Genomic DNA, 134,307 nt, shown 5'->3' on the forward strand with positions numbered 1-134,307 from the left:
CATGTAATACACTTTTATCTTCAGAAAGTAGTGTTCTGGAACCACTAAGCTCCTCAGAGACAGAAGACTCTAATGCTTTTTTAATTAATGCAAGCATAGATTAATCATACACGAACTTGATAGGCAGTTCTATTGCAAATTGCTTCTTTCTCTTTCACTAAGTAGAGAGAAATACTCATTTTTAAAGAAGAAAAAAGAGGAAGTTTAAGTCTTAATCTCGAGGCTTGAAATAAGCCTTCTATTATACAAAGAAACTCTTACAATAGTAAAATCTAAAGAGAAAAGGGGCCAGCATGGTAATTCCTTGATGGATGTAGTAATGTGTGTAGAAATGTGCAACACATGAATGATACTTGTATGCTTTCTCTCTTGTACTTGAGTGATGATCAGGTATTTGTGTAAGTTAATTAGAATCTCTCTTCTGGATCATATGGGGTATGATTTAAATCAAAATACGTTCTTAAAACTGTGAAAGATATTTTCTTATCTGGAAGGCAGGGTTGAAAATCTTTGCATCATGTAGCTCTGACAAAATGATCAAGACTTGGTTTACTCAGTCATGAGGTTTAATTCTGTATGTTATGTTCTCTTTAAGTTAAGACATTTCTTTCTCAGTCAGTAGGCCCAGTTCTGTACTACATATGGTACAAATGAATAGCCTCAACATGGAAGAAAGACTTTTCTGGTAGATTTAAGTTCTTCTCCTGAAGAGTACTGAAGCTTAAGTTAAGGATCAGATCTTGTATTTCTTTTTGCTCATTATCTTCAGAGTCCTGTGATAGAAGAAAAATAAAGCAAACAGCAGACAACAGCCCTTCGCTTAGGCTCCCAGTTTGCGAAGCAGGCAAAGTTCATGAACTGCCTGAAGTCTGCCATGAAGATCAGAAAAACAAACCCATCCTCTCAATAAAATTTGTTAATTAATTTCAAGTAAAATTTCACTTCAAGATTTTTAAAATGAATAATAACCCAAGGCTATAAATGCTTTACTTCTTCAAGCACCCTTTGGGGATCTGTCTTCAGAGGCAGGAAAGGCAGTAACTGACAATACCAGAAGTGGAGGCAGTAGGCTTGCTTATGGGCTTATTTTCAGCTTTCTTGGTATTTATTTCTACTGTTTAGAAATAATCTCACCTGTTGTGCCTAGTGTTTTGGAGCTCAGTTCCCAAAATTCTTAGCTTGGAATATTTAGAAATTCCATGTCCACTCAGTCATGAAGTGTGAAGAGAGTAGTTAGGCATGTGAAGCCCCTTAATTTAGCAGTGAGTACTTTCACATTGCTAGGCTGTCATAGTGAGTGCACTTGGGTGTAATAAAGAAGTATGTGTAAAAATGTGTTTAAAATCCAAATGTTTGCATTAGTCCCTTACACTTGAGAGGAATGGCCTTCCTTGCTCTATACCACTGGAGTAGGACAGCCTGCTTCTGCATTCAGCCCTCCTTGCTCCTTCAGCAACAAGACCTGGTACTTTCCAGCTACACAGTCCAGGCAGTGTTAGCTACCCCTGTAAGCTCCATGTCAAGGTAACTTCATTCCTTATTCTCCCTTTTCTCCCTGAATTGAAGAATAATTTTGGTCCTCAGACTACGAATGAGACTTGTTCCATGTTGCCTGGAAGTGAAGGGGCAAGAACAGAAGAGAAAGAGGGTGGATGTAAGGAGAAAACCAAAGAACTGAAAACTCTGTTCAGTTCTGATAATCTGGGTTTGTTTGTTTTTCATAATCAAACCCTCACAAGCAGTGCTGTGAAGAAGCATGAGGTGATCACTGCCATCCTATGCTAGTTTTCCTGCTATATCTCCAGGTTTTATGTTTCTCAGTGAGTCCTCAGTGATAAAAATCACTTCATAGTTTATATTCAGCAATTTGATTTACAGTTTTATAAATATTCAGTCCCTCCCTATTGTAAAAACAATGATAGATATGAAATAGAAATGAACTCCCTATTTCTTATTCTAGGCTGTATTTCAAACTGCTAGAAAAGATTGCATTTTTACTGCTGTCTTTTAACTCAAACAAAACTAGACTATGAATGAGAGAGGAAAGTGGACAAATGAACTAGGGGTGCTGTTTTATCCCTTCTTAACTGTACTGAAGTAGAAGAATCCTACCAAGGGACACAGGTTCTTCTTGTGGCTTTGTGCTAGTAGCCAGAAGTTGTTCCTCATTCCTAACCTCAGTATTAAAGTGTATGTGGCAGTGAAGCTTTTGACTCATCCTTGACTTTTAATGAGAATAAACTTTATGAACAAACAACGTGTACAATGGGAAGGAGGAAAAATGGTAAAGATTTGTTTAACTAGGGAGTAGTCAAATCCCCTCGCTATAATTGCAGATGGATTTTTGTTTGCACTATGGATGTGGGGAAGGAAGGCCTATTATTTTAATCCTGCTGCTTGATTTACAACTTGCCAAGATAGAGGATTTGAGGTTTTTGTGGTCATAAAATAATTTTATATAATTAATTTAATTTTAAAAGGAAAAATAAATAGTCAATATTGGCTGGTGTCTGGATTTTCAGCTGAAAAATCTTCATATACTATAATAGAAAGCTGTTACAGTGTAAATTTAGGGGATAGCAAGATATTTTTTTTTTTTCATAAGAAGTAAAGTAATTTATTGGAACTTCTGAGGAAATGAAGCAGATATAGAGAGGCCATAACTAAGAGCATGTATTACTGCAGAACTTTGAAGAATTTGGTATCAACTTTTACACTTGAATGAGGGTTTTGAGTCCATCTCAGACTGTTACAGATACAGAGTGGTTCCATTTCATGTAAAAACACCTAACAGTAACCTTGAGGAGGAGTATAAACTGGAACATGTTGTGTCTTCTGAGTTGATGGCATTTCAAGGTAATTCCTGTAGACATGATTGAAAATGTAGAGAAAAAACTTTAAAAGGAAGTCACAGTCATATTCCTTCCTCCTTTTTGGAGAAAAGGTTTAGCAGTATGTGATCAATAGCTGTGAGATCTTTTCTCAACCTCTGTAGTTATTTGAAGCTGTGACATTATGCATTTCACCACCCATATCTGCATCACTACCTTGCTCTAACCTCCAACAATTATCTTGGCAAAGTAGATAGAGGAACAATGTATATGTCTGGGTAGGATAACATCTGCTTAGAGGTGATAATGAATTAAGAAGAATTTGAATGTTCATGGTCTAAACACAGTCATAGTTTTGTCCAAGGTGTTGCATACAGCCAACTGTAATAGGTAAGTAATAGTAGGTAATAGTATCCTAAATAATCTGCTGTCCTAGAAATCTGCCGTCAGTTGAAGACTTGCATAATGCTAGCAAGTCTTAATATGGGCAGGTAGGGCTGTGGCTCATGTGGAACAGTGCACAGGTGTGAGTCAGAACAAAGATGTACGTGTAAATGTGCAGTGATCTAACCTCAGATCTGAGAGGTTAACTTGTCCTTGTTTATCTTATCCCACAAAGGATAGCAAGCTTTAATCAAAAAATATAGGTCAGAACAGAGGTCACTTGTTGAGCTCTGAATGCCATAGATCCTGATGTGGTTAAAAGTCTTTGGCATTAGTATTTCCTGTTCTAGATTCTTGGCGTAAAGTGTGAGCACAGGTAACATCTCTAGAAAGAGACAAAAAACAGCATACTATGTGTTATTTACTGCAATTAGGGCAGTATTAATATGCACAAAAAGAAATTAAAGAATTAAAGCTAGAACATTGGGCAAAATCAAGTCTGGGACAATTTCATACTGTGGGATGTTGTGCTAGTTCTTTGCATGTAAAGGGGAACAAGTATTAGTCAAAATGGACAAGTGACAAAGTCACAAGGATGTGGGAGTTTTGGGTGGAACTGGGCCTCAGCTAGCATCATGCCTGTTCCTGCAGAGACATAAAAGAAGGTGAGACTGGGACAGCAGCTTCAGGAATGAGCTCCGTCACTTGAGGTCAAATGTTGTGAGCAGTGGAATGGGGAAAGGCAGTAACAGGAGAACAGCAGCAGGAGTCCAAATGGAGAAAACATTTTCCAAATTTTTGTTTCAAAAGAAATGTGAAATCTCTCCGACCTGCAAGATACAACATTTATGCTGCCTTGTTGCCTTGAGGATTGTTGTATGTGTGTATGTGCCAGACTAAAGTGGGCACCAGCACTGAAATATCTCAGGGTGTTACACTTATATATATGCTATTCATATGGAATATCCTGCATGTCTATGGCATTCAGCATATGTGCTTGCCTAATGCACGAGCGTTTATAATGGCAGGTATCATTTTTCTTCAAGACAGTGGGAATTCATACAGACACAGCAGTGGCTACATGAAGTTCTGACCATGTTACTCTGAACTGTCAGGTAGCTGCTCCTGGCAGGCTAGCTGGAAGCTTTGTGCTGCTTTTGAAACAGTAATTATTAGACAAATAGGCATTTTACTGTTCAGGTTTCCATGGGTTATGCTTTACAGCCTAAAGAAATAACCAAACGAGTTTCCTGCTGTTACTAACAGTTTGAGGTTAGAATAGAACATGGGGATAGAGAACAGAGTCCATGCGAAGTGGTGAAACGTGATCATGAAGTTCAGTTCAGACAAATTAGTGCTGTTTCCCTGTTTTGTCTCTTCTCTCTGCAGATGTTGGGATCTTGAGTACAAAGTTGGAAAACATGACTGCTGTGACATTAACATGTTTGCTTGTAGATTATCATCTTGTTCTGGCACAGCTGATAAAACAGCCTTTGGTTCTATTTAGATGTCATACTGTTTGTTGATAATCAGTAATTAAAACATGGGGTGGGTATTTGCTATTGATCTTTCTTTGAAACACAGTTATACTTTTTAAACTACTTGGTTTGAAGTTTAAATGCCATTCACACAACTCAGAGATAGGATTAATACGTGGTCTTCATCTCATTAGTTGACACATTACATATTATGGAAGAACACTAAGCAGTTTTACACTTACATCTCTAGTGAGATGCAATCTTGTTTATCAGACCTGCTGGTTTTGTGTTCAGAATTTAACTGGCAGTGGGGTGGGGATGAAAAGGAGAATATGTGCATAAGACCAGAGAAAAGTATTGACTGCATGTATTGTTAAAAAAATTCATAAGTTCCTGCAAGATGTATTTGCCATATTTGGCTGTTTTCAGTTATCTGACTGTCTGAGCCATTTTTAGATCAGACCTATTTTCACTAACTGAGAAACTATATATGTATAATATATATGCACTCTATGGGTTTCAGGAGTGTGCCTTACACACCCAATGTGCCCAAGACATTTTTGAGCAATGTCAACAAACAAAATTGCTTTGAAACTCAAATGTACGTGCAGTTCTTACAAAGAAGGTTTTGTCTGGGGAGGAAACCAAAACAGGCATGATGGATGCAAGATGTTTAACACTCTGGGTGGTTTTACTCTGCCACAAAAACAGGGTAGTAAAACAATTTATAGTTTTTCACATATTTACAATACTTTCTGTTCCCAGACTTCAAATACAGATAGCCAGGAACTGCCAAACTCTGTCCATAGACAGTAATGAACTGCTATATCTCAACTGAAGGAGAAACAGTATAAGCAACTGACAAACAAAATGGGAGCAAGAAAGTAAGAACTTCAATTAAAATCATTCTGAAAAGGAAGTAAACATGTAAACAAGGATCATGATTCCAGCAATTCTGGGAAGCTGGAGATAAAAGTGAGGAAGAATAAAGGGATTTGGACTTTTCTCTGGTTCTTTCACTTCTATAAATTATTTTTTTTCATTCCAACATGCTATGGCATTGTGTTTCACAAGATTAATACATGAAGCTCCCTAACTCCTGGGTTGTGAGACTTATCAACCATCTCATGCTAGGGTTAGGAAGTGCTAGAATTACTTGGTCTCATACAGTAGTATTCATCATTCTTTGCATTTCTTGATCCCAACTACTTTGTGAGAGGAAATATCTGGAGTAGAACGTACTGCTTATTCCAGTCTGGATCTGTAGCAATACAAAGGCTCTTCTTAAGATTTATTTTAATGCTCTGTTTTTTTTTTTTGGTCTGCTTCAGGGAACTAAAATGATCCACAGTAGTTTCAACATCTTCCCAAAATAGAACTTCTACTGATCAGTTTGTTACTATGTAAGTGTTGAGCTTTACTTTTCTATGTTCATTTGCCTATATGAACAAGTTACTTCATCAACTGCATAAAAAGTACAGTGTCTTTCTACAACTACCTGCAATCAGCATTTGGTTTGACTGCCCAGAGGACTCTGTTAAGCAAAAACTGTTCTCACATCTGCTCTGCTTTTCAAAGTAGCCCAATGATAGATTGAGCAATATAAGTGCCAAATAATGGGGGCTCTGTGCACTGCTTTAATATTTGATGCCTAAGTTAATCTTAGGCAAAAGTAACTAAAGTCAGTAGTATGACTGATGCACAGTGTTTTAGCACTTGTGTAACTTGTATGTTTGCGTGTTGTTGCAGCTCTTCTTGGTCCAGAAACTTAAATTATGCTTTACAAACCTGCTCACGTAAGAACCTTGGTTTTCATTACAGCCATTATTTGAGGGAATTTATACTAAGAACCCCACTATATAGTTAACAGTTGCATATTTCAATACTTGGGAAATAAACCCACAACTTTGTACATTCTTCCTTAAGGACTAGTGTTTACTACTTCTACAAATAGTGGAAGTTCCTGTTTCTATTCTCAGGTTGGTTTTATTAATTAACAACGTAACTCTTATCATGAAAGTAATGTCCCTAGAAACAACTGAATGCAGTATAGTAGCTTTCTTCCAGGATTTTCAAAATATATGGCTTTAGTCATTCACTCAGATATAATCCAGTTGCTTTCACATCATTTTGGTATACTTGGCAATAAAACTTGAGTCTTGTGAAATGATCTGGTTCCTCCTGATAATCTAGTGAAGAATGCTGATATAATATGAGGCAAATCATTAACAGTAAAATTGTCCTATCATACTTTAGGTTACACCATAAAAGTACTGTAGATTGCTCAAATTGCAAATCTTCAGCAGCAAGAGTGGTCAGAGATCAACTCTGATTGAACTTTTAAGTATTTATAGTCAACAGCCACTGTGGAAAATGTTTGGGTATGAGCAAAGCAGAAGAGATGAAAGGAACCTGATATAGCTGTCAGCATCAAGCCAAAAGGAAGTTGTGGGACTATCATGGGATGCTTTGCAGATGATATCTTGATGCTTTTATGTTACCTGAGAGGCTATACATAATTTTTTGAGTTTATACAATTAAAAGGCCTCTCTTCTCTGAAAGAGATCCATTTGCCGAATAGATTTGGCCTTCCAGTGGTGTTAAGGCCCTTCCCTGGGGTGCTTTCTTCAACATCAGTAATCAGCGTGCACAGCAGTGCAGTGTGAAACACTGTAAAAGTCCTTGGGTAGGCTTTATTTTTTCTTTTGTTTTTTTCCTACCCTTGACTAATGTCCACTGCAGTAAAAACAACGCGAGAGGGAGAGCAAAAGAAATAATATTTAGGGACTACTTCATAGAGAATTTGAACTGATGAGCAGTAGTTCATGAGAAGTTATGCCCAACCATGAGTTCCACTGCTGCAGATATGCTCTGGTCCCTGTATAAATGAGCTTTAAATGTACTAAACCTGGTGTGAAGAGCCTGCCACAAATTATACTTCCTCTCTGCAGGATAAGCATGGATGCAAACTTCGGTCAATGTTTCTTATTCCATAAACTGAATACAGTGATGTCTTCTTCATTTGAAGTCACTGTGAAATTAATTTCAAATGTCTTTCTGGAATATGCTGTACTGTTTAGGTAATTATTTGCACAAGTTACTCAAGAAGTAAACTGCTTAAGTTTAAGAAGCATTATTTACCATTTTGATTGAAAACTGACATTTAAGTTTACTGCAGAAAAATTCCATTGCAACTAGAACAAAGCAAATCTTTTCATGGAGAATTTTTTCTGCCCACACTAGACTTAACCAGCCAACAGAATTCAAATTCTGAAAAATAAAAGTACTATTTTAAACTTCTGTAGTGTCATCCACCTCTCCTTCTAGCTATCACAGTTCAAGTGATTCTGGAAATGAAAACACGAAGTGGAAATACTGTTAGTCTCAAGATATTGCTTATGAGTGAAGAGGAAGAGCAACTTAGATGTGCTAAGAATTTATCATTTAGTACAGAATTTATGAACAATTGTATGTTTATTATTGGTATAATTGGGATTTTAAGAATCTTACAATTTCCCCCACTCCTCTGGGTTCTAAGGTTGATGGTTTTACCCTGACTGCGACAGTGGGGGACAGTTATCTGCATCTCTAGTCCTTGGTTCTTTTTTTTGTTGGTCTACAGGTGCACATGATGTCTGAATTTACTATTCATGGTGCCTTTGATGTATGTTAGGTACTATAACTGTTTTCATTGTTATCCTTAAAACCTACTTTGTCCTGCTGCAGCCTGTTTTCAATTAGCAGATGACAACTGCAACGGGAGGCCTTACAGAGAGCAGCCTTCTGAGTACCTACAGGAAAACTGGGGTGAGACACTTTGTTGAGGAGTGTAGTGATAAAACAAAGGGTAATGGCTTCAAATTAAAGTAAGGGAGATTTACACTAAAGAGTAGGAAGGAATTGGTTACTCAGAGGTTGGAGAGGCATGTGCACAGGCTGCTCAGAGAAGTGGTGGATGTTCCATCTCTGGAAATATCGAGGTTGAACTGGGCTTGGGCAATATGTTCTAGTGGGAGATGTTCCTGCCCATGGCAGAGAATTTGAACTAGACTGTTTTCAGTGTCCCTTCTAGCCCAAACCATTCTATGCTTCTTCACTGGTGTTGGATGACACTTTTGGATTTGGGGAAGCAACTGTGGGGAAAGACATTGTTGGGGTGGAAGGGGGTGAGAGTGCAGCAGCACAGTCAGAGGGCCTGTGGGTCAGACCACTGCAGCCATGGTCTGCAGATGAAGAATGGCCAAGAGCACAAAGAATGGAAGCTACCTGGTGGCAATGGCTAGGTCCAGCCAAGAGCCCTGATCAGCAGATACCTCCTGTTAAGAGGTAGGTCCAAGGCTTAGACTGGAACTGAAGTCAAGTCAGCATCAGGATGATTATCTCAGCACCCAGGGCCAGGCACAGCCTAGTGATCTACAGATAATCTCTTGGTTATGAGGTTGGTCTGAGCTTCAGCTGCGAGGTAAAACCTGCTAGTGAGGACAACAGTTGGGGTCAGTTATCCTGGACTGAGGACAACAGCTGAGAATATCACCATGCCATCTGGAATGAAGGTGTAAGGGGAAGTCTTCCGTGTGGTTTCTCACCACAGATTAGATCACAGAGGCTCTACTCATGGCTGGGTGCCTGCACCCATCAGCCATGTTGGCCCTGAGCCCAGGACATATTATGTGCTCCGAACCCTGACTGAGAATGGTTGGAAATGGTAATAACTAACAGACTTTGACCCCACTTGCTTTTGAAATGCAAAGCAGGCACTTGACCCCTTGGTTTCTCCCTAATTTCATAACACATGGAAATGTAAGGGGCTTTTGCATTCATGTAATTGGGACCTACTGAGTGTGATGAAATATTTTTTGTAATGTTTTTAAAACCACAAAAAAAAACCCACAAAAGATGTTTAACTGCCTCTGGAAATCACAGTCAAAGATGGGGGGTGGGTAGGAAAAAGAGTAGGACCCGACTCACTCATACTTCCACTCTAATTCCTCACATTTCTCAAAGTGGGACAAAACCTCTATGTTCACAACATACTGAATTGTACCATATTTACATATGAAGTTTTACTTACATACAGGAGAGTAATAACACTTGGAAGCCAATTTCTACAACATGCTGCCCACTTCTTTTAGAAGGGAATATTTTGGTAATTGGCAACGAGAACAAATACTGAGCTGCTGCTTGCCAGGCCTCATGAATTTGTGCAGAGACTAACTTGTTACACAAATATCTGTGTTATTTTTAGTCTACAGACAAGAAAAAGCTAGATATCAGGCCTAAAACTCGTTAAAACTATAACAAAACTACAGCTAAACAAGCTAAAAGGATCTGACCACTTTAAGCCAAACTGGGATTTGGGACAGCTTAAAATAACTGAGTAGGTTGGGTAGAGTGAAGTCTGGCAAAGTTTATTTTCCTAGCTTGATTTCCAGGACTGACTTCTGCACAAAAGCAACATGAGTAGATATTTCTTCTCTAGGCTTGCTCTGCCTCCTTTTATGCACTTTCAGCAGTGCAAGGAATGCTTGGACTCTGGGCTCCAGCAGCAGCCTGTGGCTCCCAGAGGACTGAAGCATGAGTCCTGCAACTTGAGTTCTGAGCAAGCTGTAGACTGGTTGAGGACTCAATGCAAGCAAAGTCATTTTGCTTTATTTCCTCCTCCACAGAGGTCATGAGTGGTATTCAAGGCTGGAAGGAGTCAACCAACAAGGATGAATGCTTGTCTATATCAGAACATGGAACTTCATCTGGAGGAGCCTTGTGTTTTAGTGTTATACATTAGTAGTTCAAATGATCTTTCAAAAAGAGATCATTGGCTCTCCTCTGAAGGTTTTGAGGGGAGTAGAAGTTCCTAAATGTAATGAGTTTTTTCATTCCTGGAAGGAAAGCAGATTCTCTAGAAGTTATTTGATTAAAGCCTGATTATAGGCACCCAAGAGCAGGCAAAGATGTGCAAAGTTTTCCCCTGCCTATTGGAGGTAATCGCTATTGCTACTCAGAGAGGAGGGAAGCTCAAACCCTCTGTGCTTTACAGAGAAGAAGTTCCCTTGCTTACAACATCAATAAAGGCAACATATGCTGCTCAAATATTTCAGTTTTGGAAATTTTGGAGATATTTTCTGAAATTCAATGGAAAAGCCCTCAGATGAGGGGTACTCTGCCTCCTTTAGTACTGAGCTCCAAATTCTCTCCCTAGAAGGACTTTATTTTTGGGACATAGTCCCATTTTATTTTTTTTTTTTCATTTTGGCAGGAGTTGCATCTTGGATATTTCTTATTCATCTGGAAAGACCATACACCCAGGAACAACTCTGATCTTAACTCAGGGTGTGAACTTATAAAAGCTTCTACTTGTCAATATTTAATTCAACATTTACTAAACAGTAGGTGGATGCCAGGCTGACCTCACTGGAAATAACTTGGCCAAGATTTAACTTTCATTTGCATAGAAGGTATGCTGGAAATAACCCTAATGTTATATAATGTTAAATAATATTAAACCCACAGTTAGTGAGATTTTTTTTCTAAATGATGCCATAAGAGATTTGCATGTGTAAATAAGTGAAAACTGTTAAAACAATGCTAATGGACAACACAGGAAAGGGAAATGAACCACTCTTTCCTTAAAAAAACTGAGGAACACTCTGCTGTAGCTGATTCAACACAGTAGTATGTAATAATTGGTTTAAAATCTTTCAAAATATGTTTATATATATATTTTTGGTTATTGTTTTAGCTAAACTGTAAGCTCTTTGCAACATCAGGGAGTTTTTGAAGAACAGAAATTTGAGTATCAGTTTAGTTTCCTAATTTGAGACTGAATGTGTGAATAGGCTCACCTGCATGGAAGCTAACCACATTTTTAAATGTTATCAAGTATGCACATATAGCTACAAATATGATATATTCTCTAGTTATCACTCTTTTTTTTTTTTTGCATTTCCACTTCTGAGTTAATAACATTGAAAAATTCTTACTAAATGTGAAATTAAAATTTCACTGACTTCTTTCTAAATATTCAGTTGATGAGCTTTCCACTTAAGCTTACTTTTAAAGATTTATAAACAAAAGAAAAAAAGAAATTTCAGTTAAAAAAAAAAAGTTTCTTTCTTGTGTGGTATCTACCAAAGTAATTCTTGCTTATTTGTGCTGTTTTTTGGTTCTGTCTGTGTAAGCTGCCCTTGAGATGGTTTCTTTGTGTTCTTACTCAAGTAGACATAGGCCAAATTCATAAACTTGAACCTAAAACTTGGGAAAACTTGGATCAAGGAGTTCTGTTTAGTCTGACAGGAGTAGTTATAGCACAGTGGGCTGCTCTTCTATCACAATGAAACTCATGTTTTGTCAACTGGCACGTCTTTCCAAAGCCTATAAAGCCACATGTAACTGCTTTTGTAGCATAGCACTGCCATCTTTATGGCTTACCCTTACTTACTTTACTGTCTTTATGTGAATCACGGGACACGTTGAGCAATGCGACCTTGTCACAAATGAGGGGTGCTATATTAAGAAGAAGCACATTTGGATTGTATATTTTTAAAGTGCTACAGCTTAACCACTTTGGGTTAGTTTAAAAGTTGTGAAGATTTCAGTTAAATAGTATAAACTGTAAACTAAGTGTGCATAAACCTGGAAGGTATCTACTGTCACTCACATAAGAGTAGTTCAAACCTCATGTTCTCCCTCATTCTCATTCCAGACACTGATGAGAGAATCTCCTATTTCCTTACAATCACCTTAACTTCTTTGTAACAAGAGGTTAAGGTACAAGACTTTTTTTTTTTATTTTATTTTTTCCTCTTGAAATTAAGATATTGGATACCAAGTTTAATGATACTTTTAGATAAAATTTGGTAAGAAATATTTCAGAGAACTTCTTTCCTGTCCCAAAAAAGTGATGATTTCATAACTGTATTTTGTAGCTGGAGAAGGACACCCATGTTTAGCTGAAGCAAATTTGATGGCAGTATCTTCTGAGAAAATCTTTTTTGTTCCTTTTATTGAGATTTATTCAACAGGGTCAAAAGAGATCTATGGAAGCAGCCAGAATAATGATAAACTGAAATAGAAACCAGGTACAACGTGTTCAATAACATCAGCTTGAACAGCGTTACTTACAGTAATGTCCACAGTTCAGAATTTCAGCCAACTGGTGCCTCTCTGCCTAGTGCATCTTGGATAGTTTAGCTTCTGCAAGCATTATCTCCAATTAAACTAGCTATTGTGTCCTTGAGGAAATGCTGATGAGCCTAATTTAAATGTGCACTGGGTTTTCAGAGAAAGCAATACACATGCTAGCATGGAAAAGCCAAAATCGAGCACACCTTCTCACACCTAACAGTGTCCTTATCTCCACTTATCTTTGGGATATGCAAATCTGACAGCAAAGAGCAAACTGTTACAGCCTTGTTCTCACCCATGTTTTGTTTAGCTCTTAAACCAATACTGATACAAAGTTCCTATGGCAGAAAGCCAGAACAACAATAAAGTTAAATCTTTTTATAAGCTACTGTATTTTTTGTTACTGTACGGTATGATTTGTCTCAACCTTTCAAAACCTTTTTAAGGGGAGACTCTCAGCCAATACTATGCACTGCTACATACATAAGTACTGGCCCAACACATCACTATTAAAAGCCATTTACAGCACATGGAATGTTGTGGGTGTTCCTGAACCAAGTAATACGTAAATAAGTAAGAGTACACAAATGCAGATCCTAGCCTTAGGCACTTGCATTTCAAATATATATGGGTTCAAATGTGGGAAGTAAAGCTTGTTAACATTATAGGGCAGCTGAAACAAAGACCTCTTGTGTAGTATTGCAGCCATATAAGGCAGCACATTTTCCACTGGATAGAAAAGATTTATTGCACAAATACCAGCCTAAGGGTTTTACTGTTTTTTTTTTTTTTTCTAATTACTGTTAATTATTTATTGATTCAGAAAAGGTATAAAAAAAGCTAAAGCTGGCACTAAGTTTTGTTCAATTATTTAAGTGTCCTTATTTCAGAGAGGAGGACTGGTGTAGCAACCTTCTGAACGCTGGAGAGCACTGAGAGTAAAGAGTACGTTGGATAACTGGTAAGTAATGCCTAGACATTGAAGTGAATACCTTGGAGTAACTTCTCTGGTTTGGCAATGTCCTGAAGGGTTTGATGTGGGCACAGAGGGATAGCTTTATACAAACCAATTTTTTGAAATGTCTAAAAAAATAGTTTCCTGTGTTAGTCAAGTACTCAGCGTCTGAATAAGAAGTCATTACCTCCACAATCTGTCTTCTCCTGGATAATTGATTTCTACAGACCATAGCTTGAAATTTGCCACTAATTTATATATTTAAAAGCTAAGTTTACTTTGAAATAGAAATTAAAGTTTTCTTTTTCTCAGTCAGGGTCTTATTATGTCTTGTGTGGAATAGTGAAACCAAGATACAGAAGAGAAGTAACCTCTTTGTAAACACTTCAGGACTGACACAGATATTGGGGGTGAAAGAGATAAATGAACTTTGTAACACTGTATCAATTAATTACTTAAGAGAACAGGTATTTCTGGAAGCTGGTGTGTCCACTAGTATCTGTGCCAGAGATTAACTCTTGCTAAATGGTCCCATACCATAGGAATGCTCTGCCCCATGCTGAAGTCATGCCACACCTGGCTCCAGCTGCCACTTTAATATTGGGACTGTTTGACCTTTTATGCAAGCAGTATGAGAACCATGGTCTCAGTTGCACAAGAATAGATCTATCTTAACAGTGCTACTTGAGGAGAAAACAAATCCTTCTGTTATGAATGAAATTCCATAAACATATTTTACCCAAATAGTTGTCAGTTATGAGAATCTAATGCATAAGTTCTTCCTGATTTGGGTGTCAAAACCTATACTTTACCCTTGTTTTTCATACTGGATGCCATATTTAATCACCATTTTTGATAATCAATTGTTGATTTATTTGTATGAGTATATACTTGGAATTTACAGTGGAAGACTTGCTGAAGTAGATGTCATCAGACCAGTGACAGACACATCTAGCTGGGAGCACAGGGAAGCATTCAGCTTAAGTCCATTACCTTGCAGGGGTGGCTCTTATTTGCAAGGTGCAAGTGCTCAGCCATAGGGGATTTTGGCTGTAAGTTGCATAGAAAAAAAAAAAAAAAAAAAAAAGTAGTAGCAGCAGTAGCTCTAAAGCACACAAGGTTAGTGAAGGAGTGATATTCAAAATTCTCCACCCTCTTTTACAAGTGTTTTAGATTTGAATTTAAAAATAAATAAATAAATAAAGACTTCTGAATCCTCCACTTATATCCAGTACATTCCATAGAAAACCAAAGTATTCAGGTTGGAAAATTTTACCTTTCCAATAAGAAATAGAATAAGCAAAGGGGGAGGAAGGACCCTCACAAAAAGAGATGCTTGCAGAGTGAGATATCATCATTAGACATCAGTCTATCATGGAATAGCTTAGGTTGAAGGAGGTCATCTAGTTCCTACAATTGGATTGTTCCATGGTACAGTAGGACCTACTGAGTCAATCAGTGTTATTTCTATACCAACATTTTACAACAAACTTTTATGACTGACACTGTATTTCAGCATTCTCTCTCTGAGAGCTTCTGTTTTTAAAATAAATCAAATAATTCAGTTCCACACCTGAAAGAGGCTTATGCTGAGAAGTGTAAAAACTTGTCAGCTGCAAGCTGCTCTTCTGACTTACATATTTTCTCTGTGCTTGGCACAATAGTGCTGACTCAGACATCACATTTTAATAGAAGCTGTGTATTTTGTACTTGGGAGACAGATGCGGACATGGTGTGTGGCCACCAAGAGGGATCTGTGTCACCAAAACTTTCTAACTTGCAGTTGAACTGCCTGAAGCTTGCTTCTGTTGTGCCTGAAACCTAGGTTATAGTAAGATTACTCATACTTCTCTGTTTAGTTTGCTCTGCCATCCACAGTGCCCCCATTATGTGAGCTGCTAAGACATCCTTGCCAAGGCTAACAAATTACAGAAATTGGTTGGATTCAATATCCTTTTAATTAACTCAACCTATACTTTGGCAAATAAACTGCTGGATGTGTAGGTAAGCAAACTGTAGCTCAGTTTGTAATGCTGAAACAGAAGGAGCTCCAAGGCCTGATGTAAGTGCACTGTCCTGATTTTGTGTCACCTCTTGGCTAACTGTACAAACTGCGGGGAGGACAGATCCATTATTCCATACTGTACACCAAAAAAAGACACTGTTTCTGGATCCATATCTTAAGCAACTTCTCTGCACTAGCAACATGAACTGCCAGGGACAGAATATACTTCCCCCCCACATCTGTTGAAACATTTCAGTGAGCATCAACTGACAGCAGCAGTGCAAACTCCAGATAGTCATTTTCCAAAGCAGAATGTCACTCCTATAAATTTTGTGGGACACTACAGTCAGAAGGTCTTGTTTCTATGTGCTCTAATCCCACATCTCTTTTCTGCACACAAGTCAGTGAGACTGCAGAAGCAACACTGGCAAACCCACAAAAGATTTCAATGATCTGTACTTCTTCTCCAGTCTAGATTTCTTAATTTCTATATCACACTGGATGTGAGTCACAGTCCACTGGGTATTTATAAAAAGAGAAACTAGAGATACCCAAATTTCAGGAGGGACAGTTTGATCTGAACACCTCTGGAGATAGGGAGCTGCCAGCTATTGATGGCTTTCCAACAAGCCACAAATGCTATAAAAGTGTTTTAAAGACTGCTCAAAGATCAAAAGGTTAAGACAAATCAGCCATATAAAAATGTGGTGATGAAAGGGAGACACAAGTTCCTGATATTTGCTAGTGGTGTAGCTGTGAGGTTAACATTTCTCTTTAGATGTTTACCTGACAGCCTGTGACTGATCCCATGCTGTTCCTGTTTCAGTGTTATGCCCCATATACTCTTCATCCAGTAAGCTCTTAGTTTCCAGTTTGACGATGCTCTGTTGGCACTCAGAAGTGTAGCATTTCACACATCATCAACTTAATTATCTGCCTTAAATGTGAAAAAATAGATAGCACGTGGGTGCTGTGGAGAGAAATACTGATGGATTACTTTTGGTATTGGCAGAAGTGAAATATCCAATGGTGCGATTAAGAACATCTTTTATAAAGTGAAAAGCATTCATCTTGAAAACTCTCTTTAAAGCGTAATTTAGCAGTGAATGATTAAAGCTCTATGCAGCAGAGGAGAAAGTGTTGTCCGTAGATTTTCAGTATTGACTGCACTGGGAGGTGAGGAGGGAAGATGGTAATTTTTGTGGCTTCAGTGATTAAATAGTGCAGGCACACTTGTAGTTCCTCTTACCTTAGAACTCAGCCTGATTTCTTGAAGCCATGCAGAAATAATGGCCTCAGCACTGTCTATGGTATTTCTTCTATCAGATAGAATCTCTTCTTAGAAAAACTCCCATATGCATGAGGACCTGAACGTAATTTCTTCTCCAAGATGCTCTTTCCCTAAATTGACTGTTAGTCCCTGTGTATCAAAGCTCTCTGTCTTTTGAATTCCTGTCTAAAAGATACCTTCCATTCAAGACAGGATCTGTCATTACTGTTTGAATATATTCCTTAATATTCAAACAATCAAAGATATTGAAATATGATATCCTTGAGATGTTGATGCAGAAGAATCCATAATGCATATTTAGGATGAACTGAACAGAGTGATGAACTGCCCAAGACCGTAACATGAAGCACAGTGTAAATAGCAGATAATCCACCCTACCTGGAACTACAGAAACCATATTCATTTATTAATAAGTGATTATTAAAATGGCTTTCAACACTGTTGAAGTACAGGTGATGATGATTAGAGAGGAATTTTCTTGACAGGGCAGTAAATAAATAGATCCGTCCTTTGCAGAAGTATTCATGCAGTGGCACAGTTGATGTAAGGAGGTGAGAGAGCCCTCAGAATAAATCTAACCCAACGTTAGCACAAATCCAAATGCAGCCCTCCAGGTGGATGACTCCAGAACAGTTGGCTTGTATTTTTGGTTGCTGCTAACTGCATTTTTGGTGCTGCTGTGCCTCCCCAGTGCACTTGCTGGATGCTGCTACAAGTTTCTCTCTTTTCCTCCTCAGCTATCAATTTACAAAGTAACAGAATGGAGAACAAGCAACAATGCAAAGGGGAGATGAAACAAAGTAAGGAGAAGAAGAAAAAAATGGTAAGTGAAAGTCTCAATTCTTCAATCAATATACTTGTTATTATGTCACCACGTTAAGATGAGAAATTAGTATGTGTTATTGACATTTGAGTGTCAGCTGTAGTGAGATACTCACACTATGCTATGTTAAATTAAACTAAATAAAATACAGATATTGTTTCATCTCAAATGCATTCCATGCAACGTTCAGGTTTGATTCTCCTAGCTTGCCTCGTTTACTGCCTGTGACCATTCAAAAAGATTAGAAGTGTTGTTTGGGTTATCTGTCTGTGCAGATGTTTCTCAGTGTGACCAGTAACTTTACCTGTTAATAAGGACCACCTGGCTTTCCCTTTAAGTGCTGCTTTTCTCAGTGTGCAGCAGGGACACAGGTTGGACAAAGACTCAGGTTGGATACTGGGAACAATTTCTTCTCAGAAAGAGAGGTGAGGCATTGGCACAGGATGCCCAGGGTAGTGGTGGAGTCATTGCTCCTGAAGGTGTTCAAGAAATGTGGAGATGTGACACTGATGGTTAGAGGGCATGGTGGGGGTGGGCTGGTGATCTTATGATGTTTTACTGCATGATCTTAGTGGTGTTTTCCAGGCTTAAAGATTAATACTTGTTCCCCTTGATGTACAAAACACTAACACGACATCTCACGGTATGAAATTGTCCCAGACTTGATTTTGCCCAATGTTCTAGCTTTAACTCTGCAATTCCTTTTTGTGCATAATTAATACTGCCTTAATTGCAGCAAATAGCGCATAGTATGAGAGTCTGCCTTCAAACTTGCTGTGCTTTATGTCATTACTTCTGTGTCTCTGAGAACTGCGAGGTAGTTGTGAGGTACCTGGCATGTCAGCAGTGGAAAGAGCACTGCTTTACACCATTATGGGATGCAGACGTCTGGGAATAGTTCCCAGGCGTACTTAGTGCTAGTCTGAGGCACGTGCATGGCCAACTGGAAGGCGCAGCTTAACTCTTCGCATTTCGATGCATGTTTGCAAATAGGCACCTGCAGAACGAAGAGCTAGAAGCGCTGACCTCCCTCTGGCAGCGCACCTGACCACCACCCGCTGCGCAGCAAGGGAGCCCTCCGTCTTCCCCGGCTGTTTGCTTAAGTAATACGGCAGCGCACTCCACACCATCCCATCCCCTCCTCTGCACGGGCCAATCCGTGCGGGCGCGGAGCGGGGCTCGGGCACGGCCGTGCTGCCCCTCGTTCCCCGCCTCCCACGGCCGCGCCCCGCGCGCTGCCCGGCGGAGATGCGCGGCCGCTGCGCACGTGCGGAGGCGGCGGCATGGAGCCGGCGGCGGCGCCTGAGGCGGATACGCTGGTGGCGCGGGAAGCGGGCGGCCGCCGCGCGGGGAGAAGCGCAAGTAGCGTAAGGAGCGCGAGGGGACCGGAGCCCGGAGGGGTTCGGCCTCGGGGGAGAGCGGGGAGGGTTTGTGACCTTACTCAGCTCGGTAGGGAGGGAGCAGAAGCGGGCTGCTCCGGCTGTGGGAGCCGGAGTTAAGTCCCCGAGTGAGGAAGGGCTCAGGTTGCAGCACGGAGCCCTCCCCGCTCCGTGCGCTAAAAATACCGCGGCCACCCGAGCGGGGAGCGGAGCACCGGCGGAGGGACGCGGCGGGGACGGGGGAGAGCAGACCCCGCGGTGGGAGAGCTGGGCGAGCAGCTCGTGGGGACGGCACGGGGGGCACGCACCTGCTCGCAGGGAACCGTCCCAGCGGTGCTGCGCGGAAATCAGGTGCCTGTGGCTATAACAGTAGCGTCCACTGAAAGATCCTAAAACTTCCTTCTGTGCCTGTGCGATCTTTCCTGCTTACGGATGTGTTCGATTTTTAATCTGAAAAGGAGGCCGTCGCCCGCTAACCAAAATGCAGAATCGCAAGTAGTGCTTGGAAAACTGAAATGCAAAGCAGTGTACGTTTAAAACAAAAGCAAATGAAGGTTCATAGTGCACCAGTGTTGCTCTGTATGCTGGATGAAGATGTCAGGTTGGTAAAAAACGTTTCCGAGGGCTATCGGAACTCTGGGATCTGTGATAAGAGATAGAAAACCACAGATTCTTACAAGTAAGCAACTCTTCAGTGTCAGAGGGTGTTTGCTGTGGTCCGATATGAAACTTCCTTAGTGCACCTTTATGCTGTGTGACAGCCTATGCTGACAGGCACACTGACGGTGGTAAAGGAAAGGAGCAGCCCTAGGGGAGGTGTGATCGCTACTTGTTTCCCAGTCACTATCAGACAGATAGCTGGAAGCTTGTTTGCTTTGCTCATTTATTCACTTATTTATTTAAAATATTGCTACAGGCTTTTTTTTTTTTTTTTCCTTTGGCCTTGTTTCATTTTGCTTTTATCTGTCATTGCTGAAACTTGAGCAAATATTTGAAGTAGTGCGTGAGGAGAGACAGGTCATGGAGAAACTGAAGTTCTTGTTCCAAGATCTGTCAAACTTTGCATGAAGCTCTGTGTGCTCTTTGCAGTGGTCTGTTCACGAGAAAGCTTCATGGTGCTGAAGTAGGCTCTAATTCTTGCTGTCTGCAGCACTTGAAAATAAAATGGGTGTTGGGTTTTCTAATTCGACAGTGCTGCTGTGATTTGCACTGACTTATTTCCTACCTAACCCCCTGTGTGTGTAATTTGTCTGCACTGAACGTTTCAGGTGTTCACTGGAGTTTTTAATAAGTATAGATTATGTAGTCCAAATCGTCTTGTTTGCAGGATTTTTCCAAAGGTGTTTAGTGTTGTTGGAGCAGATCCTTTAGCAACATTATCACATGAGAACTTGCACTTATCATTTATGAACCCTTTGGGAGCACTCAGTGTTTTGAATTGACAGAATTGTAGAATCATTTGAGTTGGAAGGGACCTTAAAAGGCCGTGTAGTCCAAGTGCAATGAACAGGGACATCTACAGCTTGATTGAGCTGCTTAGAGCTCCATCCAGCCTGACCTTGATTGCCTTCAGGGATCGGGTTCCTACTGTCTCCTGTGTTTTGCTACCATTATTAAAAAAATGTGTGTATATATATATATATTTTATATTCTCTTTTAGTTTAAAGCCATTTCCCCTTGTCCTATTACAGCAGACTCTGCGAAAGAGACTGTTTCCTTCTTCCTCCTAGCCCTCCTTTAGATATTGAAAGGCCACTCGGGTCTTTCTGGACCCTTCCCTTTTGGGCCCCACTGCTAGAGCCTGTCTAGGTCTCTCTGAATGACATCCCTTCACTCAGGCATGTCAACTGTACCATACAGCATGGTGTCAACTGTAAATTTGCTGAGGGTACACTTGATCCCACTTTCAGTGTCATTGATGAAGATGATAAAGAACGTTGGACCCAGTACTGAGCCCTGAGGGATGTGACTTGTCCCTCATTCAGAACAGTAGTGACTCCTAGGAGTAAATGAATGGTTATTGAACTCAGAGAAATAATGCACAAGGTGTTATCAACACCTAAATAAAACCTTATGTTGAAATTTCTGCTCTTTATTACTGAAGTAATGGTGCAATGTTGTGTGTGTGTGTGGCAGATTTATTTTAAGAAGCTGGCTAATAATAACAAATTGTACTTGGCTTTTTTAATTAACTCAATGGGATATATTTCTTACACAAGGTTTTCTTCCTCTTCTGCACACTTTCTCCTGACTTGACTGAAAATAGAGCAGTTAATGAACTGTGTAATCTCTTCAAAGGCTACCACACCATGTGGAAGAAATTAACTACATCAAGCAGTCCCACAGGGCACGTTTGAGCCCTACAAGCTTACAGCTGTGGAGCACGGCAGACCCCATGTGTGCTGAGCAGTGTGCTGCAGCCCCTGCCCTACCAGTGGATATCACATCATTTCTCAACAAACTCAAAGTGATGGTGACCATGTGGTGGCAACGTGAACCCCAACATGTTCCAATAGCCGCACTGCAGACGCTTTTCCTACTGTACTTGTCCTCGAGGAGCTTGCTCCTATTCATCTCCACTGCAGGCATGCCATGTACTATCTGCACAAAACGTAGCTGATGCTTCAGATCTCCATTTTCCAAAGCAAATATGTAGCTTTGTGCCATTGACAAAATGTATTGATTCATTAACCTGTTGTCTGCTCTCTGTAATGTAGATAAAGCTGAGGTTACTAGGCCTGCTTACACGCTCTTTCTCCTTTTGAAGGGATTGTGGGGGCTCACTGAGTGCTTCAGTGAGCAATCAGACCGAACATAAACCAATAACCACTGTGCCTGAAATGTGAGATTCTTAGTGGAGTTTTTAAAAATAAAATAAAGTTGCTTTAAGATGCCGTTATGAAATTTCCTAAGTCAAGGAAGGTGAGCTGTCTTCCATGATGTACAAAACAATAGCCAAGAAACTGCCAAAACACACACTTTTCTTAGGAAATCTATTGAGAATTAAATTAGGAATGGCATCAGTCACATGTGCAGCTCTCAAAAATCTAGAAACAGAATTGAGTGACAGAAAATAATGCTGGATGAGATGGAAAGGACCCTGAAATCTGTAAGCTTTTCATCAACCAACTGATACTCTGGTATCTGTGCAGTGATGCTTTTTGTATGGAAGAAGAAATCAATAGTAGAGGTTGGGGCTGTCACTGAAATGCAGGAGGAGGAGTAGGGGGTGGAAGGAGAAAAGTTGTAGAGGGTGAGTTACTGGTACATTGCTGGGGGAAAAGGGCAGATGGCATCTCTGTCTGACAGCCTGTGTGTGTGGCAGCTGGTGGAGAGGTACACCCGAGTTACAAAACCTAGTTTGTAGGCACCCGTTTATTTATTTATTAATTGCTTAGAGTTTCACTAATCCTTATGCTACCTGGGTCTGGATTGGGGGGCATGCTGTCTCCTTGGGCTATCTCCTAAGACAGGTATTCTCAAAATTGTGTTGCATCAAGTATGTGCTACCATGTGTTTTGTGGTGTTATTGTACGTTGCCAAAGTTTTCTTTGCTGAGAGTATGCTTCTGTAAGATTTAACTTAATTTTATTTTATTTTACTTTGTTTTTGGGGGCTGATGGGGTGATTGAAGCAAGAATCTGTGAGGTTGAAAGAAGTTTGACTTACTTGTCTCGGTAAATGTTAACTGAGATGCTCTCACTTCAGATCTACTGTTTCTTGGCTTGCAGAAATTTGGAAGTGTTCTAGGCCATTAGTCTGCATGAAGGAGATCTACCTGCCGGTGTTATGCAGGATAGTATAAGCAGTGTTTAAAACCAGTGGTTTGCTATTTGAAGTATATTAACAATCACTACATCTTTTCCTTGTTTTTCAGAATTGGTCTGGAAGTCTAATTCTAGCATCTTTAACTGGTGCTTTTGGGTCATCTTTTCTTTATGGTTACAATCTCTCCGTGGTGAATGCTCCTGCAGTGGTAAGTTACTGACAAAACTGGAATTAAGTATCAGTAGAGGGCAGCCTTGCCTATCTAGTGTGTTCTCTCCGACATCCTGCTTTTATCATCCTGCTGATAGGGAAGAAAGAGGTTAAATCTTGTTTGGTAACCTTTCTGTGCTTGAACAACTGTTTCTGAAGGCGAGGTTTTCAATGAAGTTCAGTATTGGTCAGGAAAATAAATGCTACTGTTGATATGAGAGGTTGCACAGGGTTACTTTTACAGGAAACCTCCCAAAACTGAATAATGCTACATCTCCTTGCCCAGTTTTGCGTGATGAAGCATTTTTAATAGGCTGTCTTTCTGACTAGTGAATATTTGGTAGCTCTAGGTGCATATTCAGCACTTTCCTTCGTTCAGCTCTGGAGGCTGACACGACATATCGTTCCCACAGTTCTGATACTATAAACATCTCTTGCTGCCTCTTAAATAATGGGCTGCTTCTTTTTCATTCTGTGGTGATGCTTATTTTGGTTCTGATTTTGAAACTGCTGTATTGACAGTTTGTTGCAGTGTGTGAAGTATACCTGATGAGAAGAATACTGTAAAATCAGTGTACAGTATTTAAAAGATTTCCTTAAAATATCAGCTATCACATGGAAATCTGAATGTTTTGTTTTCACACTGTCAGTCTGCAGAGATTCTTAATTCAGTCAAGCAGGACGTTTAGCAGTTCAGTAGAGTTGCAAAAAACACTCCCTTTATGGAAATCTGTTTTTAGAATGTGTGGCTAAGTTTCCACCTGAGCAGCTTTGTCAGGTGAATTATGGAGACAATACTCATGCAAATAATGGAAGAGGAAATTTTGAAGTTTGCATTTTGTATTCACATATTTGATAAACCAATGACGTGATGGATTAGAAATTGACTCATGCTGTAGGAAGTTTTTGTTGTTCCCTTGACAGCTTCTGGGAACTGTCCTGAAGCTCCTGGTACCATTTGTACCAATAACACTGGTTTAGACAGATTGGATGTTTATTCTGGCATGGCATGTCTGTGCATCACCTTACCCTGCAATCTTCAGGAGATAAGTATGGCTTAGACAGAATCAGCAGGGAGCTGAAATTCTGTGAACAATGGTATTGATTGTAGTGGTGATAGGCATCTCTCCTGCACTGAGTCAGTATTGCCAGAGGAGTAGTGTGAATTGTCTGACTTCTAAACTTTTAAGTGTCATATGAAAAATGGACCATCTGGCAATCAAAGCTCTCCTGCCACTTTCTGCAGGGGTAAAAGAAAGAAAGACTGATCAGAAATGCTCTTTACCCGTGCTCAGATTGTTAGGTTTGAGCCATGGAATTGATGATCTGGTGACCAGATAAGAATGAAGATGGGGTGATTGGAGTTGCAACTATACCGTGAAGAATGCTAAATTCTGAGTATCATGGATAGCAGCACTTCCAGGATTGTCTATTTTTTCTTGAAATTTTTACTTGTGGCTACTGGACAGAAAGTTGACATCGCGTTGGTGGTTCTGGTCATGCTGTTGATGGGTATGCATGAAGTCCGCCCTTTTCCACAGTGGCATTGCAGTATTTGAGAACTTAATATCTTCCCAATTTGTGATAAACTACTCAAGAATAGTCTTGTTTATACACTCCAATGAAAAAGAGTATGTAGCTGTGTTATTCAAGAGCAAAATAGTACTAGTGTGGCTTCTGAGCCTCTCTGTAACTCCTGGGACGAGCTGTCATCCATTTGCCTGTGACAGACCACCTTCATGTCCCTATCCTGCACTGGCCAGGCTGAAGAGAGCAATCTGGGATCTGCTTGTAGCCATGATGAGGAGGAAAGAGCTGTACCAACACTGTGAATTGTGCAGTACAAGAATTGGAACCTTTGTTCCATATGTCTTTCCTTGTTTGGCTGTGTCATCAACTGAAGTTGGGAATGATGTGAAGTGATTGAGGGGAATGGATTTTACCTGTAGTTAAATAGCACTCTTACACAAGGTCATTGTGGGAGTGCAGTAACTCTAAAAGGTTGTAAGTTAAGCTTCATTTATGTTCTTGCTAAGACAAGTAACTTGATCTGGTCATGTGCAACTTACAGATAACATTGTAGTGGGCATCTCTGTGTAGGATGCTAAGTATCTTTTGCTCCTATTTACTTCAGTACAATTCCTGTTGATGAACTTTAGAGAAGGCACTGTATGATGCTTTCAGAGGTATTTAGAAAGTGTTTGATAATGACTGTCGACTTAAGTACAAGATGTTTCCAGGAGACAGGATTTGAACACATTGTCATGAATCGTATATGGGAAGTTCATTTAAGGCTGAAGCTATGAGCATTATGAGCAAACCCTTGTGTACGTCTTCTTTCTGTGCTGAAAGTTGTGCCAGCTCTTCAAACAACAGGGAAATGCTCCTGCAGTTCTCAGCTTGGAACTTTACCACAAGCCATCCCATAAGGTTCAGTACTTGATCTGGCTTCCTTTTTGCATAAACTGAACCAGATCTGCTCAGTACAGTTGTCTGTACTGACTGCTTAGTTCCCTACCTTCCTCTGGAAAGGAGCAATGACCCATTGTAGGTGTGCTTTCCCCTGCCAATCACCTCTTGTCTTCCCACTGGAAGCTGTGTTCCTGCATTCTTTATAGATCTGGTACTGGGGAAGTTGTGGAAATGTATAGCTGACTGTCAGCCAGTTGGTTAACAATGAGTTGCCCTCGTAACCGTGGGTCAGGTCATTTTTCTTGTCAAGAGATCTTATCTTCCCTTGATGTAAGTTTTATAAAGTTAGACAAGAAAAATCACTATATATGTGTGTATACACATGTGTTTATATATGCTCTACTCTGTGCTTGTGCAGCCTTGCCTCGAGTGCTGTGTGCAGGTTTCATCATCGCGATATAAGGAGGACATAAAACTATTAGAAGAGCATCTGAAGGAGGGCTACCAAGATGGAGAAGGTTCTAGAGGTCAAGACACGTGAGTCAGTTTGTTCAGCTCAGAACAGAGGAGTTGAGCAGAGGCATCATGGTGGCTACAGCTCCTCACAGAGAGTAGAGGAGCAGCTCTGGGCTCTGCTCTCTGTGGCAGCGACAGGACCCGAGGGAATGGCATGGAGCTGTGTCAGGGGAGGGGCAGCAGGGGGTTAGGAAAGGGTTCTTCACCAGAGGATAGTTGGGAACTGGAAAAGGATATGAATAGTAGTCTCAAGCATATGATTTGATATTTGGTTTTTTGTGGAGCCAAGAGTTGGACTTGATAATCCTTGTGGATCACTTCCAACTCAGAATACTCTATGGCTCTGTGATATCTGCAAGCCTAGCAATACTTCCTTAAAGAACAGAGGTAGCAGAATATGAGATGCTGATATCCATCAGCTGTCATTCCTTGTATTTATTGGTTGGAGGCTAAAATACATGCGTACAGGTTTATGCTATTAGCATTATTCAGACAACCAGTTGAAACCCCAAATGAGCCTTTCCACAGAATTCAAAACTCCAATGGATTTGTTGAATCAGATATGATTTTTTGCTTTTGGTTTTCATTTTCGTGTGCAATACCTCAAAACTTGTATGTGTTAATACCTTCCCATTTAGTGTCAGCGGAAATCTAGGCAGAAGAGATGTCTGTGATGGCATGTTTGTCTCTTATTCTTGGATGTTGTAGTTTGTAATTTATTTTCTTGAATATACACACTTACTAATGTCCCATTATGAATAACAAAGCTGTGCTGAGAAAATGAGGCATGACAAAGTGAAAAAATTACATAATAATTTTGGTTATTAGTATTAGCAAGAAATGCTAATAGCATTCTAAAAATGCTTTCTCTTAGTATTCATTACCATCCAAAATAAGTCTAATAATTTATTTTTGTTTGCATGGAAGCATATTAAATAGGATGGGAGTAATAAGATGTCACTGTTTTCTTTTAAAAGTCAGGGCACAATAGTCTAGCTAGAAATTTAATAGAAAGAAGACAGTACAGACAAGAAGACAGGAGAAGCCAGGTCTCAAGTTTTTACTTCTTTAAGAGAACTCAGCTGTCTGGAAGACAGATTTATATCTGCTTCTAAGGTGTCTGATTTCATGCTTGATCCATCTTTCATTGCTGAAAATAAATTGCTTGTTTAGCTGCCTGAACTTCATTCAAAAAACATTTGATGTACATGTGAAGGGAAGAAGTTATATTTTATCTATAGAAGCAGTTTGTGATTCTTAACTTCAACAGTGTCAAACAAAACTAGCTCTCTTTTTGTTACTGTGGCTTTTTTTCCCCATTAGAATCAAACCAACATCTAAATGTTCTTATTTTGGACCTGTAGTAATTATGTATCTTGACTGTGAATTTCATGGGAGAAAAATGAAATCTTCTGTTGCTTGACTTAATATGTCCTTTATATTGTATGGCTGACTGGCGCTGTGTTATCATAAATAAGACATAAAAGTGGACTCAAGCTTCTTTCTTCTATGAATCCATGAATACCAGTTCATATCGAAAAGATCCAACCAAGGATCAGAGTCATGTCTGGTGCCACTAAAAAAATGCTGAAGGGTCTTAGTAACAGGAGGCTCTTTGATGAGAGGCACTGAAGTGCCTATCTGCTGCTAGGATAATCTGGAGAGGTTTGCTGCCTGCTGGGGTCTTGCATTCAGGGCATCAATAAAAGAATATCTGGCATGATAAAGCCAGATTACCACTATACCCTCCTGGTCTTCAAGCTGGGTCATGTGAGGCTGCAACTAGGAAATTAAAAAATATCACAGAATCACAGATGTTGGAAGGGACCTCAAAGAGATCATTGAGTTCAACCCCCTGATAAAGCAGGTACTCTATAATAGGTCACGCAGGTGGGTGTTCAGACAGATCTTGAATATCTCCCTAGGAGACTCCATAATCTCTCTTGGCAGCTTGTTCTGGTGCTCTGTCTTCCTTACTGTAAAGTTCTTCTGATGTTAGTACGGGACATCTTATGTTCAAGTTTTAGGCCAGTACTTTTTGTCCTATCACTACACACAACATCAAGGGCCTGGCCTCATTAATTTTCCTCCCATCACCCTTTAGATATTTAAAAACATCTATCAGATCTCCTCTCAGTCTTCTTTTCCCCAGGCTGAACAGATCCAGTTTACTCAGCCTTTCCAAAAAGACTTTATGTCCCTTGGGAAGATATTGAAGGGATTGGGAACAGGCAGTGTTCTCCTCAGTCCTCCCAGTTGGAGACTGGGTTCTGGGCAGAAGGAGGAGAATGGATCAGTTGAATGACTGGCTGCAAGGGTGGTGTCACCTCAAAGGCTATGGGGTTCTGAAAGCTGAGCTGAAGTGCCTCTGTATCAGCACATACAGCGTGGGAATTAAGCAGGAGGAGCTGGAAACCATGGTGCACTTGGAAAACTTAGGATCTTATTGGTATCATGGTGAACACATGTAAACCTTGAGGTTCAATGAAACAAGATGCAAGTTGCTTTTGCACTTAGTTCAAGGTAATCCCAGGTATGTATTTAGACTAGGAAAGGAACTCCTTGAGAGTAGCCCCACCCTTCTCAGAACTTTGGGGTCCTGGTAGATGAGAAATTTAACGAGCCAGCAGTGTGCACTTGTAGCCTGGAAGGCCAATGGTATCTTGGACTGCATCAGAAGAATAGTGACCAGTGAAGATGGTGATTGTCCCCCTCTGCTCTGCCCTTGTGAGGCCCCATCTGGAGTATTGTGTCGAGGTCTGGGGCCCCCACCACAAGAAAGACATGGATCTGTTGGAGATGACCGGGGGCTGGAGCACCTCTCCTGTAAAGACAGTCTTGTTCAGTTTGGAATTGTTTTTACAATACTATGCCTTGATAGAGAAGAGAAGTGAAATAGCATTTCATTTTGTGCAAATCTGAGCTCTGTGTTTTAGGACTGAAATACAAAATATAGATGATAAATATTGTTTCATAGTAAGCACAGTGCAGGCTTTGACCAGTATGATTCTATATAGCTTCTAAAGTGTCTAAATTATTTCCACATTGAGTTTCATAATTAAATGTGAATCAGAATGGGCTACCAATGTAGTAGAAATTCCAAGCAATACATTTCTTCATAATTCATCTTCATTCTTGGTTTTGCATTATAACTTAATTTTAACGTGGATTTCATGCAGTGTAATAGGCACGTATCCACTAAATGTGAAGGAAGAAGGCAAATTTCATGTATTATGTTCAGCTGAAAGATAGAATTTGTAGATTATGTCAGAAAGTTTGTTTAGTTTGTTTTCCTGGGAGCCTACCAATACAATATAGCTAGATGCTCATCTGAGTCAAATGTCTATTTTATCTGTATTTCTCTGTTATTACAGTTTTTTTAAAATTGAAATATGATTTGAGAAAAAGTCCTGTTGCTGGAGGTAGGGATGTGCTGCCTTTTCCCCACTTGGCAGCCCTAGAAAGATAGGTTTTGGACAGGTTCTGGCACTGAGGTGGGCATGTTGAACCCTGTGGCTCACTACCCCAAATAGACTGATTACCCATTAGAGGCGCTGCCTACAAATGTCCTAATCTTCTGTATCTTTTAAGAAATATTCAACAAATTTTGAAATCCATCATGAAAGGTTGCCATTCTCTGTGGTAGCTTATCAACTAGAGTATTCTCTGTGTATGAGCATTCACGCAGACTTCCAAAAAAAGCACAAGGGAGGAAGGCAAATAAGGATCAGGAAATGAGGGAAATACTGAAAAAAAAACCCAAAAAACCTATAGCTGTGGTATGTGTGTGCAGAAGTATGGGCAGTCTCCACTTATTTCCCCCAGTCCATATTCACCATTCAGCGTTTGGTGCTGTATCATGGAAAACAAGCTGAACTCTTTTCTTGATGTCAGTTGTGTTGCCCTCTGGCAGGTATTGGTCATGATTCCCACCCTCTTTACTCCTGCATTTCTGCCTATTTGCCAATCTCTTCAAGACATTTTCACCTCTACCTGCCCCTCCCTTCCTCAATCCTTTCTTCCTTATTTTTTTTCCCTGAGGTTATTTTCACGATAGATCAATGAGAAAGGAATGAAACTCCTTGCTCTTTGCATAATATTGTTTCATAATCAGTGAGTCCAACAGATAGACTCTTGTTACCATTGCTCAAAGAACAATCATAAATGCTTAATTTTTTATTTTTTATTTTCGAGAAGTCATCACAAACGCTAGACAGTGCAGTTTTGTTTAGCTTGTCAAAAAACTGTTAATCTAGGCCTCACTTGCTTGAGGTTAAGAGTATATATGTGAGCAATCAGTGGAACTCAGCTGATATGCAGAAATGTGCCAAGTGTTTTGTTGTTAATTTTGTACTGACAAATAATAATACATGGTCTTTAGAGAAGTTTTTCTTTTATACATCTCTTCTCTATTGATGTCTATTAATGTTTCCTTTCCATGATGCACTTAAAAGTATGTATGCTTTGATTGGTTCTGTTAGTCTCTAGTACAGTTGCATCTACAGGTGAGGCCCCATTTTTTGGAGGAGGAAGATAGAAATGCAAAGATGGTTCCTGCAAGTAATCTACTGTTTATTCATCTGATTTCTGTAAGCTGCAAACTTAAAGAGCTATTTTTATATGTATAGTTATGTATTTTCTTTCAGTTCATCAAGAAGTTCTACAATGAGACTTGGGAACGAAGATACGGTTTCTCAGTGGATGAAAGCACCCTGACTCTCCTCTGGTCTGTAACTGTTTCTATTTTTGCCATCGGTGGCCTTGTGGGTGCTATTATTGTTACCCCAATTGTGAAGTTCTTTGGAAGGTGAGTACATTAGAAAACTTCTGATTTCTAAAGCAGTTCCTTAACTAGCTTCTCTGGAGATTTACTTGTATTTTATTTATTAAAACCGTGTTCATCTCTACCAGAATGCAAACTGAAACATCGTCAAGTTATGAAAGCTCATTTCTAGGAGTTGTGAATTTCAAAAGAGTAAAATTAAGACCTTTTCATCTGACCCTACTGTGCTTTATTCGAGTCAACAGAAAAAGTTTGGTCTGAATTGACATTGTGTTGAGGTGTCAAAAGTGTTGAATAAACAAGTGTACAAAAAGAAAAAGAAAACATAAAATAGGAAAGATTTTAGAAAAGATTGACAGATTCTTGTCTGGGGTATGAATCTGCTGGGTATCTTAAAAATAATAAAAATAATAAAAATCTGTAATAAAAATTTGCTCTTATTTTTCATCCTTGTGTCAGCTTAAAAGTATGGTTTGAAGAAATAGACTACAGTGAAGTTTCTGTTCCTTCTTCTACTTCCTTGGTGACACATTCACCACTCTGTTCAATACAGTATTTGATCAAATCTTGACCACAGAAAATGTTAATATTTTACAAATATTTATGCTAGCGTATTTTGCATTTTTGCACTAGGTGACAGCTAGATTTTTATCTTACATACCATCTTCTAGAGATTTCTGAAATTGATTATTTATTTCTCTATATTTGGAAGAGACTGGATTAAAAAAACACTGTAACATGCTTCTTAACTATTAATTTGTCTTTTCCTTAATTATAAAGTCTCAATTAATTAATTCTTATGTAATTAAAAATTATAAATGATTAACAATCATTTTATAATCTCTGTTTGATTGAATCACTAAAGTTCATCCCAGAGCTCAAATATAAGCTCCATCTTCCCTGTTCTTACTTGTATTCTACATTTTGACTATTTCTGTCACATGCTTTGCATTGTACTCTGAATCTATATATCATCTTTCTCAACTTCTCTGCTCTCATGCTTAGATTTTTTTTTTTATTTGTCTCTACATTTTCTCCCAACTTTTCTGCATTCTTTTTTTTCTTTTTACTTCAAACTGCAATTTCACATTTTTTCCATTTTGTGCCTACAAGTCACTATACTCTAGTTTGTAAATCTATTATATGCTTTTCATTCAAATATTTTATCCTGTCAATTCATAATTTGATTTTGTGTTCATTTTTTGTAGTCTTTTTTTTTCTGATTGTTTTTTACAATTTCTACTGCCTATCCATCAATTTGCCTTTTAACACTTATTGAATATATGAAAGTCTCCTTGAGTCAGACTTTAATCTCTGGAATTGCCACTGTATCATCTCTGCTTTACTAAAAATGAAATAAGAAATGAAATCATATAAAATTTGTTTTTGTAGTGAAGAGTCAAGCAGGTTTGTGTGAAAGTTTGTTGAAGTGGTGGCTGATGCTAATTATAAGTATACTACTTTGAGGATAACATATTGTATTTCTACAGTTGAGTTTTAAATCTTTGGAGGCTCTATCACTTTTTAGGAATTAACTGTCCATCTCAGAGTGGCTAACTGTAGGCTGCTCATCAAAATGTAGTTTTTGAGTTTGCTGTTCATACTGCAGTGTGTCTAGTTTGTCTAGGAAGTCAGACAGACATAGCAGTACTGCAATTGAACACATCCTGAAGTGTTGACACAACAATAAGATATGTTGTTAAATGTTTCCAGTGTAGGTTGGAGAATTGTGTGTATGATGAAAATGTGCTCTATTTATACTGTCACTGAATAATATACTAAGGGGATCAAAAGCAATAGTCAGAAATAATATGAGACTTCAAAAAGAGCACACTCGCCTCATATAGCTGTGAGATTATTAATATAATTTTCAGATTTCTGGATTTCTAAGCACTACTATATTACAAGAGAATTTCAGGGCAAGGTTTTCAAAGGGCCTTCATTCACATAAGAAGTCCAATGTTCAAGTAAAGCAATTAAAGTTATTTATCTAGATTATCTTGGTTACTGAAGTAGTGATTGGTATTCATTCTGTTACTGGCACTGACTGCTATTTACATACCCAGATTTCTTGCTATGCGTTTATATAAGGTATCATATCAGCCCCCTAAGTTGAGATTCTGGAGTTCTTATTGCTAATAAATTTTGAGACAGTGATAATTTTTTGAGGACACTTTAATTCAGTCTTCCTCTTCATCATGAGTTTCATGCAAAAGGGTTATTGGTTCGAATCCCTAATTAAAAAAATGAAACAAAACAATTACTGCAGCTGTAGAGGACATATAGTTGGTAGGATTTTGTTCTGACCTCTGTGGAATTCTCCATTATCGTGAGGGCAAACAGCAACTTTGAAACTAGATCACTAGAGAGATACAATTTTGGAAAAAAACAAATACTGATGAGGAGATTCTCAAGTGTTTTCAATATACATATACACAAAGAAATCTGATGAGCACAGGGCTCAACTTTATTAATATTTCTAACTGAGTATAAAATTGGAAATTACATTTCTACAGCAGAACAGATATCCAATCTTGAGAGAACCAAGTTTTGGTACTAGGTTGTAAAACATATTGTTCCTCTTAGAATATAGCTGCTGGTGAAAAAGTGCTCTGGGCTCAGACAACCAGACATTTTTTTGATTGCATATTCCTTTTGTAATGTTTTATTTCTTTGGACTATGAAAGTTCTGAATTATTTGTACAGAAAGGTGAACAAAGGCTCTCACATTTAAATGAATGCTTGTCTAGTATTTTAATGCAGTATGTGCCACGGAGAAAGTTTGTCATGGATTATATGATTAATATAAAGGTATTTAAAAACCCCAAATCATTTATTTATTTATTTATTTATTTATTTATTTGTCTCAGCTAGGTCTTTTTTGGCACAATGACTATTTGCGTGCCTGTAGGTCAGGATATTGTAGTACATGGAGCACTTCAGACCAGATTCCTTTTCCTGGATCTGACAGTGCTTTGCAAGTTAGCTTTAGATTGAGTTCATTTTGCTCCCAATTTCCCTGCCTACCTAGTTACAGAAATAGAGATACTATGACCTTCACCAAGACTGAAATGAGATGTGCCATGTGAGAGCTAGGTAGGCTGTTTGCACTTCACGTACCATTTGACAATTGCTTCATCAGCTTGTGGCTTGTGATGTGAAATAGGTGATTAGACTTCCCAATGAATCAGTATGTGTCTTTTCTTATCAAGAGTTAGCATGAAGTTTGTGCATGTACGCATTGTAAGTGTTGTGAGCAGTGTTCTGACTAGACTGGCTGGAGATTCCCAAGGGGAAATGTCTACTATGGTGCTCTATGTGATGTGGTATCATTATATTGCTTATATTTGAGTTATACAAGCAGTATAAACAAGGCTTTTGATTTGTTTCTTTTTTTCTGTGCCTTGTTTCTAGGGTAGTACAGTTTTGCCCTATGTGATCAGGAAAATGTGGCTTATTTATGATCATAGCTATTCTGAATACAACATGACCTGATTGGAACTAAGTCAGGACAGTATGTGGAGCCTGGAGAGTTTTGCTGTGTTCTTTTTCCTTGAAGTTATGATGAGTGGTTACCACTGCTGGTGGCTGTGGTGGGCTGGAAGATAGCTTTTCTGGTCATTTCTGTTATTTTTCATGGAAATTGCAATATATAGAGGCTGCAATTCCCATGAAAATACTTACAAATTTAATACCATTTCAGTTCTTTATTAAAATTGATATATTGTCAGCCTACATAATTTACTGTCAAAGTTGATGGATTTCTCATTATTAACATAATCAGTGATGTTTTTCTCCATATTCATTTTGTTGCCAAATCAGTTGTTTCCTTCATAAATTGTTGTGAATGGGACTGGAGGTTTCAGTATTGAACCATAATTTAAGAGCAAAACAAAACTGCTTTTAACTAGGTGACTGCACTACCTGATAGACAGAGCTCTGTTGCTTTACTGTGCAGAATCATAGGATTGTTTGAGTTGGAAAGGATCTCTAAAGGTCATCTAGTCCAACTTCTCTGCAATGAACAGGTACACCTACAGATTGATCAGGTTGCTCAGTGCTCTGTCAAACCTGATCTTGAGGATCTCCAGAGGGACAGGGTACCCACCATCTCTTGGCAACCTTTGCCAGTAACTCACCACCCTGATTGTAATAAACTTCTTCCTCATATCTAGATTTAATCTCCTCTCTTTTAGTTAGAAACCATTTCCCCTTGTCCTATCACAACAAACTCTGCTGAAGAATCTGTCCCCTTCTTTCTTACAGACTCCCTTATAGATACTGAGAGGCCACTATACCACATATATTATTCTGCTTGGGAATTTTAAGAAGCTTGTCAGTCACTTGTAGGGCTGAACCTGCCCTTACCAGGCTGTAATTTAGCAAAAAAAAAAAAAAAGCCACTTAAATCCATATCAGTGGGGAGGCAACAGGATATGTACATGACAGCAGTGATTCTCAGAGCTGGGGTAGGTTTTCTATTTCATCTTTCACTTGAAGATAGTTTCAGCAGAGGTACTGATCTTTAACCAGGTTTCTTCCCTAAGTTCAGAAAGAGACCTTGCATGTCAGTGCTCAGATCTGACTGTCTGAGGCCTATGAAATGCTGCATTTAATTTCTTTAATAAAGTGTTTGTTCTGCAGAAGTTATGAGATTCATGAGTCACTGTTGAATGAATTAGTCCTCAAATTTGAGCAGAAGATTCTGTAAAATGAAAACTCTAAGAAATACATACGTTGGCATACTGTGATTGAGAAATCGAGATGTTCTGGAATTCTTAAAATACATTTTCTTTCTTTGTGGTTTTTTTTTTTCCATTTAATAAAACAAATATTTTTTCATTAAGAACAGCTTTGAATATTTTTTTCAGTTTGACTATTATACAATGAAATAACTCAAGAATCTGGAAAAAAAAAGGAGGGGGGGATTTAAACCAATATTTTGATTAACTTCAAGATTTTGAAAGAGATTGATATTTTTTTCTCACAACTGGAGCCCAAGCGTTTTTTTTTTTTTTCTAATACTACAGGTTGTAATTTTTTTCAGTGCATGTTTTTAATGTCATAGATTTAAGTCTGAAAATCCTCAAAAGGGCAAAACCTATACGTGAAATGTGAAAATGCTTACATTTAAATTAGCTTGTCATGATTGAAAGTATATTCACTGGCCCCTACAAACATAGAAATCCAGAACATGTTTATTATTGTTCATATACAGAGTCTCAAGCATGGTTCTTGGGTTCTTAGAGTGTGTACCTATGATGTACAGCTCTCTTGTTAACCATGATATTGTTTATTTTAAAGCTATGGTATGGATTTGGAACTATATATGTCCACATATAATGTGCTTTGGAATTCTACACAGTGCGTACAAGACACCATTTGTTAGGCTCTTTTTGGATTCACTTATAGCTACTTAAGTATAATATCCTAGTGTGCTTGGAATACAAGATTTGTCTGTAATGGTGATGACACCTATCTTCTCTTCTTAGGAAATGTACGCTGTTGCTCAACAATGTCTTTGCAGTGGCAGCTGCATTACTGATGTCACTCTCTCAGTTGGCGGGATCATTTGAAATGCTCATACTGGGTCGCGTTATAATGGGAGTTGATGCAGGTAAGCTTTTATCAAGCTTTATCCAACTGTAATGCCTTTGCTGCATATAAACTTTCTCACATCCATAAGGTAGAACTTTCTTTATATTGAGGCATTTTGGGGACTAGCTGGACAAGGATTGGAGTATTTGGCATTCACTGAAGACACTGTAATTGTCCCTAGCTGCTGGTGTCCATCTTGATTGTTTCTTCCCCTTTCCTCCCTCAGCCCCCCACAGAATATGCATTGACAATCCTTTTGCTGTGAGGATGCAGCCTATTTACTAAAGCTTCTTGCTCCTGATTGTTTGGAAGCTGTTGGATCAGATTCTAGTAGCAGTAGTTGTAAGAAGGAGGTTTGTACATTGTCATTCACTCCTAGCAACATTGTCTTCTCAGTTGAAAAGTGACTCATAGAAGCACCTCTGCACCAGAGTAGACCTGAAGCTGGCAATGAAGTTCTCAGCAGCTTTACAGATTGCTAAATGGTTGAAAGTCTGCCTGATGCAGAGGCAGATTTGATGAATTGATTAGATTCATCATGATTCAACGATTCTAAGATAGTTAGTGTAATTACACGAACCTAAGCAATGGAAAGTATTTTGGCTTTTGTAACGCTAAACCTCAGTTCTAGCAAACTTTAACTATGCTGTCCTTAAGCACAAACTACAGTTATTTAAACCTGGATGTGTGTTTCACTTACAACGTGCAACTTACGGGTAATTTCATTTCTAGCTGTTGACTTGTGTCTCAGATTAATGGCAAGTGATTGAATGTTTGGAGCAATTTCAGTATGATACAGTGTGCATAACCAGGGTCATGCATTTGTTTTCTGGTTTTGAGCAGCATTCTCACCCTTGTTTTTTGCCAGCTATTAAAAGTTCTTTGCAGCAGTAAGCCTGTATAATGAGAGGAAAATCTGCTAATGCTTTTTATGGTAAAAATGCATTATTTTACACTGTGCTCTGTGTGACAGATGTTTTTTTCTTCCTTAACTGCATCAACGTAAACTGGAATTTCTTTTCTTTGTGATGAACAAATTAAAAACAAAATCCACTTGTGGTGATTCTCACTCCTTAGTGATCTTTGCTGCTTCTCTTCAAATATTGGCCTGCATGCATCCCTGTAGATCTATAACAGATAATCAGTCCCATGGCTGCTAAATGGTGCAAGAGTAGTTAAACTCCTTTCAGTAGATGTTCATTTTGTACTTGGTATATTTAAAAGGTAGTATGACAATTTATGCTTTTTTCTCCCCCTTCCTTTGTAGGCATTTCCTTAAGTGCCCTTCCCATGTATTTGAGTGAAATATCTCCTAAGGAAATCCGTGGTTCATTGGGTCAGGTTACAGCAATTTTCATCTGTGTTGGTGTTTTCACTGGGCAAGTCTTGGGGCTGCCAGAGATATTTGGGACAGTAAGTATAATAGACTTCTTATCTCCAAGTATTCTTTGGAAATGCAAAATGTTCTGTGAAAGAATGCAGGCATATATAAAGAGCAATATTTTGACAGAGTTCCTTAAAAAAGTAGAAAATAGCTCAGTTGCTTTCTTGTTCGGAAGCACTTTGGAAAGTGGTTTCTTCTATGTCTTCTAAAACCGTGTGTATAACTGACTTTGATATATATGGCAAGCAATTTTAACAGCTTGAGCAGCTTGTATGTACAGCTTGCATGTTTTCCCACCCCATCCTCTGATCTGATACACGTTTATCATGCTGATTTCTGGTTTCTCAGAATATTATGGAAATACTCGGGAGTTTTCTGCATATTTTATTTACAATTCTTCAAGATGATAACTGAAAATATTTGATTAGAAATTGTACAAGAACCTGGCCTTTGCTCAGTGATTACAGCATTTCTTTATGCACCCATACTTTGGAAATAAAAGAGTAGAATTCACATATACTCTTATGTAAAGAGGATATCCTAACACAGATGGTAGTCTTGCTCCCATAAGCTGAAATTAACTTAGTGGCCACTGGATGTCATCATTACTCTGAAAAAATGAAGTCGAGATTTGTTCAGGGTTGCACTTGGAAATACTTCAGAACCAGAGATGAGTTCTCAAGAGAAGGTGAAGGAAATGTCTGCAGCAATCCTCTTACAATGAAAACTGAACTAAGAATCCCTTCTGACAGCCTGCAGAGTAGTAAATATTTGAGAAGTGAGGAGAGTTTTTCCTCCCATCTCCATCCAAATTCAGCTCCTTTGTAAATATACCATAGCATCCTCCCTCACTTTTTAAATTTTTTTTATTTTGTCTGATCAGTTCTTCTGTTCTGTCCTTTTATCCTTGGATTCATTTATCTTGTTGAGCTCTCCTGAAAGTGAATGTTTTGATTCAACTTACCTTTTAGTTTACGTACAGATTACTTTCCTCTTTGCTCCTTTAAGGCAACAGATCAAAGGTAAATGCTTACACTGGCTTTCATTTCATTGTCTGCCTTCTACATTGTCCCTTTTCTTGCTTTGAAAGCCAGAGTTTTACAAGAGCATATTAAATGTCAAGAAGCTGATTCAGCTGCTTATTGTCAGTTCTTAAGTGGTAGATTTTATTCAAAAACTAATCAAACAAACCAACCGTGAATGCACTTCTAAAGATAAGGTGTCGTGAAAATTCTTACTTCCTTTTGCTAGATTTTTGGGATATTTTGAATAGGATTTATCTATTCCTTAGTTCATATCACTCTTGCTCTTTTTGTTTCTGTTCTCCTCTTCTCTTTCTTCTCTCTTTCTTTTTGTCCCTTCCAAATTAAAAACATTGCAATTCTGTTTCTGCAAACCGGCTCAATATACAGTTAGTTAATATTACATCATTGAATCAGTTTATATAAGAGGAAATACACTTTACCAGTAAAATTATTCCTTTTCAAGTTGAGTAACATCAGTCTGTGAAAGGAGAAAAGTTTTTGCTTGTGTGAATTAGTATTGTTCCAGTAGAATTACAACAGTTAGGTTGATTTTTCTAGTTGGGTTTTTGGTTGTATTTTCCTTTTAAAACATTAATAAAATTTAGGACTGTTAGGAGAAAACCTCAGGCTGTTTGAAATTATTCCCCAGTGCAGACTTATCCCTCTTTGAAGTCTCTATCATATTTTCTGTTAGTTTCAGTCAAGCCAGGATTTTGTTCCGTACTTCTGTGTGATGTTCCTCTTGATATCAGTAAGAGTTTTGCAAAAGAAATGAGCAATTGCCAGAGGAAATAGCTCCAAAGGGTGGATGTGATGAGTTCACTTCTGTTGAAGCTGGAAGGAATTGAATACTGTGTCCTCCTTCAGAGTTCTTTAGTTCTTGCAGTACTTTCCTCCTCCTCTCCATGGCAAACATCTCAATTGCTCTCAAACTTCTGTCACTGTGTTTAATTTTATTTAAAAGTACATTCAAGATGTTTATTTGTTGCTTTCTAGATATCAGCTTTTTGTTGATTAATTTTATGACTTCTCTTCTAGTAATGATATAAAAGCTTATGGAATTGTTTCCAGATCATTAAATTTTTTTCTCCTCTTCCTTTTGCTGGAGAAATCCATTATACATTTGTGAAGGCAGTATCCCATAGATCCTCAACCACTGTATTTCAGAGATAACTACATGTTCACAGTGTCTTCTTAATTATTTCAGTTGTCACTGTAAAGCAAACTCTTGATTTCCTCAGAATTCTGAAATGATTTTCATTACAACTTAGGCCAAGACAGTAATATGACATTCTGTGGTATGGTTCTACATTCCTGAAATTTATTTTTTTACGCAATTAGAGAAGGAAGCTCTGATTTGTCAGAGCTTGTCCTCAGTGATAAGCTTTGTGTGTAACTGCTGACATTATTATTCAGAAAAACACCTTTGTTAAGCCTGTCTAGCAATGATCAACTTTTTAATCGTGGTTTAAAACCTCACAGAAGTTTTTGATGTTTTTATTGTTGCTCTGTGGCAGGTTGCTTTCTTTCAGAACTGATCATAAATAATGCTAGTTACAAATATTTGTCTTCTGCCATTGTTTCATAACAACTTTCTTGTGAGGTCTTTCCTCAGTATTGCTTGTAATGTGAGCAAGTATTGAGGTTATTAATTGTAGTAACTAAGCTGTAATGCTTTTGAAGAAAGGAGGGACAAAGGCTGAGCTGGATACCTCGCTGGAAGAGACTATTTGGAACAGGAATAGACAGGATGGCTGCAAAGATGGCCAACCTCCCCTCTTACAGCAAGAGACAGTAAGAATGCTTGTCTGATGAAATGGGTGAAGGGAGAGGAACTGACTGCACCTTGTTAATTTAGAAGGAAGAACTAGAGAGGGAAGAGTCTAGCTTAATCTCAAAGATAACACTGCTAACAAGAAGAGTTCTCTGTGAGAAACTGCTTACTGAAATTCAACAGAGTGATGTTTGGAACAGACTTCTGGCTGAAGTAGCTTGAGCAGAAAATTTAACTTTTAAATTGAAGCGTGAATTCATATCTAGATTATATGTGGTTGTTGCCTTCAGTAGTTCTATAGAAGTCTTACCACAGAAAAGGATTTATACAGGCTTTGGGGCATAGCCTTACAAGCTTTTATGAGCAACCTAATTGGTAACTTCCTCACTTATCGAATGCAACAGTGCTCATTTAAATGTGGAATAGTGATGAAAATAGCTCGCAAGCTCTGAGTATTACCTGAGGCGATTCAGAAAGTGCTTACTGCTCATTGTGTCAAGTAGGTGAAGCAGACCCACAGTGATTTTTAACAAACTTTTATTTATAAAACTAGTATAGGTGAAGCAGGAGGCATGTCCACAGATCCAGACTCAGTGCCAGGGGTCAATTATCAGGCTTTAGTTCTTTGGCTTGGTCACTGTAGTCCATGAATGCAACTCTGATCTCTGTTTCTGATCTGATCTCTGTTTTTGAGCTCATGCAGGAAATGTGTAAAGTTAAAGAGTAGGAATGGAAGTGCTCCCCTGTGCCACACAGTCCAATTTCCTACTTTCTACACAATTTATGTCATTATTTCTCCTTCAGAAAGATTATCAAGATTTGTGTTATAATTAATTGCTTTTCTCCTATCACAGCAGCCTTCCTAATCATTCTACCGGAAGTGCTAATGGTTGAGAATCTTATCATTTCTTTATTTTCCCTTTTCATAACCAATTCTGTCAGTTTATTTTTATTGCTCTTTTGTTCAAATATTATTTATCCCTTCTTTTTTCCTTTTTTCCTTTTTTTTCCTTTTTTCCTTTTTTTTCCTTTTTTCCTTTTTTTCCCTTTTTTCCTTTTTTTCCCTTTTTTCCTTTTTTTTTCCCTTTTTTCCTTTTTTTTCCTTTTTTCCTTTTTTTTCCTTTTTTCCTTTTTTCCTTTTTTTTTCCTTTTTTCCTTTTTTTTCCTTTTTTCCTTTTTTTTCCTTTTTTCCTTTTTTCCTTTTTTCCTTTTTTCCTTTTTTCCTTTTTTTCTTTCCTTTTTTCCTTTTTTCCTTTTTTTCCTTTTTTCCTTTTTTCCTTTTTTCCTTTTTTCCTTTTTTCCTTTTTTCCTTTTTTCCTTTTTTCCTTTTTTTCCTTTTTTCCTTTTTTCCTTTTTTCCTTTTTTCCTTTTTTCCTTTTTTCCTTTTTTCCTTTTTTCCTTTTTTCCTTTTTTTCTTTTTTTCCTTTTTTCCTTTTTTTTTTTCTTTTTTTCTTTTTTTTTTCTTTTTTTCCCACCTTCAGAAATGGTCTCCCCCCATCACTACTGATCTTTGTGTTCATAAAGTATCCCAAATATCCTGAGTGGGAAGGAACCCACAAAGTTCACTGAGTCCAGCTCCTGGCTTGGCATGGGACCCATTCACCAAAACTGCAGCAATGTTTTTCATTCAGAGCTTTGATTCTGATATGTCATAGCCTATGGTAAACCACAAAAACTATATCTCTGTTGAGACTTGGGAAATTATACTGTGGTAAATCTGTCTGGTGATCAGAATACAGAGTGCAGCTACAACCATAAATCACAACAAAAAGCAGCAAGTTGTTTGATGCCTATTTAGGACACTTAGAATTACTCATCACTCTCATGCTTGAGTATGGTCATCCAATTAATTAAAGGAGCTATATTCTTCTTGATCTTCTTGGTTTAAACAAGAAATTAGAGCTTTTTAGGACACAGACCACATATTATTTGTCTTTATCTAACAGACAAAAGTTTTTTTAGATTTTAATCAAGTTCACACATGACTCATTTTCAGACTGCGTGGACACAGGTCTCTGCTAAGTCCTTGAGAGTATATCAGTATGTTTGATCCCATTCAATTCTTTAGCAACACTTAATTGCAGTCCTGTCTTCTGAAGAGGCCACATCTGGACAGGGCAAACAAGTAGACTGAGATCCTTCCCAGAAAAATTCCATAATAAGTTGCTATGGGGAAGAAAAGGTGATATTTGGAGTACTCATTGAGCCTGATGCACTGAAGTATGGATATCAGGAAGGATTCTTCACCTGAGGATGGTCAGGTACTGGAACTGTCTCCCCAGGGCAGTGGTCATGGTACCAAGCTGCTTGAGTTCAAGAATCATCTGGACAATGCTCTCAGACATAGGGTCTAATTTTTGGTGGTCCTATTGTAGAGCCAGGAGTTGGACTTGATGATACTTGTGGGTTCCATCCACCTTGGGATATTCTTTGATTCTACTGCGAGGATAGCATACTCATTTTTATTTGCTAGCATCTCATTTTAGCCTTCTGTAGTCTAGAGTTGTTAATTCACCAGAAAGCCGTGGCAACTGCAGATGACAACCTGGTGCTGGCTCACAGGAATAGAATCATGTTATCTGCCATAATGTGAGTGCTGAATTTCTGCTGCTGACTATAAGATTATTTAATCTATGACTTTTTTGCTTATATAGTGTGTGCAACTTTCTGCATATTGAAGGAGAAAACAGACATTTAAGATAAGCAGAAAGTATTTCAGGACTGTCATTTGTTAAAACACTGCCCTTCAGGTGTTTCCTCTTTCTTTCTGTGATTCTGCAATTAAATCAGCCAGAGAATTTTTCTGACAGATTGTTCCCTACAGATCCTTTGCCAGTGCATTGTCAGCTTCAGTTCTGAAAGTTCAAATGTGTGCTTATGATCTTGAGGGAATATTCTCTGGCCTAATTCTGGCATATTCCATGTATTTTCAGGTATTTCTGTAGCTATGTTTCTCCTGCATGTAAGTATGTGTTCCACACCAAAGCTTTTCTTTAGCATGTTAACATCTTTTAAATGCTGTAGACTGTAAATTCAGTATCTTTTCCATTTTTGATAACTACAAGAAAGGGGGAAAAAATACATGGTATGAATTTAGGACAGGTAAAACCAGAATTGTTGCTGCAGTTTCCTCTGTGGCTCTCTGGCTCTGGCTGCTGCTCAGACCAGAACAGATGTCTGTTATAGATAGACAAATGAAAAAGTAGATTTTGTTTAATTCAGAAACCCCATTTTATATATTTCAAGTCTTCCTAGATCATACTTGTCTGGCTCGATTATAGTGTTTCATAGTGGGTAACGTGTCATTCTAAAAACATTGGTTTGCTCATCTCCTAAGGCCTGCTAGGGCAACACCTTCTAAGTAATTTCTATTCCTCCTTAGGTGTTTCTTGGGGGGAGGAGGTGGTGGTGGAAATAGTTAAGCAAAAAGGAAAATTCCCGATTTATCCATTGGGTTCCAGTTCTGGTCATCCCATTTTATCAAGAGCAAGGCCCAGGAGAGAGCAGCAGTGATCAAAGGTAGGAAGTGCCTTGCTGAGGAGAAAAAAGCTGTGTGAAGATTCAACAACTCTTGAATCTTCTTACCATATTGGATAAGAAAATACAATCTTCTTACCATATTGGGTAAGAAAAGTTAAACAGTTTGCCTTCTGAATAGACCTTAAGTGTCACTCTGTCTTCTAGATTTTTCTGTTCCCTCCACTAGATATATTCAGAATTTTTTGCTGAATTTTATCTATACTGCAGCTGTACGTTGTGTCTGGTAAGGAAAGATTACTATAATGAGTCCCTTTCAAATTAGTTCTTCATCTAAGTTGGAAAGGTGATTTTTTTCAAATAAACTCTCAAAACTTCTGTAAGTTCCTGATCAAACCACAGTGTTATGAAAATCACATATCTGAAGTGATAGACAGTTGTGTACTCAGGAAAGTTTGTGTAGGAATCTTCATGCTGTTTTACCAAGTTCTTTCAAAAGTATTCCTTCACCTGCACAAAAAAAGTGATGCAATAGGAAATCTTACAGGCCGTGTTGTTGAAGATTGCTCTTTGCCTTTACTTGTTAAAACTCCATTAAATATTTTTATTTCCTTGTTAGACTCTTGATTCAGATTCAGAGATTCCTTAAAAAATGTTTATATGGCATAAATATTATTAAAATGTAGAATCAATAGCTCTTGTAGCAATAAGAGAGAGAGAAGAACTTATGCCACTGAACTCTGTTATTCATCTTGGAAATGAAAGCAGCTTATGTCTTGTGGATACATGCTGTTTGCAGAATAGGAAATCGTGGCTTTATTGCTTCTATTGCAGTGGAAAAGAGGCATACACTAGTGTTTTCCAGGTTTATTCTCGTTCCCAGTATATTGTACCTATGATTTTAAATATCTAGCTGTGTAGAATGGAAAAGTGTAACACCTTTGATATGTCAAGAATTAAAAAAAAATGGAGCAAAATCTTATTAGAGGGCTAGTTGTAGTGTACCCTAGGTATCAACACTAGCATACCTTAGATGCCCCCATGGACTAGCAGATGTGATGCACAAAACCCAGGAGGCCTGCATACTTCTGGAGCTGCAGCAGGATGCTTCAAGGCAGCTAGAAATTACAGTAGATGTTATTCTTTTTGCATATATATGTTTTTCCAAAATTAAGTTAAAAGCATTCCTGTGAGGACGCATGACCGTTATCCTTTTAAAACATACTTCTAAATTGTTTGTCTGTTGAGATAATAGAACCTATATCAGTTATATATTTCCTCACTTTGCTTTTTTTATTCCTATTATGTGTCCTGTATTAAGACTTAATTGGCATCATGATTTTTTCCCCAAAGCGAGTAGGTATTTATAGGCCAACACAGCACATCTTCCCTCTTCTAATGTACAGCAACAATTCAATTATATCTTTTTTATTTTTGTATGTATGTATATATTCTTAGCCTTTTCTGTGTTGAAAGTGTCTTATCACTTCATCAATAAAAAAAAAAATTTCTAATTAACAAATATTAAACATAGTGAATACTTAAATAGTCTATTGAACTTCCAATAGTGCAACAGTTAGCAGGGCCTATTGACATTTCTTTTCTACCTCTTAACTTATATATGTGTATGTATAACATAAGTGTTCCATTTTTCTGCATTTTAGCCAGTAATTCTCATTCATAATAACATTTGCTTTTTTATTCTAGTACAGTTTAATCTTGTTTAATTGAAAAACCCAAGTCATGATTTACACATATGTATGTATATATTTACCACCATGTATTTCTGCAGCTTTGCACTTTATTATATCAACCTTTGAGTATGTGGTTGTCAAACTTGCTCCACTACTTAGCTGTCTTTCGTAAATAGATCAAAGCTGGGTTTTTCCTGTCACAACCTAAGCAAATAGTCACAATGTGACAGTTCAAAATTGAAAACGTACCATCTTGACATGTTATTTGTACCAGTTCTAAGCAGGTGATGAGTGAAGTCCTCTGTAATTAAAATATTTAATGCTCTTCTAAGTTTTTTGTAAGATAAAATGTGATGGGGTTGTTTTCTTTTCTCTCAGTAATGTCTGTATTCCTCTCCTTAGTGACAACTGAGGCGAAGCACTGAAGTGGCTTCCAAGTCATGCCTAAAATGCCTTTTGTCTTCATCTTATTATTGCTTCTGAGCATTGTCCCAGAACAGGTTCTATTCCTTCTTAAAAAGATCAGGGTACCTTTTCCTTTCCCTGCTTTTTAAAATTCCTTTTATGGAGTCTAATTCAGCTCGATTTTCTGCAGTTTGTATTTATGCTTTCATACCAACAAATGTAGCTCTTTTAAACCCAGTTTAGTCCTAATATTTATTTTCTGTATAGAGATGAAGAATATGTTCTATAGTAGAACTGAAGAGGCACCATTTGAAACGAATGGAAACATTTCCACTGATTTCAGTCACTTACCAGTGTGAGGTTTTTTTCCTATAATATACACACTCTGTTAAAAATATAATACATTTCTTAACTTTTCTTATCAAAATGAAATGTTTGCCCCATAGCTAAAAGGCAAAACAGCAGTTTCATCACAGCCATATGAGTTCAATTAAATTTCAAAATTCAGGGATGATCAAACTTCCTTTCAGAATGTGAAAGTATATTTGATTGTTATATTTCAAATTCTTTTTTGAAGTTAGCATAATAAAAAGTAAATCAGAAATCCTACATAGAAGAAATAAAGGAAGCTCAGTGTTTTATGAGGTGAAGATTCTATTATACTGTCAGGGTCTGTTATTTACTGTGAAGGATGAGTTCAGAAGTTCAATCTTATTCATACATACTTCATAATAACACTTCCAGAAGAGTTACCTGAGAGAAAAGTGAACTAGAAAACCATGCGCTCTAGGAGACTTTAAAAAGGGAGAAAGATTATTCTAAGCAAGTCCCCATAGGTTGGCAGAATATTAATCATAATAATACATAGTAGAGACCTTCTTTTTTTACTGTGAGAAGTGTCCTTGGTAGTGTGGAAAAATCCTACAGGAAATATGATGAGATGACAAAAAGTTCTGGGTTTTATTTTTTGTTTGTTTGTTTTAATATATTAAGGTATTGTAAAATTCTTAAGCCTTATAAACTTACATAGTATATAGCAAGAGTATTTATATTATGGGATGTAATGATAGAGACTAGACAGGATTTTCTTTTACAACTTTGTCTAAAATATAAGTCTGCCTGCAGGCAGATCTATAATACAGGTTTAGAAAAGTGTGTTCTCTGAAGTTACTTAACGTCAGGTGCCTGTTTTATATATAAGGTTTACTCACGAGTCTTAAAGTCTTTATGTAAGTTTATTTTTCTCATTTTTGAAATAAGATTGATGATCATTTAGTCTTGATACTTATATATTGGGTAGAGTTCCTTACTCATCTGAATTTAAAATAAATAAATTCAGAGCAAAGGAACAGGATCTTGAAGGCCTTGCAGTACTAAAGGCTTTCAGGAGGACTGGTAATATTGATATTTGAATTATTTGAAAAATTCCTTTCTCAAGTTGTTTTACCCTCAACAGAGATAAAACAAACAAACAAACACAAACAACAGAAAAGATGATACCCTCTCATTCTGCCTGCAGTTGTTAAATTAACCCATATCCCAGCTCACGTTCTGGGCTGGGATATACATCTCTTGGTGTGCTGTGTTCTGTTTGAGCAGTTGCATTGCTGAAGCGGGAGAACATAAGATAAAAATTGTCAACAGAAAGTAGCCTGAGGCCTTCTGAACTTTGATTTGACTGTGGAAAATTATATTGAAGTAAAATTTAGCCAGATCTGTTTAGGGTAAATTTGAGTTCTGAATGAATAGATTTATTTTGAGGGAGAAACTGGATCCAAACTCCACATGTCTTTCAGAGTTCAATCAGACAGGATGCAGTGCAATCTGCTTTTGATCTAGCCAAGCTTTTGAAAATGTGCTAGACATTATGCCTGAGCAGTAGGTGCACTGAAGTCTCAGCAGGCTTTTAAATTAAGGACCAACTCAAATTAGAAAGAATGGAGTTAAATAGATGACTGATGAACTTTAAGGAGAAAACTACTAAAAAGAAATGCATCTTGGCATTAGATAACTGAAAGGAAAGGTACCTTAAGAACATAGACTGACAGCGATCCACTTTGCTGCAGAAAATAGTACTTTAGGCAACTTTCTCATCCAGCTACTTGTTAGCATCTTCTTTTTCCTCAGGTTGTCCTCAACAGCTAGTTTTAAATAATGAGTATGTTTGAAACTTTGTTTTAGTAGATTAAAAAAAACCACAAACAAACAGTGAAAGTCAAATTCTATCTGAAAACTGCCAGTGGTTGAGCAGTTTCATATGATTTGGTTTGAACAGTGCAGCTCCTTGCACTCTTCGCCAGTTCTGAGGTGGGACTCTGGCAGTCACATAGGGGATATTGTAGGAAATAGATCTGTGCTTTGTTTTGCTGGGTATGCTGCAGGTTGCTCTTATGCTTCAGCTCCTGGCTGGATAGGTCCAGGAGACCACTTGTAAGGCGACAGGCAAGTACTTCCTATTTCATGGATTTGCAAACAAGGCAAAGTGAGCTGGGAGCTGGGCTAACTAATTCAAACTGGAAAGGAGTATAACACGTTAGTCTTAGTTACACTACTGTAAAAGAGAGGACTTCTTCAAGGTCCTATCATTAAGCAATTGGGATAAATGAAACCCATTTTTTTACACTTTAATTAATGACAGAAACCAGTTTAAAAAGTAGAATAATTGGCTGGAACTTACTGCTGATGTTACCACAATTTTACCTATGCTACAATTGGATCATTAAGCCATTTCTTTCTTTGACCAATGAGATTAGAGTAAGAGACAGCCTGCAGCTATATCTATGTGAAGATAGCACTGTACTATTTCTTAAAGAGAATCACAGAATATCCCGAGTTGGAAGGGATGCACGAGGATCATGGAGTGCAATGCCTGGCTCCACACAGGATCAAACAAAATTCAAACTGTTTTCTTGAAGACTGTGATATTTGTGCAAATGAGGATGAATTGTAGAACATATACTTGAGTATATACCAAGATTTTTTAATGTATGTTTGTTAATGCCAAAGAAAAGGAAAAATGTGTTAAGTAATGCTGTTTTTTAGCTCCCCTGCCTCTCTTTCCATGCTCAGTCAGCTGATGACCTAAATTCTGTCTTCTTCATCCCTTGAGGAAGGAGATCTAAGAGTAAAGTATTCAGACTCCGTAGATCCCTTGAGGGAGGAGATCTAAGAGTAAAGTATTCAGGCAAATGTTACCCTGCTCATTGGCACAATATGTCAAATGATGAACTTAGAGCACTTTTCATCAAAGCTATTTTTGTTCCCAGTTTCACTATGAGAGGATACTACTGAGTATCATATTTGCATCTGTTTGCAGGAATCTCGGTGGCCTTTTTTGTTTGGAGTGATCATTGTCCCTGCGTTGGTACAAGTTGTGATTCTGCCTTTTCTTCCTGAAAGTCCTCGTTACCTCCTACTTGAAAAACATAATACCAGCCTGGCAGAAAAAGGTATGATGTGATAAATGGATTCTTGTAAGAAAGCTTTTTTTTTTTTTTTTTTTTGAAAAGGAATTTTTGTATTGCAGTGAAAGCAAAATATTCTAAGTGTAAATATTCTCTTGGCAATTATTTTTCCCTTATCTTTTCCTTTTTTTTTTTCATATACCACTAAAAACGTCTGTTGCATTGAGTTTTTTTTTTCTACACATGAATTTCTCCAGCAAGCTAACTTATATAACGTTATGCTTTGTGATAGAAACTCCAGTCAATCTCCTGCTATGTGTCAATGTGTCAGACGCTACATTAAATGTTCACTGGGGAGTGAAAGATGATTTCAGTCTTTATGACTGTCCTTTTGCCATTTTCCTAATGAAAACACAAATTTTTTTCTGGATTTTGCTCCATAGTCACTTTGTTTATGTCATGTTCTATGACTCAGTAACCTCTATTAGTTTAAAAAAAAAAAGCTCTCACCTATACATCTGAAAATTTTCAATGCTCCCATATTGCTTACTTCAGTTTCACAGACACAGATTAGAATATTTTGCTTTTAACTTAAATGCTATGCATAATTTTTTTTTGATGTTATCAAAATTTTGTATGCTCTGCTCCTTTGAAATAACTATGGCCAGTTACAGTTTCAGGTACATCATCATACTGTGGTTGAGAAGAATAAGTCTGTTTTTTCTTATTGTATTGATGTTTTAAGAAGAGAATTGTATATACAAGGAAAAAGCCTGTTTGTAATACCAAAAATATTTGCTGAACAAAACTGTGTGCTAAAAATCAATCCTGAAAACTTCAATATAACCCTAAACATTTTCTCACCCTATCTGTTTAGAAAATTACTTCCAAATAGGAATCAGCCTCTGAAACTTTAATTTAATAATGTTATAGCATGAAATTAACGTAACTCACTATATCTTGTTTCTTCTACTGTAAAATGAAAAATTGACCATTCTGTTCAGCTCTCTGAAATGAAAATGGAACCCTCATGAAAGGCTCACCTTGGTGTTGGATTAAAAATTTTGTAAATATTGGAGCTGCAAGCGTTTGAAAATACATAGGTCACTTTGAAACTAATGCTTCCTAATTATTTCCATGGAAACTGCAATAGGCACGAAGAGCATGGTAATGCTGTTTGGTAGAACAAATTCTCAGCTACAGAATACTATTTTTCAACATAATCATCTCTATTGGCTATGTATTTTCACCAGTAATGAATAAGAACTTGCATGTCACACTCATAAAAATGTGTACCAGTAGAGATGACCCACAGTTTCACAGCAGCTATGGCAGTGTTGCTAGTAGGAAAATGTTGTCCACTCAGTCTATCTTTCATCAGCCCAAACAGAAAGAAGTCAGAAGGCATAAAATCTGAACTATATAGTGGGTGTGGTATAACAGTCCAGACAAGTTTGGCAGTGTACTCTACAGTCTTTAAGCTGGTGTGGAGCTTGACATTATCTTGTTGAAGAGAAACATTGTCGTCTTCTCTGGTCCAGCTCTGGAGGTTCCAGTGGTCAGAGCTGATAGTCTGTTCACGTTCCAGGAAATCCAGAAAGATCACCTCTTTCCTATCTCAGAAGATAGTGCACATCCCTTTACTCACTAAAGGCTATGTCTTGAATTTATACCTCAGTGGGGAATTCCATTGCCACTCCAGCTTGCAGTGGTGACACCAAGTCTCATCGCCAGTAATGGCACAATCCAGGAAACTGCCATATTCTGCCTCACATTTGTTCAGTAGGTCCTGACAAACCTGCGTATAGTGTTCGTTCCATTCCTGTGTGAGTATTTGAGGGACATTCCAGGTGCAAACTTTATGATATTCCAAGATTGCCATCATTGTTTCCAGCTCACTGAAGCTGATATTAGGTTCCATACACAGCTCCCTGATAATAATCTGCTGATGCACATGGGTGAGCTGATCCTGATGCTGTTCATTTCATGGTGTGACAGCTGTGCATGGCCATCTGGAACATGGCTTGTCTTTCATGTTGCTGTTGCTGAAATTCTCCACCCACTGCCTCACTGTGCTCACATCCACTGTCTGGTCTTCATAAATGTTCAGCAAGTATCAATGGATGTCAGAGAGGGTGCCATCTTTTCCTCAGGGAAGAATTCAATGACACACCTTTTCTTGTCGTTTACCCTTCTGTCAGACTGACCCTCTTCTGCCACCTGTGGGACGGCAACAAAATGCAATGGAATATTGTCGGGAAGATTCAGCTTCTACTGCCATGCCACCAACATCTACCTCTGACATTGTGAGCCAAAATAGTAAAACAGAAGGCATTACTTTCAGAGCAACCCTCTTTCAATCACATTTGTTTGTTTTTAAAAAGAGTTAAAGAAACTAGGCTTTGAGAAGAATTCTGAGCTTTGCAGAGATTTAGAAAGGCAGAAAACGACTTTTCCAGGGACCACAAAGAAAATGGCTTGCCGCAAATCATGGTCAGGCTATTCAGTAGGGAAACCATGGCAAGCAGCTTAGGGCAGGCAGTTGAGTACATTACTTCTGTAGACCCATGCCTAGCCTTGGAAAATATGTCTTTTGGTGCCAAACTTTAATTGGCTCTGTTCAACCTGATAAAATTGTAGATGTATTTCCAGAGCTACGTCTGGCAAAGAGCCTGCATCTGCAATCGTGTTGCATAACGTTGGACTTGTTTTAGAGATCTATTCAGAATCCTTCCACAGTGCTTGGAAGCCTCACCAGTGGCAGTAGACCTGGGTCTCCTGCATGTATTGCTTAGAAACTGTCATAATTTTTCATGAAAATAACTCCACCTGCTTGGAAATTCATACCGCTTACTGTTGGTAGTAGGCCAATTGCAGTCCAGTATGTTTTCAGCATATATGTTCTGAAAATGATTTGAAAATGAATCTAGAAGCATTGGAGGTGGATTTTGGAGTAGAAGACATCAGAATAGCAAAGCTATTTTGATGCAAAGCAAAACACCTTATTTTTCCAGTGATATGGTAGTTGAGATGAAATGGTCTCTAGCCAGTACCTTAATGAGGTTTCCTGAAGGTAAGAAGGTAGATTTCATGAGCCATCTTAACAAGCATAGCTGCAAATTTAAGCACCAAGAAACAAAGGAGTCTGATAGCTATACATACTTAAAGCTGATGGATATGAATAGAAGCTTTTGGACCTGATTAATTCTAAAATCAAGATTTAACTCAATATGTGTTGTAGTACTTATTGAAACTCTTTTTGAATGTAATCTGCAGATTTCCGTACAGCTTTTAACTGGTGATTCTAGACAGATATCTGTAATGAGCCTAGGACAGTAATGTTGATATATTCCAATCAATTTTCCTCCCTTTCTTTACCTACTAACAAGTCATGCTTCTAAGATTGGGCCATTTGCTTCCCAGGTAATTCTGCCTGTTAGGATATCAGGTGCAAAATGGGTACAGATGGCTGTTAGATAAGATATAGCTGTTCACAATCCATAAAATCCCCCTCTAAGACAATATAGATCATATAATCTTATATTTCTGTGTTGTAAAGTATCCACATGGCTTATTGTAAAACACTTCAGGGAAATAAGCAGTTTTCTTACCATTGCACATCCTTCTCTCTTAACACAGATTTGCAAGTGAGAGTATCTTTGTATGTGTATTTAGTGTACAGAAAGGTGGGGAAGATGTCTGTATGATTCATGGAATGCCTGGATGAAAAATGACCAGAGAGACCTGCACTGTCAGCCTGGTGGGTGGCATTTGGAGCCTTCCTCCCCACCAGGACATACAGAGAAATCCAGATGAGACAAGAGCTGAGACTCAGTAACACAGTAAAATAATGAAAGCAAGTGGGAGGGATTCACAAAATAGGAATGTGAATAACTGAATCAACAATGAAGAACAATTGTTTGTATTTTAGATTTATCTGTAGAAATGTATAAGGAAAAGCCTGCGTATTGGGGAGAGCAGAGAATTATGAAAAAACTTCTGCTTCTAAGCCATTAATGACAGTGCAGTATTCTCCATTATAATGATGACTACAATAATGCTCTTGAATTATTTGTCTTAAGTTGGATCTGCATATTAATATGAGAAGCGTGCAAGTCTGTTTTATGACTAAATCCTTTTCTCTTTCCCCTGATGGATCAAGGCTACTTGTACAAATTTCATACATTTCATTGTGGATTATACTTATTGGAGAAATATAAAACCATTATTTGCAAAAGGTCTGCTGTATTTAAGGCAAATGACTGCACTGGTCTTTTTATAAAATCTTCTATGCAAAAGCTTCTAAAATGGGGATTACAATGTTAGTCTTCCTAATTATTTTATCGCAATAAAAATCCGATGGGATAATGTAGGTCACTGAGTTTCCACAGAGTACTGCACCTGCTTTAGTCTCTTCATTTTTCTCTGCCCTCAGGAGATAACCAGACTATACCAAATTACATGTGGCCTACTTATCTTTTTTGGAAGCAGTGTAAAAGAGTATGATACCTTTAAGTGGCAAATAAGAGACACAAGGAGGAAAAAGTACCAAAGCAATGAAAAAGAGAAAAGATGATGCAAGCGTAGGCAGGTGTCAATGTCTGAGTGCCAGCCACACCACTATGAGACAAACTATTCCATGAACACAGGAGTAAGGGGGCCTCAGATAACTGATGACCTGATGGGTAGTATGATAAAAGCAGTGCTAGGAGCTGAGCACTCCTGATCTTCCTGGAGTCAGTATCCTGTGTTTAGCTCCCTGAGACCAACGCCAGTTGAACCCAACCCTGTATTCCTGTTTCACAGCTGAATGATGAAGTATTTGGGAGCAGAATTATTGACTGTAACTCACAGCACAGTCTATAATCCTGCTTTGCTCAGTAAGTTAGAAGTCTGGTAATGGGGAGAGGGAAGAACCATCCCAAGCCCCCTCTCTTTGGAATAAAAGAAGGGAGAATAATGCCTGACATTTAACTTGTGTGATCACAAGGCTCAACAGACAGTGGAGGAGAAATAGATATTCAAGTGACTGAAAGACTCTGGAAGAAGTTCATTGTTAAATTGCTAAGAAACTGAGGAAGTAAAGGATAACAGGATAGGAAGAGGAAAAAACAATTTTGTAGCTGTAATTGCATCCAAATTAGTCTCTTCATTTACCATCCAAACTCTAAGATGAGACAAAAATTTGGTATTTGTTGAATATATGTTGCATGCCAAATGAATCCCTGGTCTGTGGCTGTGGGAACTATATATGTTGCAATACAAACAAGACCCGAAGTAGTATTGTGATAAAGCAGAATAGGTTTATGACTAACAAAATTGTTTACAAATATTTGGGGAGTTTATATATTTCTTCTGAAGAATACTGTTGCAAAGAGGAAATCTGTATTTTCAGTGCAGCTACAGTAACGTTATGTAAACCAATAGTGGAAGTCATTTGGCATCCTAGCTTCCCAGAGAACCATAATGTTATTATGTCTTAAGGGTCAAATAACTTGGATATGATGTCACAGTAACATCTGTTGGTGACATACAAAATCTGTTCATTTGCTGTGTTCAGTCACACATTTATATTCCCATGGTTATTGAAGAAACATTGCACCTGGTGTAAAAAAATAATGTGGTTTTAAAATTCTTTAAAGGATGGAGTTGGAGTTTGATACCCTTTGATGTGATAAAAAAGCAAGGCCATTTCTGATTTTAAAAAGCAAGTGATTATTTTTATTACAAAGCCTCTCATGAAGCCTACGTGTACAGGAGACATTAAAACCAGGAAAAAACTGCAGGAAAAATTTGCTGCAAATCTAGTGATTTAGGTGAAGTTGTCATTAGTGACAGGAAGGTCACCTATGATTTATTTCTGTTTATATGTGCATTTTGTATGTCTCTAAGCAGTATAAGCTATACTTGCTGGTTTATGTATAGACTATACCACAGCTGGCTGCTGGTTGCCAAAACCTGGAATAACCACTTGCTTGCAAGCTTTTTCTAAACCTCCTGTCTTTTGTATTACTTGGTTTAGTGGACCTTTGGTGCAGTTCAGTTCATCAATTATTGTGCTGTTTGAAGGTGGCACGTGGTATTTTAGTTTCCTCTGTATGTCCTGGCTAATTTCAAGTGAGTCTGTATAGGCAGCTGATGGTCTGTAAATACAGGTGTGAGAATAGGTAGAGATGTAATCCCAAACTGATGCTAACTCACAGAACTGTGAGCAAGTCTTTAGCTTGCAGCTGTATTTACTGAATTGGAATATCAACCTTCGGGTTTAGTATTAAATGTTGCCATGCTACATGTTGGTAGTTAATTAATATCTTACTACATTTAAATAGCTGTTTAAATCTTATTTAACAAAATACTTCCAAATTATTCTTCTGGCTATTCAGTACTCTGATAAAATCAGTGGTATGAGAAAACACTAGTTTTTTTTTTTTTTTCAATTTATCAAATATTTTTGTAAAGTAAAGTTACTACAGGGAGATTACTGAACATCTGATTCAAACATACTGAAGTCAGGTAGTTTTTCTGCAAACGCTGAGGCAAACAGTGAGGCTCCCTGTATGTCCACCAGTACCCAGAACAGAAGCCAGTGTTAATGGAGTCCACTGGGTCCATCCAGACCAGTACTCTGTCTTTGACCAAGCTTAGCGTTAAATACACTAGTTTTAACATGTTTCATTATCAGTGAAATGAAAATGAATGTATCCACGGGAAACACAGGACGATATTATTCAAACAGCTTTGTATTGCTTCACTTTTCAAGTTTTCAAAGGTGTAGTAGGAGTTATTACCTGAGCTCCTAGCAGTGATCACTCCTCTCTATTTGTTTCATCATACAGGGGCCTGTCTCTGTTCCATAAGCCACAAAATAGCATTTTGATCCTTTCAAACATTTCCTTAAAGCATGTATAGTAATTCAGTCTTTATAATATCTATTTTCTTTGCAACAGTCATGGAAACACTACAGAGGAAATAGAATTAGGAATTCCACATATAGCTGACTCCCTCACTATTCAGCTTCAGTTAATTTAAAGGCCTGGTCAGTTTTGAAGACAAAACATACTGACTTTATTCAAACCCTTGATCCACTTTTGAATGTTTCATCTTCATGTAGCTGAGATGAATTGAAATCAGTAATGTAAATGGTAAGAGTTTCTGTCTCCTTTCTCCTTGACTGGAAACATCCACTACTTTTGCTATTTATAAAGGCAACATATCTTTGCTGAGTATCTAGGATCTTCTACTCAAAGAAAATAAAAAGAAATCCGGAGTTTTAAAGGTTGCTGTAACTGTAACAAGAGGGTACAGACATGAAAGCAAGGTATCCCTATGGAGGGAAGCAGGTGATAACAGCAGGAAATGAGTCACTGCAGCGGGGATAGGAATGACTGCTGTGATTCTCAGTGCCAGAAATGCAGGAGTATAAATGCAAAATGAATAGAATTGAAAATAACAAATTAAAAGACCTTTGATTTTTCCCTATTAGGCAGAGTTTATTTCCACATTAATTACGTATTAAAGTGTAATTCTTACTGTACTGAAAAAGTGTTTATGAAAGAACCTTAAAGATGTATTGAGTTGCTGGAAAATTTGTTACTGTTGTCTACTGAAAACTATGCATGAATAGCATAGCATTTTCTTAGCTTTTCTTGACTTGTTGATTTTATGCATCTGTCAAAGTTTCCTATTGACATTTCCATCCTTTGATCCTAATATCAGGGAAGGAAGAAAAAAAAAGCAGGTGTCTATATTCTTTCCTTCCTTGTGCTTCATAATTTTTGTTAATTGCTGGTTGGTTTTTTTGTTTGTTTGTTTGTTTGTTTGTTTGTTTTTTACTTCCTGGTCTCTCTTGAAATGCAGCAAGTTCCCTTGCTCAGACAGATTGCTTCCATTTTACTTGACTGCACCTATATTTTTTACTTGTGTGCCCTACAGGAATGCAGAGTATTCAAAGAACAGGAAAAAAATAAAGAAAATTGTGCACTGACCTAATTTAGACCAATAAATTAGATGCTTAAAAATCTATGAGAATCAAAGAGGAATATTGTGATGCCCAATTGTTCTTACAGTTATCTGAATTTTTCTTTGTCAGTACTCCAACAGACAAAATTGTAATTTATGCACAAGACATTGACTGTAGCATGATACAGACTATTCCAATACTACATACTGTTTCAATTTTACATTTCCTATCATTTAAATACGCCACACATATTTTAACAAGTGCTTTGCATGTCATTTTATAATTAGTGGGCAGTGACACAACAAAAAAACTCAGCAACTTCAATTCTTGATTCTAGGCCCTGAATTTGTCACTATTTCTAAGAACTAAGTGAAATGACAGCTCTCATGCAGTCTCAGAGAATTTAAAAATTCTGACCTCTCCAATCCCTAAAGGGAAACTGAATATCAGAATAAAGGAATGATATTAACTGAATCAGCACCCAGAGGTGGTGAGCATTCATCCTTTAAAAAATGATACCTTCTATTAACAAGGCTCTGCCATGCACTTACCAAAGTGATAGAGAACATCACACTGGTTTAGGCCAGTTTGTTCATGTGGCCAATCCCTCACAACATCAAATGGCCTTGTTACCAACTGAGTGAAGTTAAAATTTTGTGACTTCAAAGCCTAAATGGAGGCCAGGTGTTTCACTCTTGGCTAGTCAGTGTTTTTAGCCTTCTTGACCATCCAAGTACTTTTTGTGATCCAAAAGAATGGACTGAAAATGTGAAGGTTACTTATTTGTATGCAGTGCTGTGCAAAGCAGTGGATAAGACAAAAATGAGTTTGGCTCTTAGGATAAATAAATCAACTTATTCATTTAATAAAAATAACTCATTATTTCCTTTAACAGGAGCAACATTAAGTGACCTGCTGTGTAAAGGATTGTTTTTAGAGTAAGCATCCTACTGGGTCACAAAGCCTTTTTACAGGAATATGTTTAATGTAATTGTTTCTCTGCAGTCATTCCAAGATGATGAATATTTTAAATATCTCTTAAAAAGCCAACCCCTGGGATATGTTCATAAAATTGTGATGAAGTAATCATCAATTTATACCATATCTGAATTAAAAGCTTGGTGGAGATGCACCACCTCCACCAGGAGGTATTCACTTGCACTACTTTTTGGAGGAAATGTGAGAGGAAAAGCTGTTAGAATTCACTGGAAGACATCTCAGCGAGTCAACAACATGCAATAATATAATAGTATTTTGCAGGATGATACAGGGTTGCTTGCCTATATTTACCAGGTAAATTCAATTGTCAACAAATAGAAACTATTGAAATTCTCTGGATAATCCTTTCTAATAATAAATACATTGAAAATTAATTCTTATCTATATACTATTGAAAATTAGATAATATGAAGAAAAGTAGCTATTCCTTTCAAATGTTTGCCTTTCTTGCTTCACGAGGCAATTTTACATTTTACTACTTCTCCATCCAGTCTATCTTCAACAATAAAATCTGCTATATAATTTGGTCACAGAAGTAGCTAATTGAAATATAATTTTGAACTGCTTAATATTTTTTCAGTTTATACAGGATTTTGACTCTGCAGTGGACTTTATGCTATATTATATATGTAATAATATAAGGAGAGGTTTGATATGGTGCTAAACTATTATTATTATAATTTCTTTTTTGCAGTTTCAGAAACAAATTGTGAGGATTATACCCAGAATAGAATCATATTTTTTTGTCCTTTGGAGCCCTTGAATGTTTCTAGCTTGTGCCATGTATCATGAAATAAGTCTGTTACAAATGACTTAGTTTTAGTGACTTAGACCTAGTTTAATGTTTGTTCTCTGTCTGTAGCATTTCAGACCTTCCTTGGGAAAGACGATGTATCTCAAGAAGTAGAAGAAGTTCTGGCAGAGAGTCGAGTCCAAAGAAACACCAAATTAGTGTCAGTGCTTCAACTCCTTAAAACCCGTGCTGTACGATGGCAAGTCATCACTGTGGTTGTCACCATGGGATGCTACCAGCTCTGTGGGCTAAATGCAGTAAGTGTCCTTCTTCAGACCATTGCATCTTCTTGGGTGCTCCTTTCTTTCTTTTCAATACAATATACACTATATAATTCATCTACCTTCAGTTTTCCATTTTTGGCTGTTCATTATTAGCAATGGTTTTGTTACAGCAGCATGTGGCAAGGCCTGCAGAAACCTCTATCTTTTGTATTTAGGAAAGAAAAAAAAATAAAAAAAGAAAAAAGGAGAGGACATTGAATTTGATGGAAAAGGAAGATAGCACCAATCATAAAAACGTGTATGCAGCTTCTAGATTTGGTTTCTGATATTGTAGTTCTGTTTCTGGAAAGTAAATATCTAGTCTGGTATGCCTTCTGTTTGTTTGTGATAGGGAACATTTGTCTCATTAGTTCTGTACTTAATAGAAGTCAGTAACAATTCCTATTAACAGTTTCAAAAGGTTGCAATGGATGTTTGATTTTGTTGCTCTTTCATACAATTTGAAGAATAGCTGCATTTCAATCTCCTTTCTTGAAAAGGAGCTAAAGAGGAGAAAAGACACAGATCTGCTAAAGGGCCTCTAAGGATATAAAATAAGTGACAGAAATTGTCCAGTATTCCATGGCAGAGCAGAACCACACTCTCACAGCTTGTGAGTGTGTGACAGAGGTCCAGACTGAAATGAAAGCTGGAGTTATTTTAAAGTATAATTTAGTGTCTCAGAAAAAAATATTTTTGTTTTATTTTTACTTTGTTTCTTCAACCATGTTACACATGATAATATTATTCACATCAAATTTACATTCTGAAATTGATTGCTTAACTGGTTCATCCAGAAAAGAAAAAAAACAACACAGAAGTGAATGATGAAAGTGATTAAGAGAAGTATTGGACCACTTGAATATGAGCTCAGGTTCCTTGTCTCTTCTGCTTGGCTTTCCTGACTGACCTTGACAAGTCACCCAAAGCTCAGAAAATAGAGGTACAGATGTGACAGCTAACTGCTCAACCTCGTTCTCAGTTTTTCGAGCTGTGTCTGAAGTCACCTGCTGGCTGTGAGTCACTGTCAGCAAAGTTTCACTAACTGCAAAAGCATCTCTTAAGTAATAGCCCTCACGCATCACTTTGTATGTAGTGCCCTGTTAGTCTGATCTTTGCAAAAACTGCCATCTGGGCAGGGCATATGGGAAAGCTGGACCTCTTTCAGGCATGTCTCTCAGGTCCCTCTCAAGAGAAATTACCAAATGCCAGACTTCTGTATTCATCCTGCCGGTATCTGCGTACATTGACTCAATTATAAGGTTTTATTTTATAATTAAAAAAAAAAAAAAAGAGTTCAAAAACAATACTTTCACCAGTTTCCATTTAGAATAGAAATCATGGTGAAACTCTGATCATATTAATCTACTTGATTATAACAGAATACCAGGTGTTAGTCTATTTTTCTGATAAAATGTATCTATGATGCATAACATTCATAATATTTGTATTCTACCATTATATCTTGGTTCTAAAGCAGAATAAAGCCACGAAGTTGTAAGTCATTGGTATACTACAAATCTTTTCATTAAAAAAAAATATTGTACAGCATGTTACTTTGACGGAATCATTCCCAGATGGAATCCTTAGGCTACTGTGGGGTCCCTCCTGCCACTAAGGAACCGTATTTCCTATGCCAAGAAATCTTGCTAGGGATGTGGGCCGTGTAGTACTGTGTTTTCAGTGAGTAGTTGTCCTACCATAGTGTTCTTTTCAAGCTTGCTATAGAGAAGACCTGTCATCAGGCAGCTATAGGAAGAGATCTGTATGCATACAGTGTGCAATGTAATGTTCATCAGAGCTGTTGCACCGATTTTCATTGCTTTCTTTTCATGGAATCACAGAATGTTTGAGGTGAAAAGGATCTGTAAAAGTCACCTTCCCTGTAAATGTACAACTCTCATGCAGTGAATCTGGACATCTATAGCTCAATCGGATGCTCAAAGTCCTGTCCATCCTGACTTTGACAGGGCAGCCACCACCTCTCTGTGCAACCTGTTGAAGAGAATTGTTAACATTCTTAGGAAGGAATGTATCTAGGGACGTGACAGAGGTTTGCAGTCCATGATTCGTTTAATCCTAAAAATTATTGTTTACTGTTCACCAAACAACCTTCTAAAAGTATCCTTCCTCTCTGTAGTTAATATAGAAAGATTAGAGCAATTGCTTGACTGCGTATGTCCACTTTGCTGTGAAGTACAAGGTAAATATCACACCTTCTGTCCAGAAAGCAGCAATTTATGTAGTGTCTTTTGTCTTGTCTTTACTCTGTTGTTAAGTATCACTGAAGTGTTTTGTAACACCACACAAATTTGTTCCTTATGTAGTGCGGCTCTGTATTCTTGTATCCTGTTGTTCAAAGGGAGTTAAAGTGAGTTTCTCTGATTTATTCCAAAAGTGAATTAAAGCAAATTGAGTTAGAGCTCTCTGTAATTCTGTTTGAGTCCAAGCAGAAGTGTAGTGGTGTTGTCACTAATCCACTGAAATTTGCACTTTCCCTTCAATTGCCACCCTGCCCAACTCTCAGTACCTCAGGAGCACTCAGTATTTTAACATGTCTGGTGTCTGGCAGATGAGATGCTTGAACAAAGGCTTGTATTCCAAACCATAGTAATTAATAACTCATTCTCCTTTCTCCTATATAGATCTGGTACTACACAAACAACATCTTCAGTGAAGCTGGAATCAGTAGTGAAACAATCCCATACGTTACTCTAAGCACAGGTGCTGTTGAGACTCTTGCTGCTGTTTCCTCTGTAAGTAAGGTTATAAGAATCCATCAACGTGCTTAATACTTAAATTACTGATTTTTTTCCTTATAAAGTTAAAAAGATTGTCAGAATAGTGTACTGAAGATTAAGTGTAGCAATTAATAATAACTGAAAATAATATTTCTGGATTTAATTCTAAATCCAATTGTCCTTTGAATGAATGAAGAAGAGGAAGGCTGGAAGAGCAAGGCCTAAAGCACTGTGAATGATAACTCATAACTGACTTAACCAAATAGAGTTGCTGTTGTAGTAGTTTATCTGAGTCCTCCTATGTGCCTGCTGGAAAGGAGGCAGTGTTGCTGGTGAAGGTTTGGTCGTAGGACAGGAGAATTCATACAGACTGCAGAAAAAGAAGTAAGTCTCCCTGGGTATGTTCTAATGACAATTTTTTATAACAACAAATGACAAACTGTGAGGGGAATTCTTCACCCATTTAAAATATGGAAGTCTTTCTTTGAACTTTTCTAGTTACTTTTCAACTTCAAAATGTTTTTAGAATGCACAGCATCCTAAAGCAATACATTTCACAATTTAAAAATAGTGTATAAAAAAGTATTTTGCATTGAGACTATTGAATATATGATACACCAGGTCTGGGTTATATGAAATGATAATAGTGTGAGCATTAAGCTAATTGCAAAACTACTCTTAGAGAGGTACCTGTCACTGTAGGATTCTATGTGTTTGTCCTTAGCTCATTAGTCCTAAAATGCTCATTAGGTAAGAAAGATTTTTTTTATAATCATCTATGTCACCCAAACTCACTAAAATTCAGAAACTCAAAAAAGTTTGCAAAAACTTAAGATGTTAAAAAAGAGGACTTGTGGCCTGAAATAGATAAGATGAAATTCAGTAATGAAAGGTACCCAGTACTGTACTTCAGGAAAGAAAATGTTCATATGCACGAATATGAAGTGTCACGTGGAACTCTGTCTAAAGGCTTACTCAAGTCACAATCCATCATGTTTTTCATTTTCTTCCTATCTGCTTAGCTTTCTCCCTGATGGCAGAAGGAGTCACACTGATGTGCACTGAACAAATCTGTTTTGACTGCTCTTATCACCTTACTATCTTCTAGCTGCCATCTGACTGTTTGATTGGTTAATAATTTATCCCAGTGTTTGGGGAAGACAAGGGATTCTGCCTTCCTTCTTCCTGTGCAATAAAAGATAGGTGCTCTCTCTGCACAGATCCAGTGCTCATAGACATTACCACTGACTCACAAGATTTCTGGGATTTTCATGATTATGAAAACCTCATTTTTACTAATAAATTTAGAGGTTAAAAAAAATCAATATGCTACTGCATACAGATTTGGGGAAAAAAGTGACCTGGCGTTGCAAACATTTTCTTTTATCCAAGTAAAATATTTATGCAGCTCATCACCTATAATTTTAGAAAGCCAAAAATATTCACCTACATGAGCTATTGGCTTTCTTCTAAAATTGCCTACCATGATAATTTGTTTTTTTTATATATTATTTCAATTGTATGAATTTTTAAATGATTTACATATGCTTTGCTCAGTCCCATGATACCATTATTAAGTGTCTGAGAAGTGAAATAAAAAAATACTTAGTGATTCATTTAGAATGCAAAATCCTGAATGATTTTAGATGCAACAAATCACTAATTACTTGTTACAAATTTCATCCTCATTTCAAAGTTTAAAATGTAAATGTGTGGAATTTTTAAAGAGCAAATCCATGAGCTGAGACATACTTAGATTTATATGTTTGAGAAAAGTAACCAAAAAGAACAAGCAGTAGAAAAGAGATATTGACCAAAAAACTTCCCAGACAGCTGGAGTGCATGTGGGCATATTTTCTCTGCAGGGTGAATTGTGATCCTCTTAATACATGTTGCCTTAATCTACAAACAATCAATTTGATCATTTTTAGGCAAGGACATTATTCCTTCTTAATTGTTTTGTTACAGTTGAGCTTTAGGATGGAGAAAAGTACATGGAAGGAAGTAATGATGTAATGCCTTCCAGGAAAAAAACACCACTCTTTAGATTTGAGCAGCAATCTGTTAGAGACTGCATTTCCTTAGTACAAATCTTTCTGCAGGATATATTCAGAAAATGAAAGTTCTGTAGACATAACTCCTTGCTTTGAAGCATTAAAAATATTTTTGGAGTAGGCTGGTTTTTTGTGTTTTTTTTTTTTTTTTTTTTCTCCTGTCTGTTGTATCTTCAGGGCATTCAAAAGCTAACATTACTCTACTGCTACTACTACATTACTATGTGGCTGGTGTTTTATTTTCTACCATAGATTGGGATTAAGATCTAGTGTATTACAAATGTGCTCCTGACACAAGACAGACTTGGTATTTTTAATAAATAAATCATCAATAGTAGAAACTTTGCTCCAAAATACTCACAACTTACTGAATTCACACAATAGGAATTAGATAGTGAGATTTTTGTGTGCTGCCTAAGAGCTGATTCAGGCATTACCAAGATGAAGGCTGTAACAAATCCATGTGTTGGTTGTATCTTGGTCAGGTTAGCCCAGCAGACATTGAGTATGGAGACAATATTCTCTGAATGAAAAAATTTCTCTGTCAAGTGATATTGATTATGGATGATTTACTGGAAAATATAAACTTAAAATCAGTTCCTTTGCTGAGTGTGACCCCTAGACTGGTAGTTACCAAGAGGGGGGCTTGGCATTGGAACAGATTCTTCAGGGCAGTAGCAAAGGGCTGGAGTTGAAGAAATATTAGGACATGCCCTCAGAAATATGGTCTGAAATTTGGGTGGTTCTATGTGAAACCAGGAGCCGGAATCAATGATCCTTGTGGGTCCTTTCCAGTTTGGGATATTCTGTGATCTTATCCAGTCATGGCATTACCGTAGACTCAGGTAAACTGATATGCCTGAGAAGGTACTCATTTATTTAAGGCTTGTGCTCACGTGATCAAATGTGGTGCTGGACCTTTAAAATCCAATTTAGGTACATAAATAAAATACCCTGTTTCTTTGTTTTGCAATTGTATAATTCATACCAGAGGCAAAAGTATATAAAAATGGAAACAAAAATCCATTTGTAACTCTCAGTCTTCTGTTACTCTTCTTTTCCTGAATGAACGATACTACGCATTATGTCATAAATAGACATGTCAGTGATATAAATATGATTATCCACTGCAGCCCAGCTATTAAAGATGGAAATAAAATGGAATTGGCATGTCACATTAAATCTGAATCTAGACAAAAAATTCTTCTCATAGCTACTTAAAGAAGTATGAATACTTGAAAAAAAAATACTTGAGGTAGTATGGTTACTCTTGATGTTAACATATAGATCAGATTTCTGTATAGAGCTGAGGCATGAAAAATATCTACTAGGGTTATTAGTATGATTTGGTGCCAAGAAGTGAGTAGGGAATAGTATTCATTGCCCTCCCATTTGGGCTGCAGAACTTGCATACATATTCGTCTTCCCATCTTGTCTAATCTGTTATAATGCACCCTGCTTTCATCATGTCAGCCCCCCAGTATCAGCAGCTGACTCAAGTGAAAAGACTGACATTTGCTCTTTAAGCTTTATTCACAGGTGTATCCTGCCAGACAACAGAAAGTATCAGTTGCCTTATTATCAACAAATGTTTGGGTTGGAAGGGTTTTGGTTGCAGTTTTTTTTTTTTTTTAACACATTTTCTATAATTTAAGCTATATTAATCACAATGACTCAGGGCCTAAGTTTCTACAAATGTGTGTTTATGATCACTCGTTAAGTACTGGCCTACTCAATTTGTCAAATAACTCAGTGTGCTATCACTTGTAAAATTCATTTTATGACTATACTAGACCATATGCTGAGTTCCTTATTTCATTTGCTCCACCATGTAGTATATTTTTGTTACAGATCTTCAATAGGTAAGAACTGCCAGTGTTTACCAATGGAGCATGCAGAATTATAAATACTTGAAAACTGGTGAATCATTTTCAACTTCCTATGAGTCACAGGCCTCTTAGTGGGTTTTGCAAGTTAACAAGTTCTGGATTTCTATAGTCATAATAAAAAATGAAAATATTGTCAGCTTGCAGCCCTATTTACAGCATGTTCATTATTTTTTTTTAAACCGGGGAAACTTCAAATTTTATCTGAGCCTTTTTTTACTTAAAGAAAATGAGAACAAACAGCAGAGAAATTTGAAATATTGATGATCTATGGTAGATTTTCGTAAGAAATCCTAAAAAATTAAATTAATTTGGTCATTAAAATTTAGTGAAAAATGCTTGATGGAATGGCTGTTGAAGCATCTGTATACTTAATTCAAAAAAACCTTTTAGTTCCAATAAAAAATGGAGTCTTCTGAGAGGCTTTTCTTGTGGGAACCAGCTTCCACTTGAACACCTGTAACCTATTGATTGTCCCTGGGGTGCTTCTGCACTCCCTCCTGGCTGCTTACTTTCCCTCATAGACATGGTTTCCCAAATGCACATGCTGCCTTTCACCATAGTCTTGTAATTTGAAATTGCAAGGAATTTGAATGATAATGAACTATGCCTGGGCCGGGCAAAGCCAGAGGAAACTACATGGTCCTGACATGCAAATTGGTCACCCAAGCTGGGTATACGGGTGAAAGATGAATCGAGCCATCTAGTAGCTGGTTCCCTCTGAAGTTTCCCTCAGGATAGCTGGTGCTCTCAGTTGACAAAGGGATGAGGCTGGACTCTTCTCAGCAGTGTGTGGTGATAGGACAAGGGGAAATGGCCACAAACTGATGTGTAGGAAGTCCAGACAAATGTGTGTGGGAACTTCTTCACAGCAACAGTGATAGAGCATTGACACAGGCTGCCCAGAGAGGTGGTGGAGTCTCCTTCTCTGGAGACATTCAAGACCCATCTAAACTCCTACCTGAGCAACCTCATCTAGGGAGCTGCTTTGGCAGGGGGTTGGACTGGATGATCTCTAGAGGTCCCTTCCAACCCCTGCAATTCTGTGATTCTGTGAATTTATGAGCAGACAGGGAGTATGCGTTAGATTGTTGCTCTTGTCTTTTCATGAGCTTGACTCAGTATAGCATCCCATTTCCACAGAGATTGCTATACCTCATTTGAATCTGTGCCATAAACAGTTGTAAATGTTGTGTTGGGTTAGAACTACTGACACAAGCAGGACATACAATTTGAGCAAATAAGCGTCCTTATCTTTAAACTGAAAATAGGGTTTTTCTCTCCATAATTGTTAAGGTTGATCATGTCTAACGGAGAAGCCTTCAGACTCAGCATTTGCCAGGTTTAGTAATGCTATCAGTGTGATTTACGTAGTAGCAGCTTTGGAAAAGATTTAACAATCACCAACAAAGTGGGTACATTTTAGTGTCCCAGTGAGTAAGTACAAAAATTGGTTTCTACTTTCTACAAAAGACAAAGTCGGTCAATTCCATAAATCAGAAGATATACCACCAGGAATTGTAATTGTAAATTCTGTGAGGCAAAAACTGTAGGAAGTGTCCTACATTCAAGTTCCTCAGAGCTACTGTATTAAATAAATGGCAATGATTCTGCAGCATTGTGAACGCTTGGGAAGCCAGACTTCAGCTGGGGGAAAATAACTGTTACCTGGATTTTTTGTGTTACGTTCCCTGTTCACTTCTGAATGAAAAAAAAGAGTTAGAATACATTACAAACTATTGTTCTCTTCTGCAGATAGCCCGTGGGGCCTGCTATAACTATGTCTATGCTTGGCTGCTCACAGTTAAAACTGGCAGCTCCTCACCAACCCACCTAGATTTGCCCAAACGTGCACAAACCACTTAAAGATATGCAGGCATGAGTTTATGTACACATCTCTTTGGAGTCCTCCTGTGCTGGGATTTGCTTTTCTTTGAGCGTGACAACCAGAAACTGTCTAGCACTTTTTTCCACATTTGGTCTGTACGTCAGTCTTCTGTGAATCATTATTCTCTGAGAGAAACGTTCAGCACTCACTCCTTTTTAATACACTCGTTTTTAAACCCCACCAGCTGGTGTAACACCAAGATTGTTTAATAGTAAACAAACATCACTGGTATGCCAAATCATCTGTGCAGCATTCATTGCTGCACACACTGCACAAATCTCCATCTTCTGATGAACTCATCAGACCATTTTACGTCCTTCATATTTATAAAAAAAATGTACACGTGTATTTGCAGGATGGATTCATTAATCACAGATAAAAATATCTGGCATCTTGTAGGGTTTTGGCAGTGCAGCAGTTGCGGTTTCAGAACATTTGGACTCCGTGAGTTCACTGTAAAACCTTAATAACATCAGAGGGAGTCTATTTTAAACACTGCTCTGAAATAAATTCTATCACAGAATCTCTGGAAACTGTCAAAATGAGTATTTTTCCTCATTTAAGGAAATAATGCTAGAGCTGGCTGCTCACTGAGTTCTGCAGCATTGCAGTGCTCCCCGGTGTGGAAGATCACCTCTGTACAGAGAGAGGGTGCTGTGTCCTAAAGCCTTTGCTGCTTAAGCCGGCATTGTGGGATGGGCATTTCTTCCCTGAATGATTGTGCTATCCTCTGCCCTCTTCTAGACACAGTACAATGGTGTGTGTTGCTGAAAGGAAAAAAAAAAAAAAAAAAAAAGGTGTTGCTCCAGATTTCACTTCATTTGCTCATTTTATCTTCTGCTTGAGGGATGTCTGAAAGTGGGATTTCAGTCTCCAGCATGTAACTGTGGCAAACAGGTGTGAAATTCTGACTCTTCAGTGATTTGAAGTGAGAAATATTGGACTCCATACAATCATTTTATCCTTTTCATTTTGTAATTTGTAATTATAGTATTTGTCAGGGAAAGTACTGCATTGGAAAATTGTTATGATAAATATTAGCCTAATGACTCAGACTAGTAAAATCCCAGCTTTTCAAAAACCTCTTCAGTTTTCTTCTCTAACAGAAAAGTATTCACATTTTTTGACTTTTTATAAAGTTAATTTATTTTCAGGTGTTAAATGTAAATTCTGAATTTGAATAAATGCACCTCTTCTATAACCCCTTCTCCTTTCTTTTATCTAGCTATTCAAATTAAAACTACAGCAAGGCTAACTCCTTTTTTTAATTCAGACAAAACAGAAATTAAAAAACAAATTGTAGATGAAGGAAAAGTGACTTAATATCTGCTAAAATTATGTTATACTTAATACATATTTTAATACATATTTTTTAAACTTTTAAAGTTCATTTTGAAAGTCATAATGAATTAGCTGTTGAAATAAAGAAACAAAATACCAAACAGAGATGCAGTTTGCTTTAATGTTTTGACATTTAAAAATCACTAAGAACATTATTATATGAATTTGGTGCAAAATTATAGGTGGCTCAATCAAAGTAGAATGAGTTTTCCCCTAAAAAAAGTGAATAGTAAGGAAAAAATCAAGCTTGACATAGTTATCGTCATATATATATATATGTATATGTTTTTTTTTCCCCACTAAGATACAGCCCTTTCTATTAAGAAGCTGTTACCCAATAAATTAAGAGCAGTAGTAAGTTTGAAATCTGCCAAGCTAATGATACTAATTTATCAATCTGTGGAATTAATCTGTTGATCTTTTTTTTTCATCTATATGATTACATTTGCTCTGTAGGAGAAATATATACATAAAACTATTATCAAGTTATATTTCTGGTGGTTTCACTTTTGTTTTTCCAAGCTTTTAAATACAGATGCCATGTTGATTTGTTTTTCCAAACAGGTAAGATTATGTAAACATAATGATGAGGACAATTATGAACACAGTATAGCTGATACGTAGTATGAAATCTGCTCTGTTGCTCTTCTTTTTCATCTTCATATTTACCAAAAGAGCATATTATGTACCCTGATTTCTTCAGGTGTTTATTGAGAAACCCATATACCACTTGTTGTTTTCCAGGGCTTAGTTATTGAACGGCTTGGACGCAGGCCTCTTCTCATCGGAGGCTTTGGGTTGATGATCGTCTTCTTTGCAGTTCTTACTGTGTCTCTGACTTTGCAGGTACAGTTCCTACATATTTTTGCTCTCTTTTTTGTCTGTTTTAAACAGTATTCCTACATAAGCTGATCTTTTAAATCGTTTTGATATAAGGATTTAATGGTCTGTCTTTTGTTTGGTTATAAATTTTGTGGTTTCAAAATGCTGTGGTTAGCTGCCTCAGCTTTTGCATTAAGTCAGGGAGAGATTGTTTCATTCATTTCATGGCATATTATGAACTATTCTGAAGACAATTTTACATAGCTAGGAAAAGTTATAATACTTTACTGTATGTTAAAATATAACAGTTCTGTTATACTTTTACCTTGTAAAGCAGTCTTCTTCAGGTTTCTTTTGTACTGTGTATGTTAACCTTATTATTCTGCTTGGATGTTTTCTATTTCCAGTTGTGAAAAGATTCCATATTTAATGTTTTTATCAAGTTACATTTCCAAAATTTTTATTGTAAACATAGAGACTTAAGAGGAGATGTTCTGCAAAGGCTATTTTCAGATTTTATTAGCAGTCATTTCCCTAAATATTTGAAAAGGTTGGAGGAGGATAGGTAAACCAATCTAGAGTTGTTTTCCACTGTTTAGCTTCAGTTTTCATTGTCATGCTGTTTCCCTCAGTTTTTGAGTGCTTTTGGGATATGGAAGTGACAGTCTGGAACAGCATGCTTTTGGGTGTTCTTTTATCAAGCTTTTCCTTGCCAGCTGTTGTTTCTGTGTCTTGCCATTAATCTGATTTCCAAATGTTACTTCTTGGTTGAGGAGAAGCAGATGCATGCAGAGACATGGTAAAGTTTTATTTGACTTACCTGTACATGTAGCACAATAAAGCTTTACTTCACATACCTGTCCTGACAATAAGAGAGCTCTCTAGAAGAGAGCATTTATTGCAAAGCTTCTAAGCTGAGTAAGAAGTGTTCTGCCAAAGCCTTTAAAACACTATTTGATGGATGAGGACATTCAGCTACTGGAGATCTCTGAAGTTGGAATGCCTTCTTTTTTCATTTCTTTTCAGAAACATCTCAGTCTACTAAATATTAGAGATTGGGTATTGCTCTGAACAAAAGACCCAGTGTTGATCACAGGGTAGTTTACATCTCCTCTGTATTTGCACCTTCGCACTCTCAGTGCCTTAAGAGATCTTGGTTGTGCGTTCAGATGGGAATTCCAGAATGTCTAATTTTAGCAGATCTACAAATCATTTGCTCTGTATTAAAGCCCAGGAGACTGTAATCATGTTTTCTGCATAACTAAAGGAATAAGCCAGACTGTAAGAGAAAGCTGTCAGAAAATTAAAGTCATTATTTAATGCTGAAATAAATAATAACCTATTTTAGCAAATGTATTTTACAGTGCCACTCAGGGTGATACTACAGTGATATGTAACTTAATCAGCTTTGAAAAAAATAGTAAAATTGTAATAAAAGGAGTTTTCACATTTGCTGATGGAAAAAGAAACAGATAAAGGAACAGGAATCTGTGAATTTCTCCTAATGTAATAGTATTCTTATCAAGCATTCATGGAGATGGTTAAAAAGTGTCCTGAGCGCTCAGTAGAAATTACATACAGTATTTTCAGTTCCCATCTTTTAGAGATGGGGACTGAAAAAAAAAACCAAACCCAAACAGATCGCCTTGTGAGGAAAATAGATGATTTCATTTACAAGTCTGTTAAAAAGCCATTTGTAGCTTCTTCTTTTATCCTAGCAGCTGCTGCTTGCACATCTGACCCTCCCTGTTGTCAAAAGAAAGTTCATGACTAAAAATGTCTTGACTGTGTTTTTCATGTGCTTTGTGAAGCCTCAGATAGAACTGTGCTTTTCAGAGTCAGCCTGCTGTATCTAGACATCTGCCCAGTCTTTGATTGGAGAACTTGAAAGCTCTGTGGATCATCATAGCTGCTCTTTTTACACATCTGAAATATCTCAGGATAATAGAAGTGCGGAATCCATGCAACAGATAGAAAAAATTTTCTGGATTGTCTTGAGCTTTAAAATAAGTAGAATCTAGAGTTGTGACTTCAGCTGTGCAGGAGATAGGCTGTGATTCTCTAAAACAGTCCTAGACTTAATTCTGAAATAGAAAAAGCATTCTGGAAAACACTATTGTTTGTTTTGTTTTGTATTAATGTTGATAAGAAGTACAATACACTTAATATTAATGTCTTCTTCTCTACCCAGAATAATGTGTCTTGGCTTCCTTACCTCAGTATATTTTGCATTCTTGCAATTATTGCATCATTCTGCATTGGACCAGGTATGTCTATATTCTTTTGTATTAATGTGTACAGCAAAGCCCAGATATTCTTGCACTGGTAGTTATGTTTACAAATTGCTTTTTGGAAATAATATTTTATCCATGTCTAAAGACATCAAAGGTTGTAAGATAAGAAAAGGTAATAGCAATACAGGCTGATAGCAACACTGTGATAAAACGATGTCGCTCTGGAATTCATTTACTTGATCAGATTCAGATCCTCCAATTAATTTAATCCAAATTCAGTAAAAATACAGAATGTCAAAATATGATTAAATTCTCAGAGTTTCCCTTACAAACTGTTTTCGACAAAAAGGGATTAAATCACCCCTGTTCATGCAACTTTTTTCAAATCTGCTGTAAACCTGAAAAACCTCTATTCTTCTGAGCTTTTGTTTTCCTGCTCTCTTGTTAGAACATCTGATACTTGCTTAGTAGCTTATATAGTGTCGTCTCCTACTTTCAGAATAGCATACAGATGAGTACCATCTGCTTCTTACAGCTAGAATCAGCTGTTACTATAAACTGCATTTTTTATTTGTTTCAATTTTCTGAACTCAAGCGTTCAGCTTACAGATGTTTTCTAGGCATATTGCTTAGCAGTGAAACATTAATACTAACAGCAGGTATGTTCAGGAACGTATGAGATTTGATATTTCATTGTTTTTATCAGAAGACAAATAGCAGCAGGCGGTCTTTCATGTATTCACTCAAAAATTAAAGGGACTCTTGTGTTCAAAATCTATAATCTGAAAGAAAAAAACAACAAAAAACCTTCAAAATTGTTTAGTACTATAGATAAAGGAACCGTGCTTTTTCACACATTTGGTTCATTGCTTACTTGGTTAATTACATACAAGTGAAGGCATTTGGTTGAAGAGAAACGTATTTCTTTCCAATGTGGTTGAAGAGAAACATATTTCTTTCCAATGTCATTTTTTGTTTCATTGGTAAAATTATTAAATAGTTTTACAGTTTTCACCTCAAAATATGGAGGCTTCATGGAAGTGTTTTTCTTGGCCGCACATTTGATCTGAAATTTATATACCTTTCAACCGAAAGAGTAAAAAGAAAGAGACTGATAGGATTATAACAGAATCATAGAATCCTTAGAGCTGGAAGGGGCCTCTGAAGGCCATCTAGTCCAGCTTCCCTGCAATGAACAGGAACACCACATCTAGATCAGGTTGCCTAGTGTCTGAGCCAGCTTTGCCTTGAGAGACTCCGGAGATTGGGGAAACCACCACCGCTCTGGACAACCTGTTCCAGTGCCTCACCACCCTCACTGTTAAGATTTTTTCCTCATATGTAACCTAAATCTCTGATTCCTATATAGATAACAAGCAAGAACAAATAAGCAAACAAAAATTCAAAACATAAGTCAAAGAAATTTAGTAAGAGTTTGTTTTCAGTGTCTACACAAAGCATTCATGCCATTGCTCAAGTTCAATGTCATGAGCAAGTGCATTGATTTGAGATATTTTGACTGAGTGAAGTGCAATTGTTGGAAATATAGTTTGAGATGTATGGGCTTAGGTTTGTACAAAACATCTTCCTTCTTTGACCCTTTGTTAGAGCTAAAAGCAATTATCCCCACATTCTCAATTAATATCTGCTTCTACATAGATATTGAATAGTAACATGTTGAACTGTGTCTGCAGAATCTGTATCTTTCAGGATAACCACACTGAAATCTGACTTAAACAGGAAAAGTGTAGGTTCTGCTTATTTGTATCTGTTTTGGTGAATTCCCAAACCAACCACTGTGTCTTTGCAGCAGTTGCTGTGCAAGCAAATGATTTTTTTTAATTTTGTTTAGTGAATTGAAATATTTTTAGTTGTTCATGCAGTGGGGAATTTGAGGTAGTTTTATAAAGATGATAAAAATTGAGTCCTTTTATCTCCTAGCTAAGTAGATAGAAAATAAATAAATAAATAAATAAATACACACATACATATAAACAAATACATAAGGCAAGAAAGCCTACAAAAGAAAGAAACAAATGACAACAGATGGGGTGTCCCTGGACATGTCCAATTCAGAGACAGTCTTCTGCAGAGTTGTGCACCACCTGTCAGTGGAGCTATCAGGTATGCTGGGGTAAGAATGTTTCACTCCTTGTTTTTGATGCTGTTTCAGTTTGTATAAAACACTTAAATGTTCATTCTCTGAAGCAGAGAGTGACTCTTCTGCCATTTGTCAAGCGTATTAGCCCAGATGATGGGATGTGGTGAAAAAGAAGCGAACAGATTAATTGATGGTTAGAGAAAAGCTGGCACAGACTTCCAGGCAACTTTCCCAATAGAAATAAGCATGACAAATTATACAGTGAGAGCCTAATAACTTCGGTGTTAAGCATTTCCATACATCTTTCTATGAAGAAATTTATTAATATTTTTTCTTTAAAATACCATTTTAAGTGTGGCATCCTTCTTTCTGGTTTTGAGAAATGGAGGAGGCAATGCTGCGCTGAGAGAGGTTGGTTTTAAGACCCATATTTAAAAACTAAGGAAAAGAGTAGGAGGTGGATTGTTTTCAAAATATTCATAGCTTTGAGGCAATCCTTACTTCTTTCAAATTAAACCTTTGCAAATTCAGTGATATTGGAAGCACAATAAACTGAAGCACTGGACTTTTTTTAACCATTGGTAATAGGTATAAATAATCCAAGATAGTACTGTTTCTGTAAGACCTGAAAAAAGGTGTTTGTGTTGCTCTTCCTTTCATGTCCAGCTCACAGGGAAGTTAGCCACCTGTGTGCAGTACCATCTCTTCTTTCTTGGGACATTCCCCAAGAATTCCTTGGAGTGCTCTGGAAGGAAAAAAATCAGCTTTTATTACCACAAGCAGTAACACTAGCTGAAGGTTCCAAAATCTGAATAGTCTTTTCTATATCCATTGTTAATTAACTCAAGCTATCTTTGCACAAAAAATTTATGTTGGTTTGGTAGCCCTTCAGGTATATGGATATGGTTGAAGTCTCACTTCATCATCTTCATTTCACATAACAGGTGGAGTGAAAAAGAGACTTAGAAACTAAGGAGTAGGGTGAGGATTTAAGGATATCTGAAAATGGCCATAAGAATGATATCTTTAAGTGACACACGGAAAGCTCGATAACTGATCCTATTTTATATATGTCATTTGAAAAGCAGTATTATAATAAAACACTACAGGCATGTTCTTTTACATCTTTTCCTAGAGACCTAATGCATCATATTGCCACATATCATCTCTCTGTTTTGCAATGTGAAAAATACTCATTGTATTGTCAAGTGTGACATTAATATTTTTGTGATGAAGACTTAGAGCAGATTGTTAAACAGTGCTCATTCAGCATTTTGCACAGGAAGGCTGCAAAGAAAGGGCTACTGTGAAGGCGAAGTAGGGTTTTATGAGAAAAGATGCTGAGTATCTTCATAATGTATAGCAAAGGAGAAGATTAAGGGTATGTTTTCCGTTTCTAAATACATGTGCAAAAGGGAGAATATCACTGAGAAGAGAGAATAAGTTGATGGCAAATGTTGCTGCAAAGAATAAACAACAGATCCCTAATCAAGGTGCTAGGTAGCCAGGAACAAATTTAGAGTCAAAACTGGAAGACAACTCTTAATTACTGAAGGAGTTCAGTTCTGCATTAGCTTCTCCGTGGAAACAGTGAAAGGAGAAACTAAGCAAAGAACTTTTATAAATTTATAAAAGGACTGTCTGAAATACAGCCTGAAAGAGCTGAGGATAGGATTCGATCCAGATGCAGTCTAATCCTGTGTTCCCTTATTTCCAAGTCCTGTGATCTCTCTTTGTCTCCAAGTGAGTTACTAGATCTAAAGGTTTTTGTACAATCTTTGCTTTCATTTGTCAAAAAAGCTCATGTGCCTGAAAAGAGAGGATTTTTTAGCTGTCATTGTGTAGCATGTAGCCCATGACTTAAATCTAACTTACAGCAATAGTACATCACACTTTATTGTCATATGTTGTGTAACATGTTAGAAATGTTCATCTGGCCCTAAATCATTTAGGTATTTCTGTGGGTGAGTAACACTTCCCTTGAGAAGAAATCCTGAGTTTGGTTGTGTTTGCGTGAGGTTGAATTTTGTACGAATAGGATCAGAAGTGATTCAGAGTGAGTTTGCATCTACTCCTACTTTGAAAGTTAGTTCCTATTCAGTATGAATAAGGATGGCAGTATGAGATCAGTAGTATGTTTGCAGACACAAACTCATCGCAGAAAATGGGAATAGAATTCACTCTGATGGAATTTGAAAAAATAATTTTATGGATGGGAGATCTTCCTTTCCCAATTGTTGCTTTTTATACTGATAGCACTTTCGGTATGGTTAAGAAACATGAGCAAACCAGAACACTTCAGAAAAATGTTTCACTTAATTTTTTTCTCTACTTTAAGGGTTTTGTCTTATAACTGAGTTTTATAATATATACTTGTCATGGTTTATTGAATGTCAGTGAAGTCTTTCCTAACACAGATGAATATAGATACAGTGGAAACATGGTAATGTTATATTCAGCCTATGTTAAATTGACGTTACGGAGTAAACAAAAGAAAACTTGGAGGAAATAATTGCTTTGCCCTGAGGTGTATCAAAGACGTTTTGGTATTTAAAGTTTAAAACAGTCTGTGCTCTTATTCTGAATACCAACGTACAGCTGTAATGACAGCTGAGCAGTTGTAATAGTAGGGTCACTGTGAAAGTCATGAGGTTTGTTCAGTCTGAAATGTCATCAGAGAAGAAAAAAAATCTTGGATGTGAAACACAAAGGTGTGATAGCACACATGTAGACATAAAAGAACTGAAATAAAATGCAGTGTCATTATTATCACCTGAAATAGGCATTTACTGAAGCTTTTTGTATTACGTCTATAGGTTCTCCACTTAGAATGGAATGTGAGACTTTCTAATGCTCATGGCTTCCCATTGAGCCATTCTTTCAGTACAGTTCAAGAAAGTGTTTGGAGCTTGCTCAGGTGGTAAAATGTTCTCTTTTACTAGAAAAAATACACTGTGTTAAAAAGAAGCAAATAAATCAGTGTTGCTGTATATCTAATTAAAAACTGGTAGATTTGAAAGTTTAGGTTAATTCTCAAAGGAACTTTTACTCTATAACTATTAGACCTTACAGCCATTCCAGCAGGTAAGCATCCTTTGATCAAGTTGAATAGATCCTGCATCAGATAAGACAGTTATTTGCACAGTTTTCATGGATATTTAATAAAATTTTGATTCCTTAACAGTTATAAGGCTTCTAGGGGGCACAACAGTAGATTTAAAGCTGCTGCCCTAAGAGGAGCTAAATATTCCAAACATGAGTTGCAATTCCATTCAGGGATAACTCATCTCTGACCCACAGATATATAAGTATAATGTAATATGTACCACAGATTGTCTCAGTTGATTTTCTGAGCGATCTCTGGCCCCATCCCCTGCTTGTCGTGCCACTCCATTGCAGGAGACAGCCATCCATCCAACGCAAGTTGCCCTATGGGTGCCATTTCAGCTTTCCAGCTGCCAGCAATCAGAGCCTGCCATATTAATGCAGTGACATTCCTTTAATTTATGTGGACTGCGAACCACAGCAGCAGGAGATCTGATTTACCAATCCCTTTACATTTAGTAATGGAAAAAACTACTCCCTACACTTGAGGAGAATTTTCAACTACTAAATCAAGCTACTAAATCAAGGGGATAAAAGAATGAGTAGTTGAAGGGCTTCACATAATAACTTCTATTTTGGTTGCCATTCAGCGATCAGAGTTTTTGAGCTGTTAAGGAAAAAAATAACAGAATTGCTTTCAATATGATTGCATCACCACTGAATTTTGGGGATGGGAAAATTATTTGTCCCTTGATTATAAAGATAGTGTCATTCAGCATATATTGGGATATCAGTTTTGCTCAAATACTTCCTTAAAGATCAGTGTAAAGAAAGTTTGTAGCTTTCAAAGTTCAGTTACAGAAGTAGTTTCAATGTTTACAATTAGTGGAAGTTCTGAAGAAAAACGATCCAGTATTCTTAAGAAAACTATCTGTTGGATAAAGGAATTGCTGCAGATGACATACAGAGTTCTTAGCAGCAGGCAAACTTATTAACTTCCTCCCTTTAACAATAGAATTTAGAAATTATTTTAATTGAAGCCTTCAAAAAATGAACACTTTGACACTTGAGAGCACTCCTCTTACCTAAACTAGTGGGTTTGCCTGAATGATAGCTAATTACTTGCTGATGGCTCACAACTCCAAATCTTAAGAAGTTTACCGCTGAAAATTACCCGTGTGCTTTAAGGCACCATAAAAAAAGCTGATTTATTCAAATATTGCGTAACTGATTTACGTACATAATTCAGATTAGTGGGGACTAGAAATGGAAAGCCTAGTAAAAAATACTGAAGGCTTTAAAATTCACAGTTTACAAGCTGTATAGGTATTTAATCAAAAAGCCTTTTTCTTCTGTGAATTAATATAAAATATTTATATTTACAAAAGTGAAAACTAATAAGTATGTAGATCAGTAGACGTAGAATTAATAAATTAGAACTAATCAATGCAAGACAATAAAAATATTTTATTTTCCTTGCGAGCATGTGCAGTACACACAAAAAGAAAGTTCTAAGTTCATTTCATCTACTTTCTGCCAAGCCCCATGGCCAACATTTAAATGCAAATGTTAGCTAGTTTTGTATAACAATGATAAATTGCTAGACAGTGTGTCTTAATAGCCAGACTAAAATACTGAATGTTACAGCAGTGGGAGACTTTCAAGGGAAAAAAATCGTTCAGAAGGTCAAATCCATGATCAAGGACTACATCAAACATAGCTTGATGGTGTGTGTTTGACAAAGTAAGCAGTTCTTCTCCAGATGCTATCTATCTGTCCTGCTCTGGAAACTTCACTTCTGTGGGGAACATTCAGTTGTGCAGAAAGCAGCTACCCTGGCTTTGACAACTGGGAGGTGTTTCCTGTCCAATCACCAAACTGTCTGCTAAGTATTTGTCAAAGCTAGCGCTAAATGTACTGCATTATTCATCTCCTTGCTCCCCTGCAATGTCTGCCTAAGGAAGGCTTGAATGAAAGGAAACTTGTAGTTCTGCTGATTTTCTTCCATTCTGCTGAAAATATAAATCATACTCTAATGTATGTATACAACTAAATTTTGGGGGTCATAGGAACACATAAACTGCTACACAATGTTAGACCACAGCCTTATCTGCATTGCTGCCTTGTGATGTCAGCTGCAGATGCTTAGAGGGAAATGGGAGAACAGGTCCCTTCTTTCTCCAGAATGCATCCAATGCAGCTGTAATTAACTGCTATTAATTTCAGAAGAGTTTGAAATGTTCTAGGGCTATTATGCTTGAGCTAGCAACATGAGGCACTTTCATTTTCAGTCGAAAATGGTGAAGGTTTTGTTTGACCATTTATGTTTTGACCAGATCTTTTCAGCTTTTAAGACTCTATTCTATCTGAATCATTGTACTTCATCAGAAAGCTTTAAAACTCTCACTGTAGCGAAACTGTTACTGTCGTTTTTCAAGTCAGTACTTGTAAAGGAAGGACATCTTTAGAGTTCATTTGACTTTCTGTATGGTTGAAAAGAGATACTGCTATTTGCAATTGGGCACAGTAACTGCATGTCTACTACTCTTCATAAACTTTCTTCAATCTGAAACAATAGCAGCTGTAGCGATAGCTGAATTATTTAATTGGTGGTGTTTAAGACACCATATCCTAAAGACTTCACAAGTTCCCAGAAAACATATACAGTGAAAAGAGTCTGTGACCAATCTTTAACAGGACGAATAAGGACAGATACTTCTGTCCCAGCTTCTCTGATTATGTACAGCATTCTAACTCTTGGGATCCTTCAGGATAAACACAGCTTTCAATGACATAACTGTGTACAGCTATCATGATTAATTTGTTTGTCAAAACATTTCTTGAGAATAGCCTGACATGCCACACTGAGTTTTCAAGTTTGTTTTAGCTTGCATAGATTCACAACAACCAGCATTTTGTGCTAATGGGCCATCATCCTGAATTCATCACAGAGAAATCATGCTTGATGTCTCTCTTTTTTTTTTTTCCCCCAGTAAATTATTAAAGAAGTAAAAAGCCTCAACTATATATAGGGTTTTCATATTTCTTTCCTATATTTAGAACTTATCATGCATGTGAGTCTTTATTTCAGGCATTTCCATGATATTACTATCCTAACAGTAAACAAAAAAAGTAATGGACGGTTCTCTGTATTTATTAAAGTAAAATCCCCCTTTCCAAAGATAATTTATAAAAAAATAAATTTATATTAACTGAAGCAATTTTAATCGGGATCTGATTATCATTGTAATTATTCTGTGAATAATTATAGAATGAATAATATCATGAAGACACTTAGTCATAGCTCAGTAAAGAATTTTTTTCTTCATGTTCAAACAGAAGAATTGGAAGTCAAACTATAATTAAGTTTCTGATATGATAAATGTGCCTGAAAATACAACAGATGTTTAAAATACTATTTACAGGCAGATAAAGTTGAGTGTATTTTTGAATTGTATTTTTTTTTTGTAGTTATGGAGAATTATTACAGTGAAAGAAAAAGAAGTATTGCTAGTACTGCAGTAGAAATGTAATATTGATCTTCAGTTTCCAAGTGTTTCGTGATAACTACTGTACTTCATTCTAGGCTGAAAAAATGACACAAGAAAACAACATATGCCTGCAGAAATGATCCCAACCAAAATGGAAGTATTATCAAAACACCAAAAAAAACTATGTATTCTATAGATTTGTGCATCAGTTGTGCATCTCATATCTGGACTGCTGATTCCATAGTAAAAAAAAAGCTAAGACTGGTTCTACAAAAACAAACAAACAAACAACACCAACTATTGCTTAATAGAAATTAAGATCAAGAAGACTATTTGACCATCTAGCCTGTTTTCATGTGTTTTACCACCCACTACATTTCATTCAGTATCCAAATCTCTTCCTGTAGAACAGGAACATCAAAAAGTTAAAAGTGCTCAAACTAACAAATAACTGATATGAAAGAGGTACTTTCAGATAATACTAAAATATAAATCCACAAAAGTAGCAGAAAAAAACCTTTACTCAGTGCTGAGAATGAGGAACAGGTGTGCCACTACAGGCAGTTAGGGCCTCCTGACTGATAGGGAAATGTTATATTTTACAGTTTTTCTCACCATGGGGCAATAATATGTAGTGAAAAATGGCTCATACTGAGCATACTCATATTTCTTCAGATTGGGAAGACCCGAATTTAATAAACCAGAACAGCAGACAAATTGTCTAGTTGAATCACTTCAATGAATGACAGCGTGACAGAGCACTGGTTTTTGGCGTCTGCTTGGTCTTGTGTAGTTCTGGGTTGCATTATTTACAGATTACTTTGCTTTAATTTTTACCAGATACTTGTATAAATTGGTGGGTGGTTTTTGTGTTACCGCGCATCAATTTCAAATACGGTTCATCTTTGCAGACTGGGGACTTCATTTTGGAACTCAGGAAACAATGTGTGTAAAGGATGAGTGTAAAATGGAATAGATGATGATGAGCAGACCTGGGAAAGATTCTTAAAGTGAAATGCAGAAGTTAAGTTTTGATGCTATGGCAGAGCTGGATTGGGTGGGTTTTCCTAAAAAGGGGTGATAAAATTGACTGACTCGTGAGGAAGATGAGTGAACTTACAATGAAGTTATGATGGTGAATACGGTGGTAAGGCACACCAGGTAGAAATAACTAAGGATAATTGAAACAAGGTATGACATGTTGCCTGTAACTGAAACACTTATGGATGAACTAACAGATAGTGGACATTGTGTGCTGGAGGAGGAAGCAGACTCAGAGGTGAATGTGAGGCATAAATGAGGTAGAGGTTACAGTAAAAAACTGCATTCTGCTCTTGGCTTTCAGGTCTAGGTTTCAGTAAAAAAGATCACACTGTCAGAACTGACTGAGTTCAGAGGATTTGGGAAACAGGAAAAAGGAAAGGCTGTGAAAAATTATTACTCAGGCTTTCAAGAGCAGAGCTGCATTTAAAAGAAAATATAACTCAAGTAAAGGATGCTATCTTAAAAAAACAGAACTTACTGGAGCTCTTCAATTATGTAGTATGCACTTTGCCTTCATTAAAAAAAATTAGATAAAAATAATTCAGTCAGTAAATGGGTGCTTATAAAATTCTGCTTAAGAAGAGTGCCTTACGGAACTAAAAAAAAATAAGAAAAATGCATTAATTATTATTCACGAGGGGAAGAATTTCACTGAAGAAGAAGAAATTATCAGATGGTTCAGATGAGGGAATACTTAGGTCTTTTGAACTGAAAAATTACAGGGGGCATCTACTTCAAGAATTATTACCTAACTGAACATAGCAGGAATAGTCTGTAGTTTCCTTGTTAGCCAATGGCCTTGCTGCTCTATGTCACACATTTTAATGAAATTTATTGAGATATCAGATTTTTTTTTTAACCAATGATGTTGCAACAGATATATCAATATGTACTTGTGTTGCACTCCATTGCTTTGTTACTTTAATTGCTCTAAGTGATGTGGCTTATTTGGCACCAGCAAAGATCCAAATGCCTGCAGGGCTGATTTTCTGTAGGCTGCTCGAATAGTAGCTTTTATAGATGCTAAACCAAATGTTAGTTATCACATGCAAAAGCCTTTTCCATACAGCATTATATTAAAAGCAAGAATGTTAATAACTGTGAGATAAGTGTTACTATATTATTAGTTTTGCCAGATTCTGTATTTTTTGTTTTCTAATTTGGTTCTATGGTTTGCACTGCTGGTTTGCCTTTGACTGATGAACCTTTAAACATCCTTTTTTATGTGACCTTTAATCTAAGGCAGAAGAGCTCCAGCTCTTTGGATGATACAAATCAACATTGTTAACTAACTACAGTTTTATACAAGCCAGGTGCCTATTTTGCTCAAATCTGCAATAGACAAGATCAACATTTCTCTAGTGGAAAACTAGAGACAGTTTAGAGAGTCTGCAGCAGGAAGCAGTGACTCACCCCACCTCTATCACACATTCATCTTCCAGTTCTCTGCACAGGATTAGTTAGCAAGACAGTTGTCCTATCTGAAAACCTAACAAAGAGACTGAAAACACACACTGGTTGAGCTGGGTGCGTCACCAGCAGATCTCCTGCAGTATAATTTTCAGGTGCACCTGTTTGTTTGGGCTTTTGTGTAGTTTTGTTTCTTTTTTTGGCAGCTAAGGCTTGATTACAAACTAACATTATTTTGCCGCCTCTGAAGAATATCAGGTTTCTTTGCCAGCAGTTTTCTTCCAGGAGCTTTGTCTCACTTCCATTGCCTCTCCCCCATACCTGTCTTCAAGAGTTGTCTTTTTCCAGTTGTACTGCACACACTGAAGCCTTTCAGTGAGCAAGTATTCTGTTTTCCAGCCCTATTAGGATATATCAGTCCTTGCCTTGTGGTGAAAAGCTGTTTTGCTTGATCTGATCTAGAGCTACACAGACATCTTTTAGCAAAACAGAACTTTGTCACAAAGTGTTTGCCTGTTCTGTCAAAACATCTAATCTTGAAGACTCCTTCTCTCATAGCAAATGGCTGCAAGGTCTGTCAGATCTTGCCCTAATCAGGCCTTCCAGGATTTCCAAGCCCTCTTATTAGAAAGGCATTCAGCTGCCTCTTGAGCTGTGGAGCTAAAATTCTGTCATATAGGCTTAGTTTAGTTTCATTAAGCAGATCATTGATATACAAGGCCTGCAACAGCAGTGTGCAGTTTCCAATAGAGGTACTATGTAGAACAATCTTTAGTGGTACTGTAATATGTCAAGAGCTTCTTCTTCCATTATGTTCACTGTAATGATGAAAACACTGATATATTAGAAATGAATTGCTCTAAGTATTGTTGTCAATGCATTTCCTCTCTAAGTTAATGTTCAGAACCTATTTCACTAATGTATTCTTGCAGGACTCATAAAGTACATTTTAATTTTATAATCAGAGATAAATAAAACTGTTCCACTGAAAAATGCTTGCAAATTCTCCCAGTGAAAATGCTATATTCAGGCTTATCCCCCATTAGAAAGAATACCAATTATCTTTATGGTGAAACTATTTTAGCCATGTTTAAACATGTAAGGCTGCAAAACTCATGACAAAATGTTTAAAAACAAAATGTTTCAAAAAGACAGCGGATTGGTTAGACTGCTTTTGCCTGTGGTTTCTAAGCAACCATTGAACAGCAGCCAGCATGGACCAATTAATTCACTGGGTACCTTACAACTAAACTAACTGTAAGGAGTGGTTGGTAAGATGCCATATTGTTGTGATGACTCAACCACTCAAAAAAACAGCGTGGAAAATCCTCAGATTTTGTAAAGATAGTGAATGAGGATCAAAACTGCATCTGCAGAAAGTAGTGGCATATTCTATAACAGGGACTGACCAATTCAAAGCATATTACAGCTTTCTTCCAACCCATGCACCTGATTTTTTTTTTTTTTCTGAAAGAGGCTGAGTTAAGGAGAAAAGAGATCTTGGAGTATCTCTACACCTTGAAATGGCTGGCAGTGGGTTGATGAGTTGAGCTGATTTCAGGTGCCTTCACTGTTAGTGTGTTAAGGATTTACATTTTTTCTTTAGTTTACCCTAATTTTTCTATTCATTTCATTTGGTTCTTGGTAGACATTCGTATCACCTGTCCTGGGTCCTAGTAAGGTCAAAATTCTACTATTCCTGTCATGTAGCAATATACAGCTATGATCTGCTTTCATTCACTTTTTCATTTGTCTTTAGGCCTGACCTGTTTTTCAATTAATTCACCAATTACTTTTCAGGCTCCTTGGTTGTTCCATATAATTTCTCTTAAGTCATCCTTCCATACAAAATGGCTTTCTCTTCTTTGTGATGCTGTGGAAATTCTTGTCTGTGCCGTGAGGAGGACTGGGGGTCTTCTCTGTCTATCTGTCTTCTCTGTCTTCTCCTTTTCTATGCTGTAGACGTTTCTGAGCTCCAGGGAGCTGCTAACTTTTTTTTTTTTAAGACTTTTCAAAGTACTATTTTTACCATCACTACATTAATTGATTAATTTTCAAATTAGATTGCAGAACTTTTGTGATAAGTGTGACTAATAATAAGCTGTAATGATTATTAATATATATCTGGATACCAGATCTGAATGTCAAGGAACCTTTCTTTTTTTTTTTTTTTTTTTTTTTTTTTTTTTTACAAACAATTCTTATGCATTTTTATTTCCATAACATTTATTCTTTCTGATGTGTTTCTGTCCTTCTGAACTTTTTTTTCATTTTTGCCTCTGGCTTTTTGCACAGAACAGCATTTTTATTATACTGACAAGAACAGTAACACCTCTGTAGATCGTCCTACAGCAAAGGCATGACAGAATAAATGATCATAAATAAGTAAATTTGGTGGTTTCTATGTATCCAGTCATTCAGCTCTTCTCTGTGAGAGGCAGGTGCCTTGGCAAACCACTGCCTCGTGTGATATCTGAGACCTAAATCATATACTGATGTATATATAGATGTGATTGTTCTTTTGCCTGCCATAGTTTAGGATTTGAACCTCAATCCTAAGTCCATGGCAAACTACTGTAAACTACTGAGGATTGATAGATAAACATTACTTGAATTTCTGTGAATTTTGCCTGTTTGGGTATTTACTCTATGTGGTCAAAGTGCTATTGGCAGTGGTCACTTTTTTGGTCAAATAATTTGGATACTACTTGTGACTTTAAAATGGGGCACAGGTGGCCCAAACTCTCAGTATTTTTGTTTCCTGTGTATAAAATAGGAAGAAATATTTATTTGCTCAGTACTTATGAGCTCCTTATGTATAATTTATATTGGCATTTTTTGGGACAGAAAGTTGAGTTTGCTACAGTTGTAACTATATTCTCACAAAGTCATACTAGTTGATAATGGAGTTGATAATGCCTACTACTGTATAATCTAGCCCGTTTCTGCATCAGTTTGCATTTCTTTTATGTACATGATTATGGTCACTGCATCTGAAAGATCTGAAACGGAGGAATATCTGTCAATGTGTCAACTGCATATCCTCTATTCACAAAATCACTATTTCATACTTGATAGAACAAGTACGTTAAGTTGCTAGTTGACGTGTTTAAGTGCAGTGCCTCTGAGCACAAGGGACTGCATGACAATGCACTGCCATACTACACTCACATATGTATTCAGTGTCCTTTGGCAAGGGAATATGCAGTCTGTGGTGATAGAACAAGATGAAATGTTTTCAAACTCAAAGAGGGGAGATTTAAGTTAGATATAAGGAAAAAATCTTTTACAGTGAGGGCAGTGAGACACTGGAACAAGTTGCCCAGTGACATAGTTGATGCCCCATCCCTGGAGACTTTCAAGGTGAGGCTGGATAAGGCCCTGGGTGACTTGATCTAGCTGTGGTGTACTTGCTCATTGCAGGAGAGTTGGATTAGATGGCCTTCAGAAGTCCCTTCCAACTCTAAGGATTCTACAATTCCGTGATCTTACCTAATAAGCTAAGTGATAATGCAGAAAATGAGGCATAATAACAAAGGCAGACGTGAGGTTCTCAAGTTAGAAATTGGTAGCAGCAGAATACTAGAAACATGACTAATGTCATAAGATTAACATTTTTCCAAACTGCAAAATAATTCTGCAAGTAAATGTGTACTTGTCTAATTAACAAAAATAAGTAACCAATCAGCAATTACAGTTCATGTTTTTTCTATGAAAACAGAGATATTTCTATAGAAATACCCTACTGAATATGAAGGAAGCCAAATTGAGACTTTCAGCATTAGACAGCTGTTCCCCGAGGGTTATTGTCAGGCCAACAACATGCCACTGCTGTCCAAAATAGCCCAATGCCTGAGTGGAAGGAAACACGAGTGACAAATGTGGTATTCAACATAGCTTGGTATTATGGAGGGCAGAGTCCTTGGCTCGTGGGAGGAATAGACCTTGCCAGAAGTGCCAGCTAGTAAGAGAATGTGTTAAATAAATATCAATGAATAATGTGCCTACAGAGAAGCAAGTGCTTTGCTTTTTTGGGGGGGGTACTAAAATTAAAAGGGCAATAATTATCCAAAAATACTGTTTGATCTTTTCAGAACCATCTTTCCAGTTTTTAACAGCGAAAAGTATTTTGGAATTTTTCTCAATTTTCAGAATTATAGAATTACAGAATATCTGCTCAGAAGCCCCTGTGTGCCCCTGAAAAGAGAGCTGTATGTGAACAGTGCACGTTGCTGAAATGTTATTAAAGCAGCTATTGGCAGAGGAATACTAAATCCATCACCTTTTTGTACCCTGTTGTAGGTGGGATCCCGTTTGTCCTCACAGGAGAGTTTTTCCAGCAGTCTCAGAGGCCAGCCGCGTTCATGGTAGCTGGGACAGTCAATTGGCTCTCCAACTTTGCAGTTGGACTGCTCTTCCCTTTCATTCAGGTACTCAACATGCTTGATCCTTTTTGTGCTATAGGTGATGTTGTAGCATATAATGTTTGAATAGTAACTCCCAGATAATAGTTAATATTTTTTCCTTGAAGTGAATGAAATTCCTACTACGTATATGATACACTGTAATTGTGCTACCCACATATCTAATTCAAATGCCTCATGAAATTTTGTCCTGTGAAAAAAAAAAAAAGTAATATATATTCTAGCATTGAACTACCCTAAATGGTGCATTCCCAACAGAAGCTCTATAGCAATGCAGTTCGATGGCCGTGTCCATAAGTCGCAGTCACTGATGGTGATTGTCCTTGCTGTCTGCAGCCTTTATGCAATCCATCTTCAGGTTTATCCTATGCTTTGAGAATCCTTATTAGTCTCACTGGTGAATAAATACTTTCTGGTCCTCCACCTGTCTGAGCTTCCTTAGATGATTTCTTCTAATTGCACTTAGTTGCTTTGTGAATGAATTTTCTCCTGTCCCACCTCACATAAGCTTCACTTGCAGTGTATTGCTTCTTTATTTCCTCAGCTAAACTGCTTGCATTGAGGCCAGTTTCATCGAGAGCTATCCAAAAACAAGTGTTTGTATTTTCAAAGCATACATTTATTGTCCAAAAAACTAAAATTGATAATAAAATAAAATGTACATAAAATAGCATTTCTTCTCCCTGCTTCCTAAAAATGTCTCATTACAGTTGAATGACAGTTGAATGACAAAGGAAGCTTCTAGCAGATTTTCATCCTAAACCACGCTGATGGCCATTTCCTGACCATGAGCTTCTCTCTGGACTATCCACAGCCTCTGAAGATGACATGAGAGCTGCTGTCTATCTTCAGAGTTGAAGGACAGGTGATCAGACTATTGAGAAACCATGCTCAAACTCATTAAGGAGTTATCTTCAATGATAAAATTTTCAGTGTGAAACTCAAAACTACAGGAGAAGTTCAGAATTCCTGATAGGTTGTTTAAAATGCAGAGGACAATGTAAGATGCAGTGAAGGGCATAAAGGGGAAAGAGCCTTCCAGCATATTTGCAGGTCCTCAGTAACAAGAGAGATTTTGGAACATCACAAATCTATTAATCTCTGATTAATAATTAATGATAATTAATGATTAATATTTAATAATTAAGCCTGTATAAGTTAACTATCATTTGAGAGTGAAACAGCTTTTATTAAGCAGATCTGTTGGAAGTTATCTGTCTGAGATTATTTATGGGAGAGCTTGAAAGAGTTATAAAATCCAACCCTTGGTCTACATTTGGCACAATTTGAAATTTCTTTCAAACGGAAAATGTCTCTAATCATTTTGATTACTTGGATCACCTTCAAATGTTAACATGAGTATAAAGGCTGTCATCCTTCCGAACTCTGCTACTGATAACATTAACTTCAACTCAAATGCTCAGAGCTGTATGTGTTAAGGGTTTATTTTAATGCTTAGTGAAATCTGTGAGTGTTCTTCACCAGTTTCATAGCTCAGATAAAAGACTTGCCAGTTTAGGCTTTTCAGGTGAGATATTCAAAAGGAGGTAGATATTGATGTCATTAATTTCCCACTGAAGTCATTAGAACATCTACCAAATTCAGCAGAGAAACAATTTTTGAAAACCTGACCTTAGTCAGCAGCATCAGCATGAATTTACTCAGCTCAGGACTTGCCCATTAATGTAAACATTTTGTTCTGCTAACCCCCTCAGTAGGTCATCTGTTTAAAAAGGTCCTCAGTAAATTCAAATATAAAAGCCAACTGCATTTTCTATGTCTTTCACATGCATATTAATGCTTTTTGAGTGTTTTAGTATGCATCCATTTGAAGTTTGCTATTGCCTTGGGAAATTTATGATTTTGAATCATAAAAAACTTCCCTCTATGTGATTACATGATTACCTGTTTAGTTTTAATGAAGAAAATTATGTTTCCATATTACAGAGATTTTGGCTTTTAAAAGTAATTTTAAAAAAGCACCTAAAGACAAAAGCAGTGTTATTCAGACTATGATTTTAAAATCTTTTCCACAAGATCAAACTATAATGTCTCCTCATTCCCTGACTTTCTCCTTTCCTTCCTTTTCGGTCAACCTTAGTCTCAGAATTCAGCTTGTAACTCACCTGTTCCTTTATAGAGCAGCAGTAGCCTCTCCTAAGCTCATTTCTGCAATTCCAAAACACAAAAGAATCTTTAAAATGTCTTCATATTTTATATAAGGATAATCCTTTCTGTATATTTAAGTGCTAATCTGATTGCTTGATAGACAGTAGCTGTTCCTCTGATCACTGATACGCTTCTACAAATTTATTTCAAGCCCCTGAATATATATTAACATTAGAGTTATCAAAAAATTCAAGCAGTAGTTAGTATTGCAAAGGCACCTATTAAGTAGTGTGTCAATATTTTCTCCTCTCAACCATCTGCAGAAACATGTAGTAGAATAAAACTCTGACTTGGGTCATACATGAAAATGTATGAGGAAGATTGAAAATCCACTATCCACAAAGTGTGACAGATTTAAAATGTAGCTACTATTCCAACCCTCATCACTGCCTATTTAAGGCATTGTTTGTGCAAACAATCAGAACTGAGCTTAAAATGACAACCAAAAGTGTAATGAATTTACAAGAACATCTGATATTATGTAATTAGTAGGTCTCAAATTCTGCATTTTATTGAATTGTTTTGTGTAAAAATAATTGCAGAACCACTACTGGATGAGATACATGCAGAGAAATTAATAGAAGTCTGGTTTAGGTCCAAATGAATTTTAAACTTGTGTTCGACAGAAAGCTTGATCTTTTGAAGTATTCAATACATCACCTTGAGTGCTACTCAGCAATTTCTCTTTTTCCATGTCTTCACTTCAGAAAGAATCATAGAACCGTTTAAGTTGGACCCTTAAGACCAAGTCCAACCACCTCCCAGTACTAACCCCACCACTGAACCATGTCCTTAATGCCTCCACAGTGTCTGGTGGAAGTTTTTAAAAAATCCTGTCAGTTCTTAATAAAGCCTGATATGATTTTCAGCTGTGTTGGGAAGCCAGCAGAAATGCTCAGGGATCAGCATCTCACAGAAAGCTTATAGTAGCTGAATGGATCAAGAACCAACTCAGACTCCTTTAAAAACAAAATCTTTTTCCCCTGTTTGCTGTTTGTGTTGGTTCAGCTGCTGTGGATCAGGGCAGCAACTGGGCTTGTCTCACAGCCATGATAGATAGTATTTTTGATGTTCAGACTTAGAAATAATCTATGATTCCTTATGCAAATATGATCCTATAAAAACATTTTAAAGCACTTTATTACTTGGAAGCCTTAATTGGAAAGCATGTAAAAGTGCAACTGTACTTTTTCATTTGTTTTGTACAGCACAAAGTCCTCTGCATTGCAAAGGGGTTTGTTCAGCTAGCAGCTCAAGCAAGGAGTTGTTTTGATCCTCAACTTAGTTTAGAAATTTTGCAGGCATGCCAGACCCACCTGCAGATGCCTCTCCATCCTCTGTTTAGCTGAGTCCAGGTCCAACTGACACAGCATTGAGAATGCATGCTATGTTTTCAGGTACTGCATCAAGAATTATATTAGGCAAACCTTTTAATCATGAGAATATTGAGTATTTATAGTGCTGTGGGACAAAATTGCAGCTTGTCCATCACTGGAGATCTATAAGAGACATGGAGACAGGTGCCCATCAAGAACTGAGACTACCTTACTAATGGGAATGTGCTGCCAGGCATCTGTGTTCCTGGTTTCCCATGATTTTATTGACATTTGAAGCCTTCAGAACAGGCAGTGTCTCATTAAGCATTCACACAGCAAGTGGCTCAGAAGGCTCCTTTAAACTTTCTGTTGCTCTTACATCAGTAGCAACTGCTGCAGTTTGTGGTGGCAGAATCCCAGCTCCAAAACAGTGATCTGACAGCTGTAATTTCTCCTTCCCTGCAAATCATGGGGGAATTGTAGGAATAACGTAATGATGCCTTGACATGCATAATCTTGAAAAACACAGAGAATTAGAGGAGAAAACAGGAAAAATGGAAACAAAGTGAAAGAAAGAAAATCTAAAAATATTCCACCTGGAGAGAAAAATGTGCGATAGGAAAGGCTGACAGTGAACAAGTGAAGACAGAGAAAGGATCAGTTATTTTCTGCAGTACAAAAGGAGCAGAAGGTGTTGAACTTCCCTGACTTATCACAGGAAACCTTGTGAATTTCACAACTTGAGCAAGAATCAAGTATCCAAGGAAATTTAAGAGATCCCTAACCTGAAGGCCTTCAAGGTTATATTAGTCATCCTTCTGTAAGCTTATTGCAGCTTAATATATTCTCTCTTTTATGGATAATAAGAGGAAACAGATCGTTTTTCCTATGGCAATAGTGATTCATTGCAAAACAACAATAACAAACCTAACCAGAGTAACTTGTGTATTCTTATTTGTCTTAAGCTACCAGCCCTCAAACTGGTCGATTTCTGCATCTCTATTTTCTAATTGCACTGGTTTATGTTTTGTGTTTGCAATACTTAATTACCACTGAAGGTTTGCAGTAGCTTTCAAACTTATCAATGAATTATATGGTCATAAATTTAAAATTGCATCTATTTCTGTATTAAATTTAACTGCTTTCAGCCTTCACTTATCAGATGCTGAACAGAACAGAGTGAAGGTTTGGGTAGGTTTTTAATTGTTGACTGAAGAGCACAAGTGAATATATTTCAGGTGTTGGCATTTCTCTAAGTTATTCACAGACCATAAGGAGCTCATCATTCTGTGTGATGTTTATTCCAGTCCTTGAGTGAATGAAGAACTTAAACAGAGGAGTGATGCATAGCTAAATAACATGTAATACAAACATGCTTGCTTGCCCATGAGCCTCCTGCTCTCTCTTTCTCACAGGCACATCTATAAGCAAACTCTTTCCCAAACACTCTGATGAATAAAACCCAAATCTTGTATGTACACAAGTGGATAAAGGCGCATGCTTCTAATGTAGCCAGACTCAGAATTATTACTTATGGGCATTCTTTGGCATCACCTCTCTAAATCTGCTGTTCTATTTTACACTGCTGGATAGGAAATCTGAGACCTTTCCTGACTTTTCTGGAGCCCCTGGTTCAGGAATCTGTAGTAAAGAGAGAGTAGAGTATCTCAGGAGATCTGGATTGTGAAGGACAGGACAACATAGTAAATAAGAAATATAAGTGTCTACATGTGTGGGAGTAGAGGCTATGTGCAGAAGCTAGCAGATGGGACAACAAACTACAGCAGAAGAAAAATGCTTTAAAAGCTCTGTTAGTGTTCAGCAAGTATTCAGATGTTACTCTTCAAAAAGGTTTGTGGTGACAGCCTTGTGTACCAAGATAGGTCAGCAAGGCATTAAAACACACATTATCTAGGAAAAGGTGTTCTTTTTCAAAAGAATTGGAAAAACACCAAGAATTAGTAAGAATTAGCAGTTAATTTCAGGACACGACAAGTGACTATGCTCTTTTCCAATGAATCCTTATTTCATTTTTCAGTTTTTTCTCTTGGAATGTTAAGGGGCACTTAAAGACTACATGGTAAAACAATATTCTGCTGCAGAAGGTTTCTGTCATAATAATTACCCATTCTAGAAGAAAGACTGCAGAATCTGTTTTTTAAGGTGCTAAGGTCACGGTGTACATGGAGTGCATATACAAAAAGTACTCATTAAAATATCTCTGTGTATTTTATTGAAACCGGAATCTTTCAATGAATATACTAAATTACATTGTAGAATAACACACTTTGCCAGTAACACAGTGGAAACAGAAGTAAACCAGAGAGGAATGAAGGAAGTGAGTCGTTTTTATCTGGCATTAATGTACTTAGCGTTTAATACCTGATTCTGTTAATATCCCATGCTAACTATTTTGTAATAAGTATGTTAAAGGAATAAAGATAACAAGATGGGGGAAGAGAGGTTGCCAGGGATCACCGAGGAGTATCCAGATGCAAATACAAGTCCACTAAGTGCAAAGCAGACTCTGCTCCTCGGTGGAGTTTGGCTTTTGGCAACATCAGTGTACATAAATCCATGGACCCCAAGGGATGCATCCATGTGTGCTGAGGGAGCTGGCAGAGGTGATTGCTGAAACACTTGCTATTATCTTTGAGAGATCTTGCATTAAAAAAGAGTGACCAGCAGGTCACGGGAGGTGATCCTCCCCATCTACTCTTCCCTGGTAAGGCTTCATCTGGAGTATTGTGTCCAGTTCTGGGCTCCCCAGTACAAAAAGACAGGGATCTTCTCAAAAGAGTCCAGTGGAAGGCCACAAAGATGAAAAAGGGCATGAATACCTCTCTTATGAGGAAAGGCTGAGAGACCTGGGTCTGTTCAGTCTTGAAAAAAGGAGATTCAGGGGGAATCTGATCCATGTCTTTAAGTATCTCAGGTGTGGGAGGCATAGGGATGAGGCTGGACTCTTTTCAGCAGTGCACGGCAATAGGACAAGGGGAGATGGACACAAACTGAAGCATAGGATGTTCTGCACAAATGTGCGTGAGGACTTCTTCTCAGTGAGGGTGATGGAGCAGTGGACTGGCACAGCTGCACAGAGAGGTGGAGGAGTCTCCTTCTCTGGAGATGTTCAGGACCCGCCTGGATGCCTACCTGTGCAACCTGGGCGAGGGAGCTGCTTTGGCAGGGAGGTTGGACTAGATGATCTCTAGAGGACCCTTCCAACCCCTACAATTCTGTGATTTTGCCTGTGGCACAGTGGGGCTGCATGCCTACAACACGGAAAGATAGTGTTTGAAATCTTTAGAAGTGCTGGGGAAGCAACTGATGGAGGTCTTCAAATCTCTTCATATGGTTGTACTCGGAAATTATGTAGATCCCTGTCTACATGACAAATAAGAAATCGCTGCTGCAGCTGCCTGGAAAAAAGAAAGAGAACTTGAATGGGATTCATTTTCCATCTTTCCATCTTTTTCATCTTTCAGTCCTTGAGGACTGCACTGATTTTTCCCCTTTTACTTCTGCCCCAGGATAAGCTTGCTATGTCCCAGAATGGATGACATTTCTCAGTCTCTTGCAGCATGCTGGCTGCAACTCTGAGGCAATACTTCTAAAAGCTGCATGCCATTCTGCAGCCATTTGACAGAGCAATAGCACAGAATATCTCACTTTTGCAGGGACCAGTAAACATGAGCGTACAGTTTGAGTGTTTTGCCTGGTTTATAAAAAACATTGTTTTTACAAAGTCATAGTATTTATACTCAGATACTATCATGTACTTTTTTGTGCTGTTTCTTTGTAACTGATCGAGACATAGTGATAAGAAAATATATGTTGTGTTGTAGATCTGAGAGATGAATGCTCAGAACTTATCAAAGATTAGGATATAAGTCTTGAGTTATAGATAGGTGCTTACACTTCAGGTTGGAGAAACAAGCAAGTGACAGAAACAACCTCTGTCATTCCTTTCTGTGTCAGTGGCAATGGAAAATGCTGTGCTTTTTACTGTGTCATAGTTTACTGTGATGAGGGGAAGACTTCAATAATAAAGGAGAAACTGAGAGTATTTGGGCCCTGTCCTACTGCAAACCACCAATGCCCCATAGCAAACTTTAGGAAGAGCTTTAAAATAACTAGAAAGTACTTCTCATACTTCTCAGAAAATTATGAACAGAAGAGCATACACAAAGAAGGATATTAAGGAGATTATATATTAAATAGAGAATGCACAACAAATCTTAATTTGAAGTATTTACGAAGAGCTGCCGGTATTCTACATAGGTGTGGCTGGGAAACACCTTTTCAGAAAAGAGTTCCTTGGCACTGAGTGCTTCCCCTTCTCTAACTTTCATGCAAAAGGACAACAAAATGAGGGCATGGCTGTAGGTGTGCAGCTTGTTGTAAAGCAAATAGCTGGGTGGAAGGTCATGTCCCTGAAATAGTGTTTTTACTAGCTGACTTTTGAAGTGCACAACTCAAAAACAATTCTCATATGTATTCTTCATAAATAAGTTTTTACTTGTATTAGAATAGAGAGATCTGAAAGAAGTAGAGTACTAATTATCACTAGCTGGAAATGGAGTATACTTTGAGTTTATTTTTACACTGAATACAGTGTCTTGAAAAAATATCATGCTTTGGTCTGTGATCCAAATGGGGCTCAGTATAACATGGAGTACAGGCATTACACTGCTTGTTCAGATTGCTTACTACTGTGACAGAAAAGACCTATGTGTGTGCTTAGTTTACCCCTTTCAGAAGCTAGTTTATTTCTCTTAGTGAAGTAGTATTTGTGAGTTCTTACTGGAGGCTCTTCTGAACTTCTGCTCTTTTTTTTTTTTTTACACTTGAGATTTCTATTCATGTTTCTAACAGATTTTCCTAAATGTGTAATAATTTGTGTTGATGTTTTCTGTTAAGTACAAAGATTTAAATAACAAATGTACGCATAGAAGTATATATGCAGATTCTCTCTGTCAAGTTATTTTAACTTATTTTACATCTGATACTTGAACTACAGTGTATGCATCCATTGGGAAATGTAGGCTATCAGGAGGTTACATTAAAAAAAAAAGCTCTTAATTAGAAGCAACCTGCTTCAAGTATACAAGGATCTGTGAACTTTATGAGGAGGTAAGAAATGTATGAGGGTTTGGGATGAAACTGCAGTTTGAAAATGCCTTTGAAAATCACACTATTTTTATTTAGTGAAATACATTTCATGCAGTAGCTCATTCGTTCTTCACTGTCCTGCACCTTCAGTGAAATCTTAAAGTAAGTCTCAAGGACAAGGGGTAAAGGATACAAATTCTCTCATCCATTTGCTTTAATTCAAACATGAATTGAACAAGAACAAATAAAGCCAAAACAAAATGAATAACTGTTCTGCTGGTAACTTTTTTAGTAAGGCATCAAACCATTATTACTTGATACCATTACATCAAATATCCAATTTGTCTGTTACTGATTCTGATCTTCATGGTAAACCCAAAATGCATGCATCCACTGTGAGTGCCAAATGTGCAGTGATATTTCTAATTGAGAATTTAGAGGGCTGAGAAGGTAAAGGGATTAATTTGCCTAGCACTTAAAGTTTTTATAGTACTAAAGGAATCTCTCCTGCTTTTTTCAGCCTTCCAATTGAACTTTTAGAGCAGCTATTGTATTTTTCTTGCATTGCCCCCACTCCACTATATTGGAAATTATTGTTATTGACTTCATGAATTGGAAGGAATCACGTTAGTATCACACTTGGAAAGAAAATCTGATATTTGCTGGGAGTCAGAAGTTCTGTTTTAAACTGTTTATTTGGTAAGCTTCTAAATCTGATGCAGAATTTGTTCATCTCTGCATTTTTTTTCTGTATCTGCCCAGGAATATAAATTTTCCCATTTTCAGTATAGCAGTCATGCCTAGAAATTAAGCTTTACCATAGAATGAATTAAATCAGTAAATAGCTATCAATTGCCTGAGTAGAAAACCTGAGGGAGTTTCTGTTGGGTCGACTGATGGTTTGTTTGTTTTATGAACCCTAGAGATCTCATCATTTTAATGCTAGGATTTCTACTTGCTTTTGTTTACCTTTTAGCTTGAAAAAAAATTAAAAAAAGCTCTTTTTTTCATCCATTCTGAGCTTTTTAAGTCATAATGGCAAAAATTGTTATTTTGCTTTTTTTTTTTTAAGCAAGATTGGACAAAAGCCTATACATTTTGCATAATGCCAATAACAAAAATCTGAAAATATATTTGTTAAAATTTATGTTTAAAAATGTTGCTGTACTGCACTTCCTTATTCATATACCCCAATTACAGAGCTACAAGTCATTGTCTGAGTCAGGTTTGATTTTCCATGCCTGGGATCTGATTTGGCAGAATTGTCTAAGTGCTTTGACGTTAATTCCTTTTTGTGGTAATCAAATGCATGTCTTAAATGAATCGTTTCCTGATTTTCCACTTTTCTGTGAATACAGAGCCTTGATCAGCTGCAGAAATATGAAAAGAGGATAAAAAATGAGTAATTCAAAATTCATTTGGCAGGACATCCATAGAAACATTGGGTTTTAAATAGCCTCCTTAGCCAATATGAAAATAGAAGGTGATGAGCTTAAAGGTTTGTTCTTAACTTCAAAATATCCTGTCTATCCTTGAAAAATTCACTGTAAGTCTACTTTGAAGAAGATTTAGTAGCCTGCTGACTAATTAGGAACAAGCTGTAAATATCCGAGGTGCTCTCCAGGTGATATGGCAGCAAAAATCATGTCTGCTCTTCCACACCCTCTGCTGGGAGCCCAGGAAGGCAAGTGGCCTTCCATAACCCATGGAAACTGTGGTCCTTCAAGGACATTTGTTTATCTCATCTTGACTCTGAATGTAACTATGAGCCCATCGAGAGATGGAGTCCTGGTTATTCAGTAAACCACATGAAACATTTAGCAACTTTGAACCTCAGATGTTCATGCAGTAGGACACACTGAAGAAATGATGGAAAACAGATAGAAATAGATGCTTCTATCCCATATCATTAGTGAAATCGTGTTTGAAAGTATAGAAAAATATTTAAATTTTCAAATGTGATCATGTGTGTTATCGTTATTCTTATGTCATTGAGAATGCACATGTCAGTAAAGGATCTTGAGACCACACTCAGTGGACCAAGTGCACAGAGTTGCTGAGTATCTGTACTCTGCATGGCCACCAAAGGCTTTCACTGAAATTCTTCCTCATTTCTTACTCCCACTCCAGCCCAACAGATCTCCCTCCCTGAGGGAGAGCTGACAGAGCGTGCAGCAACTCAGTGCTCACCCTCTTCCCAGCACACTGCCCTACCTTCAGCATCTCCTGACAGGCACATCAGATATACTCATTCATTCACTGATTCTTCTCTCTGGCACCAATCAATTCAGAATACATAAAAAAAAGATAAAAATGAATTAAAAATCTAGGCTGGACTGTATCCCTTTCATGCCCGATTGAAGGTTTCTTTTGAGTTAGGATCCAGGATTTGATATTTCCCTTTTGTTTTATCCTGCAATTTTGTCCTACTTCCTTTATCAGTTTGTAGTGCAGGTAGAAGATTTCATGTTTTTAATATGTAATGTAATTTACATTCTTCTGTGGCAGACACAGGGTCAGGAGATATTAGCTGAACTCTTGAGGCTTACGAATGTGTTTGTCTTTTCTCAGTCTGTAAAATTATAACCTGCTTTAAAGAAATATTATGATTGAAGACAATCTGATGAGGAAAGTTGCAATCATTCTGCGATTGCCCTGTGGTGTTCCTCTCCAGGAATTAGGGCTCTATCCTGCTGAATGTGAAGAGTGCAAAGTCATGGTCTCTTCCCACAGAAGTCATTTGTAGGATTTATAAGAAAAAATAATTTTTGTCTTATTCTCTGTGGAATGTGTTCTGGAGGCCCTTTGGGGGCTACATCTAAAGGGAAATGCAGAATTTAAGGACAGCAAATTTATTACCAGTAATTGTAAATACATTATATAACGTAATTGCAAATAAACTGTGTACTTGTGACAGTATTAAGTGCGATTAGGAAAGGTTTCAGTTAGCACAAATCAAACAAGTTAATAAACACTAGTTTAAATAATGGACAGCAAAGAAGTAATCAGGGATTAGAGTTGTTAGAAATCTATAGCAGCATCACTGAGATGCACTGTGAACTGGTGGCCAGGCTAAGTAAGGGCATTAATGGCTTGTTTGCATCAAGGGAAATGTCTAGTTCAGTGAACATTTTAAAATGGAAAAATGTAATTCTAGTTTGGAGCCCTACCATTGCAGTGAACAGTAATTTCACATGCAGAGAAGCCAGATGCAAATTTGGATTTTTTTAACACGACAGAATGATTTATGAGGCACTGGGAAGTTATTTTTTCCTGTCTACTAAATTCATTTGCTTCTGCCTCTATATAAGCTTGAAAGTCGTATCAGTTTCCTTCCCAGAATATTTTTCCTCCTCATCAACCATGCTCATTGGCTTGTGATTGTCAGGTTGTTCAGGAGTCTGTGCTTATAAGGTTTAACAAAAAATGTGTCAGTGATTTCAAGAGTCCACAGGCAGTATTTTGGAGGATGCACTTTCAAGCCTTTCCTATGACAGTCAGGAGCCAAAGGGCTGAACTGGGTAATGAATTATCCATGGAAAACATTGTGACCAGGCAGCCATAAAGCTGCAGAAGTTTACTTTTTTTCTTCCTCATTCCCCACCTGACTTCATACTCTTTTTTCATGCTAGGTATTGTATATACTGAGCAAGTGAAATATAAAAACAGTCCCAAAAATTGCATAAACCCTTATCCTGCAAAGCAGGGACCTTACTCATAGTACAGTATAGAGCTGAGATAACTAATGATGGTGGATGCATATTAGAAAATTTGCAGAAAGTTGGTCTTATGTCATTGTCTAGTGTTGTCATGATTGTTTCAGATACATACAGTTAATAACAACTTTAAATGTGTATGTATAGGAGCTCACAGCCACAAGTTCTAACCAGTGTTGACTACGAGCTTCTTGTGGTTTCCCATGGTGGTTTCAGATTTGCCTCAGCAGTGAACAGAAGATAGAACTTTCCACTTCCTCCATTTAAACACCTCATATTGTGTCTGAGATATCCATTTCTCCCCATGCTCAGTATTCATGACCTCACACAAGCCATTATGGAAAGACTGTCTTAGTCATGGATCTAGAGATACCACTTTTTGTTAATTTTACCTTTGTTAATTAAAGGAAGTAAAAAATGTTCATTAGACATTGCCTTTAAGAACACATAATGAGATATATTCATACAGAAAGAGATCATGAACAGCTACAAGGATCCTGCACCCTCTGACTGTCTTCAGGATTTAGAAAGTTCTTACACTCATTTCTAGCAAGAAAGTAGTGCATTTGATGTTTTTTTTTCTTCTAGAAGCTCTTGTAACTGTGGAAATGATAGAAATGTCTGCCTTTTTTCCTCTTTGTTTATTTTGCAAATCTCAGAGCTGTAACATCTGTGATGCTGATGCCTTGGGCTATGACAGGTTTCTCGTGTGTCATGTACAGCTGCAAGATGTTGCAAAAGCATGTCTCCTTTTCTTCATCTAGAAATCAAGAGGTAGTGTTCAGAGCAGCCTGGTGAAAAACCTGCTTTGTCTCTGGTAGTACTGCACAAGTGGGTCAGCTGGGTCAAGCTGTGCAGGCAGCAGAAGCCCTGCTTCCCCTCTCTCCACGTGCGCCCAGCCTGGTGCCTGCTAGAACCTCTTCCCATAGTCTGCTTCTCCATCTATGGGCCCCTGGTGCTGGAAAAGCTTCAGATTCATGCATTTTTATGAACTTCTAAGACACTCTGACTTGCAATGAATGCCAGCACTTACTGTGCTTGCTTAAAAATTGCTCCACGCTTGAACTTTCACTCCATTCCTGATATTGATTTTCTTTTTACTTTTTTCCCCCTTGGTGCATGCAGTGACCATATCTCACTTGTTTTCTGTTCACAGAGTGGTTTACAGACCTACTGCTTCCTTGTGTTTGCAGCCATCTGCTTTGCAGGAGCGACCTACCTGTTTTTTGTCCTGCCTGAAACAAAGAACAAGACACTGAGTGAGATCAGCCACGCATTTGCCAAAAGGAATAAGGTCTCCTTAGAAATGCAAGAAATTAACCATTACCCAGAAGAGAGGAAATCAAGTGCAGAGCAAGAATCAAACTTCACTTCTGTGGACAATGGGAGAACAAAACAAGCAATTGTGTAAAGCAAGGACATTCTTTTGGGGTAGCTGGGGTAAAAGTGTGTTCAATTTCCTTATTTAGTACGTTTATAGCAATTGTATTTTTAATGTGACAACATGAACTGCATCCTCCTCAGATATGTTTTTTAAGTGAGTATGTGTGAACTTGTTAGCAGATAGGGTGATTTAGGAGGCAGAGCAGCAGCAGCTGCTTAAATAAATACGAGCCAGTTTTCTTGGACACCTGCAAAGTAGTGGGGTGGAGGAGTACAGACCTGGGGAAGCATTTTGGCTGTGGGGAGCAGGAGTTGTCCAGGCACATCTGTGTGCTGTTAGTGAGGTGTGTGTGCACTTGGCAGGAGATGAATGGGAAGGGGATCCAGCAGGGATAGGGCTGCTAGGAATCAGTGTGAGCCAACCTGAAATGGGTCCAGTTTGCACTGCTCCCAATTCCAGTGTGCCAGTAAACCCACATTTGAGGACTGAGGAGAAAGAAGGTAGGTAACACTCCTTTCAGTCCTTTTCCAGCTATTTTGGCTTCATGCTGCTTCTCATGAAGACCTTTCAGCCTTTCATAACTGGAGAGCTGCAGGGCCTGATGGGTTTCTTTATCTGTCCTGCAAATCCTGATCAATCATTTGCCTGTAGTTTCTGAGTTTGCTGGCACTGTATTTCTGTGGATGCAGATACATATTTTTAAAGAATATCTGTAGAATTTTGAGTATGAAAGGAAATCTAGTGCTCATATTGAAGGGAAAGATCTGTGAAGGTAGTTGTAGGGTGTAGCACTGAAAAGAAAATCAAATGCCAAGTTTCCCAAGTGTGTTTTTTAGTTGTTTTTATTCTTATTTTTCTTCTTTTTTTAATTTTTTTTCTTATTATTTTATGTGTGTGTAAAATGATAACTAGTGCTTTTCTTTCAAGTTCCTTTTAAAACAAATCTCAGGAGCCAAAATTTTCCATGAGACTCAATAAGCATTTCTTAACAATCAGATCTCCAAAGGAACTTGGGAACCTATTTCTTATTTGGACATTAACTTAATTTGGGCTTAATTCTTAAGCTCTGGACCTCCATGTTTATAAGTTTTTAAGCTATTTAATGCTCTTTAAAACTGGCCTTGAGGTCTGCATAACTTCACGATAGCAAGACTCAGCAGGTTGCTGGGTGATGGGTGATCCATTGCCTTTTATTTAGGATATTTTTAATGAGCTTTTATTTCTAATTTGTAATTTGTAATTGTGATAATGTTTTTTCTTGACTCTTTGAGTAAGTTTGATGCAAAGGGAGTAAATAAGCACTTTTAACTTGTTTCATATGAAAAGTAAGTCTTTGTGCTACTCTCAGTGAGAAGTAAGGCACAAGAAGCAAGTGCAGGTTTAGGTAGAGCTAGCTGCTTCCACGTGTTGTAGTTACTAATGCATAAGTTCATAAATTTGGGATTTAAATATATATACATATTCTATGATTCTATGATATATGTATATGTATATACCCATATATATCCAAAATATAAATGTATATATGACTATACATATATTCATGCATAGAGAAATAAATAGAGAACTGCTTTCTAGTACTTGTTTTGTTCAGATGTCCCTGACTGATAAGCTGTTTATTGTTTTGTTTCCTACTGTAGATTAAGATCAGAGATCCTGATAACTATTACTTCTAAGTGATGTATAGGGTATAATGTGATTTATTTATTTGTGATATATTTGCTGCACACATTATAAGCTGACAGTGCAGATTAGCTAACAGGGCAATTTCACTACTGGGTAATAGAAGAAAATTGTTCTGAGACTTTATGCTATTTGATTGGGACAGAAATACAGCAACAAGTGAGATTAAAAAAAAGAAAAGATACATGTATGAAAGGGAGTTAAGAATGAAGATTCAGATTTATGATACTGGTGCTACCCTTAAGAAAAAGCATGAATCGGGACTATATCAAATAATTATGAGATATAGAAACTAATCAAATACTATGGAGAAAAATGAAGAAAGGTGTCTTCAGTAACTCCTTCTGAAGATGTATACATAGCAAATGGATATGTCTTTTGGTGGCTCTTGTTGCCTAACCCATGTATTATGTGAGGCCTGCTAAGTGGTGGCTAGGTAAAAATTGAACTTGAATACCACACCTGCAGCCCATTTCCAAAATAAATTTTTCTATTGCCTGTATGGCAAGACTGGCAAGTCCAGACCCTCTCATTCAGGTTGAAAATTACTTTGAAATTAGGCTACTGACTTGAGATGTTGTGATCTGACTGAGACAAGGTGACTGGACTAGAATCCATTATTAATATAGCATTTAGAAAAAGGTAGGACTCAGTGCTATTCTTGATGGGCATTGCAGCAACGTATCAGCAATGTCTGTCAGATAGCTTCACTAAAATATCATGTTGGCCTGATAGAGCAGTTCAGCTGGACTTCTGCAACAGGATAAAATTATTCTACAGTTGCATCTGGAGCCCAGCTATAAACATGTTGATAAAAAGATGTCCAATAAAATTTCAGATCACAGCTCAGGGGACTGTGCAGTATTAACAATAGGGGTTGTGTCTGCCTTGCCTATCTCTTGCCATAGCCCGGATAGGCACACACCAGATACACACTTTCTTGTAGACAGTGACTGCAGACAGGGACAACAGCTGTCTCTCCTCTGCCCTTTGCTCCAGACCATGGCTCAGGTTGAGAATAGTTCCAGCCTCCAGATATGCTCTGGTGCAGGTGGTCTGCTTACTGGCTAGGGAAGTGGCTGCTGTCTCCCCTGCCCAGAGTTGTGGAAGTTTCTGAGGAAGCTGCAGATGTGTGAGTACTGTGCAACTTCTCATCTCTGTCCCTGATGACAGCTTTGTATTGTTAAAGTTGTTTGGTAATGTTTTTCATTTCCAATGTCATGCTGCTATAGCTATTGCTTCTCTAACAGTGAGAGGACAACATGGAATAGATCACCAATGTGTTGTTTGGTTTTCTTGTTGAATGTGTCAAACTGTCTGCAGCCATGTGTTTGTCAGTGGTGCTGTGTGGGGCCAGGTTCAGTTTTCCTGTTTCAATGAGACACCGTTCCATGGTGTTCCCTTGTACAAGTATTGCCGTTGGGTTGTGTGTGCTTGATCAGCCACGTCCACACACAGTGACTGCAAAATAAACTTTCAGAATTAAATATGTGATGGAAGCATTCTTCTGGCTAAATCTGAATCTCCACAGCTCTCCATGTTCAGCTCCCTGGACTTTCTGTATGTCCCAGTACAAGGCATTCCTTCATATGGATGACACAACCAGTTTGGACTCTGCCATTGGCTAGCTGGGGGTTCTTGGCCAGGAAATCAGCCCTGAAAGCATATGTTTTATGGAGTATTATTTATATTCTGCTTCCCAAGACAGATTCCATACTTCATTCTTTCATATGTTTATATTAGACTATGGAAATAAAAAGACAGCGAGGGGTAAATGATTAAAAGTGGATAGTGGTGGAAATAACAGTGTGTAAGAGTTACTGAACCCAGTGGGCCTTTTTTGCAGAGTTGCCATTTGCTATCAGTGACTTTGAGTTGCTAGAGCTCTACTTTGTGATGTGAAATCCAGTCAAATGAATTTCTGCTACAGAGAAATGAAAAACTTGAGATCTCAAATATGCATAAAACTTGAATTTCATACTTTGGGTTCTGAAGCCAATTTTCACTCCACAAGGATCTGCTTCCTAGTGGGGGAAGATGTGAGTATCTCAGCCATATGGGACAATTTTCATCTTCAGAATCAAATGTAAAAAAAAAAAAAAAAGAAAAGAAAAGAAAAAGAGAAAGGAACACCCACAACTCTGAAAATTTCTTTCTTCCTTTTGACTATTTTTATGTTCTTTTCCTTACAGAGATCACCATGCAAACTATTACAGTTCCCATCACCTCACACAGCAGGAAGAAGAAATCAGAGTAAAGCATGATTAGGAGGTAGCTGCTGTGTTTTTCTTTCAGCCCAATTCCAGAAAAGGCATCTTAAAAGCAATCTAAAAATCTGAACCCAAATGGTGAAGCGGGTTTGTAAATTCCAGTATTCAAGCTGTTATGCTAACTGAGCTGTTAGTTCCATTCTGGGCCCATATTTAATCCTCTCTGCGAGTGATGTTATTACAGAGTGAACCCCGTGAAGAGGTGAATTTCATAGCAAAGACTTGGTGCTTGGGCTCGTAATCGAGTTATCACAGCTCAGTAAGCAATCAAGCATAACCTGAGTCACTACAACCATTTTCCTTGGTAAGCTAAGCTGCATTAACGTCACTTTCGCTGTGACCTAAGAGAAACACAGGGAGAGAATGATCAAGCTACTTCTTGAAATGTTTCTGCTACGATGCTGCTAAATTTCATCCTATTCCAGTTGGTACAATAAAAAACAGAGGAACATGTGAGGTTGCTGGAGTTTGTGGTTGTCTTAAGATAATTCCCAAAAAGTAACGAGCAAAATATAACCCTGCCAGACCCCTTGAAATACAATGCATTAAGGGCATGATTAAGAATGAATTTTTCTGCTGCTTTGTAAGCTGCCATACTGAGACAATATGATAGGATCTAAACGAGAAGAGGGAAGATTTAGATGAGATATTAGGATGAAATTCTTTACTCACGAGTCACTGTCACAGGCTGCCCAAAGAAGCTGTGGATGCCCCATCCCTGAAGGTGCTCAAGGCCAGGCTGGATGGAGCCCTGGGCAGCCTGAGCTGGTGGGGGACAGCCCTACACATGGCAGGAGGTTGGAACTGGATGGGCTTTACAACCCCTTCCAACCCAGTTTTCTCAGATTTTATGTTCTATGATTCTGTGATTCATGATTGTTACATTGATTATTGTTTTATATTCCTTTTTTTTCTCCCACTTGAGTAATTAGTCACAGTGAATGCAATGCTTACCTCTTTAAACTTGTTTCACCATTTGTTCCTGATTTTTACCAATTAATTATAGACATAGTTTTACTCTTCACATTTGAAAAAAAGAAAGCATTGATTTATTAGGAAAAATACACATGCCGAAGATGGTACAATTTTACCTAAAGGCTGACAAAGATGAGATCAAAGAGTTAATCACTTAAATCCAATTTTCATATGGTTTCATCTCTCTGAATTAAACTTTACTTTTGTTTTATATGCATATGCATACATAGAGAGACTGGTTTATGATATACCATCATAAAAGATAGGTGGTTTTAATTCTCATAGTTGGAAAAAATAAGCCATTTGGATATTGTTCTTCCGAGGAAGAATGGAGGTTTTTCTTAATTCTATGGAGCTATATCTATCTCTTAAACTAATGTGAAGTAAATAGCAGTATAAGAAATCATATTTACTTTACACCACAATAAACCAAGGTTAGATAATTTATATTCTGTCACTTACTTGCTGAAGCCTTATCTTCCTAACTGGCAATCTCTATGAGCTGTGATAGACCAATCATAACTAACATTCAAGTCATTTAGTTCAAGACTTCTGAACAGTGACTCTCAAAGGACTGCTAATATATAGTAAGAGAACCAATTTCCTTTTGTCAGATATGCTTTAAAATGAATGTGTGAAAAGTTATATTTAATAGCAACTTTTGAGCTTTCTTTTCAAGGCACTCAAGGAACTCTTAAGACTTTTTATCCAACTACAAAACGGGTTTGTATTTAAGTCCCTGAGGCAGCAGGATGTATTTGGATACGTTTAGTTCAGGTTAAGCCAAATATGCTCTTCCAGTATCTAGCATAAAATATGCTGGAAAGAGTTTCAGGTGTCACTGTGAGCTAATGGTGAAACCACTGCTCAGTTTGCATCAGTAATCAAAGGGGGGAAAAAAGGGACAAAGGAATGGCAAAATAGGAAATCATGTGAAAAATGTAATATTACATGTCTGGTCTCCCCTGTTTTAAAAAAGGAACAGAAGGAGGCAGGTGATTTTTTTTTTTCATGTTTTGGGAAAGTTAAGAAAAGTTAAATAGGTTAAGAAGATGAAATATGGCTGAAGAAAAAAAGAATGCAAGATGACTAGTTTTTATAGGGAATAGCTCAGAACCTATTCAATGAGCAATTAAAAATAAATATAAAACTAATAGAAAAAAAATTTAAATGCATAACTAAAATTTTAGAATTTATTGGAACAAACTGGAGTTAATGAATGTTATTAGGATTAGATATTTAAATTTATGGTGACATTCCAATTTAAATCAGGCAAGAGAAAAAAGAAAAGCTACAGCTAACAGAAGATAAGAAAATTCTTTAAGGAGATGAGTAGTCTGTAATTGGCTATTACATCCAACTTTCACCTTCTTTTGAGATGTACACATAATTTATGGAGATAAGATGATATTCCATGTGGACTGTTGTTCAGACACACTGTCATAATTTTACACGTTGCAGTGTGAACTATGAGCTGACCCAAAATCCAATAGAACTGAGGAAATCCCAACACTACTAGAAAAAAAAAATCATTCAGTCTTATACTTAATGTTTCCAGAAAAATACTAAAACCCTTAAGTTTTCTCCACAAAAGGGAACTTTTCAAATGCAAATTGGAACATTATGCCTAGTGATAATCATTGGGAAACTGTATTGAAGTTTCTTTCTTTGCTCTCTTTAAGAGCTTCTTTATTCAATTTTGCAAAGCTATTACATGGTACAAGCCTTTTTTGTTTGTTTGTTTGTTCACATTGGCTAACATATATATGAAATAGAAATGAGTATTAGTAAGAAAGAAAAAGATGGAATGATACACCAATAGTAGGAGGAGAATCATTATGTCTAGCAGGTTTCTGAATTTTCTGTGACAGCTGGTATGGATCATTTAAAATTTAAAAAGCCTAATAGTTTTTTTTTTTGGGGGGTTTGGGTTTTTTTTGTTTTTGTTTTGTTTTGTTTTCTTTTTTTGTTTTTCTATTCTCAAACTGTATTTGTAGGTGGGGTCAGCCTTGTGGTAACAAGCTGATGGGTTGAAGAAATGGAATCCAAATGGTGTGGGTGGTGTCAGCACACAGGATGTAGGAGGTGATGAAGAGATGATCACTCTGGAATGCAAAATTGTTCACAGTACTAAGACAACTTTTTTTCAAATTTAGACGTGACAGAAAATTGTAACACATCATACATGCTTTCTTTCACTGTCATTACGCTACTTGGAACAACTTTAAAAATATAATTTGAAGGCAAAGACATTTCTTTTGTCTTTCAAATGAAAGATCATAAAATCAGAATCATAGAACATCCCAAATTGGAAGGGACCGACAAGGATCATCAAGTCCAACTCCCAGCTCCGCACCCAAACCCTGTGTCTGAGAGCAGTGTCCAAATGCTCCTTGAACTCTGGCATCTTGGGGCTGTGTCCACTGTCCTAGGCAACCTGTTCCATGCCCAGAGCTCTCTGGTGCAGACCCTTTCCTATCCTCCACAAACCCTCCCCTGACACAGCTCCATGCCATTCCCTCGGGCCCTGTCACTGCCACAGAGGGCAGAGCTCAGTGCTGTCCCTCCACTCCCTGAGGAGCTGTAGCCGCCATGAGACCTCCGCTCAGCTCCTCTGTTCTGGGCTGTGCACACTGGGAAACTTCAGCTTCTGGTCACATTTCTTATACTCTAGACCTTTCCCCATCTTTATCCCCCTCCTTTGGAAGCTCTGCAATAATTTTACATCTTTCTTATTTTGTGGTGCCTCAGACTGCACAGAGTAGCTGGTGACAATACTTTCTTCTGTATCCGATATTAGATCAGAGATTCCTTTTTGATGGTGACTTGTGATCAGTTATACCATGAATAGTTCCATCAGTGCTACAGTAGATTTTTTTTCCCCAGAACCACATTTAAAATGAGGTATCTTCTAGGTTGCTCCTGCATCATAATCAAAACTAAAATGAAAAAATAAAGAAGTATAAAACCAATGCAGCTCTGGAGCTCCAGGCTATAGGTCCTGGAGAGGTTTTATCATTTAATACTTCAGATGGGATCTGCAATTACCTACTGGGGTAAACTGTAGACATTTTCCTGAGCAAAGCTAATGGATGTTTTACCCTTTGCTTCCATTGCAGATTGGGATTTCACTCAAAACCTTTATGCAGCACTGAAAATACGCTCACAGTGGTGTAAAAGTGATTACCAGCATGAATGAGAGTTGAAACATGAAAATATTGCAGGACTGACTCCTTGTCCAGTCAACAGTAGGCTGCACAGATGTTGCCAATCTTGCTGCCCTGTAGTTTATTATCCAGTTAATTAGAATACTACTGCTTCTTAGGAAGAGTGAAATTTAAAAGAACTCTACAGCTTGCTTTGTACTTCACAAGCTGCTCTGTAAGAATTAGTACAATGAAGGGATTTGCCCTAGGCGTCCGTAATATTTGTCTGACCTACATACACAACTCAAACAATGTGCCCTCCTTACAAAGGGTAGAGTCAGGCTGAGTTTCCACATATTGTCACTGACGACAGCAGAATCGCTCTCTAATTTAGCATTTGCTTAAAGAACAAGTCTTTACCACTTACTAAAATGATATTTGATATGCTTAATCTGCTCTATGGCCTTTTGCATTTCATATTTATGATTTTAGGAGTTGCATCATTCTATATTTTTTATGGTCTCATAATTTGTAAATGCCTTTCATAGCAAAAGAATTTCAGCATTTGCCTGTATTTAAGCTGCATACATTTAGGAGAGGAGATTCTCTAGCATTATAAAACAAACAAACAAAAAATAGCCCTGCATTGCATTTACCTAATTCCTCCTCATATAACATCTTCACAATACCTGTCAAAGTCTAAATTTTTGTTAGCTGCATTTACACGTAGGATAACAAGGACAACTCATAAATTCACAAAATCATCTGAGTTTGAAAGGACCATTAAAGGTTATCTAGTCCAAGACCCCTGCAATAAACAGGGACACCTGCAGCTTGTAAGGTTGCTCAGAGGCCCATCGAGCCTGACCTTGAATGTCTCCAAGGATGGGGTTTCTACCACCTCTCTGGTCAACTTGTTCCTGTGCCTCACCACTGCTACTGAATAAAAGCATCACAGGAACAGAAGTCATAAAAGTCCAAGGTGACGAGGCTGGAGGAGTCCCTCTTCTCCTAAGGAGCCAGCTCTCCTCTCACCTGCACCACAGCTCTGAGCTCTCATCACATGTCATGAAAAGGACCAGCACTACTCCACATACTCAACATTTTTGCATGTTTGCAACAGCCTCTCAAATAAAAACCAAACTGTGAAGGGAATGTGAGAAGCAGAAATAACAGACAAATGCTGAGCACTGACCAGCCTGGCTCTGCCAACTGACCTCTGACTTGAGATGCATCCTCAGCACGTTCTACTTAACACATAGCATAAACTCCCACAAACATTTCCACCTTGAGGGAAAATCATTGCTTAAAAATAAAATTTAACTGTCAAAATTTTGCTTATCTTCAGGTGCAGTTGTCCACTGACAATGACACTGCTGTTATGCACCAATTTGGTTTGACATTACTTTTATTTGATGGGTCAAATACACTTCTGTCACAGTGGTGACTAATCACTCTGAATCAGATAATGAACTTCACTACAAAAAAAAGAGAGTAAAACATATGAGACAGCAAGCTATTAGATAGTTATTCCTTGTATGCATTCAGTAAGGTATGAAGAATGCTCATCAATTTTAAAAGCCCTCTGTAGTTATGAAGATAGTCAGGGGAAGAAAGGTGTTTTTTTTTTTTTGTTTTTTTTTTCTTTAGGAATTATTTTAAGATAATTGCTGCTTTCAGATGTTTTTTCTGCAATATAATCAAATAATATGCACAGAGAAATTTCTCAAACTCAAGAAAATTCTTGCTGTAGGGTTAATAGTGCAGTTATGTGATTAATTTATAATGTAATTTACAAGTGCAGAGATTTTCTTATTCAAAATAGAGACTGTACAAAAATGGTCTGCCATGGTAATAAATGCATTCTGTTATCAGAGCCATCACTGCAATTGTGGATACCGTGTGAATGCTAGGGAAAAGAATTATACATGCATTTTCATGTGCAGAGCTTTTATAAAACATATATACTTATATATATTCATGTATATCTTTATATATTAATGGGTATATAATGACTTTATGTGGCTTACAAGATTTCAGCAGCAGAAATTCCATATTCTAACAGCAGTAATCCATAACATCCAGTACACTGTTTTCTTACAAATGTTGGATTAAGTATGACTTTATTAAATCACACAGAATGAAGTACTTCTCTTGAACAGTTCACAGATACTTAAATCAAATGATTGGTGTATCTGTGAAGAGTTCAGTGATTTACTTTATTTAGTTACAAAGAAGTAGTTATAGAAATCATCACCAAGATAGCTCTATCCATTAGAAGATAAATGCAGCTGTGCACAACTAGCAAAGAGGAAACAGTTTCCTGCCAACTCGGATTTTCAACATTAATGTCCATTTGCTGATGCAAAAGTTGTATTGGCTATCAGTATACTTCCATGCAAGCTGTCTGTGTAAATCTAGTGCTAAATAGCAGCACACTTCAAATCATAGATGCTGAACTTAGAGAAGCTTAAAATATCACTGAAAATAAGTTTTTCATGAGTTATTTTTAGTTTTGACCTATATAAAGCATATTCAGAAATTCTCATATGGCTTAACCAGCAACTTGACTGTCTCATGACTTTTTATGGTCTTCTTAATACTGAAATTGTGAAGTACTTTGTGCATTCATTGCTCAGTTTATATTGGCAGTAGTATGGAGAGTTGTGTTAATCTACTGATGCTTGCATCTTTTTATATACTCTAGCATAATGTGTACAGAAAAAAATAGAGATAGGTTTGAACTCTTGGTGGTTTGAATGCCGAACCCTAGGTCATTAGAAGAATAGAATCATAGAATAACCAAGGTTGGAACAAACCTCTGAGATTATCTGGTCCAGCCCTCCATTTACTACCAATATTGTCTACTAAAGCATGTCCTGAAGTACTGCATCTACACCTTTCTTGAACACCTCCAGGAACAGTAACTATCATCTCCCTGGGCAGCCTGTACCAGACCTTCTGACACTAGCAATTTCAAACTTCTGGAATGAGACATTGACAATATGGCATGATAAAGCCAACAGCATCACAAGAGTGAACAGGCAGAAGCTGTGTGGCAAGTAGGGATATAACAATTTCTCTGTCTGCTTTGAAATGCCTCTGAATCCCCACAACCCTGCTCTGGAAGGAACTGCAAATTGGAAACCCCCAAGTCCCAGATCAGGCACAGCTGTGTCCTTCTCTGTATGGAATAACCTGCATTTCTGTGCCTTTAATCTTTCAGGATTTTTTTACACACTGCAATCAAATCTTGTCAGTGAAATTTTCTTAACTGACAGGGTACAAGAAACAATTGTTGAATTTTTGAGTGACTTCACCCAGAAAAACCTTTCTTCCTTTTAACCAGTGTATTTTTTTGCTCTAACTAGCAAGCTAGAGTGATTGATCATCTTTTACATGATCAGAACTTACTTTACCCTTAAATTGTTCCACAATGCAGCAGAGGAGCCAACCATAGCCTTGCCATTTGTATTGTTCCTAGCTAACACTCTTTAAAACATGGCAAACTGAGCTTGACTGTACTTTTCACTCAGAGACAGGGTACAACACTGTTTCTCTTGACTGGGATGGAAAAAAGGAAAATAAATAAATAAAAAAGGAAATCAATGGGAATAGAAAAAATGCTTTAATTAGCACCTAGAATTCATAACGCTGAATATATTGATCTGTACAGTCTCCTAGTAATTACAGCTGAAACCTCTGATATATAAATGACATGAACTACACTGTGCTTTAACACCATTTGGCAAAAAATCAGCCAAACAAGAAATAAAACCCACACATCAAAAATTGCCACTGAACAATTCTATGCTCTTGGCTTGGCCTTAATGGCAGCAGCAATTTTGTTTTATATTCTGGAGTGGGAGACTCCACTTTGTGTCATCGGGGCTGGGTACTGTGAGTGAGTGCCTCATTAAGACAGTGCTGTATACAGGAGTCAACACCACCATTAACTACAGAAAACTTATAAAGCACCTTGCTGTGCACTAGGAATTTGGTAGGCACAATCTTAATCTTCAAATGACTCAAGCAATAAATACCATGCTGAAAATAAACAGAAAGCAGTTTCTTCTCTATATATTCCAAAGCTCAACATCTGCTCCACAATAAACATATGGCACAGAGTTGTAGAATATTAGTACTTCCACAGCAAAGGTAATTAACTTTTTTGGATTAGTTTTCCATCTGGTTTCAGTAGTTAGATAGTACATGCATTCTGGGGAGAGAAACACTGTAAAATGTGCTCTAAGCATCAGCATGTTCACATAACTTAGTAGCTTTTCTAGTGCACGCACTAAGAGTGATCTATGGCACATTATCTGCATGGATTTCTCCCAGTATCTCAAACTTTACTGCAGGGGTGGCCAAGACATGACAGGCAGTGCAGTTGCACTGATGTGAGAGCCATAGGCAAATAGCAGCATTTCCTACATGCAGACCCCACTCATTCTTGTTTGAAAGCAGAGGCTGTCAAGGAGGTACTCTTTGCGCATCATCTTCTCAAGGTCTTTACACTTTGGAGATTGCATATTTGGAGATACAGGGAACACCTGATGACTCTGCCTCAAAAAGACTTCCATATGAGACTGACTGGAGCCAGGGAAGCTGAGATTCCTATCAGAGTTGAAGCAAACCTCTGCAAAACCTGCTTCTGAGCAGCAGGCTAAAATGGAATTCACTAGAATTTGCTCTGTGCTGGACATAGATGCCAGTGGCTTGAAGGAAGAATGACCTAAGGAAGAACAGTGTACAGCTTTGTCCCACTCTAAACAGTAATGCAGTATCTCATGGAGCATATGAACAGGGAAAGGGTTAGACCTTTAACAGCCCACCTTCGTTTGTCAGTAAAATCCCACCACAATTTGCTCTCAGGCTCTGGAAACTGCTAATGAAGATATATTACTATGTGCTGAACATGATGATGCTGTTCAAAGTTGTAACCCACATCAGTACCCATTACCCTGGGGATAGGAGGGGCCTTCTCTCAAAATCATGTCATTTCCTTTTCTTAATAACGTTATAAAAGGCCATTTGCAGTGTGGATGTGGCCAATCTATACTTCATAGGTTTCATCTGCCCGAGTAAGATATGGCCCACCTCCTACACTTGGCCTATGTCACCTCACCAACAGCAAGGCCCTTCTGGTTCAGGAGCATACATGTACGTGACTGTGGGAGGAAACCATCCAGGCACATCTCATATGGGATGATCCTACCCGGCTCATACAGCCAAATAAATCACACCACACTCGTTGTCCACATCAGCTGCAGGAACCCTGGGCATCATCTCCTGCTTGTCAAACATCATTAGGTTTCTTCTTCATGGGCTACCTAATTTATACCCAGAGTCCTGGCCATCTACATGTATTTACAATGTTGGTGAGTTAGTAGAGCTTCTGATGCCTGTCTCAAAGAATTTGACTGGGATTTAGTCATCCAAAAGTACTTCTGAAAGGTCCTGGAAGTACCAGTGAACACTGGGTACATCCAAGGTGGGCCAGCTATCGCCAGTATAGAAAATTCCACCTTCATGTTACAGCATTTCTCTTATATAACAGTCTACTAGACAGTAAAGTTATCTTCATCTTGTCCATAGTATTTTTCTTTACCTTTAGGTCCATTCAAATAGCCCTCATGCTGATGAATGCTGGTGAATAACTGGTGAATGTTAAGAATTATCTTCACTCACCAGTGGCACTTTGCTGCTGAAATAGCTAAACAATGAAAGAAGTTAGGAAAAATTTTTATAGGACTTTGATGGTATAACAACAAAGAGGAATGAAGTGTACCCCTAAAAGTAATTCATCGCCATGAATTTTACTGCTCATAAAATCTAGAGCTTTCTGCCGCTGTGGTAAGAAAAAAATAAGAGCTAGTTTTAAATTTGTTCCCACTTCTACTGCTGGACATACTTCTTGTGCTTGCTTCATTTGCTGCTCACAACTCTACACTAGAGAATGGCAATGTTTAGTTTATAGATTTTTTCTTTTTGAGAATGCTAGTGATAACAGGCAGTTCTTTTCAAAGGAATTTGCAGTGAATCTGAGCACTAGCAGAAGTGACTAGATTTTGGAATGAAATGAGTACAGCCATTTGGGCCATGAGCATCTTTGAAAAAATGCTCTTTTGCCAACACCTAAGCACTGGGAAAAAATCAAGCCCCAGTGCTGCATGCAGACAGATTCCAAAAATCTAGCTCTTCCAAATTATTCAAAATAATTTAAGTGTCTTTGTTTGAGCTGGTATTGAAGGAGCACAAGCAAAGTGCTTTTTGCAATGTGATTCACACAGATAAAATCTGCTTCAGTCAGATTTCTGTCCAACTGCTCAATATTCTAATGAACACTTTCTTTTTCTAGATGTTACAGAAATTAATTTTAAACAAAAGATGTGACATACAAGGGTAGAAATTAACCTAAAAATTACCTAAATTATTCTTTTACTGTCTATCTTGACATTGCCTATTCATCAGAGCTATTGGGGTTGCTGGAGTCACTCTGCACCAGATATATGAGGCTGCACAGCTGAGAAATCAGGCATTTTGCACAAAGACAGACAAATAAGTAATATCTGGATACCGTGGTGATAAATGATTGACAGCACTGCATTGTATTGCTTCCCAGCAAAGGTACTGCCCCTACTATAACAAGGGTTATAAGGTTAATATAAGGTTTTGTTTCCAGGGTCACATAATTCAATTTTAAATCTGCTGAAAAGATATTATTTTCCTAAAGCAAATATTCTCCATGTTCTGGAGTGATTCTGGGTGTTATTGTGACTGCATAACTTTGCACACATTCGTCCAGGGTTTATGTCACTGTAATGGTGATAAAACTCTGGTCACATATGGAGAATAAAGATACTGTACCTCCAGTGCATTACCTAGTCTGCCTAAAGACAGTGAACCAGTGTTATTCTCAAGCATACATAATGATGTGAAAGGCTGTGATTTAAAAATAAATAAATAAGCCATTATTTCACCTTATCCCTTTGCAATTTATTTTAATTAGTATTTGTTTCATGGCTGAAGATGCTGTGTAAATGCTATTACTGCTATTCATAGTATACAATCAGTCCACATATATGGTTTCTTCTGACGATAATGTACAAATAGCATGTCTCATGTTTTGAGAATCACTTGACTTAATTTTGCACAATGGTTTCAGATCCTCCCACTCAGAAAAGATGGTATAAATATAAAACATAGCTTCCATGTGTTGCTTCCTTCAAATAAGTACTGACTCCAGTCTTTTTCTTCCTGGATCTTTCTGTTGATTCTTAATACAAAGGCAGACACTAAAATGCAATTTTAATTATTTTCATTACAAATTCAGTGTTCAGACTATTAAGTGCTTTTGTGCTTCAAAAAAAAAAATCATTCTAGTTATGTATTTCTCTAAATGTGATTTCAAAACAATGTGTCAATGGAATAATTACTACTGTCAGCAAAATCTGTTTTCTATTATCAGTGAGCACTAACAAGTAAGAATAAAATAATGAAAGTACGTGAGTGCAGTATGTTAGAATACGTGGGCATACCTAGCAAATAGAGTTGAAATCTGTGGGATTGGTCCCTGTTTTTTGTGGACAAGTGAGTGTTCTCAATCCATTTTCCTTCCCTCATGTACTTTTCACAGGAAATTGCTTGTAAGTATTTTCTGATAATCTCTTAAAAACTAAGAAATCAAATATCTGTAATCTATTTTAAGACAAAGAACTGATAACAAAAAACAACATTTGTTCGGCCATTGCAAAACTATTTTATTTGCAAGTGCTCTCAGCCACTGACAGTGCTTTGGTTTCCAGCTGTGGAGGAATGGGTGCACTGTTTGTAAACAGTTCATTTGGAAGATGAGGATTCCCGTACTTCTGAGAGTAAGTCAACCTAAATCTGGACTCCTGTTTATATCCATATATTATAATATATAATATTAATAAATAATAATAAATATTATAAATATATATCTGTTTATATTTACTGCACCAAACTTGGGATACTGACCCAGGTCCCTTGTTCCTCTACTGCAGCCAGCACCCAGGTGTAACACAGCTAGATCCTCTTTATAATTTATGATGTGCTTTGTGTTCAAGAGCCAACACATATACACAGGCTGTGTTTAACTTCATCTAGAATAAACTGACATCCATCCATGCCCAAGCTACTTCAGATATATCTGGAACTTATTTAATTGTTTAATGTATTACAGCTGACAGAGAAGAGTGTAATTTTCTGTGAGTTTATAAGATTTTCTTGTATTATGTGTTGTATGTGAACTAAGTTCCACAATTTCTTACCTACAAAGGTTTAAATTCAACTCTCAAAGCGCACCCTATTACTATGGGAAGTGCCAAGTCATTTCTGGAACTGATCTTCCTTTAGCATTATATTCAACCTTAGTACATATCTCACATACTTAAAACTAACTTTTTTTTTTTTTTTTAAAGATGGTGAATGCTGCAGTTAAGCTCAAGACAACTATTAAAATAACAAGCCAAGGCAAAATTTATTGTTGTTATCATTAGAAACTCCCTATCAGATCACTCTAAGAGAGGATAAGGTCTATTGTGCCAGAAAAGGAGATAAATACCTTCCATCAGTCTCCCAGAAAGTTCCCAGGCAGTCCAGGAGCTGGGACAAGACAATAATAAGCAGTTTCTCATTTCTGTCAGATACTGTGATAAGTTGGTTTATCTTGATAATAGGTCCTATTTCCTCACTTTTTAAAGTCAGTGCTCATGCAAATCATCACCATACCTCAGTAAATGTTACACAAAACTTTATGGATATGTTCTTTTTTCAAATGAGAAGCAAGAAGAGATAAAGTCTCCCAGTTTCACATTTGTCAGTGTTTTCCCTTGCTGGCCCCAAAAAAGCTTTCACTGGATACACAGACTTTTTTCAAGGAAGAGCCTATTGACAAACATGTTACTTTACTTGGACTCTTCCATGTACCTTCTGAAGCAACTTACAACAGCCAGTGATCAGAGAGAAGCCAAAGACCTTGTGCCAACTACAGCACTGCACTTTCAGGCTAAGGAGAGCCATCCTTTGGTTTACCATGTTTTCCATCCTGAACTCTACAAAAGAACTACCTAAAAGAAAATAGCTTTCCTTATTCATTGTGATTGTCAAGTGGTAAGGTTTCAGGAGATGACTCATTTTGAACCAGAAAAAAAAACAAAAGAGTAAGAAAATGCTTAAGTTCCCAAGTTCAGCACTCCAAAAACGTCTTTCAATTTGACAAGCATGGGTGGAAAGAGCTCTGAACTGAAGCTTTGCTTAGCTCAGGAGCTGCAAAGCACAGGTCAGGTCAGAGAGATACGCAATGGGGAGCAAAACAGAGAATGATGACAAATCATTTGACTCAACAGAAGAAAAAGAGAGGAATTATTTTGACATAAATCTTATAAGCTTGATGAGCATTTTATTCTGAACTGGAATAAAAGATATAAGAAGGGGTGCAGAGCCCCAGGAGGAATCTAGAAGATTCTTAGAGGATCTATACATGAAAAACATAGAACACTAAAACAACTACGCTATTATTAAGAACTTCCCTGGGGATCTCACAGATACACAGTTCTCTCTATGAACAGAGCTTTTCATAGAGCTGCATGGAATCACCAGTGGAGCATAAATAAAAAGCCTGAAAACTGAAAGAGACAGTTCATCTCATAAACAGGTATCTGTCATGCCTAGAATGATTTGGAATAACTGGTTAAACCCCTGAAGAAAGTTATCAGAGAAAACAGTGATTTCTAAGTAATCTATCACCAGATAAAGGCGCTGTCTTGCGACATAAACAGTCTTTACTTGTTGCAAGATGCAGCATATGTTCAAGCTCTTAATGAAAGTATATATATTTCGGAAAATTGTGACATTGTCACACTTTTTTAGACAAAGGAATATAATGTTTATTTTCAATTACTCAATTGATTCACTTCTTTCTTAGTTTCTTACCTCCTGCATGCAACCATCCTTTACATATTTCTACCCTCACTTTCTCCTTACTTTTTCTTGCCTGCATACTAGCCCACTCTCACAAGACTGCCCTTCAGAGAGTCCTACAACTGAGGGCCATGCTCTGCTTTTCTTCCAGTCCTACCTTCTTCCTTGGACCATGTCTCTCACTGCCTGTGAACACAACACGAATTCGCACAGAAGCAATGTCAGGAAAAAAAAATCATACCAATCCCCAAAGCAATAAGCAGCCCCAAACAGCCCTTTTGCCTGCAGTCAAAGGACCAAGGTCAATGTGGTGGCATTTGTGTAAAAGAACTAAAGAAGTTTAGGCCAACGTCCTGCAGCCACTACCATTTTTTAGAATTTCCTGGCATGGAATATGACCCTTTTATTTTCCCCCACAGAATCCTGAAAAAGTTGACATGAGTGAAAAATGAATGAGTTTTTCTATTTCAGCCTCTCCTTCTCGGGGCCACATCTATGCAGAACTATCTACTATCTATGTAGAAACTACCTCATCTACTGTTGTATAAAATCATCCACAGCAACGGCTTCATAGTGACCAACAGCCAGGGGAAAAAACAGGCATATAACCAGGGATTAGTTAAAGCAGAATGACAATCAGTACCTGGAAATCTGTCTGCTTCTGTCAGTTTGCATCAATTTTAGTTGAATTGGAAAAAAAAAAAGTTTAAAGAACTTCTGGCTTGGATTGAAAATGGGTATCTGAAAATTAGCTTCTCAATAAGAACAAATGAAGCTTAATGAGTGGTGAGTCAAGTTGTTAGAAGAAAGAAAGATTCCTTTTTATAGCAGTAATGATAATTCCACAAGTGTAAGTATCTTTGAATGCATGATTGAAGGTAATGCACAAACAGACAAATGTCTGCATCAGTAGAGACATAATAATCACCCATACATTTGGGATGTATTCAAAAAATTGAATTTCATCAGATCATCCATGCAAACAGAAAATTCCTCAAATCAGCCTGCCTTCATCTGACTCTCTATCCACTTACAGAAGGCAACAGGCAGCTCTCCAACTTCTCATCTTTTTTCTCTTAAGGCAATTTTACAAGTATAGCAGGCCACATATTAACCATGCTGTGGTAAAAAGGGGAGAGTGGTGGGGCCATTATAGCCCACAAAGAAGCAGCAATGTATGATAAGAGCCCCTGTGCCTTGCCTGCCCCCTGCCCAGCCAGTGCCTAGGGCTTGGGGTGAAAGGTCTGCAGTCCCAGCCAATATCAGCTCCCAGGACACATGACTGTCTTGCCCAGCTGCTTCAACCCAGTTTTACCAGGTTTTCTTTCATCTTTCTTTGGCTTACAACAGGGAGAGGATGGCAGGAAAGGCTGTGCCCGTGTGCAGCGTTATACTTTAATTGTCCTCTATTATTATTGCTTCTGTTGTAACTTTTTCTGTTTTACAGAACTAGTCTTTACTAGGGTAATTCTTCCTTTTTATTAAAACATATCTGCAGTACAGTGGTGACTCTGTCCAGCAAAGTAAAATAAGGTCTGTGAGCAAGGCATTGCTGACAGTCCATGGGTCTCCTGGTGACCTTACAGTGAAATGAACACTGGAATGTTTTCATATCTAAGGGTCACATGGTGAAGTACACATGAAACAGATCTGAAATTGCTGCTGAGGAGAGATAAAGAGGAAAAACTAGAAACAAGGACCAAAATGGCACTGTTATCTTGAAAAGCGTTGCCTTGAAGTGAATTTGGGAATCTATGAAAAAGAGATTGACAGAACAAATAATGCAAGGGGTCTTCCTTCCCTGATAAACATTTAATAAATGTTGTCAAAGAAACAAAACTAAGAAAGCTGACAAAAGAAAAATAATATATGCAATTGTTCTTTTCAGTTCAAAGTAATACCTAATTAACAGAGTGCCGGGAGGATCAGATATCTTTGCAGTTTTGGTTTAGTGTCAGCTTTCAAAAAAGCAACAAAATTGGCTGTAAAACTCGCACAGGTTTCTAAGGAAAATGAATAGTATGTCCAATAAGACCATCCCTTTCTCTGATCCACGCATTCTCTAAAACTTGCAAAATGTTTAAGAAACATGAAGTGAATTTGAAAAAATATTACTCAGTTTTTCAAAATAAAAGTTAATGCATTCAGTTACATTGCAGCTATCTGCTCATTCAGATTCCTCTTCTGCTCTCCTTTCTCTTTTCTGGGAAGGAGTAACAGCTCAAGGCCATCTCCATAACCTTAGATGACCAGAATGATGTTAAAATCACATTTTGGTGCTCCCCAGCTTCACCTCTGTGGCTACATCCAAGTTCAGGCCCTCACCATGGTCCTCAACTGAGCTATGCTACATGTATGCTGGTACGCTCATGTACCTCCCCAAACCTGACTCCAACCTGCTGAACTGACTTCACAGCTGAATCTGATTACCATCACCAGACCAATTCTGTTCTTGTTGGGGTACAGAGAGACCGTGCCCTTGTTGGCTGCCACTTTTGGTTCCCACACAGAGCAGCCTGCATTTGCAGCTTCCCTGTGCAGCAGCTGTACTTGGTTCAATAGCATACCAGCCACCGAAAGGATATTTTTGGTTTAAATTTGCTGAATTTATTTATTGACCTTTTCTAGTCCACCCTACCACTCAAAGTGGGGCTAATTTCAATACTTTATAGGGTTGTTCAGGGTGTCATTCAGTTGAATTTTGATATTTCTGAGGAGGGAAATTCCAGTCTCTCTCGGCAACCCAGCCCAGTGCTTAATCATCCTTATGGGGATTTTTTTCTTTATATCCATCCAGAATTTATCTTGTTAAAGCTTCTGACTTGTCTTTTGTCCTCTCTGTGTATCATTCTATAAGATTCTGGTTCCATCTCCTTTATAACTCCTTTCCCAGCTACTCCCACTCTGTGGTATCATTAACTGACTCACCTTCATCTAAGGGTCAGCATGAGTTGGCTGCTCATTTCTTAGCTCTCTGCTGATCTCAAAGCAGAAGATGCTATATTATTTCTTCTATACAGGCCCCCTCCACACCACACACATTTCGGAATACATCGGATACTCCTGTATAAAAAAAATGTCCTATCATAAGAACTCTTTTTCCCTTCTGCCGCAAGATTTCAAACTTTGTCTTCTGGTAATACTAGGATAGTTGCTTAACAGAAACTGTTCATGCCTTGGATGTATAGTAGAGAGAGAGAAGACCAACTTCCTTTGACATGAGGCTGAATTCAAAAGTATAGTTACACTAGGTAAAGGTCCAACTGGTTGCTGACAAGTGGAGACAAGAATTGATTACCCTGGATGTTACAATTATCTGTACTATATTCAACTTTTTTTTTCCTTTGATTAAGAAATTCAGCATTACAAGACTTCATTCTGCAGTTACAGTAGTAAACAGTGTTTCTTAGGAACACAATACTAATTTTGATGTCAGAATTGTTTATGGAGCATAAACTGGAGTTTTCATTTGAATGTGGGTTTGCTTGCTTTTTACAGAAAATACTTCCCTTAAATTGCACCTATCAGCCTTAACTTTAGCATAATTTTTGTGGGGGAGAAAAAGAACTGGGGGAATAAAATATTGCTGATAGAATTTCCTGGCAATTTCGCAATCAACTGGGGAAACACAAATTATTTTAAATGCATTTGAGTGAAATATTTTGACTTGAATTCACATTTCAACTTCTTGTTGGAAGTCTGAATTACCACGTCTTAGGTTGGAAAGGAAAAGAATCAACCTTAGTGAACTTCTAGACTGTAAGACTGTACTGTCAGCTGCACCTTGAAAGCTGGTGTCTTATGCATAACAGGTCTGCTTTCATTATATGTCATTAGATATGGAATCAGATTTGGCCTCTGAAAGATATACTGACAAACCCACTCATCCACAAACCTACTCCATTACTCCTACTAGTACTGACAGCTGATACCATTTTTTTTTTTGAAGTTCTCTCCAAATTTTAATACTGGAATAGATATGCTTCTATATTTTAATTGTGGGAAGGAAAACAATAGTTAGCCTCTACATGCAGACCAAGTCCTTCACTGCTGTCATTTGCACACGGTTCCTGCCATCCCATCACCCACACATGCAGGACTGGGTCTCCCACGGCCCACAACCTGTTCTGTTGCTGAAGTGCATTTGATTTGCTCACTCAGCCTAATATATATACTTTTTTGTACTAAATCCTTTGAAAATATCTAGTGTTTGAAAATAGACATATCCCTCAGGCAAGGAAAGAGCACTGTCTGAATGAGACTTTTAATGCCATGTTAACTGCGCAGCAGTTAAAATGGTTAATAATGTATGGCAAGAGTTAAGTAAAACTTGATTCATTTTCTTTTATCCAGCCAGTCACATCTTGGATAAATAATTTAAAAAATAACTTCAGTGTTTTCTCAGATTTACATAGGGCAAGACATCTGGTTTCAAAACTTTTCTGTAATAGACTGAATAAAAAGAAAATACACAAGAATAAAAGATGTGCCATTCTCTGGTTGCTGTTTGGTTGTTTGTTTTCTTGAGGGTTTTTTTGTTTTTGTTTTTTTTTTGTTTCTTCTTCCTGCTGCTCTGTTCTCAAATAACAATTTCTATTCAATTTTTAAAACACTGTGCAGTTATTGAGACATTGTATTAAACAAGGGTAAAACCATCATAATTCCATCCTGAATGAAGCCAACAGCGGTTAGAGGATGTTTCAACTAAATTAAACAGAATTGCAGCCGGCAGAGGCTTAGCACAAGAACAACGAAGGGCATAACTCCTCTGTAAAGTGCAATTAGAAACTCTGGACCCGTTTACCTTAAAGCATATAAGCTCACCAATAAACTAAAGTGGGAGTTACCATTCTCTTTGACGTGTTACAAGAAATAAGGGCCAACAGATGAAACAGAGAGGCAGCAAGCCAAAAGCTGCTCATAGGAGCCATTTTTTCAACCCCTGTTTGATGTCCTAAGATTTTAAAGTGAAATGGTTGCTTCAAAGATCAAGCTAGTAATTTGCACAATCTTCAGAAACATCTAAAGTAAAAAAATTGTAGAGGAATCACAGTTTGTCAAGGCTAGAAGAACAGCACTGCTTGTAGGAGGTAGTAATAACTTTTACTACCCTGAATGACAAACAAGCAGGCTTTCAGTCACACACACTTTGCTTCCTAAGATAAAGAGGCAAGCTACTTCAGACCATAGAAAGTCCTACAAAAGTTCAACCATTTGTTTGTATCCATTAGATATTATTATTCATTAGCTTTCTCAGGATTTATAATAGTCAATTATAACAGTAACAAAAAAGGAAGGAATGTAAAACATTCCTCAGACACTGATATTTCAAGCATAATTTAACATGGAACAGACATAGAAATAGCAATGACTTCATTTTGAGCTGAAATTTTAGAAATCCAAACTATACACACATCTTACCTGTTGTGACCATTTCTTTCTTCTGTGATTTCACTGCAAGATCCTCTTCAAGACCTCAGCAATCTCCCTCCCCTTTCCAGGAAAGTTATTGGCTCATTTTTATGTAACTTCCATACTAGACTGGTAAATGGGACATGAGCTTTCTTAACTGTGGAAGAAGTTAAAACTAACACTTTGTCAAACCCACACCAGAACTTATTAAAAGCTTGGCAAGAAGAATTTCAGAGCTTTTCCTTCATTGCTTCCCACAGGAGAAGCCATACTGCTTATGTTGTAGGAATAAAACCTATCTTATATAGGTCATTGATCCTGTCATTACTAATCAGTTCTGAATTTCAACCAGAAAGCAAATACAGAGATACTTTGCATAACTCACCTTCTTGGAGTGTATCATCTTGTATCAAATATTTGCTAAGAGGTGGAAGTGGGAGGAAGCCATTGAGACTGAAAAGAAGCCAGAAATAAATTCAGTTACTGCTTCCTGACCCTAGAAAGTTTCTTTTACTTTTTTTTCTTTAACCTTGCTGAGCCTTGAGTTTGGAGGCTCAACATCTCATCTTTGCCTCTACATAAATTAAGAGGTTTACCACCAGGGAACTAACTCAGCCAGTGGTGTGGCAAAACATGAACTACACAGCAAAAAAAACAAGAGAGTCATAGAATCACAGAATTGTAGGGGTTGGAAGGGACCTCTAGATATCATTGAGTCCAACCGCCCCTGCCAAAGCAGCTCACTAGACCAGGTTGCACAGGTAGGCATCCAGGCGGGTCTTGAAAAGCATTTATATCTCCTTTTAGTTCTCACTTTTGGAAAATTCTAAAACTAGTGATAGCTACAGGATGAGAACACCAAGTAACTAGTTTTACAAGGACTTCTGATTAGCACTGAACCTTTAAATAGATGGGAACCATATCCAGTCTAAGCTTCTAAATCACATTCCTTACAGGAAAGTGTCAGGTCTTCTGAGCTCTGTCCACTGGAAGAGGAGAATCAGGATGAGAAATACTGCCAGTATGAGCCTGGGTGTGAGCTGCCTTCAAATCTGTTCTTGCTGGAGGAAGAAAATACTCAGCTGTAGCCAATTCATGAGAACTCAGCCTTGCATAGGGTGCTGGGGCTGTAATCAGTAGGTCTTTGCTGCTCATCTGTACTTGATCCTTCTCCTTTTTCCCTATATTATCTTTTGAGTGTGGATATTCTAACTCAGTGATGGAAGTGGTCACTATACATAGCTCATCCTGCAGAGAAATCAAGAAGGAGCAAGGGAAGACCTCATTAGTCAAACTAAAGAGAAATGCAAGAGCCACCAATTAGGTGGCTGCTCACAAAAAGTGTTTCCGCACATAAGAGTGTGTGGTGTGCAGGGAAGCAAGGTTTGCCAGAAAGAAATGGTCATCCTGGAAGTGAAAGTGATGATCTTGTCTAGATGAAAGATCTGTAAAGTTGGTGTCCTGCTATTAATTAGTAACTTCCTCTGGCTATTATCAGAAACTTTCAGGACAGTTTATTGTATCTAGTCAATGTGAATATGGTTTTTTTTTTTCCTGTAAAAAATAATTTCCTCTAGTACTCCCACCAATATGCTAGGAACTGAAGAAGGAGAGATGAGACAACAAAAACAATTTTAGAATGGCAAAGTCATCTCTGTACATTTCCTTCTCCACTGAATGAACTGTCCTAGCAGATTAAAGTTATGAAGTTTGTATTACTGCCATCACTGAATTGATCACATTTGCTCTTATGCACAAAGCACTGAAGCATACCATCTTTGTAAGTAGGAGGTGGGCTGTGCCTCTTTGAGCCACAAAAGCAAGCTTTCAGCTGTATTCAGTAGGTGAAGTTCAGGGCAGCTTTAAAGCCTCCCTGAGGCTGCCCAAACCTGCAAACAGGCATAGACATAGTGCAAGCAGTACTCTGGCCAGATCGAGCTGCTTGTGGGGACGCATCATATAGGATTGTCCTCATTGCACACTGATTGATCTTCATGTCGAAAAACCCTGCCCCAGGGTGTATTAGCAGCCCCTGTGTATGAATGGGCACTCCGTGGTGCTAGAGCTTTGCTTCTGCTCTCAGTGAGGGAAGAGATAGCGCTGCTGTGGAACTGAAGGACTTCTCTGATGGGTGTCACAGAGCTGATGCTCAGCGCTTTCAAGAGAGTAGGGGGATGAGCTCATGCTCCTGGTTAATCTATACATGCAAAGTCATCCAGTTTGCACAGATATGTGTTGCATTTCAAAGCCTGTCCAGCTGGCATCCAGTGTCATTTGCAGCATTACAAGGTGTACACGAAATATATACAAGTAACCATAGGAGATCAGCTTTTCACCGTGAATATATGCAAACAACGTAGAGCATTAGATTTTGGCTATGTTCAATACTTTATTTGCACAGATAAAAGAAATCATAGTGCTGACATACCGAGGGCCATTCTACTAGAGATTTCATAAGGAATTAGGAGCCTTCAGAAGGTTTCTGGAAGATACACGTGGTTCAAGCAAGCTAGTGGAACTGGAAGAGACCTTTAAAATGTCCTTCCATTGCACAGCAAAGAAAGCATCATCCAGTGCAGTGGAAAGATGGTTTCAAAGTGCTCTTTGCCTTCCACTCCTTGACCTAATATTCCTTACAAGATGATGCAGGTTGTTGCCAAGGAAGTTATTGTTAACGTTCAGCGTATGTTAGAAGTACAACAGCTGTTTATCTGCTGTTCAGATGGACTGATTCTTGAGTAGTACCTGTTTAATGACTTACTCACTGAACTCTGATATCAGGCCTGCCTCAGTAACTTGGGAACTTGGAGATTCGTCCTAATCCCTCACCTTCTTCAACCAAATTTCTAGCTTCCTGCCTCCCATAGCACAGTCCCTCAGAAAAATTCAGTGTTTCCTCCAGAATATTCTCCCCTGTCCTCCTACCCAATTTTCTTCCCTGTCCTCAGACACAGCTCTGATATTGACATGACATTCAATTTTCTCTACTTTATTCAGTGCTGCTGAGTTGGTCCTTCAATTTGCACTTCTCTATCTCATTTGGCCTATGAAATACTGACTGTTTGCGAGTATTACTTTTAAGAAAAAGATATTACTTGAATTATCAAGGTAGAAGCTGGTTAATACAGATAAGACATCTACCTAAGTTGCCATTTAAATTTTTGACAATGTGTTACCTGAACTAGATGTTTTCAAAAGACATGCAGATACATTTTGCACTCTGTCAAAAAGCTTTCACCAAGGTTTCACCCTATCAGAAAGACAATGAGACTGTCTGATACCTGCTGTTAAAAGACATCCAAGAGGTGCTTCTAAATAATCTCCTTTGCCATCTGTCTCAAAATGCTTACAGACAAGGATCAAATAGCAAATCATGATAGAAATTGTCTAAGCATAAAATAATTGGGGAAAAAAATTGCATGCTTCTCTTCACTACATAATTCAAGTCTAGACTTTCAAAGATTCTCAACTCTAAGCAGCCAAAATGTCATTTCAAAATGTGAGAAGACTGTGTACTTGTATCTAATTGTTGTGACAAAACTGTAACAGAATTTTAAGATCTGACTTGCTTCTTCCATATGAATTTGCGCATTTTATTTAGAAATACACTTCTTTACCCTACAAATGTGATTAAATGTATTCACATATAAAGAATGTAAGTATGTATGTGTATAAGTATATATAAGCAAATCTATATACTGATCATGGTAAAAAACATTCTGCCTTTATTAAAAGACAAACTGAACTTCTTGTAGATACAAATATGATTATGCCAAGAGTGTCCAAATTTTTGTATTGCCTGTGATGTACTAAGTGAAGAGGAATTGTCTAGGGCCACATATACATTTGTCACTTCAAAAGAAATGCCTCCAATTTATTTCCACAGAAACTATAATAGGTACAAAGAGCACAATAACACTACTTGATAGTGCAAAGTCTCAGCTACAAAACATGGTCTCAACCTTTAGCCAAGCATTTTCACCTGTGACGAACAAGAGCCTGCATGCCATGCTTTTAACAACCTGCACCAGCAGAGGTGACCCTTTGTCACCACTGCTGAAATGTATCATCCTCCACCTCACTGTGCTCACATTCATTCCTTGGTCTCCGTAGTTCAGCAAGCATCAGTGAATGTCAGTGTGTGCCATTTTTTCTGCATGGAGGAATTCAGTGACACATCTTTGCTTCATACACACTTCCATGGCAGACACCATTTTGTCAGAGTGCCCCTCTGCGGCCATCTGTCTCATGGCAACAAAATGGAATGGAATGTTCAACCTCTCCTGCTATACCACCAACATCCACCTCTGATGTCATGGGCCAGTATCATAAAATAGGAGGCATTACTTCCAGAGCAGCACTCATTAAATATATACTATTGATAATGGATATAAATAACAAGGCTTATTTTAATCGTTGATGTATATTTAAAATTATTATTATTAAAACTCTACCAGGGCAGATGGTGTGGGGCAGGGGGCAGTTGACCAGCTCAAGCTGGTCATGCCCGGTTTACTCCTAATACCAATTCATTTTCACTTTCTATAGTCAAACACAATTCTTAAGAGCTTTTTAAGAAGCCTACTTATGTTTCTCCTCTAAATTACGTTTCTGGTGAATAATGTTGTGTTGAAGAAGGAAATAATGTTGCTTGGGAAAATAAAAAGGAAAAAAAATCTAAAAGATTTCCTTTGGGCTAGAGACATAATGTAATTCAAATACAGCTTGAGGTTGTTCCAGATTTGGTGATGATAAGGTACTCAAGCAGCTAACCATGCCAGGAGCTTCTGCTTACTGAAGGAGACTAATTATATGAAGTTAACAGAAAAAAAGCAAAAGGTCCAGGCCAAAGGCTAAAAATGTAGATTTTTAATTTTACTAAAAACCTTTCCATCTAGAAAAATGAGGTCAAAGGGTAAAAGAGGGCACTCTGAACTTCCTTGTTAATATTTCACTCCTGAGACATTTCTGAAAGTGTAGCAGATGAACTACAGACAAGATTTCTCCAATGTCTGTGGGAAGAACCATACTTTGACTGCAGTTGATGTTCACCTCTGCCCTAGTATGACTAGGTTTTGTTTTGCAGAGCATTCATGGAAAATTGTATGAATTTAGGATTTCTGCTCAACATTAAACCTCTACACTGGGAGTTCTGTGTAGTTCATTGCGTAGTTTTGCTTTCATGCAAAGTGATTAAACAGCTGTCCATTTCCTTATTTTTCAGATCTTTCTCCTAACGTGTAACAGAAGATCGCAAGCAGCATATGCAGAGCATTCCAGACTATTCTGGTAGTAATGAGAGTGCTGCATAAGATACAAATAATTGTTGGTAGAGGTGGGGAATAATTCATAGGAAGACATGTTTTTCACGGATTGGAAAGTTTTACCTTTGTGGTCAGGTTTTTTTCTGATGGCTGCATTACATTTCGCTAATTTCATAAATATGACCATGACTGTGATACAAATGATTAAGTTAATAAAAATGCTTATGCTTCTTAAACATCTATCTTTCCACAATATGTCATATAGAATGTTATCTCCAGTCACAGCCGAGAACGGACTTAGACATATAAAAAGATAAAATCATTGTGTAAATTTTCCATTAAACTAAACTACCCTGGGATGGCTGGCAGAATTCCCAAAATGAGCAATCCATCATCTGCTTCAAATGATATTATTATTTGTATTTCCAGTCTTTATTCTCCTAATCCCATTATTTTTCACTGCAATCTTCTCACTTTTTCACTGCTAAAATAATACTAATTAAAAAGAAAGATGAAATAAGCGGCATGTTTTCTGCCCTATTAATATTGGAAATGGTCTTCATTTATAGGTATTTTTGTGCACATCAGTGCTTTTAGACCAAAAGTATACCTTCATCTTTAAAAACATCAGCATTTTTTTAACAGATTAAAGATTCACAATTCTGAGGCATGAATCTGTTAAAAAAAAGGCATTATGTACCATACGGTTTCCAGTATACCAAAAATGGATCCAATCATTGCTGATCTGAGACACAAAGTGGAGATACCCTGTGTTGATATTGTGCAGCTCCTAGAAAGTTTGAAAAGTCTTCTACAGTTTGAAAACAAATAAAAAATTATGAATACAAGAGTTATTTCCACACAGTCTGGCAAAAATACTTTGTTCAACACGCCAATTTTAACATACATCCTCTAGCAGAGAATACCAGCAGTAGTATTCATAAGAAGACAAGATAAATAATTCCATTGCTCTCTGAACCAAGCCCACATCCATCACTGAGGTCTTAGTCTGATTTAAATAGGCACTGAATCATTCTAAAGATCTGATGCATCTAATTAAACAGTAGCAAAAATGGCCTCAGAGGAAATAAAAAATCTGTGCACTATTATTACCACCAACACAGGTGTAGACAGTGGGTACAGTGTGACAGTGTGACAGTGTGACAGGGCCTCAAATGCCCTCCTTGTCAAGAGTGGCAATTTTGGCACTCACAAACAGCCCAAGGACATATGACCTCTCATACCTGCAGTCTAATGCACGGTCTGAATACTGCCTTGTCAGCCTCTTGAATGCTGGGTTTATACAATTGACTTCTGAATTTTGTAAGATTGGGCTTAGTTTTATTTCTATCAGAAACCCTCCCAATTTTGAAGAGTTTTTTTAGTTATGCATTACAAAAAATTCAAGAGTTCTCCCTGCAAAAACATTTTGCATTTAGCTGGCACAATGAAAGCAAAAGGATAAAGTACCAAACATATACACACACAAACACACACACACAAAAGGAGTACTTTCTTCTCCCTTTGAGAAATATTTTGTTTGTGTTCACCTCTGAGAAAGTCATCATTTCTTTTGCTTGCGGAAAAAAGGAACAAACAAACCACAAAGCACAAAATTGTCCCAGCTATAAAAGCCTGTGCTATTAAAAGCTCTACAGAGGTCTGAATAGTGAAAGAATCTTTAGGATGTCTGCAGCATTTCACATAAAACATTGTACTTCCATGTCTTTCATGTCCCAGCTTCCTCAAAATGAACTGAAATAGCTTCAGATATTTGGGGGCTGGGTTTCTTTTTTGTTTATTTGATTGTTTTTAAGTAAAACAAACTCCTCTGCTATTAACCTAAACAGAAAGCATGAAGGCTACTGATAAACTGACCTCCCTTTGGAATGGGGTTTTCCAGGACTAACAGAAAATGTCATATCCGAAGATCTGACTGGCTCAGGGGTAATTTAACAGTGTCAAGTATTGCAACCTCTGATCTATAAGCAATAACACAAAGTAGAAACAGCAAATAGTGATGAATCCTAAAGGTTAGCCATCACTCAGAACTAGATTAATGAGAAGTCAAAGATAAGCTGCACTGTGTGTTCAAACTAGTAAAGTGCAAAGGACAAAAAAGAAAAATCCCCCAAAACGGAGCCAGCAGTACGTGGTCATGCTTAACTACGGAGTAAAATGCATGACAGAAGCACAGAAAAAAAGATGCTGATGGGAGATACAAAACCATTCAAAGATATGAGTTCCAGACTGACACCATAAGGCTATGATTGTTATAAACACATAATTATGGTTCCAGTGAACTCCACTCACCTGATAGGCAAATGCATTAGACCTTAAGGAAATCATTACAAAAGCAGAGCAGACATTTCATCTGAAAGAAATGAGTTTAAAAAAAAAACAATTTTGAGTGTGCCCTTTTTATACTTCAAGGCAATAAATGTATTTATTTTAAAATTTTATCTGAGTACTCTAGCTTTGTCAGTGATAAGAAATTAACACACATTAAGAAGCAAGAAATTGGCCCTATGTTACAAGCCAAAGTCAGGAAAAAGCCTTTCCTTCAGATCTTCAAGGTCAATCTGTGCTTCTAGCAAAAAAGGGTAAAAAAAGAAAAAGAAAAAAGAAAAAAAGAAAAAGGAGTAGCTTCTCTCTGCCTTCTGAAGCAGAAATGTTCCCTTTATGATGCTTCTGGGTTCCCAGGGATGAAGCCAGGGATACGCACCTACTCCACGGAGAGAAATCACCTCATAGAGCAGCCATCAGAAATCATTTTCCAGATGAAGTTGCAAACTACAAATCAGTAATGAAAAGTGGCAATGTGGTTTTCTGCACTATCCTAATTATGTTCCCGAAGTCTGGTGGCAGGCAGAAATTACCTTCCTTCGGACCTGAGTCAAGATAAAATGCAGTGTTTCTAATATACCATGAACAGCTGTTATCTTCTGAACTCACTGATGGGTATGTCATCTTCTTTACCAACCACAGCCTGCTGGCACACAGGTGCCCTGGAAGGGGTCTTTTCCTTTCCCCATTTCCTTGGGCTGTTTCTGATTTAAAATTGGGTAAAATACAGACACTGCCCTGGGAGCTGGAACCAGCAACAGGTGCTTGCACCTCTTGCACTACTTATAGAGTTTTGCATGGACCCAGAAAGTTCAATTTGCAGTATGGCCACAAAACTTGAACAGTAACTAAAAAATCATAGGATCATAGAATTGTTTCAAGTTGGAAGGGACCCTATAAGGTCATCTAGTCCAACTCCCCTGCAATGAACAGGGGAAAAACGCAGAAGTCTGATCAGAATAATTTATCACAAGAAGCAATTTCCCTCATTTTTACTTGGAGAAATGGTTTTTATTCCAGGCAAGTACTACCCAACCAGAAAGGACAGAACTGTAGTTAACTCCTGGCAATACATGACTGTATTAACAGAGAAACGACAACCTACTCACTCAAAACATCAAGCCATTAGTAGGCTGAGGCTGGATAAAGGCATAGGATTTCTGCTCTTCAAGTGCTCCTAAGCCACAAGCACAATACCTTTTTTTGAGGACAGCTGTGAGGGGATATTACACTGAGACAGTGGACGCAACCACAAAGGGACTTCAGTTAGGTACCTCACAGACCTTTTCCATCCCATATCCCAAGCAGAAATACAGCAACCCGTTATTGCCCAGTATAAGAGGCTCAGCTTCT

At 37.6% G+C, this 134,307-nt stretch overlaps 1 protein-coding gene across 1 annotated transcript; it reads left to right on the top strand.

Annotated features, from left to right (window-relative positions):
* The first annotated feature begins 13,677 nt into the window (after positions 1 to 13,677).
* On the top strand, positions 13,678 to 103,326 carry SLC2A9 (solute carrier family 2 member 9). Its single transcript, XM_065735775.1, has 13 exons — positions 13,678 to 13,775; positions 17,803 to 17,888; positions 23,145 to 23,243; positions 30,820 to 30,980; positions 36,449 to 36,573; positions 37,822 to 37,967; positions 49,630 to 49,762; positions 59,539 to 59,726; positions 62,378 to 62,488; positions 70,387 to 70,488; positions 72,656 to 72,731; positions 88,092 to 88,219; positions 101,683 to 103,326. Exons 2-13 carry the CDS (start codon positions 17,826 to 17,828, stop codon positions 101,935 to 101,937), a joined length of 1,587 nt encoding a protein of 528 aa, XP_065591847.1. The 5' UTR covers positions 13,678 to 13,775; positions 17,803 to 17,825; the 3' UTR covers positions 101,938 to 103,326.
* Positions 103,327 to 134,307: the final 30,981 nt, after the last annotated feature.

This window comes from Cyrtonyx montezumae, unplaced genomic scaffold (genome assembly GCF_038088225.1).
Source record: "Cyrtonyx montezumae isolate F1298 unplaced genomic scaffold, pur_monq_1.0 scaffold_2, whole genome shotgun sequence".
Lineage (NCBI taxonomy): Eukaryota > Metazoa > Chordata > Aves > Galliformes > Odontophoridae > Cyrtonyx > Cyrtonyx montezumae.

Coding starts and splice junctions, on each gene's coding strand:
- SLC2A9 (XM_065735775.1), top strand. CDS start 17,826: ATGGAGAACAAGCAACAATGCAAAGGGGAGATGAAACAAAGTAAGGAG. Junction 17,889..23,144: donor AGGAGAAGAAGAAAAAAATG/GTAAGTGAAAGT, acceptor CTTGTTTTTCAG/AATTGGTCTGGAAGTCTAAT. Junction 49,763..59,538: donor TACCAGCCTGGCAGAAAAAG/GTATGATGTGAT, acceptor CTCTGTCTGTAG/CATTTCAGACCTTCCTTGGG.